At 37.3% G+C, this 124320-nt stretch overlaps 17 protein-coding genes across 17 annotated transcripts; 9 read left to right on the top strand and 8 right to left on the bottom strand.

The window, feature by feature from the left end:
* Window positions 1-7123: 7123 nt before the first annotated feature.
* Window positions 7124-15280, top strand: LOC117785134 (COP9 signalosome complex subunit 7). The gene is made up of 5 exons (XM_034623037.1): window positions 7124-7379; window positions 7443-7695; window positions 14535-14755; window positions 14821-14980; window positions 15048-15280. The coding sequence occupies exons 1-5, from the start codon at window positions 7194-7196 to the stop codon at window positions 15068-15070; spliced, it is 843 nt and encodes a 280-aa protein (XP_034478928.1). The 5' UTR covers window positions 7124-7193; the 3' UTR covers window positions 15071-15280.
* A 1344-nt stretch (window positions 15281-16624) lies between these two features.
* Window positions 16625-36396, top strand: LOC117782828 (cytochrome P450 4e3-like). Its single transcript, XM_034619878.1, has 14 exons — window positions 16625-16785; window positions 24592-24701; window positions 24766-25051; window positions 25112-25308; window positions 25373-25558; window positions 25752-25989; window positions 26051-26230; window positions 26286-26490; window positions 34087-34259; window positions 34734-34843; window positions 34906-35255; window positions 35316-35685; window positions 35745-35916; window positions 35981-36396. The coding sequence occupies exons 1-14, from the start codon at window positions 16629-16631 to the stop codon at window positions 36394-36396; spliced, it is 3150 nt and encodes a 1049-aa protein (XP_034475769.1). The 5' UTR covers window positions 16625-16628.
* LOC117783417 (larval cuticle protein 4-like) lies at window positions 18357-18939 on the bottom strand. Its single transcript, XM_034620818.1, has 2 exons — window positions 18913-18939; window positions 18357-18843 (listed from the first exon to the last, which is right to left on the bottom strand). Exons 1-2 carry the CDS (start codon window positions 18922-18924, stop codon window positions 18505-18507), a joined length of 351 nt encoding a protein of 116 aa, XP_034476709.1. The 5' UTR covers window positions 18925-18939; the 3' UTR covers window positions 18357-18504.
* Window positions 20151-20869, top strand: LOC117783414 (larval cuticle protein 1-like). Its single transcript, XM_034620815.1, has 2 exons — window positions 20151-20232; window positions 20290-20869. Exons 1-2 carry the CDS (start codon window positions 20221-20223, stop codon window positions 20746-20748), a joined length of 471 nt encoding a protein of 156 aa, XP_034476706.1. The 5' UTR covers window positions 20151-20220; the 3' UTR covers window positions 20749-20869.
* LOC117783416 (larval cuticle protein 1-like) lies at window positions 22889-23456 on the bottom strand. Its single transcript, XM_034620817.1, has 2 exons — window positions 23430-23456; window positions 22889-23360 (listed from the first exon to the last, which is right to left on the bottom strand). The coding sequence occupies exons 1-2, from the start codon at window positions 23439-23441 to the stop codon at window positions 23010-23012; spliced, it is 363 nt and encodes a 120-aa protein (XP_034476708.1). The 5' UTR covers window positions 23442-23456; the 3' UTR covers window positions 22889-23009.
* On the bottom strand, window positions 26598-30372 carry LOC117783410 (probable cytochrome P450 4ad1). The gene is made up of 9 exons (XM_034620810.1): window positions 30118-30372; window positions 29196-29305; window positions 28844-29123; window positions 28258-28327; window positions 28068-28194; window positions 27573-27737; window positions 27268-27508; window positions 27024-27206; window positions 26598-26954 (listed from the first exon to the last, which is right to left on the bottom strand). Exons 1-9 carry the CDS (start codon window positions 30281-30283, stop codon window positions 26743-26745), a joined length of 1554 nt encoding a protein of 517 aa, XP_034476701.1. The 5' UTR covers window positions 30284-30372; the 3' UTR covers window positions 26598-26742.
* A 20-nt stretch (window positions 36397-36416) lies between the features above and the next one.
* On the bottom strand, window positions 36417-38368 carry LOC117783400 (maltase A1). Its single transcript, XM_034620799.1, has 3 exons — window positions 37027-38368; window positions 36763-36958; window positions 36417-36695 (listed from the first exon to the last, which is right to left on the bottom strand). Exons 1-3 carry the CDS (start codon window positions 38351-38353, stop codon window positions 36485-36487), a joined length of 1734 nt encoding a protein of 577 aa, XP_034476690.1. The 5' UTR covers window positions 38354-38368; the 3' UTR covers window positions 36417-36484.
* Window positions 38369-39021: 653 nt separating this feature from the next.
* On the bottom strand, window positions 39022-39695 carry LOC117783415 (larval cuticle protein 1-like). The gene is made up of 2 exons (XM_034620816.1): window positions 39648-39695; window positions 39022-39583 (listed from the first exon to the last, which is right to left on the bottom strand). The coding sequence occupies exons 1-2, from the start codon at window positions 39657-39659 to the stop codon at window positions 39176-39178; spliced, it is 420 nt and encodes a 139-aa protein (XP_034476707.1). The 5' UTR covers window positions 39660-39695; the 3' UTR covers window positions 39022-39175.
* Window positions 39696-43398: 3703 nt separating this feature from the next.
* On the top strand, window positions 43399-45587 carry LOC117783406 (maltase A2). Its single transcript, XM_034620807.1, has 3 exons — window positions 43399-44929; window positions 44987-45115; window positions 45175-45587. The coding sequence occupies exons 1-3, from the start codon at window positions 43422-43424 to the stop codon at window positions 45245-45247; spliced, it is 1710 nt and encodes a 569-aa protein (XP_034476698.1). The 5' UTR covers window positions 43399-43421; the 3' UTR covers window positions 45248-45587.
* On the bottom strand, window positions 45519-47579 carry LOC117783405 (maltase A3). Its single transcript, XM_034620806.1, has 4 exons — window positions 47407-47579; window positions 45976-47341; window positions 45754-45897; window positions 45519-45689 (listed from the first exon to the last, which is right to left on the bottom strand). Exons 1-4 carry the CDS (start codon window positions 47555-47557, stop codon window positions 45623-45625), a joined length of 1728 nt encoding a protein of 575 aa, XP_034476697.1. The 5' UTR covers window positions 47558-47579; the 3' UTR covers window positions 45519-45622.
* Window positions 47580-48431: 852 nt separating this feature from the next.
* LOC117783404 (maltase A3) lies at window positions 48432-50440 on the top strand. The gene is made up of 4 exons (XM_034620804.1): window positions 48432-49312; window positions 49374-49572; window positions 49644-50095; window positions 50167-50440. Exons 1-4 carry the CDS (start codon window positions 48447-48449, stop codon window positions 50384-50386), a joined length of 1737 nt encoding a protein of 578 aa, XP_034476695.1. The 5' UTR covers window positions 48432-48446; the 3' UTR covers window positions 50387-50440.
* A 1159-nt stretch (window positions 50441-51599) lies between these two features.
* Window positions 51600-53925, top strand: LOC117783399 (maltase A3). The gene is made up of 6 exons (XM_034620798.1): window positions 51600-51852; window positions 51927-52387; window positions 52439-52882; window positions 52955-53409; window positions 53476-53619; window positions 53678-53925. The coding sequence occupies exons 1-6, from the start codon at window positions 51636-51638 to the stop codon at window positions 53847-53849; spliced, it is 1893 nt and encodes a 630-aa protein (XP_034476689.1). The 5' UTR covers window positions 51600-51635; the 3' UTR covers window positions 53850-53925.
* Window positions 53926-53970: 45 nt separating this feature from the next.
* LOC117783401 (maltase A1) lies at window positions 53971-56090 on the top strand. Its single transcript, XM_034620801.1, has 3 exons — window positions 53971-55122; window positions 55229-55824; window positions 55907-56090. Exons 1-3 carry the CDS (start codon window positions 53986-53988, stop codon window positions 55971-55973), a joined length of 1800 nt encoding a protein of 599 aa, XP_034476692.1. The 5' UTR covers window positions 53971-53985; the 3' UTR covers window positions 55974-56090.
* Window positions 56091-59352: 3262 nt separating this feature from the next.
* LOC117783403 (maltase A1) lies at window positions 59353-61413 on the bottom strand. The gene is made up of 3 exons (XM_034620803.1): window positions 59844-61413; window positions 59645-59788; window positions 59353-59580 (listed from the first exon to the last, which is right to left on the bottom strand). The coding sequence occupies exons 1-3, from the start codon at window positions 61394-61396 to the stop codon at window positions 59514-59516; spliced, it is 1764 nt and encodes a 587-aa protein (XP_034476694.1). The 5' UTR covers window positions 61397-61413; the 3' UTR covers window positions 59353-59513.
* A 343-nt stretch (window positions 61414-61756) lies between these two features.
* Window positions 61757-63804, top strand: LOC117783402 (maltase A1-like). The gene is made up of 4 exons (XM_034620802.1): window positions 61757-62893; window positions 62953-63407; window positions 63468-63611; window positions 63670-63804. The coding sequence occupies exons 1-4, from the start codon at window positions 61772-61774 to the stop codon at window positions 63734-63736; spliced, it is 1788 nt and encodes a 595-aa protein (XP_034476693.1). The 5' UTR covers window positions 61757-61771; the 3' UTR covers window positions 63737-63804.
* Window positions 63805-64992: 1188 nt separating this feature from the next.
* Window positions 64993-67078, top strand: LOC117783413 (maltase A1-like). Its single transcript, XM_034620814.1, has 4 exons — window positions 64993-66153; window positions 66213-66667; window positions 66728-66871; window positions 66930-67078. The coding sequence occupies exons 1-4, from the start codon at window positions 65032-65034 to the stop codon at window positions 66994-66996; spliced, it is 1788 nt and encodes a 595-aa protein (XP_034476705.1). The 5' UTR covers window positions 64993-65031; the 3' UTR covers window positions 66997-67078.
* A 1115-nt stretch (window positions 67079-68193) lies between these two features.
* Window positions 68194-87547, bottom strand: LOC117782827 (metabotropic glutamate receptor 2). Its single transcript, XM_034619877.1, has 18 exons — window positions 87371-87547; window positions 86512-87190; window positions 83457-83599; window positions 81317-81487; window positions 80701-80845; window positions 76035-76177; window positions 75478-75586; window positions 75231-75402; window positions 75047-75153; window positions 74161-74310; window positions 73932-74065; window positions 73019-73209; window positions 72257-72391; window positions 72024-72186; window positions 71700-71913; window positions 71063-71214; window positions 69030-69213; window positions 68194-68962 (listed from the first exon to the last, which is right to left on the bottom strand). The coding sequence occupies exons 1-18, from the start codon at window positions 87545-87547 to the stop codon at window positions 68535-68537; spliced, it is 3597 nt and encodes a 1198-aa protein (XP_034475768.1). The 3' UTR covers window positions 68194-68534.
* Between the last annotated feature and the right edge of the window lie 36773 nt (window positions 87548-124320).

Genomic DNA, 124320 nt, shown 5'->3' with positions numbered 1-124320 from the left:
ATTTACATCCATGTGTGATTCAGTGTGTTTTGGGCAATTTCTATCAATTAGATTTGATGAATTTTACATCGAAATTAATTCAAATGAGACCCTAAAACGTAATGCTGCTCATTTGGAAGCGACTGACAGAATAGGTATCGAATATTTGTTAAATTTTAGTAGGTGAGGAAGCCGCAAAACTTGTTTTGGCAATTAGGTTCAATCGATTGCGGTCGAGCGTGTTTAATTCCAAATTCCATTAGGCCAAATCGATGAGTGCAGCTCCATAAATAATCAGACAACAAGTTTCACACTTCAACACACACAACCAAAACTTTAAAGCAAGTGTCATCAATCAGTGTCAAATGGCAGCCATCTTTTCATTGCCTACTTTGGTGCGTGTTTCCACTGAGGTTTCTGTGCTTTGAGCAACAGATTCGCAGCGAGGGTCCCAGCTGCCTTTTTACATCCGTAAATATTGACAAAAGAAACCGCAATCCTGCCTGTGGTTAAATTACAAATAAAGGAAGAATGAAAAAGTGCTTCTAGCGGCAACACAAAAAGTAATCATCAGAAAAAATTAAAATAAAAAAAATAACCACAGAATATGTATGTGTAACATACAATCAAATTGATTTTTTGCTCTTTTTCAGGCAGCAATGAATAAATGAATAAATACTAATTAATTAAAAAGCAAATCTTTTTGCAGAATTTTAACTTAGTTATTGTGTTGTTGAATAGCAATATTTGGTTTCATGCAATTCTTGATTAAATAACTATATATTATTTAACATTTTAAGTAAAGTTTGCAGTGACCTATGCTATACAATGTTTTTTATTGCAAAGTAGATAAGTAGAGAGCAAGTTCAATAGAGAGAAAGAGAAAACACACTTTTCTTTATTAAATGGAAATTAAAGCAATTGTTTTTCGTGTATTATTCATTAGCAAATGTATTTCTGAATCATTATTCAAAAAACCACAAATATTAAAGGATTGCCATTAAATAGTACAATAATTATAATTATTATTTTTTCTATTAAACGTTTCAATAGCTTGGATAATTATTCATAAACAAACAATTTACAATAATAATGCTTAAAAGCTTTTTTTTTTCGTTATTTCCTTCATTTTGGTTAATTTAATTTTATACAACAATGAACAGACCGTGATTTAACTAATGACAATAGATTATTGTATATATGAAAAGAATTTAACTGAATTATTTTCAATTTAATTTAGTAAAACTGAACTTGTTTCACATATAAAAAGCGAGACAAAACGCTTTAAATTTAATTAAAAAACTTTTTACACTGTTGGAACAAGTACAGAAACAAATTGTTTGTCCTGCTGTCTGAACGAATAAATCTTTATGGATTAAGTGCCCAGCCAAGTTGCTAAGCACGAGTATATTTATGTTGTTGTTGCTGTTGTTGCTGGTATATTAACGCTCTAGCATACAAAAGAATTTTGAGAGCTTTAAAACTACTTTTTGCCGAGACTCCGCAAACAAAACTTTTCTTCCCACCAAGGCAACTACATAATGGAGCCAGTGTATAGGACAAGGGTCAGGGCCAGGGCGGGAGAACAAATAGAACAAAATGGCGGCGGTCAGCATCGAGCGACAAGTGATTTATGCACCGTGCAAGTTTGCGGCGGCAGAGGGGGCGGGGACGGGTGGCAAAGGGGGAGTGCGGAGCAGCCAACGGAGCGTGTGAAAGCCGTGGAGCTGCCGGACCAAATATTTGGGTTTAATGAACTCGAATGTTAATAAATAAATTTGTCAATAGAAGCGGCAGCAGCAGCAACAACAACAACAACTGTCTCCATTCAAAGTGTAAACAAAATGGCGCCCTTAGGCGTTGTCCTTGCCAAGTTAGGCGGGAAAATTTGTGAAGAGGATTACGAGTACCTCAAACATAATGAAACGAAGACAAATGACATTGGCTATTTCATGCGAATCGCATATCTTTATTTGCCAAAGCCTGAAAGTAGTCTAAAGTATGCTCAAAAGCTAATTGCAGCTTGTGAATTTAGGTATGTGAATGAGAAAATAAGTAATTGCCAACTTTAAGTTTTCAAACTAATTTGCATAAAAAGCAATCAGTAATTGTAAAATTAAAGCAAAAAAACAAAAAGCCAAATGCCAATAAAAAATCTTTGTGTTTAATTAGATTTGATGTTTGCTGAATGCATAATAAATAACCGAATAATCTCATGATGTTTTCTTAATTAAGTCAACAGTTCGATTGCAATAATTATTGTTATAACATTTGCTTACATTAATCATTATTGCACGTCACTTTCCCTAGAGCAACAGCAACAGTGGCAGCAATAGCAATTGTTATTCATTTCCCCTCAGCAATTGGGTCATCTTTCCATTTGTTACCGTATTGAAACGTGCTTTAATTTCAGTTTCATTCTCAATCTTTTATTCTTACATTTTCTATATGTTGGAGGACTGAGTACATTGTGTAGGTGCTTCGCCTGGCGCGACTTTGGTCAATTTTCCGCTTGATTTTATTGTTTGCTGACCAATTGACTTGTGCATCACCAATTGCTGTTGCTGTTGCTGCTGATATCCACTGTGGCAATCAACACATACTCCAACATCGGAATGAGGATAAAGTATAAAACCCTCACGTGTCATTAAAGTGGCATTGGGGCACAAACACACACACATACACACATTCACATTCCGACATCCTTATTATCCATCGTTCACATCATCAATGACAGCAGCAGCAGCCACATCAGCAGCAACATTATCGTTTGTTTTGATAGGTTTTTTCATTTGGCTGGATTGCCGGATGAGATTGTCGTTGAGTTTTTTTTTTTTTTGTTTTGTTTTTTTTTTCTATTTTTGTTTTATATGCAGGCGTTTTGCTCTTTGTTGTTACTTTGTAGCTTTTGTCGAAACTTTTTGCTGGTTGTGTTGTGTTTACTTACATGCCAAGTTTTTCACTGGTTTCGGTTGGGCCTAATCCGTACTAGAACAAATCATGCAAAACATTCATCAATTTTTGTTATCCCCTTTGAAAGGTAAAGACTTCGGCTTAGGCATCGAACATGATTGTTAAACTGGCACTGGCAAACATTTCCAGGTGCTTAGTCAACATGTTACACATCCTAAAAATAACCAATATACCGATTGAAATTGATGGCCTTTGCTCAGCCAGAGCTCGACTTGATTTTCCGGGATACTTAAGCTATTTTGGGTCCCATTATAATATTGTAAAATGTGTGAGTTTTTATAGCACAGAAGATATAATATATAAAATGGTCAATTATAAATATCTAGTTAGCTCACGGATGGAATAAAGGTTAAATATTTAAAGTCGATGGTAATTACAGGACGATTGTAACAAAGCTCATTCAAATGAAATGTGATAAAGGGATTCTAATTTTACGATTTTATTGTTTCGACGGAGAGTTTCCATTTCAGCTTTCCATTGGGCAATCCACAAATTTCCTATTGCTTTATATTTTGCGATTTTGATTTTCCCCCAGCGGCAGCATGATAAACAACTTTATCAAAATCGTATGTGACGCCTGACTGACTATACAAATATACGTATGTATGCATATGGGATCCATTTGCATGTTTAGATGACCATTTCTGTCTAAATTTGATTGGGAGAGTTTCTATATTTGTTGCAGTTCTGTCCATTTTCTATTGACATTTGCATAACTACTTGTGATTTGTGCTGTGCGATTTCTATTGTGTTTGTCAACATTGTCTGGCAGTATTGAATTGAGTTTTTGGGGGTATTCACATGATTATCGACTAGCATAACATTAACTTTATTTCTCAATTTGTAATGCATACTGAGGAGTTCAATTAATAATTGTCTTCAAAAAATATAAACGTGAGAGTAAACTTATTATTAATTTCACATAATTATATACAATAAAAATTAATTCTATTCATTGAAAATAATATTAAATCTTTTATTAGACAAATTTAATAAATCTATATTTTAAAATTTAATTTCATACCGATGAATAAACAAAAATGAACTAATTTGAACAAAAAAAAAATTAATACTGTAACTAGTTATTTGATTAACTATCCAATAAGCAATAAATTGTTTTCATATAAAGCTCAGTAATTACTTTGTTATAATTATTGTGGAAGTATACATTGCCCAGTTATTTTTAATTATCGACATTGCCGATTTAATCTTTAGTCCATAAATCAAAATTGCAAGAATTAATGCAGTCATTTTTCATTTTGTTTACACACAAATGAAGGGATTTAAGCATTAATTACTTATCGTTACCTACCAATATAAATATTGCAATTTATTCGAACTACATTTGAGTAAATTTAAACAAGGATGTTGAACCTTATATACTATATATCAAAGGATTTTATTGCAACTTTAATCAAGAAAAAGTTACTTTTTCATTGGAATTGTTCACAGGATGCACACATGGAATTCCTTTGGCAACTTTCGACGTCATTGTTGCACATTGCATTTGCTACATGTTGACCGAGACTCGAAAAGGTCCTAACAGGACTTTCGAGTTAGTATACATTTTACTTTGTAGCAACGACAATAGCAATAAAGTTAAAGCAAACTTTCATAAATAATTAAATCGATATCAGGTTAAACAAAGTCAATTGGAAGTAGTCATATGTATAAAAGGGAATACATAAACACACTTTCATATTCGTATGTACATTTTGTTATTCATACAATTTTGATCATTTGTGACTATAAGCACTTCAACAGCAACAGCAAAAGCATAACTTGAACAACAAAAACAATCACAAACCGCAAAGTGAGACAAATAAACCAAACACATACAGGAACACACACTGACGCACTGAATAAAGAGCAATTTTATTCCTAATGAGCAGCGCACGACACACAGACAAGGTCAAACGAACATTGGACCACCCCCTCCCGCACCCAATCCACAATGGTATTGTCCTGCTGATAAAAGTGATAAGCCAAAGGCAGCTGCCAACCGCCATTTCCCTTTCATCAGTTGCTCAAGGGAGGTGAAGTGGGCGGATTTTCGAAGCACTTTTAGCACACTGTTCTACCACCGTTGTACGTGTATAACAGTTTACTTCTCCTCCAACACAGCAAAACAGTTTTTGAGTTATTTGAGTTCGACTCTTTTTATAGACATTCAATGCCTTTGATATAATATTACTTTAATTTTAGATTTTATACGCTTATATAAACTTTAACTATCTTAGTTGTAATATATCAAGTAAAATATTGGTAAAACAATTTAAATTAACATTTATTCTGAGTTTGACTTTATTAATAACATATATATATATACTAATGTGAATGTTAAATGTTAAAACAGAGTTGAATTTGACGTTAATTTTAATCATTTAAGGAGTGCTTATTATTTTTAGCCTTAAAGTAAAAATGTCGAATGACTGTGAAAAAACTGCCGTCAAGATTAATAATTTATAGTTAAACCAATAATGGATATTTTCGGGCGAGAAGCAATAATGAATTCTATAGTATTTATTGCGTTTCTAAATCACAATTCTGAGGAAGTGCTATCGTGAAGACTGCGGCTGAGAATTGGGAAGATTGCGTGGAATCTGTTAACCTCAAACTAAAAGAAACAGCCAACTGGCAAGTCATTGTGTGTCAAATTAATGACTGGACATTAAAAACGTAGAATACCAAAACAGAAACTTGTTCACGATGACACAATATTTTCCGAGCTGGGCGACAGCGGAAATTGTGCGTGCCACAAGTCCAGCAAGGATTCCAATGAAAAAAGCAATCAGAAAACACAAAGTCAAATTAATGCCAAATACCATAAAGTTTGGCCCAATTGAGTGTAACTAATTACGATACATTTCACAAAATCCGCAAATATCCGAAAAAGAGTCAAATTGCCAAACAGAAACGACAGGAATCCAATAAAATACGCGTCTGCCAATTGGATCGGGTGTGACAATCCAATTGGAATGCATGTTAAACTGGACTATTTTCAAATCTGCAAATGTCATTTGCACTCTCTGCCCAGCTCATCCGACAAATGAACAAAAGTGGTCAAAAATTTGCAATGGTTTGCACTTCATGCTGCATGTTGCGTATTGGCCTTGATACGCCAAGGCTAAAAGCGTACAGGAAATGGCAAAAAATATAATGACTTCTGTTTTTTTATTTCTTATTTTTTCTTTTTTTTTGATTATTTTAAGCCCAATAAGTATGCTGACAGTAAAGTGTGTTTTCGACTGCATAAAGCTGATCTATAGGCGTCGAATCCCACATTTGACCCCTGAGGCCTTTGACCCTTTATATGCGCCTTGCTTAACTTTTCATAATCGATGAGCAGGCAAATCCCCAACGGTCCCGTTCCAAGAAGCCTCACAGACGGCGCCACATAATAAAGGGTTTCCAACTTTGACCTGCACCTTTTTTTATATCTTTTATGCAGACTTGGCAAATAATAATAAGTGTGGCCAAAGTAGAAAGACGCACAAAAAGTTTGCCAATGCAAGTCGCTGAGGGGTAAATTTTTATATGGCTACCGGCATTTTTACAACCGCTCCCTGAAGATTGAACTCCATTGAGTGTGTTGTGTTTGAGGATGGGCAAAAGAAATGTGTGAAAGTGCAAAGTGTTTTAAAAGGCAAGTTACTACAATTTAAGCATTATAGGGTCGAAAGACCTTCAAAAAGTGCCAAAAAGAGTTGAGCACTTGATTACTACATCAAGCAGGTTCATAGTTACCATGTGAGTGTGTATTATGTCTTTTGATATATAATATATAACATCAAAAACGAGTTTCAATAATAATACAATGTATATATAAGAAATTTTAGAATGAAATCTGTATAAATTGTAATTCTACTTTATTTTCTTAAACTCAACAAATGCTAGCAAATTGAAAATTATTGAATGCGCGCCAAATCAGTGGCAACTATTGTCACTACTCATAGCAGTCAGCTTTGCGACATGCAGCATGTGCTAACAGCTGTTGCTGACGAGATATCGATATATCGATATACTTGTTTATTTAGACGATATCGATAGCTTAAAATGTGTATGCAGCTCAAAACATCGTATTGCTTTGCTCAGTTCTGGGATATTTAGCAGCATATCTTCCTTCGATATTTATCAATTGACCCGTTTATATCGATAGTGCACAAAGTAGTACAAACGATAGCTGAGCAGCTGTGCAATTAAAGTTGGAAAAACAAATTGTGCTTAAAAATATAATCAAAATGGCACAAGACATGCTACTTGGCGATGAGGAGCCCAGTAGTAACAAGGAGACCTTTCTGCAACAGTTCTGCGTGTTGGCAAAAAATGCAACCGGCGCCGCTTTGTTGGATGTCATCAAACAAGTGCTGGACGCTCCGAATGTCTTTGTGTTTGGGGAGTTGTTAGCGGAGCCGAATGTCGCTGAAGTAAGTGCAATGTAAATTTATATATCAAAAGGAAATCCCAACACGTTGTTGCTTTTGTTGCAGCTAAAGGATGGCCCCGATGCCAAGTACTACAACACGCTGAATCTCTTTGCCTACGGCACCTACAAACAGTTCCGTGCCCAGCAGCAGGATTACATTGAATTGACGCCGGCAATGCAGAAAAAGCTGCAGCACTTGACCATCGTCTCGCTGGCCATCAAAACCAAGAGTATTCCCTATGCGGTGCTCTTGAATGAACTGGAAATCGATAATGTTCGACACCTGGAGGACATCATCATTGAGGCTATTTATGCAGGTGAGAGAAGAGTATGCTGTATGGTATTATTCCCGAGTGCCAGAAAGAGATTTATTTATTTTTAAAGCTAGATTACAAATTAAATTTTTAACCTAACGAGAGGGTACAGCACTGGCTACTAACTAGGGCCTTTGGCTGTGTATGCTACATAGTATTTAAATAATACAAATTATATTTACTTTATTTCTATGACAGTTTAATTTGTGTAGTTGTGATACATGTTAGGGTTTATATACATTTGTTATTTTGATTATTTATTATTATTATTTTTTATTTTAATTAATTTAAATTACGTGAAATAGTTGCCTTTTTTTGGAATCTGATTTTTTAATCTCCTTATGTATGTCAATTGTAAACTGAATTGTGCATTGAATTATTCCATTTATTGCTGGTATTGACATTAATATTGTAAACCGGAGAAATTTAAATTGTTTGCACTTAGTATTTAATATGCAAAGTGAAATTTTATCTTTGCGTTCAAGTTACTTTTGTGGGTTAATTAGTGTGTCGGGTAAACCGCAAGAGTTATCTAGAGAGAGCGATCTAATAGAAATATGCTACAAATATTGAATATAATAAAGAGTAGTTAATACTCTGTACACAGAGTAAATAGAAATATATGGACTTAACTGCAGTGACTGCTTATAAAATCAGATTTGTATTCTTATGAGATTATTTTAGATTGCCTCTATGCACAAGTGTGGCATACCCTTTTGTCAATTTTATTGACTACTGAGTATTATTATGCAAATTAAAGCTGTAATTGAAAAAGTTTAAGTAAACAGCACCCCAGACGACACCTACACGAGAACGAGTTCGCATTTTAAGTCTATTTGAGCGTGACCTCAGTCGACTGATTTGAATCAAAATATAAAAAAACGACTGAGGTTGAATTTATAATTAAATGAAGTCACGTTAAGTTCATGGGTGAAAGTTCGCGTTTTTTGTAAGTTATCGTCAGATGAAGTTAATATAGTTCGTCTCTCATGCAATTTGATATTTTTTATAAGATTGTACACTTAAACTTAAATAATAGGTCGATGTTGCTTAAACATCTTTAATAACCTTTTGTCTAATCACCATCACAGTGAGTCCCACATCACTTTCCCGCTGCCAGATAAGTTAAGGTAGTCAAGATTCGCATCAAACTCTTCATAATGAAATGAAATGCTAATTTTTCTACATTTTAAACAGTGTAACAAACAACGAGCTCGCCTCAATTAGCATTTCGTAGGCTGCAGCAAGAGCAACAGCTGAGAAGGTGTCAAAATTGTCTTCAGTGAGGTGGAATCCACTCCCCGAATAGCCGAGCCGGACTTGCTGTCTGGTAACAGTTGGAACGAATACCAAATAAAGTCGTGTCATGTTTCTCGATTGTACCCAACCCCTGACAAGTCAATGCACTTGATTAGCCAGAACTGCGAGAAGTTCTACATTCCTCTCGAGCCTCTGGACCGGCCGTGGCGCGTGTTTGGCCGGATTCATTAAGTGACGTGGGTCGTGGGTCGCTGTCGGACCAACAGTCAATCTGACGTCCGACTATACCAATATCCACTCTCACCAGTTGCGCCTTAAGTGCTGTGTCGACAGCTGCCTAAACACTTTGCCCTAATGATTTATTTTCTTAAAAAAAAAGACAAACAATTTTTTGAGGGATAAATTTTGATTAAGTTTCCACTTTATGTTTACAACTCGCCATTTATCTAATATAAAAAAACAAGCAAGAAGCTTCAGACTGCTAAGCTAATTATCTTAGACTAATCGAACAAATTTCTTTAGGCAAACTCTTTTTATTTTAACATTATTTAATTTTATTATTTTGCGTCTTATTTCATGAACAAAAATTGGAATAAAATTAAAACGACAGATATGTTCAGCATGTCTAGCCGAAAGAGGAATAAATGAATTTTTTTCTGATAGTCAGTAGAGTAGTGACAGTCTTGTCAAAATAGAAAAAAATTCCCCATCTGAATCATTCTTATAAATTAATATATGACTTTCTTCATACACGTACATTTAAATACGTTCTTTTTTACATACTTTTGACAGTAATTATAATGGATTCTTTTAATTACTGTAAAATATTTATTTTGAATATTCAAATGTTGATTCATGTGTAAAAATGAACTTAATATAACAGAAGATTGATATAATTGACATACATTTAATCTATTTTCTGTAAAGTTTGAAAAGTTAAAGCTGTTGCATTTATGCATTTTGTAGCTAATTTTCTATACTTATACGAATGCATTGTTAAAGCTAAACACAAACAGAAAAACAGAAACAGTTTCGAAAAGCAGCTGCACATTGCGTTTGCTCTAGCGGTTTATACAAAATCCTTTGCTGGTAAAACCAAATTTTTTTTTGCGTTCTCTTTTCCACTCTTGTAATCTCACACCATTTTTGATTACTTTTTGCTGAGCTCGTACAGTATTCTAACTAACTATTTTGGTCCGGCTGCAGCAAGTTTAACGCAACTAAAGCAATGTAAAAAACCGCATTGATTAGAAAACTCGCATGGAATTTCGGGTTTTGGTGTTGACTTTTGGGCCTTGAGCCAAAACAATGAATGGAATAACTGCAGTTGTAATACTGGTCAGTTCCAGTTCCAGTTCCAGTTCTTAATTTTTTTTTAGCGTCCAATTACAAATTGCAGCAAAGCGAAAACCTTCAGCAAATAGAACACAATTTTTTTTAATGGATTCATGGCATCCATTATCCAAGTAATCAACAGAGCAAACAAAGTGACAAGTCTAAGCCGTGAGCTCTCATAAATAACATGCACTTGGCATCCAGGCTGTCTACTTTGACCATGTTGTCCAGTCGGACTACCTGTTTAATTGCTTTTCAAATCCAAAGTGAATCCCACGCCTGCAGCAATGGCCAAGATTTATGTTATGATAGGCATCATTGAGCCATCAAGAGGGAGGACAATCTCAACGCCTAAAAAGCATTGCATACTATTAGTCGCTGTAAACGCGAATCAGATTTTGATGGGTGGTTGGGCTGAGTGTGCTGGTGCCATAAGCTGCCATTAGGCAGCTTGAGGGCGCCACAGGACACGACTCCTGTTGTTTGTTGTAGGCTTTTTAGACGCTCTCCATGCCGTTAATGTTTGCTCCTTGGTCTGCCTCACGTTTCATTGCCCCATTAGAGCATCATTTGTCTTGAGGGGGAAAAGGGAGTGCAAGTCTGAGATGGGAACAGTAATTAAATGCTGTTTTATAATTGAATTTCGGTAATTTTAGTGAAAACAACTTGGATTCTGATAGCGTAATTTTTGTTCCATGATTAATTTCGGGCACATTTTTTAATTCCCCATTGTTAAACCTAATTATTGATACTATATACATAGAATAAGCCTGATAATACAAAAATATTTAATGTATTTTACCTGAATAATCTAAAACTACCACAAAAAGTAATAGAGTCGTGGTTTTTCTTTTTCGAGGCACATTTGCTTGAAATCACAGCCTTTAATTTGATGTTCTTGTGGTTGGCATTCTGTGCTCACAGTTTTAAACCCTCATCAACACAGTTCAAGTACGGGTATTTGTATCCGTTGTCAGTTGCATCAACTTTTTAACTAAGCTCTGTGTTTCTGTTTTGTATTTTTTTGTATATTCTCTTTTTTTTCCTTTGCTTTTAGCTTTTACCATACAAAAATTGCATATTCAAATAAAGCTTAAACAATTAAAACAAGTGCGACAAGGTAAGAGCGCTTAAAATAAGCGCAACATGCTCCTAAAATCTATTTGTGGTGTAAATCTCCATGCGTCACAATATATACAGCACTTTTTTGCCGTCGTTTACCCTGTAGCTAAAGCTAAGAAGGTTGTACTGATTTTAGCTCTTTCATTTAAAATTGTATAACTATATGTTAAAGTATAAAACAAAGTCGTTTTCTCTTTCCTATGCATTAAAGCATACTCAGCACTAAAGGGTATATTCAAGTCGAGCGTATTAATATAGATGTTGAATTGTTTGTTTGTTTTGATTTTCATGAAAAAGCTGCTTCTGGGAAAACTGCTGACACTGGGCGTGGCATTTAGTTTTCGTTTTGCTTTATTCTCAAAGCAAAATTGCGCATAATACAAAATGTTTTTGAGCCTTTGAGTTTGTGTTCTATTTGTTGCGTTTTTGGATTTGCAATACTTGGAAGTCAGTTGTTGTTGCAGACACTGCACTTGAATGGTTACCTAAATACAGGATGTGGGCATAAAGAATGTGCACCGTTTACACGTTGGCTGTGCACCTGTTTTTGATTACTTTGTGCGTACATTGCATACATTCAGGGCATTTCAGGTCATTATTGTAACCTGGACGGTGAAAGTTTTCCAGAATCTGCCCCAGCACTTTGTCAGTTTTAGGTGAAAAGTTTCCGATAGTTGCTGGGAACTGACTTAATATTGATGGCACAAGTTGCCTTGGCGCTTGTTTTTACCTATCTTCCTTATCTGTCGCCTGCTGACGCTATTCTGAATTTTCAATTAATAAGTTTTCATTTTATTTTCGTTGAGCAAAAAAAAAAAAAAAACAAGAATGGTAGACAGCTTTAGCTAAAGCTGTCAGCGACAGGTGTGTGTAAAGTTTCTATAATGTTCAGTTTTATATTTCGTTGACTGCTGGTATTTACACAGGTCGCTTCGTTGAGCATCCTGTAAGTGGAAATTGAATATTGAATACTGTATGATTTAATGAAAAGTATAATTTGTCAAGATATTTCGTAAAATTAAGAGCTTTAAAAATAAAATTTCGGGCTTTGTTATTTTTCTTAGAATTGAATATAGTACAGCATGAATTTACCAATAATGAGTACCTACAAATTTTTTGATATACTTGGAACTATTTTTGTTAGCTCATAAATGAAAAATTGTTTCAATTTATAAAAATAAATAATTTATTAGTTTATGATTGCATTCATTAAATCTTTCTATATTTTCAACACTTTGGTCATACTTATCTGATTCTGTTATTGTTCAGAATTGGCATTAGATACTCAAAAACTTCTTTTGCAAGCTTTTAAGTGAAAGTGTTTGAATTTTACCATGTATATTTTATTATTTTCGTAGCGTCTTAAAGCAGACTTTAAAAATGTTAATACACATTTGCTGACAGAGGGTATAAACAACCAGAGACCCGAGGCAACAGCCAGATACCACGCCTCAGACAATACCAGTCAGAATTCAACTCTGTATTCGCACCATTTTTGGCACAATTTGTGGCACTCTCTGGCCGGAAAGTGGAGGGCAGAAAAAAGCATGATTGATTGTTTTGCCGTTGAGTTTGCATGCCGCTCTTCCTTTCAAACAGACACCCATATTTTGTGGGCGAAAAGCAAGACACATGTCAACGCCAAATGTGCCGCAGAATTGTACAACACTTGTGGCTACATGTGGCACGCCCACATTTATACAGCCTGCCGTTGGTGGAGGCGCTTTCTGTGGCGGTTAGCTTATTTTATTTTACAGCATGCCTTTCAATTATTTGTTGCATACTTCTAGGCGTCAAATTCAATCAAAATGCCTGCTCTTAAGCTAATTAAAGCAAATGCCCGGGGCGATGTGAACTGTCACAGCATAGATGGAGACTCGGCAGTAATTGAATCTCTTCAACAGACTATCCTACATATGTATGTGTGCATGTGCGTATGTGAAGGGAGTTGTATTTATGGCTAAACTTGCCCCGGACTATGTGGCACGTTCAAGGCCAAGTGGCCGTTAAGTCAATGTCAAAATGCGCTTAAGGTCTTAACTTAAGCTTAGGCATGGCTAAAAAGGAGCATACGCCCTTGACGTTTAATGGGTTCAGTTTGCCGTGGCCAAAAGTTTCTAAAATAGGCTATCATTTTGGCGCATTCGTTAAACTGTTATGCCTGGAACTGACACTATTCCACTGACTGTGGCTTATGCCACACTTTATCAAACCCTTAACAAACTGTCCAATTGAAAATTTCAACTAATCTACCGTTATCCAGTTAAAACACAAACTGCCCAAGCGATTTCAAACTAATTACTAACAACAAAAACAGTTTTGAGTTTCAAACCAGATTTTGCTCTGATGCGCATTGCATTTGATGGCTTAAACTCTCAACTGGCTTTTGGTAATTGACATACAAAGCTAATCACATAAGCTTCGGGCTATGCTTGTCGTAGCCGTAAAATATATACAACAGATTTTATTTTATCAATTGGGCAGGATTTGATAAAGTTTTTGTGTTTCATTAGTGTCACTTGAAAATTATCAACGATATTTGGATTTTTACTTTAATTGATATTGATTGCAACTTTTTCACAAATAAATAAAGGTAGAAAAGAAATTACTGTTTATAAATTGATATTGTATTGGCTAGCTAAATGGAATTGGAGAGCTTCCAACTTTTTGTACGTAATTTTATCGGAAATATTGTGAAATTACATAGACATAACAACATACAAACAATAACGAATTAGGTAAACTTTTGACATGTTAATTGGTCTTTTCTCATTGTAAATACTAGAGGGCTGCACAAGCACAACAATTATGTTTTACAAGCACTCTGCTCAAAATTCAAACAAATACTTCAGTATCAAAAATTGTTGATATTTGAACAAATACTATACGTCAAGTAATAGAACTAATAGAACCAAAACACAACTAAACTATACAAGAATCATAGTGAACTAGAAGCCTGCTCAAGTAAAACAAATAAGTTATGAAAATATATTTGTTGTTGATTATAACTTGAGTTTACAATTGATTAAAAAATAAGATTTAAGTAAATAGCGCTCTTACTTGGTATTTGGTAAACTCAGCAGTGAATTAATTTCTTAAACCCGTTTTAACGTTTTTTCTTATAGATATAATACATGGCAAACTGTTTCAGAACACACGCATTCTGGAAGTTGACTATGCTCAGGGTCGTGACATTCCACCGGGCTACACGGGCAAGATTGTGGAGACATTGCAGGCCTGGGTGAACTCCTGTGACGGTGTCTCCAACTGCATTGATATGCAGATTAAGTATGCTAACACCGAGAAAGCAAAGCGGCTGTATAACAAGGAGCGCATCGAGCAGGAGGTGAGTGCAAATCAAATAAAGAGCAGGTTAGTTCTGAGTGATGAACCTTTATCACACTTGCTTAGCTCATAAGTCTGAAGAAGGTGCTGAAGAGTCAGGCGTCGGACAGTGATGAGAGCATGCAAATAGATACACATGGACCAGGACCCAGCGGCAGTGGCGGCATGAACCAACCGGAGGTGCGTAAGAAGCCAACAAAAATGAAGAATCCACGCAGCGGTGCAGGTAATTGATAAATTAAATAATCTAAAACCTTTTAATTATTTATTGCCTCTTTTATTTGTTTTTAAAGTTGGTCTTAAGTTCAGCAAGTGAGTGCAGGCCGGCTGAGTGCCAAACAAATCCAATGCAGCCCCCCGAGGCAGTTGAGAACTGGTCAAACTGGCAACAATTGGTACATTCGGCATGTTCAGCAAACCAAAATGGAACTCATTTAAATACTTATAACAACTGTAGCACCCATTAGTCATTTAAATTATCAATAAATAATAAAGAAAGGTTCATCAAATCTATCCACATACATTATGAATCATTTTGTTTTGATAAATACGCGATGTCTAATTGCATTATTTGTATTCGTGCCTAGGCCTACATCACAGCGTTTAATTATGGCAATAACAATAGATTGTAGAACACACAAAGCCCCACACAAATAAATGTGAACGTAGGTGTGTGCGTGTGTTTGTGCCGACCGCATAATGTGGCATGCATCTATGATTTGTGAAGAGCATACAACTCCACCTCGTCGTTAAAACAGTATCAAACAGAACTTTCTGTATTTTCCATTTATTGCTCGAGCGGTTGATTGATAATATAAGATCCTTTCCTTTTTCAACAAGCCTTGCTTATGACCACGTTTACATACACTGTAAAAGGAGGTCTTTAATTTGTTCATTTTTAAATGAAAGGTAATTTATCGAAAGAGTTTGGAAATTAATTTTCACTTAATCTCATTCTCATATATTTTTCTTAACAAATTTCTTTATTCTGTTTTTTTTCAATTTATGTATAACAGCTGCAAAGATATTTTCTATTGGTTTAAATCAAATCAACGTTTAAAACTAACATTCTTGAAAATACAGCGGAACCAAATCCTGACATGACAGGATTCCGACATCATGTCAAGTAATTTTAAAGTAAGTATGCAAAATTTAGGTAGCGGTTTGTGTATTCGGTTTGGAAATATTTCATCAGTATACGGTGTTAATTGTGCGTAGAATGTTGGCAAATTTAAATTCAATGAAAAGCAAATACTCACATACTCAGCGGCAAAGGGAGACTGTCTGCCACACCTGAAATGACAATTACTTAATTGAGTTTTCAATAAAGAAAGAACATTATGTATTAGGTACCTAACACAAACACGTGTATTAAAATAATCCAACCCTTATATTGACAACAATTTGATCAAGGAATACACTACGAAGAGGAAATTGCCTTGGTTTTAGAGACAAGCCTGAAGAGACCAGCTCTTGTGCATATATATACATGGGATATAAAGTTCATTGTTCACAAATAAACCTGTATATAGGCATACAGCATCTTGTTGTTTTATAGCAATTTGATTAAATGATTTATATAAGTAAAACAGTAAACGCTCGAAGATTAAAACATGCCGAGATTATAATTTGCTGGAAATATCTATGATAATGCAGTGCTCTCATTATCGAGGGATCACCGTAGCTGCTCATATCAGCACAGCTCACACGCAAATGATTAGTTGTATTTAATCTCGTCAAGTTATATTTCTAATTGTTCTCGTTCTACTTGAAAGCTTTATTTGTTTTGAGATTGATTCGAGTTCGTAAATCGGTAAAATATATGCAGTTGGGGCAGAATGCATTCAGTTATTTCAAATCGCTGGTCGTGAGATATGTTTCTTATCGGAATAGTTGTAATTGTGCTAATTTGTTGTCTTTTATATGGACTTCGATATGAACGAGTCCTCAGGCACATTGACGGGCAGTTTCCGGGTCCTAGAACATGGCCCATCGTCGGCAATTTACTACAACTGGGCTTCACGCCGGACGGTGAGTGTGAATGTCAATGGTTATCATTTATGGTTATTTGAGTTTATTTAGATATATGATATTGTTTATATAATTTTAAGGTGCTTCGAATTTTTTGGTAACAGTCAGGTTTTCTGGTTGCTAACTGTAGAGTGAAATTATTAATATATTCGCCATTTGGCATTCAATTTGTGATCTGCTTATGCAAGTGCTATAAAGCATTGATTAACCAGTTTAAAACAAGTTTCTTCTATGAATTGAACAAACGTTAAATGTTCATCGAAATGTGCTCTTCCCAATATAATGTTGTTTTCTTTTATTCGGTGGCAAAAATCAATTAATTCTCAATGAGATAAGCTTTAATCTTAAAGTTTTGGAAATAGGGAATGATATGAAAGAAGAACAATTTTAATCATTTCCAATTGACTTGCCTTAAATTCATACTTATTGTGAGCTCCACTCCAACAGTAATGTCATCAGAAAACGTTACCATTTTTAATTTTACTCCTTGTCAACTCCCAATCCAACATTGACCTTTCGAACATGATACAAAATTAATGGCTTAGCACAGTTTAGGTCGCCAGAATAAAATCATAGAGCACGTAATGCCTTTAAATCGACAGACAAATTTGATCACAAGATCAGGGTCATTCATATCTATTCAAACTTGTATCTCTTATAGCAGCTGAAAATAATTTATTTGTTTTTAAATTAGCGAATCATATGAGAATTGAAAGCGAAATTAATATTCTTAACTTGAAACCGGTCGAGTAACTTAGAATGAAATACCGTTAACGTCTAAGCTTTAACTTTTATGGGTGTTTATTATGGCTTAACATGTGTATGTACATGCACCCAAACATATATATATAATATATATATCAATAATACATGGATGTGAAAATAATATTATACTATTTACTAAGCTCGACTTCAACTTTTTTTATATAAAATTGCTGTTTTATATCTTCAGTGTTTAATAATTGAAATTTTCAAATTCGGGAGATACATATAGCTGAACATCTCTAAATCGAACTTCTATAACTCGAATTTTCTCTAATTCAAACAAAATTGAGTAGCAACAGCGTTTACTGAGCAAATTGCAAACAATTCTGCTTCCGTAACTCGAACTTCCATAAGTCGAATATCTCGATAACTTCATAAGTAAAGGTAAAAGCAATTTGAAGTGCATGACTTTTAGTAGCTAAGTTTTGGTTTTAAGTTTTGCTTAACTTTCACGATAAAATAAAAATTTAACAGCTGGCAATGTGAATGTAAGAGTTTCGGATATCTTATTTTTTAAGTAATCTTGTAAGACAAAAAAATCAAAAAAAAAGATCACAATTTATCATGAATGAATTAATAAACTTAAAAAAAGCTCCATAGTTCGAATTCTCCATAAGTCTAACTTTTTCTTTGGATAATGCTGATTTAAGCTAGTTCGACTGTATTTTCGACTGCAATATTAGTTAAATTGTTATTATTATTAGGTAAAATGCTTTCAAGCTATAACCCTTTAAATAACTGGTAATGTCTAAGCACTGACTCAAATTCGATATCATTCTCTTTTAAATAATAAACGCTTTTAAGAATATTTTTGCCGTAAAAAATGTTTTGCATATATTTTTATAATCGTAAAAAAATTATGCTTTAGAGACGAAAAACTTAAATAGTATCATTGTCGAGAAGTATTCCAGGGTCGGGAGCTTGTACAGTCCAATTAGCAAGATTACAATTATTTTAGTGACTGTCTTTTGAGGGATGAGACTCGAGATAAGCAAGAGCCTTCAAAATTAACTCTGGAGTTGGGGGTGGGGTTGGGATAACATCACCCTGGGGCTGGTAACCGTTCTCATCAGCCACATAAGTGAACTTAATGTGTTCTCCCTCGGGTGAGACCCAGGAGCTGGTGCCGTGGATAACGCCGTGCTCATCTATGTCTCTAGTCTCCTCGGTGCCGTCATTTTGTTTAAGTACTACTGTGGCGCCATCTGCACGCACGTCATTTTTTTCCTCAATGACTTCGACATGGTCACTGGGGAAGGCGGCGGCCAGGCCAATAATAGCGCAGATCATCAGCTGAAATGAGTTTAATTTGGTTATGTGATCATGTTCCTTAATATTCTTTGGTAAGCTTGGTACACTTACGATTTTGAACATTTTGATTATTGTGCAGTTGTGGAACGAAGAACGAACGTTTACTGATGATCCACTATGGCCAGCCGTTGCCTTTTATACATTTTTTTAAGGTATGCTAATACAGTTTGAGATCTTTTCGGCTATACTCTGCATTGAAATTAACAAAGTACAGGTTTCGTGCATTCTAGTCAAGTTATCAGAAAACTCGTTTGCATTTTAAACAATTGCCAATAAGCTGGGATACATGTATTAGCTTGACGACAATTTTAATGAATTGATCACCGCTTAATCTGGAACACGCTCGATGATAAGGATGATACAAATGTTAAGAACAAAAATTATTTGCAATCAATTTTAAAATAGAAAGCACTTAATTAGCGTTAGGGGCTTAAAGATATCTATTTAATATTTTTCTGATCAGTTAGAGTTAAGTGCTTAAAGATATCTATTTAAAATTTTTCTGATCAGCTTGGTTTCTAATAGCAATGTCGAATATGTTTATGGTTCGTTGTATAACAGTCTATTTTATTTATTTATTTATTTATTTCTGCACGACTAAAAGCAGTCGACAAGGAAAATATTACCAAGGATAAAAGTTAAGTTAAAGATTAAAAATGATAAGATAGATAAATTCTATCTTACATATAATATTTTCGAATTTTTTTTTTCAGAGACCTTAACTAGACATTGGAAAAATGGGCTTAACTGTTATATTTGTTCTTACACTCATTCACTTCAAGCGACTTTTATGTTTTTTTTTTTAAGAAAGATGCGGTAGAAAGTAGAGTCATTTGTGTGCTACAGATGCAAATCAGCTCCCTCAGATATTATTCGAATCAAAAGATTTAAGTATTGCATACTTTTCAGTATCAATAGCTATCTTAGAGTGTTTATGTTAATTTTTTAAATAAACTCAAGTGACTGAGTGAAACAAGATTTCAAATAATGAAATATTTATTATAACTAGTGACGTAATTAATTTAATGAATGCGATATAACTTGATTTGGCTAAGCAAATACCTTTTGTGATATATGGGAGCGGTTCTTGTGACTAGTTTGCATTGATGCACTTGATCAGTTATTCAAAGATTATGGCAGTAATTTAATAATTTTGCGACAAATTTGTGGGCGCGCTGGCTAAACCCATAACTCATGGCCATAATAATTGGAAGATGTTCTTGATCAGGTCTTAGAGTAAACACAATTTATTGTGTGCACTACCAGGTTCATCAGTATAAAAGACAACGGCTGTCCAGAGTGGAGTATCAGTCACCGTTCGTTCTCAACGTTCTCCAACTGCAAAAAAATCCATTTGAAATGTTCAAAGTCGTAAGTATTGGGCTTAAACCAAAGAATTTAAAGAGGATAATGCAGTATTTATTGTAGTTGATGATCTGCGCCGTTGTTGGCATTGCTGTTGGCTCGCCACTTTCAGTGGGTCGTCTTCCACACGCGGTGTCACATCCCGTGCCACGTCCCGCGCCACGTCCCGTGCCACATCAAGTGCCGCATGCCGTGGTTCATGTAAGTGGCGATGATGTTCACGCCGAACAGACTGCTCGCTCGGACGATGTGCGAGCTGATGGATTCAAGTATGTCTACGAGACCAGCAACCACATAAACGAGGACAGAGATGGCAATGAGCACGGCGATATCCACGGCTCCTTCTCCTATATCTCACCCGAGGGAGAACACATTAAGGTCGATTATGTGGCTAATGAGCACGGTTACCAGCCCCAGGGTAGCCATCTGCCAACCCCACCACCAATTCCAGAGGCAATCCAAAGGTCCATTGAGTACATCGCTGCTCATACTCCAGCACCCGAAAGCCATGGACATCATTAAGGAAAAGCTTCTGATGATCTAATAGAATGAACCGTACAATGGACTTGACTTTGGAATCCTGTTGATGAACTTTAGTTTTTAAGTCTTCTGATCATAATAAATAAAACTGCAACTCTTGAAATTGTTTCGGAATTTTTTTCTTCTTTTTTCAAGCGACTTCAAGATTTTTATGATAAATTCTTTGGGTTCTTAGGTCATATTAAAAATGTCAAGAATTATTTATACAAAAAATCGCCAATATTAGGCAACAAAATTATTTGCTTAACGTAGCATAGAATGATATCATAGTAATTTTAACACAAAAATCATGACCATTTGCAAAGCGCTTCTGAAAGCTCAAAACCTGAATAATTAACTACGTTTATTTCATTTGCAATGAAACCGAAATATCACAGGCAACTCAACATCGACTGGCATTTATAAAGAAACTAAAGAATTGAAATCAGATTACATAAGGTATCCTTACAAAATTCTTAAAGTATTCTGAAACTTTAATACAAAAAAAATACTTATAAATGCTATAAAAAGGAGATTGTCTTTAAAGCAAACTCTTTGCTTCGCTTTTAACCAGGGAATAACACCGAAACCGGTACCGGAAGCGTTAACCAAAACTAACCGTTTCATTTTAAGTACCGGAACTGAAACCGTAGCCGAATGAAAATTATCGTCAAGAAACGAATACTGAAATGTTTGTACAAGTACGGTTGTGGTCAAAGAGTTGACCAACTTTCAGCTGTCATAACTTGATCAAAACTGAACCGATTTTCAAGTGGAATGCCATTTTGATCATGATTTGGACTCTAAATTCATTCAGCTATCAAATTTTGTTCATTTCGAAAATTTAATTATTTTTGACCCAGTCTCGATTTCGATGCTAAGGGTCCCCCCTTTGAAATTTCGAAATTTCAAAATTTTAAATCTCAAGTTTTCACTTTTAATCCACTTCTTATATCGTAATTAGGATAAAACAACACTTTAAACTTGATTCTGAAACCTTTCATTTTTTCGTAAAAAATCATGCCAAACTGAACAAAAATTTGGACTTGTAATATGGCTAAGTCCGCAGTCTGACCAACTTCAATCCGTCATAACATGATCAAATCTGAACCGATTTTCAAGCGGAATGTCATTTTGGTCTTGATTTGGCCTCTTTATTCATTTTGCATCTAAGTTTTATTAAATTCTTAAAAAAAATATTTTTCTCTAGATTCTACTAGATAATGATTTCGATGATAATTGAAATTTCCAGCAAAAAGTTTTTAGTATGAATCTAAAAGCCTCAGATTTAAATATGTAATTTTAATAAGTTTTTTTATTGGGTTTGCGGCGGACAAAGTTAAACAATTTTCAATTAAAGTAAATTAAAAAGAAAATACTACTAGAACATTGCAAAACCCACCAATTAATAAAAGTTAGTGAGTAAATTTTATTGTTAGCCACTAGAAAGAAAAAAAAGATTTTCGCCCAATGCTCGCTTCTCTCGAGTGTACTCGACAATTAGGCCAGACAATATGACTTTAGGCATTTTGATGTCTTTTGCAGTTGTAGAACCGAGAATTATCGTTGACTGATGATCTAACGATCTAAGCTAACCACTGCTTTTCAAATAGCTTTCTCAGGTCTCAAAAAATTTAGAAGATACATATTTTATATTTTATTATTAGTCAAAATGCTTTCAAACTATAACCCTTTAAATAACTGGTAATCGTCCAAGCACTGACTCAAAATTAACTATCATTAGATAACAGTCTCTCTTTTAAAAAAAATAAACGCTTTTAAAAATATTTTGCAGTAAAAAATGTTTTGCATATATTTTTATAACCGAATAAAATTATTCTTTAGAGGCGAAAAACTTAAATAGTATCATTTTCGAGAAGTATTCCAGGGTCGGGAACTTGTACAGTAAAATTAGCAAAATCACAATTATTTTAGTGACTGTCTATTGAGGAATGAGACTCGAGATAAGCAAGAGCCTTCAAAATTGGCTCTTCAAAATTGGCTCTAAGGTTGGGGGTGCGGTTGGGATACGTTCAATTGATAATAATAATTCTTGACATTTTTAATTTGACATATGAACCCAAAGAATTTATCATAAAAATCTTGAAGTCGCTTGAAAAAAGAAAAAAAAATTCCGAAACAATTTCAAGAGTTGCAGTTTAATTTATTATGATCAGAAGACTTAAAAACTAAAGTTCATCAACAGGATTCCAAAGTCAAGTCCATTGTACGGTTCATTCTATTAGATCATCAGAAGCTTTTCCTTAATGATGTCCATGGCTTTCGGGTGCTGGAGGATGAGACGCGAGATAAGCAAGAGCCTTCAAAATTGGCTCTGGAGTTGGGGGTGGGGTTGGGATATGTTCACCCTGGGGCTGGTAACCGTTCTCATCAGCCACATAAGTGAACTTAATGTGTTCTCCCTCGGGTGAGACCCAGGAGCTGGTGCCGTGGTATACGCCGTGCTCATCTATGTCTCTAGTCTCCTCGGTGCCGTCAGTTAGTTTAAGTTCTGCTTTGGCGCCATCTGCACGCACGTCATTTTTTTCCTCAACGACATCGACATGGTCACTGGGGAGGGCGGCGGCCAGGCCAATAATAGCGCAGATCATCAGCTGAAATGAGTTTAATTTGGTTATGTGATCATGTTCTTGAATATTCTTTGGTAAGCATGGTACACTTACGATTTTGAACATTTTGATTATTGTGCAGTTGTGGAACGAAGAACGAACGTTTACTGATGATCCACTATGGCCAGCCGTTGCCTTTTATACATTTTTTTAAGGTATGCTAATACAGTTTAAAATCTTTTCGGCTATACTCTGCATTGAAATTAACAAAGTACAGGTTTCGTGCATTCTAGTCAAGTTATCAGAAAACTCGTTTGCATTTTAAACAATTGCCAATAAACTGGGATACATGTATTAGCTTGACGACAATTTTAATGAATTGATCACCGCTTAATGTGGAACACGCTCGATGATAAGGATGATACAAATGTTAAGAACAAAAATTATTTGCAATCAATTTTAAAATAGAAAGCACTTAACTAGCGTTAGGGGCTTAAAGATATCTATTTAATATTTGTCTGATCAGTTAGAGTTAAGTGCTTAAAGATATCTATTTAAAATTTTTCTGATCAGCTTGGTTTCCAATAGCAATGTCGAATATGTTTAAGGTAGTCTAGAGAAATTCTATCTTACATATTTCCGAATTTTTGTTCTTAGAGACCTTTAAATTGTAAATATATGCTTAACTATTATATTTGTTATTACCCTCACTTTCTTCAAATGACTCTTAGGTTTTTTTAAAGAAGGCTGCGTTAGAAAGTAAAGTCATTTGTGTGCAAAAAATAAAATATATTAAAAGAGCCCCCTCAGACATTATTTGAATCAAAAGATTTAAGTATTGCATACTTTTCAGTATCAAAAGCTATCTTAGAGTCTTTATGTAAATTATTAAATAAACTCAAGAGACTGAGTGAAACAAGAATTGAAAAATTCGAATATTTATAATAACTAGTGACGTACTCGTGACGAACTTGATTCTGAGACCTTTCATTTTTTTGTAAAAAATCATGTGAAATTGAACAAAAATTTTGACTTGTATTAACTCCGAAGTCTGACCCACTTCAAACTATCTTAACTTGATCGAAACTGAACCGATTTTCACGCGGAATGTCATTTTGATCATGATTTGGCCTCTTAATTCATTCTGCATTCAAATATTTTTCAATTCGTCAAAAAACGTTTTTTTCTCTAGGTCTAGCTATTTACTTCGATGTCATATTTATAATAATTAAATTATTAAAAAAATTGTTTATTAATATTAAATTATTAATTGCAGCCTATTTAAGGAACATTTTAAAGTGGTTCGATCAGTACGAATACAAAAACTTTCGGCTCTGGGCGGGTCCTCTGCCATATGTGGTGCTGATAGAGGCTCAGTATGTGGAGGTAAGCATATGGTGTATCTAATCCTCTCAAGCATCGATAACTGAACCATTGTTCTGCAATTTAGCACGTTCTAAGCAGCACAACTCTGACTTATAAGTACGAGCCGTATAACTTGATGTATCCCTGGCTTGGGAGGGGACTACTCACTGCGAATGGACACCAATGGATGGTGCGTCGTAAGCTAATTACTCCCTCATTCCACTTTCGAATCCTCAAGGACTTTTTGCATGTCATGAACGAGACCAGTGGCCGTTTCATGACGCTTCTGGAACAGGAATCGTCTTCGGCCCAAAGTCAAGTGCTCGACATTCAGCGATTAGTGATGAGGAATACAATTGATGTCATTTGTGGTAGGCAGCGTAATTGTTAATTTAATTGTATAACTTCAATTTTCTACTATTTTTATGTAGAGACCGCAATGGGTAGCCGGGTTAATAGCATTGAGGGGCAAACATCACCCATTGTGGAAGCTATGGAGACCCTCTGCAACCTTATTCCAGAGCGAGTGATCTCTGTTCTAAAACGTATAGATGTGTTCTTTAAAATGACTTCGTATTACAAGCAACAACAGATGGCCTTGAGCACTTTGCGGGTCGAGCTTGAGCAGGTAATCAGTTAGACAGAACAGCATCTCAGACTTTTAACTTCCTTTACTCTTTTCCAATTTGTAGATCATTGAACAGCGACGTCGCTTGATCAAAACTTCAAGCTATCAAGCTTCGCAGGTCGACGATAAGGTCATGGACGCTATGCGACCGAAAATGGCATTTCTAGACAATCTCCTCACCGCCGAGGTGGAAGGTCAACCTATGACATTCGAGGAAATTTTTGAGGAAGTTTCCACATTTATGTTTGAGGTAACTTAATAAAAAAAATTTTGCATGGCAAACAAAATAAAATGTTTTCTCTATTTTAATAAATATTTGGTGCCTGGTGCATTTTTATAGTAAAATTTTGATTTTTGCTTTAAAACTAAGAGTTTTGTATATAATAAATGCAAGAAGATGCATTTTTTTACTTATCACTTTTGCGTGTATTTTTTCTTAATAGGGTCATGATACAACAGCCTCGGCGATAACCTTTGCCATCTACTGCATGGCCTCAATGCCAGAGGTGCAACAAAGGGCATATGAGGAGCTGGAGATCTATGGAGATGAAATAACTCGTCATCCCACATACCAGGAACTGCAAGAGATGAAGTACCTGGACTTGGTCATCAAAGAGACATTACGATTGTTTCCCAGTGTACCATTTATTTTTCGCACAACACGTGAGGACACATTCATCTGTAAGTTTATGAATTCCAAGTTCTTTTACTATAACTTAATAGAAAACTATTGGCTTGACAGTGGACAAATTCCTACCGAAGGGCACGACCATTGCGCTTCCCATCTTGGCCATAGGTCATAGTCCACACAGCTTTGAGGCCCCTTTTGAGTTTCGACCCGAACGCTTTGAGGCTGATAAACGGGTCGAAGCTAATGCCTTTGATTTTGTACCCTTCAGTGCGGGTCCCAGGAATTGCATAGGTAACTTATATTGTACTTATATAAACAATTAATTATGTGCTATTATCATAATTAGGTCAAAAGTTTGCGATGCTGGAACTAAAGGTAACGCTATCAAAGTTGCTGCGTAAATTCCAAATTTATCCCGCTCCGTTGGCTAAACAAACCATTGCCCAAGTCTTTCAGCATCACTACAGGCCTGGGCCCCAAGAGCTGAAGCTTCATATGCCCATTACACTAAAGTCAATGAGTGGAGTTCCAGTGCGGCTTCAAACACGATTGTGATATGTCTTTCTTCAGCTCTTCTGTTCTTTCGGAGCTTTTCCCCCAATTCTCTTTCGAATCCAAATCATTTGATTGCGAATAACATACAATTTGGAGCGGGTTATGTGTCATCGGTATGGATATAGATCTCATTTACTTAATACATATACATAGAAATATATTCTTTAATATTCACAAATTCAAATAAATAACAAAGAAATGGCAAAAAATTTTGTTTATATCGGGGAAACTCATTTCCATGCATTCAATTATCGTCGTTTTAGCCTAATTTGAATGCCATTCTCGGATTTAAGCGTTACACGAATATTAAACACCGGATCGTATTCGCTTTGTGGCACACAATCGTCGCGGGAATGATCATTGATGCCAGGGGGCAGGTCATCCACAGGTGGAAGAATTTTAAAATGGCGTACGAGTAGCGAGAGAATCGCTTTCAATTCATACATAGCGTACTTCTCAGCTAAAAGGTGCGAGTAATTAGTTCATCACAATAGTTGATTAATCCAGAAATTAGCCAAGCTTAACTTACCAATGCATTGTCTGGGTCCAGCGCTAAACGGAACACTCTTAAAGGCTTCGATTCCGCTATTTTTGTCAGCTCCCTCAAAGCGCTCTGGCCGGAAGACACAAGGATCCTCAAAGTAACGTTCGTTATAGCCCATGGCCATGAGACACATGATAACTGTTGTGCGCTTTGCCACCTTAGTACCATCTAGTTGAATACAGTGCTGAATTTGATGTTAAACATTCCATGGATTACTTTTAGTACTCACTTATGTCAATGGATTTGCGATTGGTTCTCGCTATCAGCGGCACCGATGGAAACAAGCGTAGAGTCTCACGGATAACCAGTTCCAGGTAGTGCATATTCTGCAGGCGTTCTATATCGGATTCGTTCGAGAAATCCTTACCAAACACACGAACTTGCTCCTCAAACACCTTCTGCTGTATAAGTGGATGGCGAGAAAGAGTGTATATGGTGAAGGAGATCGCAGAGGCTACCGTGTCATGACCCTACATTGAAATTAAATGATTACTTACAAACATAATTTGAAGAATAAATAAAAGAGCTACTTACTGCAAATATAAATGTAGATAACTCTTCGATAATCTCTCGCTCTTTCAGAGCACGTCCATCGAGTTTAGCGTCTAGCAAAACATCGAGGAAGGGTTTATTAGTCAACTCCTTATCACTCGGGTTCTCCTTGATCTTAGCTAGTTGTTGACTGCGTTGCGAAATAATCTAATTGAAGAATAGTAAAGTCAATATTATAGTCAGGGGTTATTTTAATAAGTAAATACTCAGATTTCCGATCTTTTATAATTTATTCAGTCTTAACCGGGCGGCGTCTCTTCAAAAAGTGACGCTTGCTCCATTTCAACTAACTCTTATTCACGCCAGAGGGCGCTTATTAGTAATCGATAAATGATTAATTATATTTACAGTTCGATAAATATAATTAATAAATAACACTATTTACAATATAATACAGTCTTACATACTACTTATGACTACGTGTGCTAAATATTACTACAATATTCAAGTATTTACAACCATTTATCGAACACTTACCCTCTTCACCTCATTCCTGAGTAATTTCAGGGCTCTTCGCTGCTTCATATAATATGGAGTCAATCGGAAAAGTGCATCGAATCGCTTCACAATGCTGAATGTACGCTCCTGGACGACATCACAGAGGCTGTTTGCACGATGAAGAGTATAACAATAGATTGCTTATAGCCTGGACCCAAATATAACTTACTCTTTGATGGCGCTATGTAAATTTGAGGGCTCATCATTTAGCGAGTTACTGGTCATACCCGTTGCATTCTCTGTGGCAATAACAGAACAATAGCATAATAAATACAATTTGTTTAAGCAAATTATTAATCTTCACAGTATTCCATAAATTTAACTGAGAGCTATGTATGTGCTTAACTTATTTATAAAATGGATCTGATACTTGATTAATTTTTTGCATGAAATAAAATTTGCGGATTTTAATTGTGAACTAATTTATGTAAACAAAAAGCGATTTTTCGTATTTGTATGATTAATAGTTTTTTTTTGGTATTTCTACATGTATCTGATTAGCATATTTGCAATTCGTTCTCCTTCTCTTAAAGCTGCTTACATTTTAGGCTCTGTAAAACTTTGTTACCACACAATCTTTGCCACATATTCTAGGCAATAAATCTTATATATAAAATTGCCATAATAAATTACAAAAATAAACGAGTGCAACGGCATCTTAACCGCGTACTGAGTCCCAACCAAATGGGGCAAGGGAAAAATGGCAAAATGCCCAAGACAAATGCTTAAAGTTTTTTAACACGCCGACCACCTACCGCACACAATATCCAGGGTACACTTGGCAACCAACTCCTGGGCATCAAAGGGCTGCAATGTATCCGCCTGCTGGGTGAGCTTTTGTACAAACCTCTCGCCAGTTCGATGAACCACTCGCAAATAACCTTCGATGGCGGACCTCTCAAAGGCGGGCATATAAAGCTTCTGGTGCTTTAGCCAACGGGCACCGGAGCTGGTGAGCAATCCATCGCCCAGCCAGGGGCGGAGAAATGAATATAGGTGCTCCTTGTATAGCAGTGAAGAGCTCGACAACATGTTCTATCCAGCCAGCAAAAATTCGATTAGCTTCCTCTACTTCCACTATCGAATTGCATCTGCGAATTAACTTACCTGAATTTCAGCCGGATCGCTGAGTATCATGTGATACTGCAGAAACACCAGCGAACGGAATCCTTGAAAGTCATATTTTCGACAATATTGCAATATCTTTTTGGGGTATTCTGCGGGAGAGAACAATTATTTTAATTTAAAAAAACATGAATAAAAAAAAATCTTAATAAATAAAACATTTAAGCGATTTTAGAGAAATTTTCCGGTAATCCAATAGTCTGAACTTGACTTAAGACTTAAAGCTTTGAGCTCGATTTGTAAATTTTCAACTTTAAATTAATATAAAATTATTTTTGGTATATTCGAGAAAGAAATGTGCAATATCTGTAATCAAACAATGTCCGTCTCAAGTAACTATTAAAGCGCAATGGGAGTAAAACCAAACAAGGGCGATGTAAATCACAGCAAGCGAATCAGTATAAGTTCAACGGCTATTCAAAGCTATCCATGCTCATCCGGAGACATCTATAGAGACAGCCAATGGCATCCCAAGCATGGTAAAACTATCAATTGTTATGCTGCGTCTTGTATTCTGTTATATTCTATTGTGCATTTGGAATGATTACTTGGCAAGCACGTGGAGGAAAAAAAAACACTAAAATTATTCAACAAACAATGATTCGGGGAATGCTCGGGGGAGCAAGAAAAATCTGATGAAAATTGCAAGAAAATATTGCAAAATAGAAATAAGGAACTGAATACAGCTGAAATGCTTCTTAACATTGCAGCTTGTATCTGAGCTACTCTAAGATAATTTTTATACATTAAAATTTTAATCTAACAAATGGAATTGTAAACATTATTTCTTAGCTAACTCTGAATTATCTTTAGGAGTACTTATACAATACCAATGCAAGTATATATCACTTTTTTACACTTTGCTAAATAGTTCATAAATATAGGGAGTTGCTTATCTACTTACCAGCTGGCTTTAGTCCAAACTGAAAGAGATTACCTACAAAGGGATATGGCGTCGGACCCGGTATCATTTCCATAATCCCAGCCATGTGATCCAGATAATTGAATATCTTTACTCCCTTGAACACCAAGAGAGTGGCCAAAATAATGGCTGCTGTCAGTAGAAACATTGTTGTAAGATTTTAATTTAAATGTGCCGTAGTTCTAAGAAGTTTTTTTCGTTTCGTAGTTCCGTTCAATTTGCGAATACTTTGGCAACTGGTTCGACCCATATTAAATGTCTTCAGTATTGGCCAAATTTGCTGCTGATTTTAGCGATAACAGACTCGATAACATATCTATATTAGCTATAGCTACTACTCTATAAGAATACATATATATTTATATGTGGTTATAATTTAAGCTTGTAAACCGGCAATACTTCAATACGATTATCGTTGATTATAATTACAAAAGTATTTAATTGCATGTTCAATTATGACAGCTGCATGTTGTTGGCAATGAGATAGTTTTCAATTCTAATTGCCTTATTATCTGCTCAATTGACTCACACTTGAATTGATATTATGACGTGTGAGTTTAAAGTGCACTTCGAAATCTCACTTTAATAATTTCTATTGATATTTCTTATCAGTTGGCTACGAAACTTTATAAAAATATGAGTCAAATATTATCAAGAGTCTCTAATAATATGGCGTGAGCGACTTAATAATTATATTAGCAAATTTAGATCATTAGCACAATAATAATAATAATAAAACTGAAAGTAAAAAATATAAACTAAATGTGTTTCTTGATGCGACTAATTTTAAACTGGTTTTTCTACAAGATAACTAGTGTATAAAACTTATCCTAGATCAGAACCATATAAATAAATTTTATTGTGATTGCATACTTTTAGGCTGCTCACAAAAACACTTCATATCATTAACAGTGTAACTCGGTTGTTGCTTAGCTTGTTTTTGTTATCTACAGAGAGTTCTCTATTTAAAAGAGATGTTTCCAAAAATTCTCTACTTATCTCTTATTAGCTTTGAGCTCAAGTTGTTGACCCTTTTAACCCGCTTCAGATTTATTTTACGCATTTTGTTCTTACGGTCTGTTGTCTTTTATATTTTTAGTATTTTATTATATCAATATATTACTGTAGCATAGCATATAGTAGAGTATAGTAGCTAATACTAAAATATATTTACTATTCAAGCAATTGTAGCTACAGTTTATAATCAGACAGAATCAAAATTTACTTAGTTTTATGTTAATTTAATTAGCCTTACTTGTACACTCATTGCGCATTTAGTTAAACTTAAAACATGATAATGAACTACGTATAAGAATATTAATAGCCAACACAAAAATCGACTAAATGTTCTCTTAAAATTCAGCAAAGAGCTAACTTTTTGCTCTTAAAAGAGCCCACTAATTGTAAAAGTTTAATTAACAAGTTTATCTTTTTTTTGTTTATGTTTGGTTGTTGTTAAATTTATCACGTTCCTTTTTCACATCAGCTTTCTCAGCCAAATCGTCGCGACAACGCCATACTATGATTTCAGTATAAAATTTAAAATAAACACATTCAATCAATGCACCTGAATTGAAAATGGACTATAGTTGTTTAGGCAGAATACAGAATATTTTTTATTATTAAACTAGAATTTAAAATGTATGGTTAAAAAATCGAAGAAAATGTAAGTACCTTCTAGGAAGACTTACGAGCAAACTTTTGGAATATGAGTAAAGAACATAGTAAATTTCAAAAATTGAAATAAACAATTATAATCGAAAAGTATTTATTAAAATATCTAACTAAATTTTATATTTTATGTATTAAAAAACATTCTGTAAATATTTATCCTTTCTTTGCTTTAATGCTTATCGCAAAACAATCATGGGTCAATAATCTGTCTTGAACTAAATCTTGCCGCTTAAAAAAAAAACGAAATTATATTTATATTAAGAGAAATTTTAGTGAATTAACAGAAAACATTTTTAAGCAACCAACTCTAGTTCTCTTACCTGTTTTTCTGTCGACTCATTGTGATTAAATGAATATCAATGCATTTGCTGCCAATGATGTTTTACTTAAGTTGTGCGACGTCGGAAACTAGTCTCATTGAGAGTCGACTCTCAGCTCTGTGCGGACGAAACGAGTTTTTGTTTATGCGTGTTTGAAAATTCGTGCCTGAAATGTGGTTTATTTTGTATGTAATACTGGCATTTCCAGTGTTATTATCGTTGATTATAATTACAAAAGTATTTAATTGCATGTTCAATTATGACAGCTGCATGTTGTTGGCAATGAGATAGTTTTCAATTCTAATTGCCTTATTATCTGCTCAATTGACTCACACTTGAATTGATATTATGACGTGTGAGTTTAAAGTGCACTTCGAAATCTCACTTTAATAATTTCTATTGATATTTCTTATCAGTTGGCTACGAAACTTTATAAAAATATGAGTCAAATATTATCAAGAGTCTCTAATAATATGGCGTGAGCGACTTAATAATTATATTAGCAAATTTAGATCATTAGCACAATAATAATAATAATAAAACTGAAAGTAAAAAATATAAACTAAATGTGTTTCTTGATGCGACTAATTTTAAACTGGTTTTTCTACAAGATAACTAGTGTATAAAACTTATCCTAGATCAGAACCATATAAATAAATTTTATTGTGATTGCATACTTTTAGGCTGCTCACAAAAACACTTCATATCATTAACAGTGTAACTCGGTTGTTGCTTAGCTTGTTTTTGTTATCTACAGAGAGTTCTCTATTTAAAAGAGATGTTTCCAAAAATTCTCTACTTATCTCTTATTAGCTTTGAGCTCAAGTTGTTGACCCTTTTAACCCGCTTCAGATTTATTTTACGCATTTTGTTCTTACGGTCTGTTGTCTTTTATATTTTTAGTATTTTATTATATCAATATATTACTGTAGCATAGCATATAGTAGAGTATAGTAGCTAATACTAAAATATATTTACTATTCCAAGCAATTGTAGCTACAGTTTATAATCAGACAGAATCAAAATTTACTTAGTTTTATGTTAATTTAATTAGCCTTACTTGTACACTCATTGCGCATTTAGTTAAACTTAAAACATGATAATGAACTACGTATAAGAATATTAATAGCCAACACAAAAATCGACTAAATGTTCTCTTAAAATTCAGCAAAGAGCTAACTTTTTGCTCTTAAAAGAGCCCACTAATTGTAAAAGTTTAATTAACAAGTTTATCTTTTTTTTGTTTATGTTTGGTTGTTGTTAAATTTATCACGTTCCTTTTTCACATCAGCTTTCTCAGCCAAATCGTCGCGACAACGCCATACTATGATTTCAGTATAAAATTTAAAATAAACACATTCAATCAATGCACCTGAATTGAAAATGGACTATAGTTGTTTAGGCAGAATACAGAATATTTTTTATTATTAAACTAGAATTTAAAATGTATGGTTAAAAAATCGAAGAAAATGTAAGTACCTTCTAGGAAGACTTACGAGCAAACTTTTGGAATATGAGTAAAGAACATAGTAAATTTCAAAAATTGAAATAAACAATTATAATCGAAAAGTATTTATTAAAATATCTAACTAAATTTTATATTTTATGTATTAAAAAACATTCTGTAAATATTTATCCTTTCTTTGCTTTAATGCTTATCGCAAAACAATCATGGGTCAATAATCTGTCTTGAACTAAATCTTGCCGCTTAAAAAAAAAACGAAATTATATTTATATTAAGAGAAATTTTAGTGAATTAACAGAAAACATTTTTAAGCAACCAACTCTAGTTCTCTTACCTGTTTTTCTGTCGACTCATTGTGATTAAATGAATATCAATGCATTTGCTGCCAATGATGTTTTACTTAAGTTGTGCGACGTCGGAAACTAGTCTCATTGAGAGTCGACTCTCAGCTCTGTGCGGACGAAACGAGTTTTTGTTTATGCGTGTTTGAAAATTCGTGCCTGAAATGTGGTTTATTTTGTATGTAATACTGGCATTTCCAGTGTTATTGTTTGCGTACTTTGAACTGAGTATTGTTCGAAAGAAAAGTTTGTTAAATAAAGTAAACGGCCCGCCTACTGTAGCGATCCTCGGAAACGCTCATCAAGTGGGCAAAAATCCCACCGGTAAATAGCATTTGTAACAACAACAAAATTTGCATATTATATAATATAAACAATGAATGTTATTACATCATTTGTAATGCAATTCGAGAAACAGCATTAATTGAATGGTATAAAATAATATCTGAATACAAATATTTATTTAAAAAATTATAAGTGGGTATAGCTGTCGGCATTTTATAATGTATAACTATTTAAATGAAACTGTACTCTAGACTCACAAACACTAATGACACAATTGTATTTAGCGACAGATTAGTGAAGAGATAATACGATAATGCTCGCATGTATTTCGAGAAAGACTGTTTGATAATGAAAATAATAATAAAATACATAACACCAAATTATGAAATGACATAAGACATAATTACTCTGGAGATATATAATTTTAATTCATTTACAAAAAAAAAAAAAATTAACAAATTACTTTACTATTTATTGAACCAACACAATCTTTTGTATTTTTATTCGATACAGAAATTATAAACACATTTTTTGACTGGTGGCATACTTATGACAAGGATAATTTCCGCTTTTGGGTTGGATACTATTCCAACATACTAATTTGCAATCCCAAACATCTGGAGGTAAGTCTGAACATAAAATTAATCTCTGCGTTGATAACAAGAAGAGATATTTATTGTTCCAGTATATTCTTAGTAGTAATACTCTGATTAAAAAATCGGATATTTATGATATGCTTCATCCGTGGCTGGGACTTGGATTACTCACAAGCTGGGGCAGCAAATGGCATAAGCATCGCAAGATGATAACACCTTCATTTCATTTCAATATTCTTCAAGACTTTCACCAAGTTATGAATGAGAACTCAACCAAGTTCATAAATCAGCTTAGCAAAGTTTCAGCTGGCGATAATATTTTCGATTTTCAAAACGAAACTCACTATTTGACCCTGGATGTGATTTGCGAGACGGCAATGGGGGTCGCCATAAATGCAATGGGACAGCGTGACTCCAGTATTGTGAAGGCCTTTAAGGAGTGAGTACTTTTTACATTCATATCACTCTTACTCTAAAGCTGAACTTATTTTTCTTATAGTATGTGCTACAGCATAAATATGAGGGCATTTAATCCTCTAAAGCGTTCTGATTTTCTCTATCGCTTTGCCTCCGACTATTCTGAAAATGCCAAGACTCTCAAAATTCTGCAGGACTTTACCAATGAAATCATCGAGAAGCGAATTGAGGCCCATCGTGCAGGTACCGCCAAGACTATCGAGGGTAATGAGTTCTCACGGAAGAAGATGGTTTTTATGGATACGCTGCTTTCTTCTAACATTGATGGACGTCCTTTGAATAAGCAGGAGATATACGAGGAGGTTTCCACATTTATGTTTGAGGGTCACGATACTACTACATCGGGTGTTGCCTTTGCCGGTTATTTACTATCCAGATTTCCAGAACAACAGGTGAGTTGTAATTTTAGAAACTGCCTAAAAGTATGCTTTCATTTTGTCTTCAATCAAAGCAAAAATTATATGAGGAGCAGTGCGAGATTATGGGCAATGAACTGAAACGCGATGCGACCTTTCAAGAAATCTCTGAAATGAAATACTTGGACTTGTTCATCAAGGAAACGCAAAGAGTTTATCCCAGCGTGCCGTTCATTGGGCGCTACACTGAAAAGGATTATGACATACGTAAGTTAAGGTAGAAGAACAGAAAAATAACTCATTTTAAACTACATACCATTATGTTGTTTAGATGGTACTATAATACCCAAGGGAACCACTCTCAATCTGGGACTCATAATGCTCGGCTACGACGAACGCAACTTCAAGGATCCCCTTCGCTTTGATCCTGAGCGATTTGAGCATAGCAAACCAGGTCCATTCGAATACCTACCCTTCAGCGCTGGACCACGCAACTGTATTGGACAGAAGTTTGCCCTGCTCGAGATCAAGACTGTCATCTCTAAGATAGTACGCTGCTTTGAGGTGCTTCCTGCAATGGATGAGCTCGTCTCCAAGGATGGTTATTTAAATACATATATCGGACTGCCAACGGCAGAGAAAAAGGAGAAAGAGAAAAAAGGACACAAATACGATCCCATTTTATCGGCTGTTCTGACATTGAAATCAGAAAATGGTCTTTATCTACGCCTACGTGAAAGGAAATAGATTGCATTACTTTACAAATATTACATTTAGAACTCACTCTTTATTATTATTAAAACATGTTAAACTTAAAATGTTTCTAATTAGAATTTTAGTTGATGCCCACCAGAACTGTGCCCACATTGCCCTTGGCAACAAATGAAGAGGTCTTGACGGTATCTCCATTGATGTACTGTGATTGCAATGAGCTGGTTATAATTTCAGCCTCAGCACCCACGTTGAAGTACTTTGTGAGGTCAATATTCTTCTCTGTTTCACCCAGATTTAGCACAATGACATAAATATCGCTACCTTGCTTAAGGCTACACAAGAAAAAGAGAGATATTAGATCGTAAGTTCTTTACACTCGTAGTGCCATCAAATAGTTACCGGGAGTAGACCAAGACATCATCATCCAATGCCTGAATCTTCAGCTCGCCAGTGCGGAACGAAGGTTCCTGCCTCACACGCACAAGTGTCTTGAAGATTTTCAGATGCGACTGTGGGGCACGAAGCTGTTGCAGAGCATTGTTCGTCTTATATTCATCAGATACTGGCAGCCAGGTATAATCTCCGCTGGTGAAACCTGATAAGAAACGAGTTCAATTATTGTAGAGAAGCATTAACAAACTGAAACTGAATAGTATGGCTTACCCGCCATGGAAGAGGCGTCCCATTGATAAGGCGTGCGTGCTGGATCACGGGATCGTTCATAGTAATGCTCTGGATCGGAGTTACAGGCCGAGGGATCGACTGTATCCTCCCAGCTAATATACACATCAGTCATGCCGAGCTCCTCGCCATTGTAGGTGACAGCATGTCCGGGCAAAGTCTGCAGCAGGATGTTGATCAGATCAATGCGTTGAACTCCAAAACGGGATGCAACTCGCTTGTTGTCATGATTTCCCAATACCCAGTTAGCATAGACTCCCTTCGGCATAGCGTTCATCCACTTTTCAATGTGCTCCACATATTCCGTTGCCTTCGAGGCATTGTTGATGTTTGAGAGGAAGTCGAAGTTGAATGGAATGTGCGAACCATTGCGAATACCATCTCCGTAGAATTTCATAATATTTTCAAAGCTGGTGTAGGCTTCCGTCATAAGCACACGCGGATCTCCGCCATGTTGTTGATGAAACTCATCGACCAGTTCACGCCATTGGTAGATCATGTCGACGGTCTCGGGTTGATCCTGGGTGTAAATGTGCTGCGTATAGCAATGATCATCGGGATCCGGGCAACTGGGGTCATTCGACAGCGGCTCATCAGGGTACTGATTATAGCGATCTAGGTCAACTTCAAAGAGATAAGGTATCGCATCGATGCGGAACCCAGCAACTCCTTTTCCCAGCCAAAACTTGAGGACATTCTTCATTTCGGCCACCACGGCAGGATTGCGATAGTTCAGATCGGGTTGCGCCGTGGCAAATTGATGTAAATAGTACTGTTGTCTGACCTCGTTCCATTCCCAGGCACTGTAACGGAATTCCGAGACCCAATTGTTTGGTGGCTCACGCTCACCAGTTTCCTCGTTGATCTTGCCGTCGTGCCAGATATAATAGTCCTTGTAAACGGGATCGCCATCGACTGACTTGAGGAACCATTCGCTTTGGTCGCTTGAATGATTGGGAACAAAGTCCAGAATTATTCGGATGCCCACCTCCTTGGCGTGCGCAATCAGGCGCTCAAAGTCCTCCATGGTTCCATACTCTGGGTGTATTTGATAGAAGTCTGCAATGTCATAGCCAAAGTCCACCATGGGCGATTTGAAAATTGGTGATAGCCAAGTGGCCGTAAAACCAATGTCCTTCAGGTACTGCAACTTCTCGGTGACACCATTTAGATCTCCAATGCCGTCTCCATCAGAGTCCCGAAATGATCGTGGATAAATCTGATAATAATTGCCACTCTCCCACCACTGTGTGGCACTACCGATGCCCAGCACCGCTGACAGTATAGCAATGACTGCCGTCAAACGCATTTTGAATGAATATGATTCAACACTCAGTTGACACTCACCTTTTATGGGGTCCGATAAGCCCAAATCTATCGTAGTGGTGCCCACTTGGAGTGGCCATTTCAATTGCTTGACAAACATGTAGTGCATGTAGTTCTCTTCTGAAACTAATACCCAGCTCGAATGTCATTGTTCATCCCAGCACTCAACTCTGGGAAATCAGATAAAGCCATTTTGTATGTTACCCAACAGCGATTATAATCAATTGTGGAAAATTTGTACTTCTGGTTTATTGTTTATTTTTGTTACTGTTAGTGCAACTGAAGTGCAGCGGCATAACTTAGTTGGCACTAATCATCTGATAGAAAGTACCTCAAAATACTCAACTTACTCATACTCCAAACACTAACGACATATATAAGACCCTCATTAAGAGATAACATAAACAGCTGATATCAACTACTCGTTACTACCATTAAATACTTAAGCGAAGTATTTCGCTTTTGGGTAACCTTGTAAATGTCAGTAAAAAAACAAATTGTTGTTTAATATTCGTACATTTCTGATTGTCTTTCTAAACTTTCTACAAAAAATTTTAATTTTTTCTAGGCAAGAACTGTGCCTATTTAATCATTTTGCATTCTCTTGAGACCTTTAATAATTGTTTATAATGAAAATATACGATCAAAATATTTATTTGAAAATACGTATTTATTATGCTTGTCAAAAAAAAAAACAACATTTTTTGGAGGTTTAAATCTTAAAGACTACAGAGAAATGTCCGAGATTAGTCAAGTGTGCGATCCAGGTTCATTAAAAAGACTCCTTGTAGGAAGTGACATCCTTTTAGTGGTGAATGTCATGGCCATGGGAATGGACATCTTCGTGGGAGTGTGCTGCATTGTATTCAATAAGGCGATGTACATGTTCAGGGATAACGGGAATGACATCTCCCTCTGGGTGGTAGCCATTCTCATCTGCAGTGTACTTAATGTCAACGTGCTGACCCTCGGGAGAGATCCAGCTAAAGGCGCCATGTTGGCCATGCTCATTACCGTGATCTTCTCGTATAATGTGGTTGCTGGTCTCCAGGGATGCATCGAAGCCGTCGTGACGTACATCGACCTTCTGGCTAAGAACCTCTGCGTGCACATCGTCATGGGATCCACCTGCATGATGCTCAACATGATGTTCGGCATGTGGAACTTGGTGGACGGCAGCAACGGCCAGTCCGAAGATAGCGCAGATCATCAGCTGAAATGAGTTCAACTCAGTTAGATCATTGCCAATCCTTGAAATGTCCTATCAAATTACTTACAGCCTTGAACATTTTGATTGAAATGTTTTGCAGTTGTAGAACGAAGAGAACAAACTGATACTTTACTCTGGTGATGCGGTGTCTTTTATACATCTCCACTGGAGACTGTTAGATGTTATTGTTGTTGTCCTGTTTATAGCTTCATTTCATCTCACAAATATTGCTCTAAGTTATGGGCTTACCTGGCGAGCCCACTTTTAAAAAAATCGCTTAGAAACAGTACGATAACAACAAGATACTGTTATAATCTTAAAATTAATGCATCAATAATCGTCCGATCAAACGAGTTTAGTTGTCACAATGCTGTTCCCATATCAAAACAAAACAACAGCTCGTCATCGTTGTCCCAAGCCCTCTTTTAATCCGGCCTAACAAGTTGGCAATACTTGTATTGACCAAATTGCAAAATGCATTTATATAATTTCATATAATATGGCCATAAACATCATATATTAAATTAAATTGAAGAAATTTTTAATTATAACTTAAGCATCTTAGATATATCAGTACGGTTATTACCTCTGTTGACTAATTAAATTTTATTGCAATAAGATAACAAATTTTAAACAGTTAACTTATTTACTTGCAACTTTATTAATATATAGGACATCCAAATTCAACAAAAAGTAAAACTTCGCGACACTGGAACAAAGTTTCGAAATATTCAGAAATTTAACTATTAATCTATTTGCAAAATAATAAATCTTCTAAAAAACTAATATTTCATTTTATTTAAAACAACTTGATCCACAATACTTAATGCTGCCAATTGAAATTCAAATGAGATGCACTTAAGTTCAGATGTAAAGTAAATTTTTAATTGTTGTTAAAGGAATGTGGTCTCTCTTTTTATTGGGTAAACAACGCCATCATTAATTAACTAAGTGCAAGTGAATTGAAAGCTGTGTAATTTATTTAAAAGCACATCAAATTATTAATGGTCGTGGGCTCGAAAAAATAAAATTGTCTAAAAGAAATTCGAGTATTTTTTTAAAACCGTCAAAAGAGCCGACGGTCACAGCTGACAGCTGACAAGTCGCCCGAAGGACACGTACACGTTTTTATTGCGTCAAGGACAAAGCCCTTGAGGTTCTTAATGTCTGTGTGGTAACATACAGGCTTCGAGGGTAAATTGGTGTTATCTTAAACAAAGCACAACTTGCTTTGAAATTTATTATAATATTGACTTTGTTTTATTTTTAGTTCCGGTTTGGTACGTTTAAATCGGATTTGTCCAGTACGTACGATTTTTTCCGTACTTTCCATACATACCCCTTGACACTTTTTCAAAAACTTCAAATGGTCATAACTTTGCCAAAACTCAACCGATTTTCATGCGGAATATCATTTTGTTCATTATTTGGCCTGTATTTTCATTCTGCATCTAAATATTTTTTACTTGAAAAATTTCCCTCACTGTCAATTTTTTCCCTACTTTCCATATGTACTTTGACACTTTTCAAAACTTTAAATGGTCATAACTTTGCCAAAACTCAACCGATTTTCATGCGGAATATCATTTTGTTCATTATTTGGCCTGTATTTTCATTCTGCATCTAAATATTTTTTACTTGAAAAATTTCCCTCACTGTCAATTTTTTCCCTACTTTCCATATGTACCCCTTGACACTTTTTCAAAAACTTCAAATGGTCATAACTTTGCCAAAACTCAACCGATTTTCATGCGGAATATCATTTTGTTCATTATTTGGCCTGTATTTTCATTCTGCATCTAAATATATTTTACTTGAAAAATTTCCCTCACTGTCAATTTTTTGCCTACTTTCCATATGTACCCCTTGACACTTTTTCAAAAACTTTAAATGGTCATAACTTTGCCAAAACTCAACCGATTTTCATGCGGAATATCATTTTGTTCATTATTTGGCCTGTATTTTCATTCTGCATCTAAATATATTTTACTTGAAAAATTTCCCTCACTGTCAATTTTTCCCTACTTTCCATATGTATGACACTTTTCAAAACTTCAAATGGTCATAACTTTGCTAAAACTCAACCGATTTTCATGCGGAATATCATTTTGTTCATTATTTGGCCTGTATTTTCATTCTGCATCTAAATATTTTTACTTGAAAAATTTCCTCACTGTCAATTTTTCCTACTTTCCATATGTACCCTTGACACTTTTCAAAACTTTAAATGGTCATAACTTTGCCAAAACTCAACCGATTTTCATGCGGAATATCATTTTGTTCATTATTTGGCCTGTATTTTCATTCTGCATCTAAATATATTTTACTTGAAAAATTTCCCTCACTGTCAATTTTTCCCTACTTTCCATATGTACTTTGACACTTTTCAAAACTTCAAATGGTCATAACTTTGCCAAAACTCAACCGATTTTCATGCGGAATATCATTTTGTTCATTATTTGGCCTGTATTTTCATTCTGCATCTAAATACTTTTTACTTGAAAAATTTCCCTCACTGTCAATTTTTTCCCTACTTTCCATATGTACCCCTTGACACTTTTTCAAAAACTTTAAATGGTCATAACTTTGCCAAAACTCAACCGATTTTCATGCGGAATATCATTTTGTTCATTATTTGGCCTGTATTTTCATTCTGCATCTAAATATATTTTACTTGAAAAATTTCCCTCACTGTCAATTTTTTCCCTACTTTCCATATGTACCCCTTGACACTTTTTCAAAAACTTCAAATGGTCATAACTTTGCCAAAACTCAACCGATTTTCATGCGGAATATCATTTTGTTCATTATTTGGCCTGTATTTTCATTCTGCATCTAAATATTTTTTACTTGAAAAATTTCCTTCACTGTCAATTTTTTCCCTACTTTCCATATGTACCCCTTGACACTTTTTCAAAAACTTTAAATGGTCATAACTTTGCCAAAACTCAACCGATTTTCATGCGGAATATCATTTTGTTCATTATTTGGCCTGTATTTTCATTCTGCATCTAAATAAAAATTTGAAAAATTTCCCTCACTGTCAATTTTTTCCATAATTTTACCATAATTAAATCGATTCCTGTATTAAAAAGTATATGCAATGATCAATATAAGCCCTTAAAATCTAAAACATATCTTCACTGTTCTGAATACTTATCAATCAACCGTCGCAACCTGGCAAAGGCAAAAACCGCTGGGTCTGAATGCTGTTCCTAAGTCACATAAAACCATTTAATGACGGCTTTGTGATTTCGACGGGGACCAATATATCTACCAAGGTATCGACAGTGACATCAACTCTCACGCTTATCCATGACTTAACAAATATGACCATAGTCGACTACAAAATATCCTATGATAGAAATTAATTTCAATCTTATGAATGTATGTATACTTAAAAACAATCTGTTGAAACTTAAACTATTCAACAATTATAAATATTAAATGAATATAAATAATTATTAAAGATTATAGTTTCCTGAAAAACTTGTCAGCTTATTTTCGATTGTTTTGAAAATAAGATAAATATATTACAAATTAATGTTTTCCTATGATACACATACACTTTTTTTCTTTTTCGAAGCTTTAAATAAACTTGACCTTGGCTGGATGGTCTTTGGGGTTTTATGGGTACAGGGTATCAATAGAGTACGAGCGCAACTTGTGTAATCTAACAAGAATGTCATAAAATTGGGCAGATTACCCATGCGTTTTGTGGGGCATGGGAGAAGCTGGTGTCGGCATTCAATTGGCCTTATCGGCTCAATCGCTATCGCAACATGGCAAAAGCAATTGTTATTAGCAAATTGATTTTGCGACACTCTCAAACGTTGGCGACATGTTGACGCGATTACTCCTCTGTCTGCTCGCGGTGCTGTTTGTGGAGAACACACAATTCACATTCGCTGCAACAGATATCGATTGGTGGGAGAATGCAGCCCTGTATCAGATCTATCCGCGATCCTTTCAGGACAGTAACGGCGATGGCATTGGCGACTTGCAGGGCATAACAACACGCCTGGCATATCTGAAGGAGATTGGAATCACAGCCACTTGGCTATCGCCGATATTCAGATCTCCCATGTCCGATTTTGGCTATGATATATCGAACTTTACAGAAATCGATCCGATCTTTGGCACTCTGGAAGACTTTAAGGCCATGATGGTGCAGGCCAAATCGCTGGGACTCAAGATAATACTCGACTTTGTGCCCAATCATTCGAGTGATGAGTGTGAGTGGTTTCAAAAGTCCATTAATCGTCAGGATGGCTATGACGACTTCTACGTTTGGCACGACGGAAAGATTAATGCCGAGACGGGTGAGCGTGAACCACCGAGCAATTGGGTGAGCGTGTTCGGTGGCTCCCAATGGACCTGGCACGAGACGCGACAACAGTACTTCCTGCACCAGTTTCAGGTGAAGCAGCCGGATCTGAACTTTAGTAATCCCATGGTGCGTGAGCATATGCTGGATGTGCTCGGCTTCTGGTTGGATCTTGGCGTTGATGGCTTTCGCATCGATGCCGTTCCTCACATATATGAGCGTCGCAATTCCGATGGCAGCTATCCCGACGAGCCTGTCAGTGGCTGGAGTAGCGATCCCAATTCCTACGACTATCACAATCACATCTACACCAAGGATGAGCCAGAAACGGTCGAACTGATGTATGAATGGCGCGATTACCTATTGAACTACCAGGAAAAACATGGAGGCCACACACGTGTCCTCCTAGCCGAAGCCTACAGTCCTGTGGAGACGCTGAGTGCCTACTTTGGGAATGGGACGCGACTTGGCACACAGCTGCCCATGAACTTTCAACTGATGTATCTCAGCGGCTTCTCAACGGCCCGGGATGTGGTCGGTTCCATTGACTACTGGATGAACACCATGTGGGAGAAGCATCAGACGGCCAACTGGGTGGTCGGAAACCACGACACACCACGTGTTGCCAGCCGCATGGGTGCTCACAAAGTGGACCTACTCAATGTGATCGTGAATGCCTTGCCAGGCGCCTCTGTTACCTACTACGGTGAAGAGATTGGCATGTCCAATGTGGACACCGAGTGCACTGCGATCTCCTGCGATGGTCGCGATGGTGAGCGGACACCAATGCAATGGGCTCCAGTCAAGAACGGTGACTTCTCAACGGCTGAGAGCACCTGGCTGCCCCTCAGCCCCGACTTTGAGCGCTTCAATGTACGCACTGAACGGGGCGTGGCACGTTCCACGCTGCAAGTATTCAAGGGTCTGCAGCAGCTGAAGAGCAGCTCTGCTTTTCTGGCCTTCAAGCAGACAGGCGGTTTCTCCTACGAGGCAATCACGGAGCAGGTACTGCAGATTATACGGTAAGAAATCTGTAATAAATATACAGGTAGTTTGATTAATTGATGATTCTTTTACAGCACAAATCAAAGGAATGAGGAGTACCGCATTCTCGTTAATATGGGCAACCAGATTGAGATAATTGATGGTCTTTCGAATAGGGTCTATGAATTTATGCTGATCACTGCCTACTCTGTTCACAGACTCGGGTAATTTCGCCACTCTATGTTTAATATGCCAACCATTCACTTAACGTTGTTTCTTGCAGGGAGACCATTGATTTAAGCCAAGTTCTGGTGATGATGCCCTATGAGGCAATCGTGCTGCGTTGGCTGGCGTGATTCACTTGAGTTTTTTTATGATCCTCATAAAGATATAACTTCATTTGGGGCCTTAAGCCTTGTGCTTCACTATTCAAACATTCGACTGTCACGTGTCTTGTGAGACAAAGTTCAATTACTTGAGTGAATTGTAAATTCCAAGCACTAAGGTTCTAAATTTGATATAACTTATTTTCTATACCTTTGATCGAATCCCACACTTTATTGATTGATAAGACAAGTTCGTAAAACTATTGAAACAAAAATCGAGATTATGTATAGATTTAATAGATGTATTTCGACAATATTTATTTGCATGTGAATTAGAGATTGTGGGAATAAATCTAGAAATTAACAAACATCAATTGTAAAATGGATTCTTTTCTCAAATTACATTTAAACAGTGCTCAAGACAACGGCCTCTTTGGGCATCAGCAACACCGAATTGGCATAGGTCAAATCACTAAAATAAAAATAGGTAAAATATAATTAGACATCTGCAAATAGATTTCTCAGATTTGGCTTACTTCTTGCGACGCACGCTCTTGTCATTGACGACAACGTAACGGAGCTGAGTGCTGAGCTCGGTGAAGACAGAGTCCAAGTTAACAGATTCGATGTCATCGTTGATATTCAGGACGGTAATGTACGACTTGTGGCCAGCCAGAGAACTGTGGAGGAGATATTAGTTATTTATGTGAGAAAGACTGACAGAGAGAGCGAGAGAGAGGGAAGGAACTGTAACTGACCGCTTGAAGGCGAGAACATTGGGTCCTAGAGCATTCACTGTAACATCGCCCTGCTTCAAAGTGGGCTCATCGCGGAGAGCACGGAGCTGCTTGTAGATATTGAGATGGCTGAGAGCAATGCCACGCTCTCGCTTCACATTCACCAACTTGTAGTTGTCGGAGACGGGCAGCCAGGATGTATTGTTGGTGGTGAAACCCGCCTGCTTCTCATCGCTCCATTGGAAGGGAGTGCGAACGGGATCTCGGGTGAGGCGCTCGAACTCTTGCTTGTTGGACTGACAGGCCTGAGGGTCGACGGTATCCTCCCAGCTGATCCAGACGTCTGTCATGCCGATCTCCTCACCCTGATAGTTCACACTGATGCCGGGCAGCATCAGGAGCAACATATTTGTGGCATCGATGCGATCGGCGCCCAAACGGGAACCAATGCGACTGGAATCATGATTGCCCAGCACCCAGTTGGCCACTTGGCCAGCGGGCATATTGTCCAGCCAGTTGTGCAACAGCTCCGAGTAATGATACGCATCGGAATTGAAGTTAATGTTGGCGAGCAGCTCAAAGTTGAATGGAATCTGGGATCCATTGTGGGTGCTATTGCCGTAGTATTGCATGAGCACATCCAATGGAGCATAAGCCTCGGTTAGCAGAACTCGATCATCTCCTCCAAGCTCCCGATCCATGTCCTCGAGAACAGTACGGAATTGGTAGACAAGATCAATTGTCTCGGGCTGATTTGTGGTGTAGATATGATCCAAATAGGTGTAATCCTCGGGATCACTGACATGTTCATTGCGTGGCTCATCGGGCCAGTTGCCATTTTTATCAGGTGCGACTTCAAACACATGTGGCACCGCATCGATGCGGAAGCCATAGACGCCCTTGCGCAGCCAGAAGCGGAGCACATCCTTCATGGCCTCCACAACCTTGGGATTGCGATAGTTGAGGTCCGGCTGCTTGGCAAGGAACTGATGCAGATAGTATGCCTGGCGACCCTCATGCCACGTCCACTGCGAGCCACGGAACACGCTAATCCAATTCGTTGGTGGCTGTCTAATGCCATTTACCACCTTGCCGGTGTGCCACACATAGAAGTCCTTGTACTCCGCCTCGCCAGCTGCCGATCGCTTGAACCAATCACATTCATCACTCGAGTGATTTGGCACAAAGTCCAATATGATCTTGATATCCAGTTGCTTGGCACGAGCCAGCAAATTCTCAAAGTCTGCCATGGTTCCAAAGAGGGGATCGATTTCATAGAAGTTGGCCACATCGTAGCCAAAGTCAGCCATGGGTGAGGTGAATATCGGCGATAGCCAAGTGGCTGTAATGCCAATCTCTTTCAAATAGGCCAATTGTTGCGTAATACCTGCAAGAAAAAGAAAACGCCATTAATTATTGCATCTTAGTTTTACTCGGAAGTCTTTCACTCACCATTCAAGTCACCAACGCCATTCCCATTGCTGTCCTTGTAGGATCGCGGATAGATCTGATAGAACTGTGCCGTTCGCCACCAGCCGACCTCGGCCAGCGTGGGCACAGTGAGTGCCAGCAGGCAGCACACAGTCAGAGTTTTAGCCAGCATGTTGTCTCAGCAGCGATTGCGGCATTGGATTAGTTGGGGCCTCTATTTATGCCCTGCTTGGCCAATTTCCGAGCAACGGCGATAAGCTGAGGTCGTGATAAACCCACAATATTGCCAACTGCTCGTACTACTGCCTGACTGATTAGATCTGGGTCTATATGTCTGAATTGTTTATGATCGAGGCGTGTATTACCCGAACCACTGTGGTCTTTCGACAGAAATCAACTAGAGCTGTTTACTGTTGTTGTCCCTATTCGCATTTCATGATTGGGGATCATGCGACAGATTAGCCACAAATGGATTTCGTAGTTGCATAAAAGTTATGACCCAAGCGGTATCTTATCGGTGCAAGAGCAGCTATGGATTATTTATGAGCATATATTTTCTGGTCTATTAAATACTCCAAAGAGGTACAAATAAAGTTTATCTCGCAAAATATTATTCAAATCGAATTAATATGGGAACTAACAAAATTAGAGGAAAACATAAAATATGTTTCGCTATCAGAAATCCGATTTATAGACTATCAGCAGAGTTATCTGAATGATTCCGAATCAGTTTATAGAGTTAGATAACTCCACAAGTTAGTTAATTTAGTTACTCAATTAATTTCCTAATACATTATTATTTGTTCTCCCAAATATCAACTAAATGTTTTTAATTAACTATTAATGTACTCAATTTAAACTTTTTTGTTGCTCTACTTTATCTAACTCAATCAATTCAATTGTATCATAAATTACGCAAATACAACTAGAATCAGTTTTTATAACAAAAAACAAAGATAAGAAGTTATACTATAACTTTTATTATGTAGATTTTGACATTATCGATAGCTTCTAGAGGCATATAAAGAGGTCGATGGTCCTCGGGTCTCCCTTAGTTAACAATGACCACTTGGTCTAGTATTGTCCTACTGCTTAGCCTGGGCCTTTTGGCCGCAGATGCAGCTGCCCCGTGGTGGCAAACGGCATCCTTTTATCAGATCTATCCGCGTTCCTTTAAGGACAGCGATGGGGATGGTGTTGGGGATTTGAATGGCGTAACCGAGAAACTGGAATACCTTAAGGAAATTGGAGTGACAGCTACTTGGCTGTCACCATTTCTAAAATCACCAATGGCCGACTTTGGATACGATATATCGGACTTTAAAGAGGTAGATCCTCTGTTTGGCACCATGAAGGACTTTGAGAATATGGTGAAGCGTGCCAAGCAGCTGAATGTGAAGATCATTCTGGACTTTGTGCCAAATCACTCGAGTGATGAATGCGATTGGTTTAAACGCTCCGCTGCCGGCGAGAAGAAGTACAAGGATTACTACATCTGGCATCCAGGATTTGTTGAGAACGGTGTGCGCAGACCTCCCACCAATTGGGTGAGCGTGTTCCGTGGCTCGGCCTGGGAATGGCATGAGGGTCGACAGGAGTACTATCTACATCAGTTCCACAAGAAACAACCAGACTTTAACTTCCGCAATCCCATTGTGCGCGAGGAAATGAACGATGTGCTGAGGTTTTGGCTAGAAAAGGGTGTCGACGGCTTCCGTGTGGATGCCATCTATCACGCCTTTGAGGTTGAGGCTGATGAGAATGGCAACTACCCGAACGAACCACGCAACGATTGGACCAATGATCCCGATGAGTATGGATACACTCACAAAATCTACACTGTAGATCAGCCCGAAACTCCACATTTGGTCTACGAATGGCGTGAGATCTTGGATCAGTTTCAGCAGGACAACGGTGGCGATGAACGGTGAGTAATCGGTGATCGATTTCGATAGATTTGAGATTACCAAGTCGTAACCTACATTTAGTATACTGATGGTTGAGACCTGGTCCCCAATTGAGATTGTGATGCATTATTATGGCAATGGAACGGCCGAGGGAGCACAGATACCCTTCAATTTCCAGCTGATAAGCAATCTGCATTACGATTCCGATGCCTATCACTACGAGTACTTGATCAACAACTGGCTATCGCAAATGCCAAGTGGCAAGAGTGCCAACTGGGTGGTAAGTGGACAACCAAGCGTGTCCCTCGTGTCCGCCACGTGACTAATCGATTACCACTTTATCGATCATAGATTGGCAATCACGATAAGAATCGTGTTGGCTCCCGCTTTGGTGCCGATCGCGTTGATCTGTTCAACGTCCTGCTGCTCACACTTCCTGGCTGCAGTATTACCTACCAGGGCGAGGAGCTGGGCATGCTGGATGCCTACATCTCGTGGAAGGATACTGTTGATCCCCAGGCATGCAATGGACATGAGGACAACTACATGGCCATGTCCCGTGATCCTGCCAGGACACCCATGCATTGGACCGATGGAAAGTTCAGTGGTTTCACCACCGGTGACTCCACCTGGCTGCCAGTTGCCCAAGATTATCGACAACGTAATGTGCAAACGGAACGAGGTGTCGCCGTCAGCCATCTGAATGTCTTCAAGCGTCTGCAGCAGCTCCGAAAGGAGCCAACCATCGAGCAGGGATCTGCAGAGATCAAGGCCGTCAGTGGCTATGTTTTGGCAGTGAAGCGGTGAGTAATTTCTACTAATTCCCATAAGTATTCCACTTACTATAATTACCATATCTACTCCTACTTGACAGCTATCTGAGTGGCAACTATGTTTACATTTCACTCTTTAACATTTTCGGCCACATTGAGAATGTTAATCTGAATGATGTTTTCAGTGGACTCCCGGCAAAATTCCAGTATGCTCTCGTGACTGGCAAATCCATCAAGCAATTGGGTGATCAGGTTTCCGCCAGCAGTATCACCCTGATGCCCTACGAGGCAATTGTCCTCCGTTCGACAACCACAATTTAGCCATAAATGTGCAGAAACCGATTGCAAAAATAAATAAAATACTCTCCATCATGATGCGGTTGAATTTCTAATTTATATTCATTTATCAGCAAGTGAGCAATATAAATCCACCTTTTCTGAGTCATGCATATATTAGGTTATCGGTTAATTAATTCAACAATTCAAACTTGACTATATTCCTACTCTATAAAATTTATTAAGTGGAATATATTTTAACTTTTATTAATTTACTTACAATATAATGATCAATTTCGAGTTTTACTTCAAAATCGTAAAAATAATCTTTATATTTGGACAAAAATTGATACTCTAATTAATGATTATTCCCAGAGTTTCACTATATTACTTTAAATATTAAAATTATAAACTTGTATCATAAATTTAGAATTAGTTGCTGTTATTTTTTTCAACAAGTTTGCTGCTGTGTATAGAAACTCAGGCACAAAAGCAAATCAAAGATTAACGAAAAACCGGCTGCCGCTCTGCTGATAAAACAGTTTAAGAGAGACCCAGAAAGAGAATGAGAGAGAGAGTAAAAGATGTTTAAGCAAATAAGATTTGCGGTAAAATTGAGAGTGACTGTGGCAATTGTATTTATAGTGAGAACTGTATATACGATACAAATTTATAACAAGAAAACAATGCAACATACACTGAAAAGAAATGTATTTTATTATAATATAATTGGAAATATAAGCAAATTATTGCATTTGAGTCCATTAAATAACAATCTGAACTTTGTTGTTTATAGCACTTAAATAAGATGAAATTATTAAGTAAATAAAATAAATAAATAAGGAATTTATTTTTTGGTGTATTAAAAATATATTAAATTAAAATTATTTTATTTTTTCTCTTAGTGTATGTTCATTTTAAGAATTAATCGAGTGAGCAACATTCGCACTTCTCCATCTCTCTCTCTGTATGTCACTCTATCTTCCCTTCTGTTATTGTCTAATTCGCACTCACGCTCTCCATCTCTCTCTGTATTTCACTCTCTCTTCACTTCTGTTATTGTCTAACTCGCTTTGTGTCACCAAATAAGCGCTGAGCATGCATACTAAAAATAAAGCGCAAGCATTAAATGGTCTTCTCAGCAATTGAGAGTGAGAGCCAAGTGGGAGAGGATCGAAAGGGGATTTGATAAGCATTTGCATACGAACGTGAGTTGTTTTTTGTTAGTGCACTCCGACTGCTGAGCGTTTAAGCATTGTTTCCACATAATTCGGATCGAGAATCACTAGAGATAATGGCAGGCCTTTTGGCGAGTTTGCTGCTAATGCAGATGCTGATGCTGCAGTGGCTCGGATCGGCACTGAGTCAGCCATTTCCCAACTACCATGCGGATTTCGTGGAAATCGATCAGCAGAAGAATGAGCTCAAGTGGTGGCAAACTGGCGCCTTCTATCAGATTTATCCAAGGTCATTTAAGGACAGCAACGGCGATGGCGTGGGCGATTTAAACGGTGAGTGAAAGACAAAAGACAAAAGAAGAAAGCAAAACGCAAAAGAAAACACTGAAAATAAATCTATCTATAAGGCATTACGGATAAACTGGATTATCTCAAGGAACTGGGCATTACAGCCACTTGGCTATCGCCGATATTCACCTCACCCATGGCAGACTTTGGCTATGATATTGCCAACTTCACCGAGATTGCATCCATCTTTGGCACCATGGCTGACCTCGAGAGACTCTTGGCAGTCGCCAAGCAGCTGAATATTAAGATCATATTAGATTTTGTGCCAAATCATTCGAGTGATGAATGTGATTGGTTCAAGCGATCGGCGGCTGGGGATCCGGAGTACAAGGACTTCTATGTGTGGCATCCCGGGAAAATGGTGAATGGATCACGTCATCCGCCAAGCAACTGGGTGAGCGTGTTCCGAGGATCCGCCTGGCAGTGGCACGAGACACGACAGGAGTATTATCTCCATCAGTTTGTCAAAAAGCAGCCCGATCTGAACTATCGCAATCCCAAAGTGCGAGAGGCCATGAAGGTGAGTTCTTTAAATGGCCTAATCATGGCTCTAAACTTGGATTTCTTGCAGAATGTGCTACGCTTTTGGTTGGCAAAGGGCGTGTTCGGTTTTCGCATCGACGCGGTGCCACATGTCTTCGAGATAGCGCCCGATAATGAGGGTCAGTACCGCGACGAACCGCGCAATGACTGGAACAATGATCCCGATGACTATGGTTATCTGCAGCACATCTATACGGTCGATCAGCCGGAGACAATAAGTCTTGTTTACGAGTGGCGTGCGGTTCTGGATGAGTTTCGGGACGATGAGGAGCGCATCTTGCTGGCCGAGACCTATTCACCCATCGATATCGTGATGCAGTACTATGGCAATGCCACAGCCGAGGGAGCTCAGCTGCCATTCAACTTTCTGCTGATAAGCGAGATATCAAACAGTTCCAATGCGGACAATTACGTTCAGAGTATACAAAAGTGGATGCAGCACATGCCGAAAGGTCGCACAGCCAATTGGGTGGTATGTTTTTGTTGCTATCAATTGGCATATTCTTTTCATGAAACATTTTTCTTTACTTATTTACGTGTACAGTTGGGCAACCACGACAATCGCCGTGTAGGCTCTCGACTGGGTAAAGATCGAGTGGATATGCTAAACATGCTGATTACCACATTACCAGGTGCCAGTGTGACCTATCAGGGCGAGGAGCTGGGCATGTCAGATGTCTGGATCTCATGGCAAGACACGGTTGATCCTGCGGCCTGTAATTCCAATTCCAGTATCTACGAACACTTCTCACGCGATCCAGAAAGAACGCCTTTCCAGTGGAACGGCGATACCGATGCGGGATTCAGCAATGCCAGCAAAACTTGGTTGCCCATTGCCGAGGACTTCAAGCTGGTCAATGTGGACCAGGAACAAAAAGAATCACTCAGTCATCTGAACATCTATAAACGGCTTATGCAGCTGAGAAGAGAATCAAAGACACTGCAACATGGTGAGACTGAGGTGAAGGCTGTTAGTGATGCTGTGCTGGGAGTTAAACGGTGAGTCAACAGTGATTCCAAATCCTACAAAATATTAATCTATCTATTTATAATTTGCATGACTAGCTTCCGTCAGCATGACTTTACCTATCTGACAATATTGAGCCTCTTTGATGGCACTGAGACTGTCAATTTAAAGGAGAGCTTCGACGATTTGACGGCTGAAATGCAGGTGGTTTTGGTATCGGACAAATCTCAGCGGAAAGTGGGGTGAGTTTAGCAAAGGTGACATTATCAACGTTTTATACAACCGTTTCTGAACTCTTAGGGATTACATCAATGTCAAGTCTTTGCAATTGCTTCCTAAGGAGTCGCTGATTCTAAGAAGCACTTCTACCTATTACAACTACTATACAAATGGTGAACATCGTCAGTTGTCGATAGAGGGCGTTTATCTGTTGCTGGCTCAAGTGGTGCTCTATCTTACTTATCGTCGTTAGACAATATTATTATACATAGTCACATGAATATACGAGTACCCATTACAAAATAAATGTAGACATACAAACTCTTAAAGTGACATTCTGTACGATTACGAGTATATAAGGTGCTGTAAGATCTTTTGGCTATTCAGTCATGTTTCGCTTTAACAAGTTATTAGTGACCTTATTGGTCTTGGCTTTGCAGAGTTGTCTCTGCCAGGCAGCAGCTGTGGATCTGGAGAGAGCCAGCAGCAGCAGTGAAGCCACAAGAGATTGGTGGCAGGTGGCACAGTTTTATCAGATCTATCCTAGGTCCTTTAAGGACGCCAATGGCGATGGTATTGGTGATCTGCAGGGAATCATCTCCAAGCTGGACTACCTAAAGGACATTGGAGTGACGGCTACTTGGCTGTCGCCGATATACACCTCACCCATGGTGGACTTTGGCTATGACATTGCCGACTTCTTCGACATTCAGCCAGAGTATGGCACACTCACAGACTTCGATCAGCTGATCGCGGAAGCCAACAAAAGAGGTCTCAAGATCATACTGGACTTTGTGCCCAATCATTCGAGTGATGAGAACGTGTGGTTCAAGAAGTCTGTGCAGCGGGCGAAGGGCTACGAGGATTACTATGTGTGGCACGACGGATACGTGAATGCCTCAACGGGAGAGCGACAGCCGCCTTCAAATTGGCTGCAAGCCTTTAGAGGCAGCGCCTGGGAATGGAATGACGAACGCCAACAGTATTATCTGCATCAATTTGCTGTCCAACAGCCCGATCTCAACTATCGCAATCCCGCAGTTGTCGCCCAAATGAAACGCGTACTCACCTATTGGCTGGATCGCGGCGTAGCCGGATTTCGCATTGATGCCGTGCCCTGGTGCTTTGAAGCCCTGCCCGATGCGGAGGGTCGTTATCCCGACGAGCCGCTTAGCGGATATACAGATGATCCGGATGATGCGTCCTTCCTAAAGCACATCTATACGCAGGATCAGCCCGAAACCGTGGACATGGTTTACCAGTGGCGTCGCCTGCTCGATGATTACAAGCGTGTCCATGGCGGCGATACACGCATCCTCATGGTCGAGACCTATTCGGCTGTCGACTATGTGATGAAATTCTATGGTAATCGCACAACCAACGGCGCCCAGATACCCTTCAATTTCCAGTTCATAGTCGGTGGCAATGGTGATAAGGATAACACACAATTGAATGCTGTGGGATTTGTGAAGATCATCAACAGCTGGTTGGGACAGATGCCCGCGGGACAGACTGCTAATTGGGTGGTAAGTGAAGATTCTATATTAACGCAAAGAAGAGTTGAGATTTTCTGTGTGGAGTATCCTAAAAGAAAGAGAAACACAGTTCTTAAGTCGTCAATTTCTCTTCCAGATGGGTAACCATGATCAGAGACGCGTGGGCAGTCGATATGGAGAGCAGCGTATTGATCTGATGAACATGCTGCAGATGTTTTTGCCCGGCGTGAGTATTACCTATCAGGGGGAGGAGCTGGGTATGACTGACTTGGACATAAGCTGGGAAGATACACGTGATCCGGCTGCCTGCAATTCCAATGCGAATATCTACGAGAGTTTCACCCGAGATCCCGCTAGAACACCCTTCCAGTGGAGCAGCGGGACAAATGCTGGATTCTCCACCAATAGCACCACTTGGTTGCCCATCAATCCAAACTATGTGACTGTCAATGTGGAGACTGAGAGTGCCGCCGACTCCAGTCACCTCAAGTTTTATAAGCAACTGGTGGAGTTGCGTAAGACGAAGACGTTGCAATACGGAAATACAAGATACGCAGCAGTTAATGACAATGTGGTGGCCATCAAGAGATCACTCAGTGGTCAGACTAGCTATATTCTGGTGGCCAATGTGCTGGGCACCTCTGTCAGCGGGGTGGATGTGGCCAGTGTGCTGTATGCCTCTGGTAGCTATAAGATCAAGTTAGCCAATCCAGCGTCTAAGGGAACTGTGGGGTAAGTTCGTTGCCAAATCAATTGATACATTTATCACTGACTTTTGTTATACTTTCTAACTTTCTGACACTCTATGTTACAGGAACAGCGTGACGATGAGCAGCCTGGCGTTGGAGCCATATGCGGCGCTGATTTTGGAATCTGCTTAGATGGCTTATAAAATTATGTTGTATATATACGCTTTGTCATAAGTTATCAAGAATTTATATGTATAATATATATATGTTTGTGCGTTTATCTCGTATAAAAGTCATTGCCAAACGACATTGGAAAACTTTTCAATTTGAGGTCGCAAGCCCGGCAACTTATTATAAATTATTAGGTAACTTTGTCTGCCTCGAGTACGGCTACAAAAAGAAATTCCATTAGACGTGATTGATAAGACACACAAATCACGCATACGAAGTGTTGCAACACACCACAAAACACCTCTGTCTCGACGATTGTAAAGTACCCCCAAACAATGTTAATGTTGACGGTGATTCTAACTGCCAACCTGCCACCTTCCACCTGCCAACCTTCGACCTGCCTTCTAGCTCTAACTCTGATTCTGGAACTGGCCCATCCACCCATCCACCTAACGAGTATGCTAGCTACGTGGGCAGACACGACCAGCATGGCAAACGACAGCAAGCAACGACTGGGGTTAGCTTTTTAATTTACTCATAAAAAATGAAGTGAAATTATTATGAGTTTTCACCTTCGGGCGATTCTCATGATGTGCTTCAAATTTATGTGCAGTTCTCTCCAACAAAAAAACATGCAAAAAGAACGAATAAATTATGGAAAATTTGAGACTTTAAACAAAGTACAGCATCCATAATTATCATAACATGATAAAATAGAAAATAAATAAATACATTTCATTTAAATAAATTTATACTAAATAGCAATTAATTTATGATTAGGTTTTTTTGTTTAAATTAAGCAAATCGTATGCTATTGATGTGTTTTAAATACAATTTCGGATAGTAATCGGCTTTTTATCGATATGCAAGGAAAAATGTTGGTTATTTGCAAGCTTGATTCATAAATATCGCAAATTTCTTAATTGAATAAAATTTATTAATAATCTATGTGTATTTTAGCTTAAAATATAAAATCAAACTTTTTATTCCTATCATTCCTGAAATATTTTTCAAAAATACATGTAAGTTTTACTGGAACGGAACCTAATAATTTGCTGGCACATTGAGTCAGTGGTGCAGTCGAATAATTTTTTACTGATGCACTTTAAATGGCCAAAATCACAGTCTGACCCAAGACCCACACTACCAAGACCGACAACGACAATTGCTATTTCATCGTCGCCTTTCGCCGTGTCATTAACGGATTTCCTTTTGGTGGCAGTTACGTGCTAAAAGTTCAAATTAGCTCGTCTACTATAGAAAAAAAGAAATGCTCAACCCTTTACCACTTTTTTTTGCAGACGGTAGATATCCACAAGCGATGTCTGTGGTGCAATTAAGGCTAGGCTATCTGAGGGCTTAGAATTGAGTAACTGCTCTGCTCGACTGGACAGGAATTAACCCTTAGTTGGCGGCAAGTCATAAGGGCATTATTATAGCCCATCAAATTCTAGTATTAAACGAAATCTTAATGATAATTCTTGTCCAAAAAATGTTTAAGATATTGAATATGGATATGTTTTATATATATTTTAAAAGTTAAATCCATTTGATCGATTCATTTACAGGTTAATCATACTTTTATAATTCACCTGACCAATCTGTACGTGCTTGGCATAGGGGAAGATCAAAAAGCAAACACCGAGACTCGTTAACAACTTAATAATAACAACAACAACTAGAGAGAAATCTAGATACAGCCGTAAAATTAGAAAAGTCAAATAACGGTGAGCCTAACTCAAATATTACGCATACGTTGCGTGTGCAAACAAAATTAATATGCATACGTTGTTGTAGCTCAAATACATTTAGTAAATGTGCTGATGTTTCCTTCCTGCTGGCAGAATTACTACAGATTACAAACTTAATGCATTTCAAACTTTTCCTCCATGTTCGAGGTAAAAGTTTTTCGGCATACTTGAGCGTAAATCTTCGAAAACCATCTTAAATATAATGCGTAATGCGTTGATTTTTTAAGCAGCCGCTCTTCGGGAAATTAACTTCATTATCTTTACAAAATGAAATGCTCAAAAGGACGGCAACTTCGTCTGCCACCGCCAGGTGACGCTTCGCCTTGCGGTTTTCAACGAGTAAGTAAAAGTATAACCAGTTTATCTTCTTTTTTTTTGGTTTCAGGTCACGTGCGAGGGAGTAAAGTGCCCCAGACTCGGGCTCAGATTGTGTCTGCGACCCTTTTAATGGGCTCACAGGTCACGCCGCCATTTACACGTTCTTTTTGATATTTTGTAAGCTCCTTTGGTACACATAGCTAATTTTCCAATGTCCGCATAATGTTGCAATGAAAGACGAGAAGGCGAGACTGCTTTACAATATATTTCTTTATACAAAATTGATGATTGCAGAAAAATGTCTTTTAAGCTATAATATTCTTCCGTCTTTAAAATTTATTGCCTATGTCAGTCATTAAAGTTCCAGGAATATTTTTAATCTGGAACAATGCCTTCTATTAATATGTGTTAACAGTGATTTTTCAAGTGTCTGTTTTAATAGCCAACAGAAGTTGTCATGTATATCATCACTTTGCGCCAACAAGACCAGTGGTACATGTCTACTTGGCGTATGTGTAATTTGCCGTTTAACGTATTAGCACAGAGCTACCTAAATTCAATTTCCAATGTTTCTACGTACGTGTATTGAAGTTTCACATTCAGAAGCTTAACTTATGCAAGAAGCATGCCCTCGACGGCTTCTCGATAACTTTACAAAGCTGTGTTGGGAAATAAAGGCAAAAAATAATATTTTTATTTTCAATTATACAAAAGAAAGATATCCTACACCTACATATCGGCAGTTGACCTGTTTTTAACTATATTCTTTTCACAATTGAATTATGAAGAAAAAAAAATCTTTTATACATATTTTAAAAATTGTGTATATGATAATAACAAATATATTCATATAAAATTATAAGAAATCTGTAATCTCTCAAATTCAAAATATTTTCATAAAATAAATCATACATAAAGTAGTTAAGCAGCCCTCGTAGCTGTCGACTTCAAAGGCTAAAACGACTTCTGGTATGATAGGCTCTTTTACGGATCTAGACCCCAAACTTTTATCTGTATTTACTTTGTATTAAGCATACGAGTGCTTTGCCTTTCGGTTTGTGTTGCTGTTACCAAACACAAAATAAAAAATGCGAAATAAAAATAATACGGGGTTTGACTTTAATTTGTGTGTAAACACTTTAAATGTCGACCCCCGCAGCACACCTCTCTCCCTTGTCTTACAAGGCATTGCATGAGGGTATTGGGCACTTGAGCCTATCTGAGAACATATACGGATACACTTTTACCTTTTCGAGTACATGTATACACACAGACACAGAGACGTATATTTATGTGTATTTGTGTATGTACAGTGGTGCTGGGCTGAGTGGTTTGTTTGTCGATTTGTTTGTTTGTTTATTTATTTATTTAAGCAAGCGGCAACGCCGTTGCTTTGAGCCAAAGGAAGATGCCAAATGACTGAGTTCTGTACATTTTTCCAAGTATGCGATAGGCAAGTAAATTGGTTGTGCTTAAAATAAAATAATTGCTTTCAATTCGATGTGAAAATCAGTGCTTCTCCTGCAAGCAGCTCAAGGTTCTTGGTTTCAATCGAAGCACTATTTAAAAGCGGAGAAAGTCAGTTAAGACAAGATGGAAAAGACAATAAAAAACTGAACTTACCCCACAGCTTTCATTGAATTCAGACTGCACAGTTCAAGGATCAAGGACGATGTCAAAGTCTTGTCGAGTTCACGAAGGTCAACGGTGACAGAGCTGCTGCCCAAATTGGCCACATAAATAATAGTTGGCGAGTTGGACAGTGATCTGTTAAGAAGGAAGTGCAGGTTAAAGAATAATATTATGTAATCTTCACGCTTACCGCTTGATCACAAAGACATCTTCGCTGAGCACTGCGTACTTAGTTGAACCATTCTGCAGAGTCTTGGAACTCTTGCGCATTTCCACGAGCGCCTTGTAAATCTTCAGATGCGAACTAGATGCCGCTAGCTCCGTCTCCACATTGATTGTCTTGTAGTCACTGGCGAGTGGCAGCCAAGTCTTGGCGGCTGTGGAGAAGCCCGCATTGTTGCCACTTGTCCACTGGAAGGGTGTGCGGGAGGGATCACGGGTGAATTGTTCATAGACATTCTGGTTGGAGTTACAGGCCGCAGGATCCTGAGTGTCTGCCCAGCTAATCCAGCCATCAGTCATGCCCAGTTCCTCACCCTGGTAGGTAACACTGGCTCCTGGCAGACTCATTACAAGCATATTCATTGCATCAGTATTTGCAACGCCATAGCGACTGGCAGCTCGACGTTGATCGTGGTTACCAATCACCCAATTGGCAGTACGTCCTGCTGGCATGTTCAGCAGCCAGTTGTCGACAGCTGTCTTGATCGAACTGGCCGAGACGCCATTGCTTGCAGGCACTGTAATCAGATTGAAATTGAAAGGCAGATGGGCACCCTTCACAGACCGATTGCCATAGAACTGCATTGTGTATGCAGGAGGAGCATAAGTCTCGATAAGCAACACTCTTGTGTCCCCGCCATAAATGCGCTGATGATCATCCATCACAGTGCGCCACTGATAAGCCATGTCAATGGTCTCGGCTCGGTTCTCAATCAGCTCATTCTTCAAGTAGTTACGATTGTCCACATCATCTGTCAATCCGCTCACTGCCTCATCGGGATACTGACCATTCTCATCAGGCTCCACCTCGAATAGCACGGGCACCGCATCACAACGGAAGCCAGCCACGCCCTCATTAAGCCAGTAACGCAGCACTCGCTTCATTTGAGCCACAACATCAGGATTACGGTAATTCAAATCGGGCTGCTGCACCGCAAACTGATGCAGATAATACTGCTGACGCTCCTCGACCCATTCCCAGGCGCTTCCTCGGAATGCCTGCAGCCAGTTGGAAGGAGGTTCCCGTTTTCCAGTCGTGGCATTCACCTTACCATCGTGCCATATATAGTAATCAGCGTACCCCTTCTCCCTCTTAACAGACTTCTTAAACCAATCGTTCTCATCACTCGAATGATTGGGCACAAAGTCCAAAATGATCTTCAGGCCAAGCTCGTTGGCTTTCTTTATGAGATTGCGAAAATCATCTAGAGTTCCATACTCCGGCTGTATGTCGAAAAAGTCGGAGATGTCGTAGCCAAAGTCGACCATGGGAGACTTGAAAATGGGGGACAGCCAAGCAGCTGTCACCCCCAAATCCTTTAGATACTCCAGTGTGCTGGTAATGCCATTCAGGTCACCGATGCCATCGCCGTCGGAGTCCTTGAAGGAGCGGGGATATATCTGATAGAACTGCGCGGTTTCCCACCAATCCTTGGTGGTGGTGGAGCTTTCAGTGTCCTGGCAAGTTTGGCAAAGAGCCACCAGGCAGAAGGCCAAAATTGACAGTTGTAAAGGTTGCATCTTAATCACTTATCCAATGGGTGGTCTTCGCTTGGGCTTTTATACATTCAGCTAGCTACGAGTTCAAGCCAACCAGCTCAACAGGGCTTAAATGATAAGCACACCTCAAGTAGCTGAGCAGTTTGCCAAGCACTTGAGTTGCCAACATGAAACATCGAGTGTGTAGTGGAGGAATACTGGTTCACTTTAATACTAATGCGAATGTGCACTTCTGATAGTATTCTACCTTATATAATTGTTGCTCAACTGCTCTTGTGATTGAATGGTGCCTTGTCACTTACTGGCTTATCAAATCTTATCAAAATCTATCTAATCTATCTAACTGCCCTCTTAACATCTATAAAAGACCAGCTGACGATCTGACACGTTAACAAAATGACATTAGCTTTGCTTCGGAGTAAAGCGTTTACCACGCTGCTGAGTCTTGTTTTGCTGGTTGACCTCGGCCAGGCTATTCAAGAAACAACAACAACGGCTAGCACCTCTAAAGATTGGTGGGAAACAGCGCAGTTCTATCAGATATATCCCCGCTCCTTCAAGGACTCCGACGGCGATGGCATCGGTGATCTCAATGGCATCACCAGCAAACTGGAGTATCTCAAGGATTTGGGGGTGACAGCTGCTTGGTTATCACCAATTTTTACATCTCCCATGGTGGACTTTGGCTACGACATCTCCGACTTTTTCGACATACAGCCGGAGTATGGAACTCTAGATGATTTTCGCAATCTTATAAAGAAAGCCAACGAGCTTGGCCTGAAGATCATTCTAGACTTTGTGCCCAATCATTCGAGTGATGAGAACGATTGGTTTAAGAAGTCTGTGAAGAGGGAAAAGGGATACGCTGATTACTATATATGGCACGATGGTAAGGTGAATGCCACGACTGGAAAACGGGAACCTCCTTCCAACTGGCTGCAATATTTTCGAGGCAGCGCCTGGCAATGGAATGAGGAGCGTCAGCAGTATTATCTGCATCAGTTTGCGGTGCAACAGCCCGATTTGAACTACCGTAGTCCTGATGTTGTGGCTCAAATGAAGCGAGTGTTGCGTTACTGGCTTAATGAGGGCGTGGCGGGATTCAGATGTGATACAGTGCCTACTTTATTTGAGGTGCAGCCAGATGCCGACGGTCAGTATCCCGATGAGGCGATCAGTGGAATCACACAGGACCCAGATGATCGCAATTTTTTGACTGCAAAATACGTAGAGGATCAACCAGAGACCATTGACATGGTTTACCAGTGGCGCACTGTGCTCGACGATTATCAGCGTATTTATGGAGGTAACTCGAGTGTGCTTCTAATTGAGACCTACTCTCCCGCCTGGTATACAATGCAATTCTACGGCAATCGATCCGTGAATGGGGCTCACTTGCCGTTCAACTTCAATTTCATTTCTGTGATTGAGAAGAACGGACTGAGTGCGAAGACTGTACAGTATTCTATCGATCTGTGGTTACAGAACATGCCAGCGGGACGCACACCCAATTGGGTGGTAAGTAGTAGAGTAAGACTTACTAAAGCACAAATACATCTGCTTATCTTTTGGTGCAGCTGGGTAATCACGATAGACGCAGAGCAGCCAGTCGATATGGCCTGAAGCACATTGATGCTATGAATATGCTGGTCATGATACTGCCAGGTGCCAGTGTAACCTACCAGGGCGAGGAACTGGGCATGACCGATGGTGAAATCAGCTGGGAGGATACTGTGGATCCCTGGGCTTGTAACTCAAACCCTAACATATTCGAGCAGTACACCAGAGATCCAGAACGCACTCCCTTCCAATGGACCAGTGGTACCAATGCGGGTTTCACACAAGGCCCAACCACCTGGCTGCCTCTGGCTGCAGACTACAAGACTATCAATGTGGAAACCGAATCTGCAGCGGATCACTCACATCTCACAATCTACAAGTCGCTAACAGCACTGCGAAGAAGCTCAAAGACGCTACAAAATGGAAATACTAGATACAAGGTGCTCAGCGAGGATGTCTTTGTGGTCAAGCGGTGGGTCAATTGGACATCCATTATTTTAATTCAATTACTTACTCTTTATAATGTCTTAAGATCGCTTTCTGGTGCTGCCAGCATTATCTACGTCTCCAACTTTGGCTCATCAACTGTCACAGTAAATTTGACAGAGTTTGACAAGACATTGCCAGCTTCCTTGGGACTGCTCATACGTAGTTTGGACTCAAAGAAAACTGATGGGTAAGCAACAGTCTTAACCAGTATGTTTTTCTTGTTAATACCCTTTTCTATTTTATAGCGTCAAATATGCCATTGGACAACTTGAACTGGAGTCTGGCGAGGCCTTGGTGTTCAGCACGGAATAATACGCCTTATGATTTGGAATTCAATTGTATTTTCGTTCTCCTAAATACATGCCACTTAGCAAAATTTAGCATGAGTCTTTCTAATCAATATTTAAATATTTAAAAGTTTTTCATACTAAGACTTGATATTCGCCCGATCGGTCCTATGACAGTTATATGATATAGTGGTCCAACTTAAACCAACTTTAGACAGGATATTTAAAACCCAGTTTGGTTGAGATATCTCATAAAACAAAAAAGTTTTTAACACTAAAACTTGATTTTGGAACGATTGTTCCTATGGGCGCTATATAAGATAGTGGTCCGATCTAATAAAAAAACAAACTTGATCTGCCTGCTATATAGAGGAATCTACATACCAAGTTTGGTGTCTCTAGCTCTTAGATCTGAGTAGCTGTAGTTTTTGAGATCTAGGTGTTTAAACAGACAGACGGACAGACAGACAGACGGACAGACGGACATTGCTATATCGACTTTTCTCTTGATGCTGCCACGTATTTTTATGCCTGTTACCCACATATTCTTTAAAACAAACTTAATAGACCCCTGTACTTTTTTAAGTACGGGGTCTTAAAATCTGGTGTCGAAAGCCTTACCCTATTTTTCAATCAAGCCCATTAAATATTTTTTTTTCATCTAAATTTTGCACCTCCTACTTACACCTCCTTAACTCGCGAATCAGAGGATCTATGAAAAATTTGAATAAGCACTTAATTTAGTTAGGACTATACCTTTTGATTAATATATATCTAAATCTGATTAAACATTCGTAGATAATTTTTCATTCTTCCTGTATATATAAACCCTTCGTGATGCTTTCGTCACTAACGCGAACTGCCGTCCGCAGTGATATTGACGTGTTCTGGCAAGTCTGGCAAAGAGCCACCAGACAGAAGGCTAAAATTGACAGTTGTAAAGGTTGCATCTTAATCACTTATCCGATGGGTGGTCATCGCTTGGGCTTTTATACGTTCTGCTAGCTACGAGTTTAAGCCAACCAGCTCAACAGGGCTTAAATGATAAGCACACTTCAAGTAGCTGAGCAATTTGCCAAGCACTTGAGTTGTCAATATGAAACATCGAGTGTGTATTGGAAGAAGACAAGTTTACTTTAATTTTAATGCGAATGTGGAATACTTTTCACTTCTGATAGTACTCTACGTTAAATAATTGTTACCCAATTGCTCTTGTGATTAAATCGTTTCTCGTCACTTACTTACTTATCAAACCTTATCTATCTAATTGCCCTCTAAAAATCTATAAAAGACCAGCTGACGGTCTCACAGGCAATCAAAATGACATTGACTTTGCTTCGGAATAAAGCGTTTACCACGCTGCTGAGTGCTGTTTTACTGATTGACCTCGGCCAGGCTTGCCAGGATTCAACAACAACGGCAAGCACTTCTAAAGATTGGTGGCAAACAGCGCAGTTCTATCAGATATATCCCCGCTCCTTCAAGGACTCCGACGGCGATGGCATCGGTGACCTGAATGGCATCACCAGCAAACTGGAGTATCTCAAGGATTTGGGGGTGACTGCTGCTTGGTTATCACCAATTTTCACATCTCCCATGGTGGACTTTGGCTACGACATCTCCGACTTTTTCGACATACAGCCGGAATATGGAACCCTGGATGATTTTCGCAATCTCATAAAGAAAGCCAACGAGCTTGGCCTGAAGATCATTCTAGACTTTGTGCCCAATCATTCGAGTGATGAGAACGATTGGTTTAAGAAGTCTGTGAAGAAGGAAAAAGGATACGCTGATTACTATATATGGCACGATGGTAAGGTGAATGCCACGACTGGAAAACGGGAACCTCCGACGAATTGGCTGCAATACTTTCGAGGCAGCGCCTGGCAATGGAATGAGGAGCGTCAGCAGTATTATCTGCATCAGTTTGCGGTGCAACAGCCCGACTTGAATTACCGTAGTCCTGATGTTGTGGCTCAAATGAAGCGAGTGTTGCGTTACTGGCTTAATGAGGGCGTGGCGGGATTCAGATGCGATGCTCTGCCTCCTCTATTTGAGGTACTACCAGATGGCGAGGGTCAGTATCCCGATGAGGCGTTGAGTGGGGCCACACAGGATGCTGATGATCGCGATTATTTGACGACGAAATACATTGAAAATCAACCAGAGACCGTGGACATGGTTTACCAGTGGCGCACTGTGCTCGATGATCATCAGCGTATTCATGGAGGTAGCTCGAGTGTGCTGCTTATTGAGACCTACTCCCCCGCCTGGTTCACGATGCAGTTTTACGGCAATCGGTCCGTGAATGGGGCTCACTTGCCGTTCAACTTCAATTTCATTACAGTAATGGAGAAGAGCGGACTGAGTGCTAAAAATGTACAGGAGGCTATTGATCTATGGCTACTGAATATGCCAGCGGGACGCACACCCAATTGGGTGGTAAGTACGAAAGTCAGCCTTACAAAAACACTGATTAATCTACTCATTATTGGATTTAGCTGGGTAATCACGATAAACGCAGGGCTGCAAGTCGATATGGCCTGAATCACATTGATGCTATGAATATGCTGGTCATGATACTGCCAGGTGCCAGTGTAACCTACCAGGGCGAGGAACTGGGCATGACCGATGGTGAAATCAGCTGGGAGGACACTGTGGATCCCTGGGCTTGTAACTCAAACCCTAACATATTCGAGCAGTACACCAGAGATCCAGAGCGCACTCCCTTCCAATGGACCAGTGGTACCAATGCGGGTTTCACACAAGGCCCAACCACCTGGCTGCCTCTGGCTGCAGATTACAAGACTATCAATGTGGAAACCGAGTCTGCAGCGTATCACTCACATCTCACCATCTACAAGTCGCTAACAGCACTGCGAAGAAGCTCAAAGACGCTACAAAATGGAAATACTAGATACAAGGTGCTCATCGAGGATGTCTTTGTGGTCAAGCGGTGGGTCAATTGGAATTCCATTATTATAATTCAATTACTTACTCTTTATAATGTCTGAAGATCGCTTTCTGGTGCTGCCAGCATTATCTACGTCTCCAACTTTGGCTCATCAACTGTCACAGTAAATTTGACAGAATTTGACAAGACATTGCCAGCTTCCTTGGGACTGCTCATCCGTAGTTTGGACTCAAAGAAAACTGATGGGTAAGCAACAGTCTTTGACAGTATGTTTTCCCTGTTAATACCCTTTACCCTTTTAAAGCGTCAAATATGCCATTGGACAACTTGAACTGGAGTCTGGCGAGGCCTTGGTGTTCAGCACGGAATAATACGCATTATGATTTGGAATTCAATTGTATTTTTATTGATAGTTGTTTGTTCTCGTAAATATATCCACCTAACAACATTTAATATGATTCTTTTATATTAATATTTAAATCAGTATTTATTTTTAAATATATTTATAATGTAATTATAGAGACAATCAGTTATTTGAATATGGTTTGTATTTTCATATGCAAATTGTAACTTATTTACATTAATACACACACAGATTAGGAAATTACACATGGATTTCACTAACAATTAAACTCTTATAATTTGGCTAGACTTTAATGTATATATTAATATTATTAATAAACATTATTTACGTGCTGTTATGTTATCACCTAAAATTTCTTACAACATTTCTCATGCTCGTAGATAAGTTTCTCGTGCTTGTGGAAATGCAAAACTGCGGTACGTATACGTAATATTGTATAGAGTACAAAATAAGAGAACATCTAACTAAGTATTTTCGGTGTATATACAACTTATAATTATAATGCCTTCCTTTGACGTCAGTGGATTCACACCTTACAATTAAATCTACAATGTTGCTGGGCTCAAACAACAAAGTAAATTAAATTGTTAGAGACGCCGCCATTGCTGCTAAGTTGCATAAGGGTTGCAGGTGTTGCAAGTACACGTATTGTTGTTGAGCAACCCCTTTGTAACAGTGCGAGTACAAGTAGACTTAGATGTGTGTCTTAATGCTAAATGTTTTTCAACTTATGCTAACAATTAGTATAAGTTCGAGATTAGTTTTGGTTTCAGAAAACACACATTTTTGAAATTATATCACATTTTTTCTTGTTTTTTTTTTTGTTGGTTGCTTTTTGCTGCGATTGCCACCAAACCACGTGCTAGTTATGACTAGTTAAGCTTAATCGTTACATAAAACATTTAAATTATTTTACGCAATTCGCAATCTGAAATTATTCAATTAAATCTGGCTGACATTTAGTATTTTATTTGTGTTTTTTCGTTCATTCGTTGGGTTTTATTGTAAATTGTAAATTGTAAATTTACAATCAGTATCTGCCGACAAAATCGACAGATATTCGTATTAACTAACGGGAGGCAGGAAGCACAATTGAATAGCAAATTTTTCAATTAGCATCAATACGAAAATACAATTGTTAAGCAAATGTAAATTTTATTTGATTTAATTCTTGATTTATTGTTTAAAAGTTCAACCGCCAGCCACTAACCCGTCTCTAAGTCGCTTAGTTTTACTTGCTTCGCATTTACTTAAGTATTTATATACGTGTATTTCTATCTATAGATACCTTTACTGTTCCTGTCTGGTCACACTTTAAACAGGTATGGCGGAACGTTTCTTGCTGCTTCCGTTGCCGATCGTTGTGGCACTTCCGCTGCCGCTGCCGTTGCTTGCAACATCGCTGAAATTGCTATTGCTGGCAGCACCTTCAGTTGCAAGTGCTTGTGGTTGATCCTGTGGATCCATCTCAACTTGTTGTTGCTGTTGCTGTTGCTGACGTTGCTGCTCCCTCAGCAGCTGCTGTTGCAATTGCTGTGCGTTTAGCTATAAATTTGTCTGCAACACAGGAGCTCTCCTGCTGCCATTTGTTGTGACGTCCGATGATGTTGCTGTTGCATCCGTTACACTCATTGTAGCCAAGGTTGTTGTTGCAGCTGTTGTTGCTACCGTTGTTGGATTGCTGCTGGCAATATGATTACTTGCTGTTCCGCCTGCAACAGCAACACTCGACTGGCCATGCTGCTGTTGATTGATTTTGTTGTTATTGGACACCACTTGCTCATCCTGACTGACCTCTGTGGCATTGGGAGCATTGGGAGCATTGGGCGTGACGGTTGTTGTATTATTTGGCACAAATTGATCGGCATAGGGTATTTGATTGTAGGCATTGCTGTCCAAGGATGTGAGTATGCTCGACAATGCAATCGTCTGTGTGGCCATTTCGCATAGTTTTTTGGCCTTTATCGAGTGCTCTGCAAGAGATTAGCCAAAATCACATATTGGCCAGTCATTGCAGCCAAGAACAAGATATAAACCTACCTGTATCCGTGGGCGTGATATGTTTTTGCAAGTTCTCTTCCTGTGCGCACGTGGCAGCCGTTACAACCGCTGCAGCCATCATCGAGGACGGACCTGTGCCCGCCGTGCGATGCATGTTACCATAACGAGGAGGCATCATGCTCTGACGCACATTACGCTCCGGCCGTACGAGGATTATGTAGAGCTACAGAGTGGAAATAAAACGGAAAACGGAAAATGGAAAGGTTTTCTTTTCAACAGTTTCAGCTGAAATTTGGCCTACTCTCGTCTTGGCGTTTCATTAATCATACGCCCCATTGTACGCATATTACTTGAACTCAGTTGTACAATATAGTAGTTATGGTTTTGATGTTTCGCCCCCAATACTCTTGCATGACATTAGTAATTTCCCCTTTGTTTTTGTAGCAGCGCTAATTATCATCAAAGGACACTGACACCAAGACGACGCTCAACAACTCTGGGCCATTAAATTGTCAACGCTCTTTACGCGTCCACTCAGACTCGACGTAACGTAACGTAAACGTTAAGCTCATGCGTTACGTAACGGCCAGACCATTTCCGACTTGGCGTGACATTGTTTGGCTGCCATTTGCCGCCGTTTTTTATTGTTTTTCTTTTACAAACAAACAACGGAACACCGCTCAGGAAACAGGACAGTCGGACATCGACACGGACAAGAGAACGGACAAGGCGGCAGGCAAGGAAATACATAAAAGGCAGCACCAACTTGCTAAGAATGAATGCTCGGAAGTTGCTCACTAGTTGGCCCAACCCTCTTAGGCACAAGGGAGTTGTGGGCGTGGCAGGGGCAGTGGCAGTGGCAAAAGCAAAGGCAGAATCTAGTTTGCTTGCCATGGTTCAGTGATCCCTGTTGTTTTGTGCTCGGCTATTTGTTATTGTTCTGTTTTTTGCAGTTGATAAAACAGCAAATACTAAATTGCATTTTTATGGCTTGAGGTGTTTATGGCAGCCAGCTTGGCAGGTGTGTATATGTGTGTGTGTGTGTATGTATCTGGAGCAAAGTGTGCATTATGTGACATCTGATAGCAATGTGTGACCCTCGAGCCATTCTCAGAACGAAGGAAAGTTACGTTACACCGCCGTTTAGTATTTATTGCATATTTTACATTTCATACCAACTGGAGGGAATTTTCAGCATGGAAAACAAACTATTTCAATAAACGTTCTCATTTAAAGTAAGATAAAGGAAAGTTTTCTTACTTAGTAAATTCTTTTATTAATTATTTTTGTGAACAGTCTTTCTTCTTCTGCATTGATAGGTCTATTAATAATTATTGCTATAATTTTTTAATTATTAAAAAAGAACTGGTGAAGAATAACAGCTTATCAGCATACTTATTAGTATGCTTAAAGTTTTAGTTTCTGCATATATTCAGCAAGCTGTAAATTCTTAAACTGTCTAGCTAAGCTGTTGGGAAACTTTAATGCACACAGTGTAGTTGCAGAGAGTCCACAATGATAAAGAGTGGGGATAATAGCGAAGACATACTGCGTTCATAAATTACTGGAGATATTAAGCTTGACTTGCAGTTTGCCGCAGCAGCTTAATCACCAATAATGAACGTTATTAAAAATGTTTTCTCGCATGCCATGAGCTCCTCCCAATGGGAGGTAGAAATTGCAGCAGTCTTCAGATGTTTAATAGTTCTTAATTGCTGCTTTGATTGGAGACTTGAAAATGCAACAAAGTGCGAAAAGAAACATTGTACTACGAACTATGAGTTTAACTTTGGCTGTGGGTGAGCGACTTGGAAATACCCTGTATTAAATATCTTCTTTAGAACATTTTATGAAAATTGCCTTCATTTTTCTTATACTTCAGACGATCAAAACTTTCTCAAAGTAACAGATAACTTCGTCTGTTTTGCAGCGTAAATGAAATTAGATGATAGCATGAGACAATCACTTTCTTAATAATTACAAATGAAAGCAATTAACAGCAACTGACAATTCGCGAACTCATTGCCAGACATTCGAAGAAATAAAATAAATTGTTAATGTAGATATCTTACCTTTGGTGAGAACAGACACGCAATCGTCACACTGGCCGACAGGCTTATAGTCACCGACATGCTCGTAATTCGCAATGGCACGTGATTGGCTGTTCCGAAGTATAATGGGACAAAGGCCAGCCAAATAACACAGGTCGTGTACATGGTAAAGCCTGGAATAATTACATTAATATGAAAAATAGGACAACTATATTAATCCTCTGAATTTCTTAAGGATTTTAAGTTTTTAATAAACGGATTCAATTTTTAATTAACGGAAGTATTAAGTAATATTATTGTTGCCAATAAACATCTTTTAAGATAATTTTTTAGAATAACATAACTTTAAAATGTCACAATTATATTTTAATTGGAAAAGCCTTAAATTTGAATTAAATTGTATTAAATTCATATTTAGATTTAATAAAAAGACATAAAATAGAACTTAAATTATATTGTATATGGGAATTCAGGAATTCACATTTCAGAAACTGTCACATTTCGTAATTTAGTTATATAAAAAAAGTCATTTGAATCTTCCGAAAAAGAATATCTTTTATTTCGGTACTTGATTCACCATTTCATAAGCTTAGCTAATGTTAAAGTGCCAGTTTATGGGTAGCATGCAATTTAATATGTATGCTGGGAGTGAGCTTACCGATATGCTTGGATTCATTAAAAGCTTCTGGTATCTTACGGGTGAGCACCGCATAAACGGTGCATACCACAATCAGGACAATGGGATAAAAGAACGCAATCATATAGGAGGCATCTATGTACGAGTCGCACACAAGCAAATTATCCTCGCGTGTCGGATAATGATGCATCGCATGTGAGGGAGCAATCACCATCCAAACTCCGTTAATGAGTATCTGCAACGAGAGACAGAGGTACAGAGATATCGAGATACAAAGGGAGTGAAGATGTCCGCATCATAGTTGAATCAAAGGCCATGAACTGCGTCTCCTATGTCATTGCTCACCTGTACAAAGACAAGACACGTGCAAATCACTAACTGCGATTTTGGACTAATGAATGAGGGTCGTTTGGCCGACTGCTTTCCCGCCTTGAAGATGCGAGCAATGCGATTCGTTTTGGTCAACAATGCTGCGTAGACGACCGTAAAACAGAAGCCCACTCCAAAACTGCAAAGCGTCAAATAGGTAAATACTACAGAATAGCTTAAAGTAAATAGACCAAGACGAACACACTTACCGCTGAATGGCACAAACAATGTTTGTTGGCTTAAGCACAAGGGCAAAGGTCACGCCATAGCACATGAAAATTCCAGCCAACAGAATGTAACTCAACTCTCGACCAGTGGCACGCACTATGGGCGTCTCATGGTGCCTGTGATGGGGATTGAGACAGAAAGAGACAGATAGATAAATAATTAATATGTTTTATTGTTAAAGATTAAGTATACTTTTTAAGTACGCGTAGCTTTCAATTAATCTGTTCCCTCAACTCGATGACGATTTATGTAGAAATAAATGTATTTAAACTACTTTAAAAAATGAAATAAAATGTCCTCTTTGCATTTAGTTTAGTTTATTGCAGTTGTAAAATATATTTTACGAATCATCCCAGAATTATAGTATGGTATCTCAAATATTAATAAAACTTTAAAATCAATTCATTTAAAATTAAATAAATTTATGAATTGAATTCATGAAATTCAATAGACTTTAAGCTTCGTTAAATATTTGGAGATATATTAAGACATTTGAAAGCATTGGTTACTCGACTTTTGGAGCAACGACCACAGATTTTGGTTGGTTGGAGATATATAGAACAAGCCTGATAGTCTATAATTGAATCGCACTGCTGCCCCAATTAAATAAACTTCTCCCACAACGACCCTGCAACTTGTGCAAAGACAGAAAACTTTATAATTGCCACACACACGCCCAAAACTTTAAATCTTACAGAGAGAGAGAGAGTGAGTGACAGAGAGAGAGAGTAACACTTGTTTACCTGACAAACACGCCCACAACAAAGAGCGTTATCAATATGCCTGTTGCACTGAACGCCATGGCTCCAATTGCCCAAGCGGATTCGGGTCTGAGGTACACCTCTGGTATGGGGCGACAGTATTCCTTGTGTGCATCGGGAAGGGTGCCCAGCTGGCAGACGAGGCAATGTGTCTCATCATCCGGATGGCGAATCTGCAAATGAACAAATATTGAATGACATGCAGTTGGTAATCAATGACGAAGAGAATCTGCTTAAACATGAAAAGGAACTACAAAGTAAGTCAGAAGTAGATTAAGTGTTTCATTTAATGCTAAAGGTTATTACAGAACTTCACACTTTAATTATGACAAAGCATAAATAAATAACAGACGCTGTGTTTCCAAAAAGTATTTGAGATAATTATTTTCAATTGATCATAAATTGAAATATTATTGGTCGAATTTTCATTCAAGTAAAACGAATTTGAGTGCTGTTAATAGTGTTCGCTTTAAATGAATGATGCAGCTCGTTTTTCAATTTAATTTTCTCATTTGACGCTGTTCTTTTTCAGTCCTTTCTACAAGTGCACCCATTTTTCGCATTGCTTTTTTATGGCCCTGGACATTGAGCATTGAACCTTTTCATTCTCTTGCTCTCACAATAATTCACAACATTACATTTCAATCACGACAAAAGCCTTGCAAATAAATTACAAAACTTGAGCTACTTTCTTAACTTGGCAATTTCCCTCTAGACTCCTAGACCCCTAGACCCCTAGCCCCCAATCCCCCTATCCTCCTATCCAGCCTGCATTTACTCGTAATCTAAAATCAGGCGACCAGCTGAATGCATTGCATTCGAGTTGATATCCTCGTTGTGCTCATTCGTAATAGTGAAATGAATGATAGTTGTAGGGGACTGTAGTTTCACTTACTTGATAAGTTGTACAATTGAAGCAGTGCCAACAGCAGCTCCCCTCCGCAAGGTAGCTCTTCGCCTGTCCCCGCTGGCAGGGCAAACTGCAAACGGATTCCGGTGGCTTCGGATGTAACAGCTTGAACTTTACCTCTGGAATGTCGATAACGTAAATGTATCAGCTCTACTTGTTGCACACTTTACGTGTCTAGTGTCTAACGTGTCTAACGTGTTTGTCGAGTACTTACCGGACATGTTTAAACGAAGCTCTCCCTCGTAGTACTCGCCCACCTTGACCCAGCGGTACTGGCCCGCCACGGACTGCTTGAAATGGATGATATTGTAGCGAGCGGGTCCATCGCCATTTACGTCGAAGCGAAAATCATCGCCGCTGAGGCCTGCACAATAAATATCGTACATGGGGTTAAAATGCGTTCACGGCCCGACGCCCAGGAACTTGGCCCAAGTCCTAAGGCTGTTTCTACTACTTCTGCTTATCAGAAAATTGACAATTTGCGCGTTTTGCGCCAGACTGCCAGTTGGCCTAACTTGCCTTGGCTCGAGCTTTCTTCTATAATTTATTGAATTTCAAATCGAGTTCAATGACGATGACAAGCAAGTCAATTTTCCACTCGAAAGCTTTGAGTATGACTAAGACCACGACTACGACTAAGAATGTGTCGATAGTAGCTCGGTACTTCTCGGTTATAACCACATGAATTATATACGCAATTCTTGCGACATCGTACTCAAACATAAATTGGAAAGCTAAACAGTAAGCTCGGGTCCGGTCAACTTATTCTATTAAACTTCTCTTAAGTCTCAAGTGTTATATTAATACTCAAATCTTCACAGTCTGTTCCATTTTAAACGTTTTATCTGAAATCCTCTTACGTGGATTTTGTTAAGCATTTAGATTTCGGTTATAGTTAATATAGGATTTTCTTTAATATTTTATTTCGAATTATGAGTAATTATAATGATTCGTTAATCAGTTTACAAACTATATTGTTGTGTAATGAGGTACATTTTATCGATTACTAGATCGATGCTGTTTGCTGTCAACACTGTCAAATTGAATTTCCCAATGTCCACACTTTGTTTATTGTGTAAACTCGTTGTTATTCAACTTACCCTTAAATTCAACTTTACGTAAATATTTGAGCAAATCAGCTCCCTTGGTTGGCTTCATGGCGTCACAGAGCGAAGGTCGACCGCCACACAAATCCCGATGCATGTCCCTGCAATGATTGGACCAATTGAAGAGAAATGTTTGCTGCGGGAATCATTGAGTGCATGTTGTTTGTAATTAGTTTACCTTAAGGCATACGCAAATGCCATTACCGCATCGCTAACGAACTGCAGCTGATCCTCAAAGTCCGTATTTTGTCGGGATAAGCGTTCCTTTGTGGTACAGCTGCGGGTGTAGTTGTTATAGGGTGTGCTGGTGCTGCCCGGATAGCGGCATTGAAAGTGGTCCTCCCAGAATTCTGTAATTGCAGGTTACATACACGTAATTAACAGAAGTGACCCGGCTTTCGAAAGACATTGACATTTGCGCGTACCTACAAACCACGGATTGCGTTGGTTATTCTCCACGGTGAGGTTAAGAAAATATTCCTCGAAGCCGTGAACAGGATTAGCTTGTGGTTGCACGGACAGTGTGCCCTCCACCTAGAAAATAGAGAAAGAATAACATGCGCGCACGTTGCGTATGCGTAATTAATTTATGTTCAGTCGCTGTGGCCACTAAAGTGCTGGGTGAGCACAGGGTGCCCCTTAACTGATTGGTGGTGGATAATGGTTGATGGGCTAAATAAATTTACCACTGCCACGCCCTTGCCAAGCACACACAATTTATTTCAATTAAACCATAATTCATCATGGGCAACATTTTGTCTGCTCCGTTCGTCGCAACTCGGCTTGTTTCCGCTCTTTTGTCTGCTGCACATCATTTATAAATTTGTAGTTGGTGTCATGTCACCAGACGCCCCTGTCACTCATCTATGGGCGTGGCACATCAACAGCAGTCGACATGCGATTCATTAATCACACTTTCCCGCACATTTAAACATATAATTTGGACCAGCACAGCCGCCACACAGTAATCTCTGTTACTTGCCTCCGGTTCATAGTCATCCGAAACGAGATTCCGTGCACTCCAGCCATCGGAGCCAATCCACGAGAAGGCGCCTGTTGCATTTAACCGCCTCACAGCACGCATCACTTGCCGCACTTCCTGATCCGATCCGAAAATGATGGCACCTGTTCCATTTCCATTTCCATATCCATTTTCAATATTAATTATTGCCCCAAAAGAGAACGAGAAGAGGAGAATACAAATAAAAAAACTGCATTTAATTGAATTAAACATTCAGCAAGCCAAGCATTGCATCTGTGTGAGCGACTTTCAATTATATGTTGCACAAATTTATTTAATTTCAGGATGACTTTTTCTCTGTAATTAAATTTTAAGTCCCTGTCGATGTTGGTGTCTTTTTCCGTTGCAATGTGATCTTATTTGTATAACTTTTCAACGCTTCAAGGTAGTCATGTAATCTGATTAAGGCCTCAATAAACATTGACATAATTTTAAAGTATTGGCATATTTTAAATAACTATGAAAAAGAGAAGACCGTTTGCTTGAATAAAACACCAATAAGTATGCTTAGTAATGATGTATAATAAACTTTATAATTATTTGTTCTCTATAGTATTTTGATTCTGCGTTATTTTATCCATACTTCCGCTTTGACACTTAAAAAGAAAAAAGTCTTTTAGAATACTCGATATTTGTAAATCCATTCTTTTTGTTGTTGTTGCAGGGAATGTCCTCCGTTTAATTGTAGACAAATTAAAATCGCTTAAGCTGAACTTTTGATACGCTGCTCTGAATGAATTAATTTTACTTGATTTATACACTTCTCGACACGCCCAACAGTTGGCAATGCCAAAGTGTGAAAAATGAGTTTTCAAGCCCGAAACACGCCCCATCTACAGCTTCAATGGTTTATTGCTAAAACTTTTTGACATTTAACATGAGAAACCATCAAAAAGAAAACCAAAATAAATTCATTTTTCAAAATCAAATTTAAGTAAAGGCAAACGCAAACTGCGTCACTCATACGCCCTGTGGTACACAATTATAATTCAAATATCATTTAATTTCCTTAAATGCCTCGCATAAATCAAATAATATAAAGGGGTATGAATACATTAATGTATTAAAATAAAATTAATAAATAAAAAGTTATTATTCTGATCGGCAGTCCAGTTGTTTTTTTGTCTCTGAATTCACTTCGAAAGTGACTTTAAGGTAGTTAGTAAGAGTACAGGGTATCTCTTGGTCAAACACACATATTTTGGTATTTAGAATTTTCTATGTAGACGAATTGATTTGCAAATATTAATCAAATGCCAGTTACAGACTGCCTGAAAATATATTAAAAATAATTACCGTCTCGGCTTTTTATGCATGTCATTAATCAGCGTCGACTGTCAATGAAAAGCACATGGCGCCGCAATTGCTCAAGCCATTCGGGCCAATGACATTGAATCGTGTGTGGCGTCTATTGATTTGCATAAAAGCGCCATCAGGAGTCGTTAAAATCATACACTGAGTATCGAAAGTCGCTGCTAATCTTTTGCAAAAGGGTTCATCTACGCAATCATTATTTATTGTGATTTGTGATTTGACGCTTTTTACCTACAATTTAGAGGGAGGGAACTCCCTTGATTTTTAGCTCATTTCGTCAGATGATTAATCAAAATGACAAAGTATTTTTGCCCTAATTTTTGCATACATGTGAGTGTGATGTCATTATCTGAAAAATTATTCTCCAAACAGTAACTGTTTCTGTGACTGTAACTGTGACTGTGACTTCTAGCTGCCAACGAGGGTAAGCTTTGGATTCTAATGCGCTCCCCCTGTGCGAATGTGTGTGCGTGTTTATGTGAGTGTTTTTTTTTTTTTTTTGGGTTTGTAACATGTTTTTGCTCTTTACCGTATTTCGACAAGTTCACTTGAATTTATCGTTGCGATTTCGCTTAGCTAAATTTAGTAAAAAAATCTATGTATATATAACGATTTATTTTCAGCATTCCAAGACATGTGATATATTTGTAAACTTTTAGTTCACATTTTACACAGATTTGTACTTTCCTCTGTGATAAAATCGATCTCAAAAAATTATTAAGAAAATTTCTGTAAGCTTGGAAAAAATCGTAATCACAGAAACAAAGATGTATATAAAATAGTTACACTGTTTAATTGGCAACACTAAATATAGAATGTTTGGGCTAAGAAAATAACATTCCCGTTAAAAACGTTAGTACTGAATTTAGTGAGTGAAACATGCAAGCACAGTTTTTTCAAGTGATCCCAAATTTCCTTGCCGAGAATTTTCCCACGAAATATGCTGCTCTTGATTAATTTTTGCTAACGTGGCTAACGATGGGAAGCAAATGAAAATAGGAAAATGCAGGAACACAAAGTTTCTCAGTCAATCACGAAGATTGAAGTTTGCAATTGCCCGGCAGTCAAAGGTAAACCAGAGCATTGCTTTCATAGAAGTTAACTTTAAGTATATCTAGGCACAACCACATTAAGCCACTAGCTAAGTTATACGAGTACACTTGGGTACATGGGCATGTCTGTAGAAGTTGTTCACTATCGAGAACACTCAGCTGGCCAGTCATATAGAACAAAAGCGAGTGCTTGAGTGTAAGTCCAATGGAAAACATTGAAGCATTAAGGCGTCCTCAAGTTTTGCTTTGTGCAGCTGTTTCGGCTGCGCCTGATTAAGTTTCGCTTAACTTTCAGCTGGACACAAAAGCAAATCGATAAGTTTGCCATGGGACAAGCTGGCGCAGGGCAAGAGGAAGACAAAGCATCCAGAGAGCCCGAAAGTGAGGCAAAATTATGACACGAAACAAAAGCGTCAATGAGACGATAAAGGATGGAGAAAGAGAGCTTGGATGAAGATGTGGATGTGGATGCGGATGAGGACAAGTATGAGGATGGAGCAAGGCGAAACTGTCTTTGCTGATAAGATGTGACAAGTGCAGTCGGCACAGGACCCTGAGAAAACGGTGAGAATGAAGAGTGTCAGCACCAGTTTTTCTGTCCATAACAATGAAAATTATAACAATGAAAGTAACATCAGCAAGTGAGTAACCCCCTGTACTCTGTGTCCCTGTTTGTGTGTCCTGACTGACCATCGAGAGTCAGGCGTCAATAAAACTGACAGTTTTGCCTGTCTCTGGCCTGGTCTGGTGTGGTCTGGTCCATCATTAGCAGCACTGGGGCCAAAGTATATGGAAACAACTGAAAAGAAACTGAGATGTAGATGGAGATGGAGATGAAGACCGAGAATATCTCACTTATTGTTTGTATTTTGTTAAGTTGTGGCCAACACTTTGCTGGCAGAAGAACAACAGCTTGACCAAGGACCTCACCAATTATCTTTAGGTTAGGTTGACTTTCACTTTCGCCACTTTTCTCTTCCCACTCTGCCTCTCTCTGTGCTAATTTAATTAAGTATCGAATGAGACTCGATTGTGTTGTATTTATTTTACTGTATTTCACTCGCAATATTTGATTTCATCGACGTCTTTTGTTGCTATTATTTGCACTTGATATTGTTTATATTTTTATTGGGTTGTTGATTTAAATTTCGTACTTAATTGACGTTCTCATTATTGTTTTTGTTGAAATTAACATCAAGAATAAAGAAAAGGCCTTTAAGTATTATTAGAGCATGTTTAATATTCAATTCAACAAATAACAAATACAATTAAATAAACATTTATCCAGTTATACTAATTGCTCTAATTGTATTTGTCAAGCATATAAAAATAACTGAAGCAGACACAAGATTCACTTCAATGCACAAATCATTGTTAATTAGATAATTGTTTTCGTTCGTGACATGTTATTCACAATATAGAATATATCCAAGCTTTGACTATTTGAAGAACTTATTTGAAGTTTTGATTTACATTTTACATATGTAAAAAATTTGCATAATTTGGCCCTAAGTATTCTATCTACTATACTAGTGATGTGTTTATCAATGCAATTATTGATATTTCTTGTATTGATGGTATTATCGTTTTTTGATTGCTTTAAAATTAAATAAAAGCACTTACCAAAAATAAATAGGCTTGTTAATATTTGTGTTGAAGATAGTTTTGTTAATAAACATTATCACACTAAAAAAAGCTCAAATAAAATTATTACAACTCAGTACTTTCCTGTTGGTAAGTTTCAGATTTAATTAAGATCATTTACAGTGTTTTTTTCGTTCAGATGATAAGACCACGATAAGCCAAATTCCCTCAACACGTTTTCCCAGTTAATGACTTTTTTTTGGGCTTTATGTTGTTTGCTTTTTTTATAGTATAGTTTTTATAAAGAAGAACTCCAGTTCAGCAATTTTCAACGCCCTTTAGTTGTTTATTTTGTCATTTGCAAAGTCGCCTGACATAACATTTTTATTTTCTGCGCGGGAAAGTTGCGTTGGCAAATGAAAACGGTGTCAAACTGGTAAAAGACAAAAAGTGCAAAGGGGGGAAAAACAGCAGAATAAACTGTCGGCAGTGATGTTTTAAAAATTCGCATTTAATTTAAGCAGATTTCGAGATACGCCTCTAGTGCAACGAGGAAGTTGCAACTTTTGGACAATTTCCGTTGGCATTTAAATTCGAAAAAGAACAACTTATTTTTTAATTACTTCAAGCTGTTATTGTTGCAGCTGGTGCACTTGGTGGCACTTGGTGGCACTTACCTCGAGCAAGCGGTTTCGTCAGCAGCTTCTGCACAATATTATCGTATGCAATATCCTCAGCCACTCCTGAATCCTTGACGAGCTTCTCCTTATTGGCAATACAAATGTTATGGCGTCCCAGCAACACCTCCAATTCCTCAAATGCCTGCAACGACACGTACACAATGAAAACAAAAATTGCTATACTATAACAACTTTGGCGAAGTGAAAGCTCTCGGCAGTCTTGGCTCACATTCCACTTAAAAGTGGCAACCACCCTGTAACACTACAAAAACAGAGAGAGCTCTCCACAAGGCACAAAAAATGAAATTGAGGCTCTCCAAATGAAACTGTCGACAAAAATGCAACTACAAGAACCCGGAATAAAAATGGTTTGTTTCACGCCTTGCTTCAATTTTATACGACAAAAATATAATATTATTTCAATTGCTTTTCTGTTTTCTCAGATTCTTTAAGCACAAATACTATTTTTGAAGATGCTTCAATATTAAAAAAAATCTAACTAAAGATAAAATTATATTTTATTGTATTTTCCATTCTTAAACTCAATTTGTTGAAATTTAGTTGAGGTTGTGTAAAGAGATATTATATAAATAGTTGTATTCAAAGCACTTACCTTGATTCCATAGTTGCTCTCCTCGTAGATAATCGAAACGTAGGTCCAACCCATGGTCTTAACAATCTCAACCATGGCCTTCACCTGGTAGTGGTCGGAGGGGATGGTGCGTGAGAAATACTCAAAGCGTTGCTTGTTGCTCAACTCGGGGCTGGTGGAGAAGTAGGAGACCTGCAAAATACATGCACAAGCATGCAACATTTTAAAGGAATGTATTTTGTTACAAAATTCACAAAATTGCATACTACGAGTGAAAAAATAAATAAAAATGTAACTGAGATTCTACAGTTTTCTGCGACGCTGGCAAGGCATTTAACTTAGCTAAATTGGACATAAAAATATGAAGTTACCAATTTGGTTGCACACACAGAAATATTTATATTTTTAAATTCAGCGTTAAATATTGTATGCATGTGTGCACACATTTTATGTTTGGATTTCTTCTTTTTGTCTTTTCTAGTTGTGTATAGAAGCTTATCTTTTCTAAAGCATTTCCAACAGCATTCTGAAAATATAATTCTGCTTTCCGCTCAACAGCTGTCATCTCAGATATAGTTATTCGCTTCATTTTGCAAAGCTGGAAAGGCAACGAACCGCAGAAGCCATCGAATTCACAGACACTGCAGACAAGTCAAAATCAAAACCCGACACTATTTTCCCCTCTTTCCATTTCCCGGCTGAGCGTCTGTTTGTCGACACTGCTTTGAAAGTTTTCTGGGTGCGAAAACTGAAGCCACTAAAATCCAATTTCACGCACAAATTAACGCCGTGGCATTTGCCAAGTCTTCGGCAACACTACGGTGTACAAAGGTTATGGGGCGTGGCAATTAAACCAATTGCAATTGCAGTCGAAATTCAAAAGCGCAGGCATCCTTGGTGTGGACATGTCCTGTGGCACTTGGATGCGATGCTTTGCCAGTTACAAGTGTTTAGCCAACTACTTGATTTCTAATTAAGTGTCATTATCATCAGGGCGCACTCTGCTCCTGCCTCCTGCTTTCTTTGCCTCTTGTTTTGGTTGAAGCTGTCAACAATTTTCCAGCCAAGTGTTTGTGCAGTCTTAGAGACAGATAATGAAATTCTCAGAATGCTGTGCAAGCAGTCTCCGCTTTGTGAAAAGTTGTTCAAGCATTTAAATGAGGTGTGCAAATAGAGACTCTTCTGTGTTAGCGTGTGTTTTTGTATGGCTGGAAAATCAAAGCTGACTTTTCGTGGAAACAAGTAGATCTTATAAGCAACTCTAAAAAGTACTTATATCTACTTTTCAAATATAGATACTCTCAAGTTCTTTTAATTACAAGATCATTTTGATTGTTTAGTATCCACATTAAAGTCAACTCCTTAATTTTGGCTTAAAAACACATTAGAGACGCCAATAAAAAAGCAGTCAAATGTTAAGGCTACCTTTTCAAATGGCCACCTTCAAATTTTCTTTGTATTTTCCGCCAGTTTCGGGATTTTCTTTATTCTGTGGCCAGTGTAAATGTGGTTGCTTTGTTTTTCTTGGTTACAAACCATCAAATGTTCAACTGAAATTGCAATCAAATGCTCACTTTTGATTTATTACCATTTGAGAGCTGTTCTTTTTCGAGTTGCAGTGCATGAATGACAAATGTGTGTGTGTGTGTATTTATGTGCGTGTGCATTTTACGGCACTTTTGCCTTCTGAGATACTGCGTTTTTCCCACATTCTGTCGTATATTGACTTTTGGCAGTTACTCACGTAGCGGCTTCTCAATCTCCCCCAGTAACGTGACTTTTGGGCAACCATACGACGCCGTCGAGAATGTCGCAAAAATGAAACGGAAGTTAAACTGGTAGTGGTTGTGGAAACTTCCGAGAGCCCTTGACAATGTTTGTTGGTTTTTTCTTTGTGTGCAGCTGTTGCACTCTGCTTGATTTGTTGCCTCTTAAGGGCCAACTAATTTAATGCCACATTCTGTTCCTAAAACTAATTTCCCGTTGAGCGTCATGCGACAAATTTTGTGTGCTTTTTAATTACAACTGCAAAAAGTTTGCACTGCCAAATTTCAAGTATTTTTCTGGGCTCAGCTGCAAAAAGTTGCTCGAAATGAGAGCAACATAAACTGTCGAAACAGTATGCAATGGGAAAAGTTACGTATACGCTGTGGAGTCCTACCTGTGGTATGCGAAACAATCTCAGCAAATTGGCCACCTGTATAGATGTCACCGAGGAGGCAGCGCCAACCACACCAGAAATAACCTTGCGCACTTGTGTTTTGTTGCAGTGGTATTCAGCATCGTCAATGTTGCTAATTGAACCTGAAAGACAGAAATTTAAGGTCGTATTAATTGAGAATAATTAACAGATAGCTGTGGATGAGCAAAAGTTCTGCAGATAAATATATTGTTAATAAATAAACATAGATTATGATTAACAAATCTATAGACTGTAAAATATATTTTGTAAATGTGAATTTTTAAGGAAAGATACAATTCAGTTAATACTATATTATTAATTAAGTAAATAATTTGGTCTTTTTTGTAAGCTTATCAGTTTGTGATTTGCCATATCGTAAATTAAACTATTAATCACTTTGAATTCCCAGTTTAGTTAACCTAAGGAAATGAACAGTCACCAGCTTGAAGTTGAGTAAACTCTTTGCGGCTAGTAAAATGAGAAAAACAAAACAAACAGCTATGCAAAACTTGTCCACGGTAGTTTGTCATCTTATATATATAGTACATATATATTTTTTTTATATATTTTTGTAGGAATGTTCATTTGCATATTTGTGTTGAAGTTTGCAAATTTTGTTTTCCACTCTTTTTTAATTATAAAACTTTTTAATGCTTGCTGTTTGTTGCGGCCAAATGCAATAATTAATTAAGTGAGGTCATGAAAGGTGCCCAGCACGAGCGAGCTGTAAACATTCCACCTTAACACTTTTTCTTTGATAATTATAGTTACTCTTTATTCAATTTTATTTTTGTTGAATAAAAAATCTGATATTTTCTGCATATTTTGCTTTAAATTAGGTACAGTTTTTCTGCTGGTTGCTTCTTTGCTAAACCATTCGTGAGTTTTCATTTTTTGCCGGGGTATTTTATATGCATTTGAATATAAATTATAAGCTTTGTTGTTGTTGTTTATATAACATCGTATGGAAAGATTTGATAATTGATTCTTGGTACAATCTCAATAATAATTTTACCAGAGTAAATTCAATATCCGTAGAGAAAAGTCTCTGGGTTTATCTGAATCTGTTTTTGTGATTCAATTAAAGTAAACTATTGTCTAGTTAATTCACACAAACTAGACGCAAACACCCAGACTGCTGTGAGCTTAAATACATTGGCTATAATATTGTTATACGTATGCCACGCCCTACGCATAGCACTGAGACCTCCCACATTTTGGCAGCTGCACTTAAATACAAATTAATTAACTCTATCGGGGCTGTTGGCAACGTCGGGCTACTCAATTGTTGCCTCCACAATGATGATAATGACGGTGATGATGACTTGGGTATTGGTTTCAGGCTGTTGGCCCGAATAAATAGACAGAGCAGAGCCAACTGGCTCATAGTTTGCGGCATGCCTAATCCTGTCAATATAACTCAGTGACTTGGAAAATTATATTTTTCATACGTCAGATGTGAGAAACATAGTCCGCTACCCGTTCCGTTGCTGCGCGTCGCTCAAATAAATCCTTGCCGAGCACATAAATAATGAAATTATGGAGATTAGAAAATGTTCAGGCCTATCACAAGGACAAGGGCGACGACCAAATCGTTTGTCCTTTTCGCTCTGGCTCAATTGATTATAGATCGTTGCGGCTGTCTCATTGCCGTTGCTCCTGTGCCTCTTTATTGTTAGATAAATGTAATAAGCGCCATGTTTATGTGCCCTGGCAAAGTGCCACACGCGTTGCTAACTTATGTGGCCATGTGGCAACGTTTTCACATCCCCCATACCTCTTCCCTACTTCCGGTCGCGTTGATCTCCAGCGGCGCACTTAATTTTTGTTGTCTTCGACTCGTGGGACTTTAATAACACTCAATTTACCGACGCCTTTGTTTAATATTCTTCCTTTTTTTCTGTCGCATTTCAAATTCAATAAATGCCGTTTTGTCTTTGGGGAATTATGCATATTAGTATTGGAGCATGAGTTAAGTCAGAAATCGAATAATTTATTTATTAATTTCGTTTATTAACAAAGTGTGAGGTACTTGAGTTAATCGTAGCACATCCACCTTACCTTTCTTCTAATTCAACCAATAAAAAAAATTAATATAATCACAAAAACAGAATATTAAGTTTACTTTCGTTGTTAGTCTGTGAACGATTATTTAGGTTTGTGGTTTTATTTGTTTTAGTAAAATAATCTGTAATGAAATCACATGTAATTTAAACAGATTTATTTGTTTAATTTAAACGAGTTAAAGATTGAGGAAAATAACTATATAGAAAATGTAAAGAAATGTATCTTTTAATTTCAAACAGACAGAACTTTCTCTGACCACATTCATAGCTAACTTTCCATTCAATCAATTAGTTTCATCAACTTTAGATAGTTAACTTCTTTGTTTTGTTATTCTCAATCTTTGTGTATGTAATGATTCCCTTTAAGAACTTATTCTATCTGGTTGGACTAATACGTTAAAATTAATTGTAAATGTATGTACTTATTAATAATTATAAATAATTTTGTATACTCAAACAGATAACTGTTTGCATTTCTCTTTTTATTAAATATGTAACAGGTTTTGTTTTAAGTATATTGCCATATTTATTATACATATATCTCATTATATGTTGATTAAATTTTCAAATTGATTACACAAACAATTGTTACACAAATTGATAAGCCGATTTAGAGTTGCGTTGATAAAAGATTTAATATTTTGTTATTATAGTGAACAGGAAGTCGTACAATTTGTGCATGTTTGTGGCAATTTGTTTCCGATTTAATCGTATTGTAGTTAATTTAATTTAACTTAACCTGTTATTCAATAAAACGCAACTACCTTACTGAATCCCAAATACATTTGTCTACATTTAATATGTAAATGTCTACATTTAATATGTAAATGTCAATTGCAAATAAAGAATGCTGCAACTGCAGAGGATTTCCGCGTAATCTTGCTGCAAGTTAAACAACTTACCAGAAGTGACGACACAATGCACCCACATACTATATACGAGAATGTACTTGTCTGCAACAGACTTACCTTTAATAAAATCCACGGCCATTTCCAGGCCATAAGAGTCCTTGTCGCAGTCGTCGAGAATGTGGGCACCGAGTGTGATGTTGGGCAGCAAATTCATCTCATTGATGCGATCGATGGTGTAGAGCATGGCCTCCAGGGCCTGAATGCCGCCCTGTGGCATGATGGGGCCACAGGTTATGCTGTCCTCCCGCGAATGCACCATCATCAGGCCGCCCAGAATCACACCGCCCTCGACAATGGCCTCCCGCTTGACAGGCCAATGACGTTGGGCAAGCGTTGCGTACAGACGATCCTGTAGATAGTCCACCGAGTCCGGCAGCGAACGCAGATACTTGCCACCTACCTCAGAGGTCATAGGTAGCATCACATTATGCAAGTGGTTGTTGTTGTGGGGAGTTACATGACGTCCTCGATGTCGTCCCGATCTTGGCGAGGCGCCTGGGACTAAATCGAGGTTGGCATAGCTTTGATAATTGTCCAAATCGAAATGATTGTTGCTATAGTCGAAGCTTTCCACATGTTGCTGATACTTGTGCTGCTCGAGTAGCTCCTCATCGTTCACATAATCAGGCGAGGGGGTGGGCGATGAAGTGGGCGTGACTGTGGACCAGTGCAGCCAATGCGAGTGTTTACCCAGCTGCTGCAGTCGCTGCTCCATTTCCAACGCCTTGTAATGACTCTGTTTTTGAACTCGAGCACGGTGATGATGCAAATGTTGATGCTGTCGATTGTGATGCTGATGATGACGATGTCTTGCGGCTATCGAGTGGTCATACTCTTCAACTGGCAACTGCAGCAGCTGCTCCTTCTCCTTTTCCTTCTCCTTCGTCGCCTTTGCCTTCGCCACCACATTTTCCACCTCCGGCTGTAACTGCTGCTGTTGGTCGATGTCATTGGTCCACTTCTCGCGAATATCACCAATTACCGCATTCTCCACACTGGCAGCTAGCGTTTTGCCAAAGACCACAGACACAACAACGACGAGTAGAGGAACACAAATATGCACAGACAACTGAGTAGAACATGCTAATTTCATTGTTGCATCAACTTTTAGTTGAAATGTTTGTTATTCGTTGGTTGAAGTTTCTTTTTGTTTTTGGTAGTTTATTTGATATTTTTGGATATGCAATGTTTTTGCTTAATTTGTTCCTTTTTCAAATTAAACTCACAATTGGCTTGTTTATAATTTGCACACATATTTACTAAAATACGTCGAATTGTTTGAATAATGTTTACGAATATATTTGCGCTCTTTGAATCTCTCTGAATTTGTATTAAAATTGTTACAATTCTGCGGTGCTGTCAACCGCTTGAACCGAACTCTAATATAATACCAGTATTATTGAAGCCCAAGTCCCTAGCCGGGCTTATAAATGTCAAACACATAAAGTCCCTGAACAGTAAGAGCATGGAAAATAGCTAGCGGCAAGTTTAGCCATAAAAATTATTGCCCAGAATTTGGCCAGAGGTAAATTAAATTTTGCATAAAATTTATGCGCGAAAGAGAAGCACAAAACGGAAGTGCAGAAATCCTTTGCAGCGACCTGAAGCCGCAGGACAGCGTCATTATAAAAAAGTGTAGCATACAACCAGGCTGACAGCGGTAATTAATCAAATTGTTGGTGGCATAATGAGCTTGTCGGCTTGTCGGCTCGTCAGGGCACCTTAAAAGAAGAGAGAGCGAGCGAGAATGATTCGAGGACAGGGACTGAGTCGAAGTGTCTCCAACTAAAACACTGACTAATCAACGGGCGCATTAACGCCGCTTTGCAGGCATCGTCGGTTCTCGAGTTTACAAAATTACTTATCATCAGCATAATCAGCAACATTATAAGGTGTAGAGAGAGAAAGAGAAAGCAGGAAGTCTGACCTCAGTGCTTGTCACTGTCAAGAAGACGGACCTGCAGCAGCAGCAGCTGTGCCGTCGGCTTTGGGTCGCATCTAATAATGAGATTGCGTTAAACAAATGGTGCTCTCCTTTTATTGCCCTTAATAGACACCGGAGGCTGCTTACACGCTCGTAATTTATTTTGATTACATTTGTCGCTCTGTCGAAGCGCTCTTTCTCTCTCTCTCTCTCTCTATCCCTTGATTCGAATTGGGTATTTAAGTTTGAGTAAGGTATTTGCTCAAACTCAAAATAGGCATTGTCTCAACGAATTGATTCATTAATAAAATGAATCCAATTTTGTATAGTACAAGTCTTATACTTATAACTATATTCAAAGAAACTATCAGAATAATCTGAATTCGCATACAAATGATTTATGAAAATCGAGTTATTGTTCAACTGCAAAGACTTAGACCCAAATTACAGTGTATGTGTGCATTCGATGTCTTATCTAGGCTTATGCTTAGTTTACGGTTCTCATGTCTTCTGTATAATGACGAGAGTGTTGCTGACACTAGCCCAGACTCGATATTCCCATTTGTCCTCCGTCATCGTCCTCCATCCTCCATCCTCCATTCTTTGTCTTATTTTCCATTTTGTTGTGCGGGGACTTTGATTTGATTGAGCAGTTCACTCACTTGCCATGTCCCTCTTTGTGCTTATTTGAATTTCCAGACTGGCATTCAAATTGAAATATGTATATATTGAAACGATACCGAATGCCAGCTCCGGGATTTAAAGATAATTTGTGTGTGCCGAGGACAACATTGAATGCGGCCAATTTGTTTGTGTATCGCATGACTACGTTTTTTTTTTTTTTACCACAATTTCCACAAATTGATTTTCATCGATAGCATCCAAAGTTGCATAAATTGGCACTTGAAGTGTTGCCGTTAAGCTGACATAAGGTCAAACACTCGAGGCGATGGTCGCTTAAATTATATATATATATATATATAAATAGGCACGATATACGAATATATAAAATGCCATAAAATAGCACTCGATGTGCTAATAAGTAGGCTTTGATAAAATATGTGCAAAAGTCTGTAATTTATGCATTTCATTGTCGCCCCTGGGGACAATCAGAGTGGATTGTTTGCCACGGACACAACGGGACATTAAATTCCAGCTGGAAAATTGCAAAATTATGCCATGTACTCGACGAGCACTTTTAAGCAGCTTCTGCTGATTGTATGTCAAGCGAATATCTGAATATTTTAAATGTAGCGCAATTAAGTTCGTTTTCTCTATAATGACAACCGTGATATAATTACTGAGAAGAATTCGAGCTCGAATTCGAATTCCGCTTGATTGTATCGCATATAAATTTGAACATTGGCAATCACAAAGTTTTTTTTTTGCGGCACTTACCACTTGAAACTTCATATCTTTTATGGGGGCTTATTCGGTCTTCATATTTTACTGACAGCCGTAACAAATTGTTACATTTACATAAATGCCAAGCCAAACAGCGGGCGTAAAATAATTTTAAAATTCACATCAAATAACATTCAATCATACTTTTGTGTGGGCCACACACCACACACCCGCACACCCGCACACCCGCACACACGCACACTCGCACACACGCACAATTACAGGCCGACACCTGGGCAACGACGTCAACGTCCTGCAGCTAATGGCTTGACAGCATCCGTGGCACCAGATTATGCGATGTCTTCAATTTGCTACGCGGCGGAGCAAAAAATTAATAGCAACACATGTAAAAATGCCGAAATGCTGAGCACAAAAGTATGCAACGCCAAAAATATGAATAACTTTGACAGGTGTACAATGTACAGTGTACATACATACAAACGGGCAGACATGCTAATGCCCATCCCTCACTCCCGGCACTCCCGGTGTTTCACTGTCAGTAACAAATGTCTACGACTGTGTGATAAATTTCGTTGACTTTAAGCGTGGGTCGAGCCAGAAGGCAGAAGGCAGAAGCAACCGAAGGCGAAAGTGCTAGCATTTGTTCTACAGTCTCTTCAAATATCTATGTACGTAATCAGCATGAGGAACAGTGACAGCGACATGTTCATTTTAAATTCAAATCATTTTGACAGTTGCACAACATGTTCTAATTTGATTAGCTCTGACAAACAGAATCCGTACGAAAAGATCTACAAGTTCTATATACCAAAATGAATTAAATTAAAATTAAAATAATTTTAAAAATAAATTTTTATTATATGTATAAAGGTTTCGACTTGAATTAATTACCAAATAACTTGTAGTTTTATTGCGTAGTCTCTGTTCTTTTTATATTTTCTATGGAATTTGGAACTAAACTATTTGTTTCTCATTACGCTATTTAAATAACAAAATTCCTACATTTACTAGGAATGCAGCTCAGTTAGGCCACTCCTAAGGCATTTGGAAATAATTGTAGTATTCATTAAGCGAGGCAAATTAATGAGACGCATGCCATTTAATTCCGAGGCCAATGAAACGCAGCGAAGCTATAAAACCCATTTTAATAAAGGTCAACAATAATAAATATGTTACGAAAAACAATTTCACTTTCATTTCCGGTCCCAGGCGATGTAAAAACTTTTCCCGCCAGCGAACTTTGGCTCATCCCTTGTCCGAGTTAGAACTGAGGCGAAGAAAAACGTACTAGTAAATACATAAAAATATGCGCAAATAACAATAAAACCTACAAAATTATTGATATTGGGTGCATAAAATTTGCTACTCAATGTGGGCGTAGCTCAACACACGTGTCTCGATGAGTTTCAAGACAAAGACGAAGATGGAGATGGAGATGGAGCAGAAGTCGGAGCTGAGTTTGAATCTGTTTCTGAGAGTTGAAGCTAAACTAAGCAAATAACCCGTAGATGGTGCGTATATATTCGAATTTCATTCATGCCCTGGGCCAACTAATATTAAAACAAATATGCTGGAGCCATTGAAACTTCTGCCCCAAATACTTTAAGGCCAACTTTATTAGCTAGGAAAATACCTGAGATTTGTGTGCAACCAGACTAACTATAGAACAAGCATCATCGACTCGACTCCAGCTCCTCCCAGAAGGTAATGTGCTACCGTAAATACAAAACAGGATGATTGTAATTGGTTTCGTGTGTTTAACGCTTTCCGCCTCTGGGCCACAAAATGCGGCTAATAATCCCGTCTAGGCACGCAGCTCAAACAACAGGTTCTGCCACTGAAATTCTTGTTCTCTGTGCTTATTTGACGGGAAAGAAAATGTGAAAAGGGTCTCTACAAAAGTTCTGAGACTCCCATTTTGGGTTTTAGGCAAATGTTAGAGTTTTCCTTCTGAAGCGAAACGGAAACTAAAACTTTTGTTTGCGAAACTTTTAAACAATTTATTTAATTATAAGGAATTTTAGTATTCTTATTAATGCAAAACGATTAGAAACTTTTTAAGAACATTGATTGTAATTACTAATTAGTAATATTCCTTACAGATTTTATAGTCTAGCATAATAAACTTAAATTTGGTGATTATAAGACGTGAATCTTATATGATGGACAATTGACTCTGGCATATAAAACATGAGAATAATTTTAGTACCAAGTCAAAGTAGAATAGAAATCACTGACAGGAAATTAATTGTTAGCAATATGTCAAAAGTACAACAAATTGAATAAGTGAAACAATAAAAAGCAATCAATGGTATTTATGAATGAAATAATCAAATACAATGAAAGAGGAAGTGCCGCAAGATCAGAATCAGGCAAAGTGCAGCAGCGGAAGTGATATATAAATACGTATGTACTTATTTTACACACTCGTCACATATTTTGCTTAACACATGTAGACACGTGCCGAAGAGCACAAAGCAAGTCCCGGGGCAGGAGTGAGAATTGGAGAAAAAGTGAAGCACATGACAGGAAATCGACAGGCGCTGCCATGTAGCAATTTAGCAGCAAATTGTTTTCTTTCACATGACAGCTGCAGGCACATTGAACTCAATCAAATGTCGTGTAGCGCAGTGTAGCATATGCTATGTCTGGCAAACTGTGACGTCTAGTGATTGGTCAACATTGCGGTACAAATTAAAAACACACACTTTACGTTTTCGCCAGATATTTTTTTTGATAAATGTCTTCAAGTCGCTTCAGATCAAGAAACGTGTAATAAATGTTGGAAAGTTGTCTATACTAGTTTAATGAAAAAATTCTGAAAATAAAAAATAAACAAATTGCAATATTTTACTTTGTTGAAATAATTAAATTTGGCACGCTAAATAAACGCATTAGCTTAACAAAATTATGTTACAAGTAACCAAAAACTCAGACGTAAAGTGAAAATTTTCATAATTAATTTTTGCGGCCCGTCCAAAAGGACGTCTGCCTTGTTTTACTCCAGTTGTTTGTGGACCATTGTGTTGCCATGTTTGCGTGCAATTTGTCCTGTTTTCGGCCCGTCAATTTGGGCAACTGTTTGCTCAACGCCAATGCCAACAACAACTCAAAAAGCCCACACCTGGGCACTAAAAGAGACCAAAATAGACAAACGTGCTGGCCACACACTTTTACCTAGCAGTGTGGCTGACCGCGCCTAACAAGCGGCCAAATAATCCAAACGACATCGAGTGTTGCATACACACAGGCGGCTACTAAATTATTCAGATCCCTGGCAGCGGTTACAGTAAGCAGCTAGGCGCTGGAAGTTGGCAACCCTGGCATAGCTGTGGATGCAAAGTATTAAATAGTTGTCATTTTTGCATAGAATACTTTTACATTTGTCCTGGAGACGCAAAGATATTCTTCCATTTGGCTAATTGAATTCCTAAGTTGCCCGGCCTAATTCAGGAATTTATCCATAGTTGCCTAAGAAATGCCAAATCTTGTAATTATCGTTTGCCAACATTTCTATTTCTCTCTTTTATTGTTTGGGTTTCCTATTGGCAGAACAAGTTAATTAAATCAATACTTGTTGTTGTACTAATAATTGTTGTTTCAAATAAAGTAAAGTTGCAAGATCAGAGGCTTCAACAACTTCAAACTGTCATAACTTTGGCAAAACTTAGCCGAATTTCAAGCGGAATGTCGTTTTGATCATGGTTTGGCCTCTTTATTCATTCTGTGTTCAAATTTAGTTAATTTAGAAAAATTAATTATTTTCGACCAAGATTCGATTTGGATGGTAAGGGGGGACCCTTTGAAATTTTGAAAATTCAAAATTTTAAATCTCAAGTTTTCACTTTTAATCAACTTCTTATAACGTAATTAGTATAAAATGACACTTTAAACTTGATTCTGAAGACTTTCATTTTTTTGTAAAAAATCATGTAAAAATTAAGAAATTTTTGACTTGTAAAGTTGCTAGATCAGAGGCTTCAACAACTTCAAACTGTCATAACTTTGGCAAAAGTTAGCCGAATTTCAAGCGGAATGTCGTTTTGATCATGGTTTGGCCTCTTTATTCATTCTGTGTTCAAATTTAGTTAATTTAGAAAAATTAATTATTTTCGACCAAGATTCGATTTGGATGGTAAGGGGACCCTTTGAAATTTTGAAAATTCAAAATTTTAAATCTCAAGTTTTCACTTTTAATCAACTTCTTATAACGTAATTAGTATAAAATGACACTTTAAACTTGATTCTGAAGACTTTCATTTTTTTGTAAAAAATCATGTAAAAATTAAGAAATTTTTGACTTGTAAAGTTGCTAATTCAGAGGCTTCAACAACTTCAAACTGTCATAACTTTGGCAAAACTTAGCCGAATTTCAAGCGGAATGTCGTTTTGATCATGGTTTGGCCTCTTTATTCATTCTGTGTTCAAATTTAGTTAATTTAGAAAAATTAATTATTTTCGACCAAGATTCGATTTGGATGGTAAGGGGGGACCCTTTGAAATTTTGAAAATGCAAAATTTTAAATCTCAAGTTTTCACTTTTAATCAACTTCTTATAACGTAGTTAGTATAAAATGGCACTTTAAACTTGATTCTGAAGACTTTCATTTTTTTGTAAAAAATCATGTAAAAATTAAGAAATTTTTGACTTGTAAAGTTGCAAGATCAGAGGCTTCAACAACTTCAAACTGTCATAACTTTGGCAAAACTTAGCCGAATTTCATGGGAATGTCGTTTTGATCATGGTTTGGCCTCTTTATTCATTCTGTGTTCAAATTTAGTTAATTTAGAAAAATTAATTATTTTCGACCAAGATTCGATTTGGATGGTAAGGGGGGACCCTTTGAAATTTTGAAAATTCAAAATTTTAAATCTCAAGTTTTCACTTTTAATCAACTTCTTATAACGTAATTAGTATAAAATGACACTTTAAACTTGATTCTGAAGACTTTCATTTTTTTGTAAAAAATCATGTAAAAATTAAGAAATATTTTGACTTGTAAAGTTGCTAGATCAGAGGCTTCAACAACATCAAACTGTCATAACATTGGCAAAAGTTAGCCGAATTTCAAGCGGAATGTCATTTTGATCATAGTTCGGCCTCTTTATTCATGCTGTGTTCAAATTTAGTTAATTTAGAAAAATTAATTATTTTCGACTAAGATTCGATTTGGATGGTAAGGGGGGACTTTGAAATTTTGAACATTCAAAATTTTAAATCTCAAGTTTTTAGTCTTAATCAACTTTTTATAACGTAATTAGTATAATAATAATTAATAATTGACTTCAAATTTCATAAAAATGGCATAAAATATTCATTTAAATTCAAAATTATTTCAGTTATACCTCAGACCTTAACGTTACATAGAGAATAAGTCGTACATGAAAAAAAATCGAGTCGATCGAAAATTGAGCTATTTCAGTAAATTCAATCCATTGACATCACCTGCTTTTAGATGTTTTCACTCAACCGATTATGCTGGCAACTAGGGGAAATAGGGAGATAGGGAAATAGGGAAAAAGGGAAAAAGAAGGGTAACAGGATTGCTGAGCGAATGTTGACTGCCAGCTGGCTGACATGAGCATCTACCTACCACAGCCGTCAATCTGGCTTGCACAATTTCATTTGTGCATTCGTGTAAGGCCATAAGCAATTTTTCTTTTGACAAGCGACAACAGCCGCTACTCACGCTTATCAGTGCCCGTTCACACTTCAGATTTTTTTTATGCTTTTTGCTCGATTTTGTGCACTGTGTGTGCATGTGTGTACAGTGGTACACAGACATTGTGGCAAGGGGCGACCGCTGTTGGAGCTGAATCAAAGTCTGAATGGCAGCTGTGGCACACACAGTTTGCACAAATCGTTGTGCATGGCGCTGTAAATAATCTATTTCATGTTTACTTGCCACTTGCCACTTGCCAGCTAACCAGCAAAGTGCTAAACTCGCTGAAAATCGTGGACGGCATTCCCATGTTAGCTAGTGTAAATGTACTCGTTACACCAGAACTAGATGGCCTTCGTTTGTTGCCACTTTGGCTGCTGATGTGACAAATGATTATGGTATTTTGGCACTGAAATCAAATGTGCATTGATGTGAGCAAACACCACAACATTATACTGAACTGACTGTTGTTGGTTGGCTCTGGATTTGCAGTTTGTTGACAACCTGCTGATCCAATTTAGACTGACATTCGACATTCATTTGGCGCGAGATTCGCGTGACTAATGTATACTTCTATATTTACAGCTGACTGTTAAGTGCCACAGATTTGGGTGTTGAGGTTGTGAGAATTGTGTGTAGCCAACTGAAAGTAGTTTAGACATTGACATCTAAAATAGTAAATATAAATATCTAAACTTAACTATCTCTCCATAAGATTATGTTTACTTAACATTTTCTTCGAATTTTAGCCCGAAACGGAAGAAAATAAATTGCAATCAAGTACATAAATATATATCTTTGATTTTTGGTGCATGAAAAATCGGAGATAAGATCTTTAAAGCCTTCTAAAAGGGAAGAGTAAGCACTTCCGTTGCCTAATCCACACAGCTTGCCAAGTATTTTGAGTATGTTTACGCGTTTCTTTTATTATTCTCAGTACACTCTTGAGCACATTCAACTACACTTTTATTGTGTGTGATTCTCTTAAATTTGAGTTAAGCGTCTGCATTGGTTTCTTTATTGGTCATCGGGTTAATTTTTATGGCTATGACATTTTGATTGCAAATTGCAAGACATTCTCAAAAGAAACATATAAATGTTTACAAAAGTATCCACTCAATTAAGCTAAGGAATTTATATGTCCTTGCTTTGCCTCATATAGATCTTAACTCGTTGAATTTTGTTTTTAAATTCAAATTTTATTTTAACAATTTGCAGCACTTTTAATTTATTGCTGCTGACCTTTCACATATAAATTTATTAGTAATTCCTTGTGTAGCATGTGAATTTCTCATTTGTTGTGTGAAAATTGCAGTCTTAATTTTTCATGATTTTATTCGTTTGCTACAGTTTTCCTGCTTGGTCTAGCACACATTTTCAAATACTTTTCATCATGCATAAGTAAATTTAGTGGTATTTGTATAGCTGCACAGAGAAAAGCCAAAAAGATTTTATGCCTTTCAGCTTTGCTGAATGCCAGAATTTAGTATTGTATGACACTTTTTATGAATCCGTCCAGTTGAAATGGATAGTAAACAAAGGTTCCGGTCTTATGAAGCCACAGTGTGAGTCCAGGACTTATAACATTTCTATGCAAATTTCACAGAGTAAGGCAACAATATGCAAATCATATGAAACCTGTTAACAATGCTGTTTGCCAAAGTTCCGGCAACGGAAATTGAATCATTGTTTTCGTTGCTGTTGCAACGTCTGGCTAAAAGTAATAATTAAAGGTAACATGTGCTCTGATTTCAGACAGTTAACATAACTCAACAGCACCTGGCTAACTTAATGGCCCTCAACATGCAACATATTACCCACAAACCGAGGGTCACGTTCTCTGTTAGGCCATAAAGCGATGCTTAAAGTGATATGCAGTTCACTAACCGGTCTGTGCAAAGTGCAAAATGGTTAAAGCAGCAACAGGAAACGGAAACAGCTGGCATATGTTAGTGTTGACCAATATTTAGAGAGTCTAAGCAAGCACACTATAACATTCAAGTGCAAGTTATCAGCTGGCCTTGGGATATTTTTGTTTAAATTCTATATAATGTTATTTAATATAATAATAAATAATATCAGTTCGATACAAATTTTGATACAATTTCATTGCTATTTATTTTAAATGTACTAATGCTCAAATCCATTATCAACAATATAAAATAAACAGTTTTGACTAATAAATTATACTTTTTTTTTTTGTGGTTTTCTGATGGTAGTTGTTCAGCAATCGAGCTAATTGACACTATTTTTTTTATTTAAAAACTATTTTTTTTAATTATTCGACAATTTTTAACATATATGTAGCTTGGCTGTTTTCATTTTAATATTCAGAAATGTAACTCAATATTGAAGTATCGATGCCTGATATTTGTTTGCTACATTAATCGTAAATCGTTTTAAAAAACATAATAAATTTTGGAGTGTGAAATGAAAAATATTCGGATAATTTACGCTCTTTACAGCTTACGCTTCTCAGCTTGAGGGCCTGAAAGCCTGAAAGTATGCCTCAAAGCTCGGCCGCAAAAGCATTGAAGTGACTGTTGCAGGACTTGGAGGGGAATTGTGCTAGGTATCAATGGAAATAAATTTTTGAAGAGGCCCCAAGCGGCTTCTGTAATTGCGTTGGCTATGGCAGGACATGACCATGGGGAGCTTAAGGTCTCTTTTATTTTTGGGGCCTCCGTCCGGACTCAACTCCACTCTACCGGCGGAAGCAGATGAAATTAGGTGCAAAGTGTTGGCGCCGGAAAATGTTGGAAATAATAAAATGTTATGCGGCCCTAAGTGTATGTGTTTTGTATGTTTGGCAGACGGCATAAATTTCACACGCCAAAGCAAAAGACGGATACGAATTAAGGCACGTAAATGCCATATTTACTTTTTACGATAACAATGTAATACCTTTCTCTGAGATCGTAAATAATTAGTGCTGCTTTTTGTTAGTCATTTGCCGTAAAAAGTGTCGTCAGCTTTCATATTTACAAGTCAAGTGACAAGATACTTCATGTTAACTTTTTTACGATTTCAGTTAAATTTAAAATAATAAAATTAAGCTTATCTTCTGTGTCGGATGTGTGGTACTCATACCTGACTCTAAGAACTGTGAGATGAATGTCAAGTTGTGGAGTAAAGCCAAACCTAACTAGAAGATCGTTGGTGGTCGTTAAATCGTTTGTTCATTGCGTTGTCTTTTATAAGTTATAGAATTTTATTTTTATTCCTTGACGCGTGTTTAACCAAAATTTCCTTTATTTTACTGCAAATTAAAATCGTTGAAAGCAAATATACAATGGCCATTTAAGCTCAACTGGCAAACTTTTAAAGCACAGAGGCGAAACTTTTTAATGCCTCTCATTTTGGAGCGCTTTAGAAAATTAGTTCTTCAAGCGTCTTTTTATTGACTTTAAAGAAAAACTTCAGATAATTGTTGCAGTTTAGTGAAACTGGTACGTTTTTTTAATACCGAAACGAAATTCAAAAAAAGAGCTGGCATGCATATATGTGTAAAAAACATTTAAGTGGCAATTTCCGTTTTTGCTCAATTGAAATTCATTCACAGTTGCAGTTACAGCAACAGTTACGTGTACAGTATCAAAAGCAAACAAAAAATGACTTTTTGCTGAATCCAAATTTGCAGTTGTAAACGCCATTACACAGAAACCCAGGATACAGAACGTGTTTTTGGCTAATGGAAAATAAAAATAAAATAATACATATAAACAGCTATGAGTTTACACAGAGTTTCATTATTAAATAAAAAAAATATCTGAATGTCGTTGTCTTTTACTGAATCAGAAAATACTCTGTATTGAATATCATTGAATTCTCATAGAAATGGATGGTAAATTTATTCGATTTGTAATTTTTTTATTGTTTTTTTTATTATTTCCTGCTAATTATATCAAAAATTTAATGGAAAAAATTGCAGACATTCGATAGATACACTCAGTACTACGATTATTTTAGATTGCATACAGGGTATTAAAAATAGAGACAATCACTGAACGCAAAACAAAAAGCTGCCGACTTTCCATCAGGATACCTGTGTGGAATTTAATATTCCGTGACATTGTGCACAAAAAATTACGATTTTGTTTTCATTCAATTGAGCAATAAGTGCGCGAAACTGTATTCAAGTTGAAAGATACAAAAAATTTTTTTGCCGAAAGAACTATAAAAAACGAGGTAAACACCTGATAGCCTGTGGTTTTCAACTATAAAAAGTATTTAAAGTTTAAGCTTTATTTTAATATTAATTAGGTATGCAACTTTTTCTGTGAAGTGTTGACAAAATGGCAACTGTTTTTAATAAATATACAAACATACACAGGAATAATTAGTTAAAACGTAAAATATATATTTGTCAAGATTGCAAAAAATATTTAAATAAATGAAAAAATTGTTAAATGATTGACTGTGTTTCAATAACAGTCATATTTAGTTCAGTATTCAAGAGCCTGGGTATCTTTTTACTTGTTTTTATCTTATTGAATTTTATATAGCATATAGAACTATTGATGTCAAAACTTTTGTTAAGCTTCAGTTGATGGATTGATATTCATGATTCTGCATTCTCTGCATTTTGTTATCAGTTTGGGGCCAAACCTTTTGACATCGATTAGTTTGACTTTGACATATTTGCTCAGTGGAGTAAGCAAAAAGCAAACAGCAAGGGAAACCAAAAAAAATGTGCAAGCAACTAAGTGAAAAGTAATAATAACCTTACGCCCGAACTACCACTTTGAAGTCCGAGCATCATTTTAATATTCCTCAGAATTTCTTATGAATGTGCATGGTTTTTATTATACTGGCAGCTGAATTAACTGTTGGATGCTTCTTCTTGCTTTGCCAGCATGATTTCTCCGTTTATTTGTCTGTGTGCTCGTGTGTGAGTTAGTGTATGTTTGGCGTATATGTGCGTTTAGTTTTTATTTCAAGGGAACTCACGTGCCACACACATGCCGACAATGTGGCGTATACGCAACGTGTGATGCGTTCTGCTTTGTGCGCTGTCTTTTCGTGCCTGTGTGTTAGTGTGTCTGCCATTATGTATATGTAAGCGCCTGGCTTAAAACCTTGCACGCCACAAATGAGTTTTAATTAAAATAACGACTAAACCTGCTAAATATACGGTATTTTCCGTTGCCTTTCGAAACATTCATATTTCAAAGCAACGTACAACACAGCGCGTAATTTTTTTAGTCTCATACGGAATAGAGTTTGGTTTACAGTATACATGAGATTTTTCTCCCAGCGCCCAAGAAGTTTTAGGAGATAAAGTTAATATTACGTATACGTAACATTGTAATTCTTGTGTATTAATCAATATGAAAAGAACTTGAGTAAATATTTTGCCTATTTAAAAGGTAAAATCAATGCTTCACTTTTAATAGAATTCTATTAATGATGGAGTAGGTCCTTAATGGGAACTGGTTGAATGTTGTGGCAACGATCTTTGAACCGTGGCCACTTAGTCACGTCAGATTAATATCTTTATGAGAATAAATATCTGATGACGTCAGCGACATTTACCTAAGCGCCCATAAAAAGCATTAATAAAACACTCAGAGCGGCTGAGCGACATCCTTGTCCTGACTTAGCCCGACTGCGGCTGCTATCAAGAACCAATAAACAAAATCTCATTAAGTTGTAGACGCTGCAGCAGTGTGTGTGCTTCGATGTGGAATGGAGTGTCGACAGTTATGGGAGTCTCTGTGTGTGTGAATCTCATGCGAAAATTATAAAATTTACATTTTATTGACATTCGAAATTGACTTATACTCGTATCAGGCGAGAAGAGTGCAAATCCTGCGGCCTGGTTGGATTTAAGTGTTTGCCTGTTGGCGATTTGAAAAGGAGAAACGTAAACGAACCAGAGGATGCGTAAAATAAGCAAAAAATGACGTTGAAATGGAAAGGAAAAATAAAACAAAGCGCCAGGCAACAACAATAAGTCAATCAAGTTTGGCGAAATGGTTCAATAAAGTCAACATACAACAAAGCCAATGAGAAGGTGGCAGTCGCATTTGGGGTGGTCTCAAGGCCCCGAGCAGCTGAGTTGAGTTGAAGTTCAAACAGAGCGCGAAAAATATTTTTGGCGCCCTTCGCAAATTACATTAACACCGCACCCAAATCGCAGAGAACACAAGACAGAGACAGACAAAGTCAATGCGGGAGAGGAGGGAAGAGAATCAAACACAAAACACAGTGAACAGGCAACTGACTTCAAAAACACAGTACACGACTATACTATATACAAATGAGAGCGTAGGAAGCGCCGCAGAGTGTCGATTGCTGATAACAGCCGGAAGCGAAGTACAGCAAAAGCAACAATAATAAATACTAACAACAAAGCTCAAAAGACAATGCCTCGGTCCCTGGGCCATGCCCTGTTTGGTCCTGCTGTTGTTCCTGGGTGGTATACAACTTTTTTTTTATTCTCGTTTGTGACAAGGCGAACATTTTATAAAACGAAATTGGCTGAAAAGCAATTTTTGCATAAAATTCATTGAAATAGGTGTGGCGCCACAGCTCGGTGGGCGTGGCAGCCTTGTGGCTTGACATAAATTTAGACATTGTTTGGGCTGCTTTTCCGAAACGCACTATGCTTGGTTGACTTGCCAATCAATAATTCAAATTATGCTTGCTTTCAGAGCGCCCACGTCAGAGTCGGGCAGAGGACGAAGGATTGTCAAAAGCGCGAAATAAGGAGACGCATCAATTTGCATGCAGAGCCAAATAAACTTGAACTTGTCACTCTCAAAATTTGTAAGGCAATATTTATATTTACTTAACATCAGCAACTTTCTTTCGGTAGCCGCCTTAGTAATTGTATCTAAAGTTTATATTTCTATTTCTTAAAAGCTAGACTCTGCATATTTAAAAGCAAGCATCATCTATAATAAATTTTTACTCTATGTTTGTCCTCCAAAATAATTTCTCCTATAAAAATTCTAAAAATTATTTTCTACATCATTATTTATCCAGCTTTGCTTCCTACTCCAGTCTGACCACCAAAAATTTGACCTGTTTGAAACAAAGAAAAACTTTTCTTTTGCAGAATCAAAAAGCGAAACTGAAAACTTGATGTTAATTTTAAATGAACAATGCTCTAAGCCGAAAAACTTTTATTGCAAACAGTAACACAAACATTAGCATTGGAAAATTATGAAATAACAATTTAAGACAACATAGGAAAATTTGAACAAAACAAAATATGAAATTTAAATAAACAATAAATTATGCAGCCATTTGAAAAGCCACAATGAACAAATAAACGTCCACCTCGTCATACTATATATCACACTGCCCCATAAATCGCAGTTAAAGCCTGTGAAATGCAAAAAGGAACTCAACCACATTCCGTATTCCATTTGAAATTTCTATCAATAGTATGGATTCTATAGTATATTATAAGGTGCTTCAAAGAGTCTGTCACACAAATTGATGTACAATTGTATTGAATTTTGTATTCAGAATAAAAGTACTTGGGACTTCTTGTTTTATTTTAAGCTTCAAGTTGTGAACATTTTTCATGGCATGATACCTTTTAAAGTTGATAAAAATATACTACAGCATTTATAGTATGTGTAATACCATCGTGATTGTATTTGAGGTGTATGAGAATAAAAATATACTATGAAATAAATACAGGCACAAATTTAAAACAGCATTTATATTATGTGGAATACCATAGTGATTGTATTTGAGGTGTATGAGAATAGTACTATCTATTTTGAAAAGAGATTTAAATGCTTTAAAAACCCAATTGAATACACATACGCCAAGCGACAGTGTCGGTCGTCGATGTCTGGTGCCAGGCACATATGAAACAGATACTATTTATATGGCCAGCACACATGGAAATAAACAAAGAAAAGAAAAACATGGGTAGAGGCAGTTGGGCTAAAAGAGAATAACAACAATTTAACGATATAAAAATCAACATCAAAAGCAGCAGGAAAGCTCAACTTGACAGCCATAAAACAAATTGACATTTTTATTATTATGACAAACAGTCAGGATATCACACACTGCACGTTCTTGTATTTGCGTATCGCAGAGAGAGAGAAAGAGAGAGCGTATGTGTGTGTGTCCCTCTCAAAAGGACTGAAGTGATACTGATAATGTCAAAAAAAAGACTGTCTGCTCAATGCGCTGACAGTTAGAAACTGTAATAATAAAATTGCTTTGATGTGTGGAGGTTTAAACACCGGAAAAACACCTTAATGTTCAAACAAACATTTTCCATATTAAGTTTTGTAATTTTTAAAGAGTTAACAGTTCTTGTACATATGCAATCTCCATATAACATAGTTTACTTCACTTTGACACTCTCACTTTCCGGGAAATGTGCAACGGAAAAAACCTTCTGATGCCATTTTGATTTTTGGCACTTATGAGAATCTTGCGCATGTTTCACCCAACCTAGCTTCTTGGCCGAGTTCTTGTTGTCAGTGTCAGTTTTGAATTTTGTGCATCGTAAAGGGTTTATTATGGAGCAGAGATGGTACTAGAGGAGATCGCAGTGGATACGGGGTGTCACAGCTTGTGCCGCTATGCCACAAAAAGTTAAACGAAAGTTTTCATAAAACTTTTATGAGCAAATAGTTGACAACAGTTTGCGGGTGCGACAGATGATTTTAACTTAGTTTTAGTTTTTATGTTCGAGTGACTTGTACTTTTATTATTTTAAAGAAATTCCTTAAAGACGCACCAGTACTTTTTACTTAAAACAATAACCTAAGTAGAAAAGAAACTATTTATTAATATAATTAATAGTAATTTGAATAACGATGATTAATGTTAGAAGCTTAGTCCAATTTCCAATACTCCCACAATCAAGAATCTCAAATTTCTCATTTTCGCTCTTCTAAATATGCCAAGCTACCTCCTTTCACCACCCCGCGAATTCTGGCTACTGATTTAAATTCCTGACAAAGCATTTGCCCAACCCTATCAAACGAATCCAACAAATTATGACAGAACGGCAATTTACGCGTCTAATTGTCAGTCTGCTTTGAATTATCTCTTGATGGCGCACAATTTGGCAGCTCATAAATAATAATATTCAGAGCAGTATCGTTCTGGAAGTTAACAACGTATTGAAAACACGTTAATGAATCTGTCGAAATTGGTGTTCCATTAATTGTTATCACTACGAAAACTGAACTACTTCCCAATCTCTTCCCTGAGACTTTTCATTTACAGCAATCTAAACGAGATGAACGTCTGCTTGGTATAAAATGCCTGACTATTAAATTTTCCTCATAGAATGTTTTATTTGCATAACACAAATATGAATATCACATATTAAAAGCTTAAAGATTCTAGTAAGAATTAAATAGAAAATGTAAGCTTATAGTGAATAAAGTTATGTTAATGCGAGTCGCTAATATTGAATGAGATTTGTTAAAATATATTCACTTTGGCTTTAATTTTTTAGTCATGCATATCCCATTCGTTTATGTATGCGGGGTTAAGTTAGATGCATCAAAAGCTTTAAATTATTTGTTTCTATTCAGTGGGCTTTAAGTTTTATAATGCCCGCGCATTGAAAGGCACGTGTACGGCATTTTAATCGGATTTACATGCAAAACACGCCATTGTCTATACAAAATTCAATGTATTGGAATTAATAAAGGGACAAAGAGGTCCTGCTGTCAGAAACGTGCGTTTGCCGCCGTCGCCTAAAATCTCTGTTCTGTTGGGCAGCAAATTCTTCTGCTTGCCAGTCAATTTTCAAATACTTTTTGATGCTGTTGTTCTTCGTTTATTTGTTTTTTTTTTGTGTGTTCGCCCTTTAATAGCCAATGCTGCCGAAATGGAGAACGCGCACATAAAACGCCGACCGTAGAAACCGTAGAGCTGCATAAATATTTTTATTTCTATTTTTTACGACGCGCGCTCAGATAACCAAAAAAAAGAAAGAAAACAGACCAAAAACAAAAAAAATATAGAAACAAAGAAAGTAAGAAAAGAAGCAACCAAAATCCTGAGCAATGATTTTTGGTGTTTTTTATGCACAGCTGCAAATAGTTGAAGTCGTTAATGGGCGGCCATAAAAGCACGCAGCTCGAAGCAGTTATATAAAAACAAAAAGCAGCGAGGAAGCAATATTAAGCGCAGCTTACGTTTGCCCCAAAACTGTTGTATAATTGGTTGGGTAGCAGGCGTGTCCTGTGGCAAGTTCACAGGACCGAGGACCCATCGTTGCCTGGGTCCCATAGAAAATGCGGTCAAGCTGCTGCTAAGCTTGGCATTTGACGCTTGCGACGCTTAATGCCGGGTCGAAAAGTAAGAAGGGTCAAATATGGGTCACAGTTTTGAATGTTATTGTGAAAATTGTACCGAAATACTTTAAGTACATTCAATCCTTAAATAAAGATGACTATAGAATTTTTAGCTTAAACTACAACTATCTGATTATAGTCTATTAAAGATTACAAAAAATATTTATGAATAAATACTCAAGACTTAAGATATTAAAAAATATATGTTTTAAAATTCTAAATTCGTATGTATAAGTTTTCTGTTGCCTTCTTAAATTTTATGATGCACCTAAAAGTATGCTACATAAAATCTATTGGATTTAACAAAAAGGAAGATACGGAAAAGAAATGCAATAAAAAGGAAAAACGACAGTCGTTTTCACACCGTTTGACAGCCTTTTTAATATGTAACCAATGGCAACGATAGAGCAGACAGACAAAGAGATAGAGAGAGAGAGATGGGCAAACATAGAGTGGGACAGCTGCTGCATATGCGTGCACATATTGATATTATGCAAAACAAAAAAAAGAAAAGGGTCAAATGTGTTACATGTTTGTTTTCCGGTTCCCTTGTATATTCCGTCTGTGTTTTATGCTGAATGCTTTTCGAGCGCTTATTTCGCTTTCTGTTTTTCACACAAATTGTACTTTATGGATAAAGCACGCCATTTGCTTACACAATGACAACAGAAAGCAGTGAAGGGTCCAGTCCCAAAATCTGAAGCGCATGTTGCCGTTAATTAAAGGCCAAATGTCTCCCAAAGAGGTTTAAATACGGAAACAACTCCGGTTCGCTGAATATTAACCTTCCTTATTAGCAACTTGTACGCAACTTGTATCGAATTATGTCCTTTTTACAGATTAGGCAAATGGTTAATTGAAATTTGTGTTATAATTTATTTCATTAAATATTTAAAATCAATTTTTCTTGTATTTAATTTTCAAACGATTTTCCAATTTTACAGCTTCATTTTTATTTTTTGACTAACAATCATGTTGAGCTCGCTCAAAAGCAAAAATGTTGGCAAAAATGTGGAGAAGAAAGCAATTTCAATTATATGAAATAAATTTCCTTGCTGTAAATTGTGAAAGGTATAGTAAAATTGTGAAAGCGAAATTTCTATTAACTAATTTTGTAAATAGTTTTAAAATCTGTATAAGATAAATTCTTGAAATTAAATATCCACAAATTTATTTCATTTTATTGCATTTTCCTACTACGTTAAAACTGCTCAAATTTAAAGAGAACATTTTCAATTACACATAATTGTCAAACAATTCTCATAAACTTAATATTTGGTAAATTCTGAGATTATAACTTGTAAGAGCTCGGTTTAGTTTTGGTTTGCTTTATGGAAACGTAATCAGAGTAATGTAGTTGTCAATACATAGTTCTTGGGCTTTTATCATTATTGCTTTCCGATTTCTACTTAGTGGCTGAATACCATGTTAGATATATTAAAATATGTTTTATTGTTAACACTGTGAAATTAAATCACAGTTAGAACCGCAGACTGAAATAGCAATTCGACATGTGCAAATGCATAACAATATTCACCACAAAAGATTCTTCTGAAATGGAAACTTGACCTGACCTCATTTTTAGTATTGTATTTCAATAGAAAGTTAATTAAGTAAATGTTGTTTTAGGCTGAATGCTTTTTCTCCTGTTTAGATATCGTCACGCATGCCAGCCAGTCTCTTACATATTCAATTAGACGCTCCTAAATATTATGCATAATAATTATAATATACTTGGCTAAGCATAAATGGTATTTTACCTGCTGCATGACAGCAAAAGAAAAAGAAGGAAAGCAAAGCTTTTCGAGAGCGTAAAACTGGTTAAGAATATCCTCGCAAAGGAAATGGCCGGAGAGGGAAGAGGGCTGGGCAATGTGAGGCAGTTGGCAGTAGACAGGCAACATTCAGTTAACTTTTCTCAAATGGTTTAGGGCAAAAGTGCAAGCCAAGCATGGCCATAAACGTGACGCTCGAGTGGCAATTAAAGCAAGACAGGTGTCGTCTACAGGCTGCCTTAGAGCTTGTTAGGGATGGACCCATATTAAAAATGAATAAATTAGTTTACCTGATAAGCCTCAAGTGCATAAGGCAACTTCTTAATTGATAAGTTGGGCGAATATAAATTATTAAAAATGCTCTAATCTGTTTTGAACTTTACTTTTGAATTACTTTAATCCAATTTATTTTGTTCAGCTGTAAAAGTTTGACTTCGGGCTCATTTCAACTAAAATGTCACACTGCCATCTCTAGTCGAGCCAACTCTTCTTAGCAATAAATGAAAGCAAGGACTTGTAACTCGCATTAAGGCGCTTCATTATATTCGCTTAAAGGTGCGAAGCTCTCGTTTATCGCTCGAGTGTCTGTGAACACGTGTAGACCACACAACATTTAAGATAAATTACGACAACTAAATGGGCCTAGGCCTAGATCTCATTTGGGTGGAGTGGGAGAGCCTTAATGACTGGCATTTGATAATACACATGTTTCTGTTTGGTTGGCTGCTTTCGACAGGTGCTCAGCATGCAGCGTAATTGCCAAAAAAGAGAGCAACAAAAATGTGTAGCATACACACAAAAATGTAATTAAGTTATTATCTCAGTTGCCACAGTCCACTCCATAACGGAGCGTGGGCGTTGATTTAGTTTTTGGCAGCTGGCTGATTGCGTGTCTGCATCACATTTTGCAGCTCAAGCTCTGCTCGTGCCACTTTTTGTGGAATAGTTTCGAGCGTTGCCAATATGCGAAAATTGAAAGCTGTAAAGATTTTCAGAAACTGCAGCTAATGAGTTGCCACATGACCATCAACATTAAGAGCTCACAGACTTGCCACACACTGATTAGAGCAATATTCAGAAACACTTAGCACATGCGAAATGGACGAGTGGGCGAATAATGAGTTATGAGTATGAATATGAGTATGAGTGCGGGTGTTGAATCTAACATTTTAATGCCTTTAAAAGCTATTGCTTGCTACGTACAACTTTTAATTTGATTACATGCCACAGACACGCAAACGCTGCCACACACTTACTCGTATGTGCGTATATTTGTACACGTGTTTCACATACTAGCCGAACGCAGGAAAATGACTTGCCTCAGTCATGTGTGTGTGTCAGCTGCCAACACACACCCTCGCACACACTTACATGCATATTTCATAAGGCCAACACGCACACGTACGCACTATAAGCACTAATACAAGCATACAAACGAGTCGGGACGAGCCAAAAAGTCGAAATTTATGTGCTGCATAAATATAAATTTCAGTTTTTTCTCTCTATATCTCTGGGTCTCTTTTAGGTACGTCGACCTGCCACCGGTCTCGTCTCAATCTATCCTGATGAGAGTCGAAAGGTCTGCTCCTGCACCTTTTCAGCCTAGACACATACGTAGCTTCCAATTTTTGTTGGCTGGGTGAACAGTTATGGCCAGGGTCTTTGATGTAGACTTGGCTTGAGGCTTGTAGTTTCAGTCAACAGACACAGACTGCGTAAATATTGTTGGCAAATGGGGCGGCTAGGGGGTGCTTGAGGCTATACTCGTACACACGCTGACTTGCACCCACTTAAACAGCTACTTACACACAGAAACAGGCATTCTCATATGCCACACTTGCACTCATAAGTATGCGAAAGTTATAATTACGTGTAGCAGTACCCCAACTACCCTGTAATACGAGTACAAACTTATTGTTACAACTCGTGAGTGCCTAAAAGTATGCAATGTATTCGTTCAATTCACTCTTGGACAGTTCAATACTCCCTTTTAATATTGCGTTAGTTTCTATAGCATAATAGAAGCTCCAGCTGGATATTTTGATATTTTATAGATGGCTGCGTTTAATTGTATGCTTGGCTCCGCATGCGTTGACCTGCGTTTGGGCCTTGTTATTAGCACTCACCAAATTAATGGCACTTTGAGTATGCATAAATTTCGGTTCTTTAAGACAAAATGTGTTGGACCAATATGGCCCATCAGTTTGTTTACGCACAACTTTTACAATATCCGACAAACTTGTTCTTTAAGACATTATTACAAGCCGGAATGAGCATCCGGCTCCAGTTGAAACTACGAGTTTTCTCTCTTCAGCTGCACTTAAACTTAATAATTCATATCTCATAAATCTGTAACATAAATGACTGACTGACTGTCTAATAATAATATATTACTTTTGGATTGTCTGTAACGCATTTATTAATTCTGATTTTACTATATATAAAGCTGTTCTATTATTTATACAGATTTGTTGCTTTTTGGTATACAGCTTTATTCACTTTCTGTACATTGTCATGAACCTTAGTCCTACACCCGTAAATTAACCTATATAATTATTTAAAAATTAATTGCAAGCTTTACCAGTATTTAATAACTTAATAAGTTTATGCTACAAGTTATTTTAAAAATATATAAATATAACTTTCATTATTCAACTATGATGTAGAGCATATATTTACAAAAAAGATTGGATTTTATTTAAGAAAATTTATGCAATTAACATTGAATAATTAAAACAAGTGAGTTAAGGTTAAAAATAATTGCTCGTTAACAATTTACTATCTTCTGGCTGGGCACATAAATATTTACAATATGTGTTCCACTGTATATAAGCTCAAGCTGACAAATAATCAGGAATCGATTGACAAAATAAAGTCAGGAAAGGCCAAGACTATTCTTATTTTTTTGGGACAATCTATATTAATCAGGCAAAAACTATTCAAGCAACATGAATTACCCAAGTCTGTGATATGAAAATGAACTCACGATTCCGGAGGACGCCAAGCTGCTGACAGGACAAATAGACAAATAGTCAAACAGTCAAACAGTAGACTGTAGTTTCAGAGAGAAGAACGACGGAAATGGCTTTAACAACATGTTGGTTGACAGAGGGCAACAGGAGAAGCAAGGAAACATAAACAATACAAAATGTTAATAGCGGGCAAATGTGTATATGGGAATGTCGCATAAATCACAATAGCTAGCGTACATGTATGTGAAGATTAAACAGAGTAAGGGGCGTCTCCTGGCCAAGGATGTAAGATGGCTCACAAGTGCGCTGTGCCCAATCCTGCCACACCATACTCGTACCTTCCCATGAGGCATGACATATTGGTTAGCTCTGGCTTATAAAATATATGTGCGGCCTACCCTTATTGTGGCACGTGACTTGCATAGCAATTGGCAAGTAACGCAAATTGAAAACAACAAATTCAATGGATGCGTTTAACATTTCTAATGTTCTTGCGGCAATCTCTTATATTATATACCAACATTTTTTCGGACCATAAGCTAAATATTTTTAACAATTTCTAATATTTTTCTCTCTGGATTTTCAAGGTCGTTTTTGTGCCTCTTTGTGGAGTTCGGAAGAAAGCTATAAAGTATGCAACATAAAATGAAGTTTAATGTTCTCCTCGTGACAGCAACAAATTAGCATTTGGTCACGTTTTAAAATCTTTGTGAAAAACTATGCGAATTTGAATTAACAGATTCGCATAATTTAATGCTGAACTGTTGTTGGTTAAGCAGCTAAATAATAATCTGCTTAGTATGCTCACCTCATTTCAACTGAAGCATTAACCCCCAGAACACACATGGAAAAAAGAAGCAAGACCAACAAAAGTACATACTGTTTGTTGTTTCTGTGGTATCCAAAAGCGCACAGTCAGGACAAATAAATACAACAGCAGAGATGTGTGTGTGTGTGTGTGTGTTCGTAAGTGTGTGAATGTATTTCTGTGTGTGTAAGTTGGAGTACATGAGTGTATGTCAGCGTATGCGTTCTTTTGTTTATTTATTCTTATTTCTCGTGTGTAGATTTTTTGGGTTGCAGGCTTACTCTCTCTCTCTCTCTCTCTTTCTCTCTCTCTCTGGCTGTTGTGCCAGGACATGAGCAACAAAAAGATCATTATGCCTGTGTCTATTGTCTGGCAGTTTCAAGAATGCTTAGCATTTTGCCAGGCTTTTATTTGTTGCGCTGCACAAAACTAAGTACTAAATATTTTATAGCTTTATATATGTATGTACATTTTATTATTTTTTGGCTAAGTAGTGACAGCCGCTGGCCTAACAAAAGAAAAATATTCTTTTGACAGATAGATATAAATAAACTTGTACATATTTGTAGGTAGTCACATTTAATTTTACGCTCAAAAGTGCGCTTTAATTTGGATATCCATCAATTTAGTGTCGACCCACGACTTGGGACTCTTGAACAGCATTTATTTTCATTATTTTTTATGACAGTGAGCGCTATGTATTCAATTTGATACATTTTCCTTGGCTCGAACTCTTCACATTTTCCATCTATATTTATCCTAGTAAAATGAGATTTTGTCGAGAGTGTCTGAACGCGGCATTTGTTCTAAATCAGAAATAGATTGGTAATAAAACTGTTGGATAGACTTTAAAAAAATATGAGCAAAGTCTAGGATTCTTAAATTTTACCTGAAATGAAATTCTTTTGTCACATTTATTCCCAGTGCATACGCTCTGCAGCTCTTTTCCCTTTGTTCATACTTTTTAACGCGGTCAACTAAATTAATCCTTATCTAAAAGCAATTTAAATTTAAGCGCTGGTCGTCGTCATAAAAAAAGAGCTTACAGTGTCAGCTAAAGTTGCGCAGAGTCCATTAAAAGAGTCGTAAAAATGAGGGTTAGAAAAAAGTGAGCACCTGCTAAATTAATTGCATAATTAGTGGTGTTTATCTTTCTATCAATGTGAGTCCTACAGTCTCCAAATTATGCGATTTTCTTTTGAAAAATTGCATGGAAATGGTCTCAATGGATTGACTAATGGGCTAACAACCACTGCCACATGAAAATTGACTTAATCACAAAAGTTTCTGTCGCCAAAGAGTATGAAAAACTTTTTTCCAGCTTAACTTTTGTTTACATGCAAGTTTTGCAAACAAACCAAAATGATGTACGCATACATATGCATATGTAAAGCTGTGAATAGTATTCAGCATTTATTATTTGTGCGTGTTCCAGGTTTCACTATCTTTGCTGTTTTTATTCGTGTTAATAAACATACACATATATAACGATTTCCCAAAAAATAACCAAGTTATCACTTAATTAGCTAGAATGCTGGCAAAACTCTGGAGATTTGGTTTGCTGGAACAGTCACTGCAATGTTTTGCGTGCTTAACTTTGCGCGAACGCTCGAGTTAAAGCTTAACGCAGTTACGCCATCTCCGTTTCCGCCGAGCGCCATTTTGACACCCCATTGTCGTCTGCGCTTGAATACGACGCGTCGTTGCTGGCTCGAGCCACAAGCTCCGAGTAACTATTTGATTTTCTAATTATTTTACTCATGAGAATTTATGGCGTGTCCGGGGCAACAGGTAACTGGTCACAGCCACAAAGCAAATTGTAAATGGCCTTAAATGGCCACAACTTGGCTATAAATAAATTAACGCTTTCCGTTGCGCTTGGCAAACGAATCGCAGACTCATTAGTCGCATTTATTTGTTTAGCTTATTGCTGTTTAACTTTCAGACTCCTACTGGTCGGCCAACCATATTTGATCCTTACCCTTTCCTGCTTGCCAACCCTTCAGACATGTGAAATTAATTCATGATTGAGCGCACATTTTTCTCAAATTACTTGCATAAGAACTCTAATGTGCAACGTGTCTGGATATGACAGCTGCTTTGCTATTTATTAGCACTTAGCATTAAATTTGTCATTGCCGTTGCTACTCATTAATTTAAGTTACAGCTCTATCAATTTTAAACAGTTACAAGAAATAAAAAGAACAAGAAAAAAGTAAAATGACCAACTTTTGTGTTTCATTGAAATGCATATTTAATTTGCGAAAAGAGATAAAACTGACGTAGTTTTGACGCAGCTGTTGGCGTCATTTGATATTAATTTTTGTGATTTAATAGCCCGTTAAAAGCAATCGTTATGGAAGTAACTATGGTATTTCAAAATCGACTTACGAACTTATTCATCATTTTCACTGAAACTTTAAGGGTTCTTTAGTAAAAATAGCACTCGGTGTTATGTCGATGAATAAATTGAATGAAATATTTAATGATGACTTATTTATTTTATTTCGATCAAGATCATAATGTTAAATCGATTTCAAAGAGCTCAATTGAATGGAATTAGAAATAGTGCAATTTAAAATACGTTTCTTGTGAAACGATTCCAAATGAAAACTATTCGAGTTTATCTAAATTTTTAGTTATTCTGCGTTTCCCGATAGCACTGCCAAATACAGTAAGAATTTATTATGTGAGGGAATTTATTGCCCAAGCCATTTATCATTTGAAATCGACATTCAATTTATGTTACTTGGGCAACTTTCCATGCAATGCATACAAATTTCATAAATTAAGTTTTTTAAGTTTAAGTTCGTATAACTGAGAAGGTTGCTGCTTAAGCCAAGATAGTTTACATACAAACCATACTAGAATAATTTTTGGTAAAACGAACATATTTCCTTTGGATAAATTAAGCTAGCAACAAAGGTAATTGAATGAAGCCCAAATGGCACAACTGATATGACATAGGGGATAAGCGTTGGCCAGTTCATTAATAGACCCTTTTATAATTAAACAAAGGTCAGCACGAGCTCAGACGACAATGTGTCAACGACTGCCCCTGGGATGCTGTGGCGCATTTATCACAGTCTGGAATACGTGACTAATGCAAAAACCGAAACTATCAGACCCTCAGAACAGAAGCAGAACAGAAACTGTAGATTTGTGTGGTATAATTATTAAAGCCAGCTCCATTGTACGTTCTACACTCAGAGTTAATGCGCTTAAACTGGAAATACAATTTTGAAAAGTACAGGCGATTGTTGTCCCGGCAAGGAAATTAAATATCCTGCAGCTGCTGAAGAGCTGTGAGACAAGCTGAATGTTCTGTCAGCAGTCAACAGAAACATATTAAGTAATTTTATTTTACTTTTAACTTGTTTTTGGTCTGGCAGTACTCGCACTTAATGCTGACTCCTCTCGATTCTCTTATCTGTGTCTATCCTTTGCCTCAGATTTTATACGCTAATTTTCCACACATGAAGCTCCGAATTTTTGCATAATTTTGTAATTTGTTTAAAATGGTTTTAATTGCTTGAGAGGAGGTCGACTTTTGTTCATTAGTTTCAGCTGGTCCAAAAGTTTATCTCTACACACCTGTGGACTACGTGACGTATAAGCAATGCGTGACCTTTGGGATACATTTATTCCACCTTTTTTTACTGCAGGCTTAGGGATATACATACATTTGTATTAATAACTCGAAAATTAGTCAAAAGTTTAGAGAGAAATCTAGTTAAAAAAAAAATTAATCTCAAATTATTCAAGTAATTAAAGTAATTTTGGAACATTTTTCAGCTGAAAGTTTCTTTGCTGTAGAAATGGAATAAAAATGTACAATAAATTATCTACAGACTAAGGATAAATGCGGGTTGCTAGCACAACGAGGATTTTGATTGCCTGTTGTCCTGTCAGCACTTTAATTAAAATACTTCAACGCTTCAATCTCAGGCAATGAACTTTTCCTATTTTCAATTTCAAACAACAAGAAAGTGTCTACTCACCCCATAAACAACAGCAGCCTACCTAACTCAATTGTAAAGTACAAAAAAAAAAATTGAAATTAAAAACAACTTATAATTAAAGGTAGAAAACTTTGTTTGACTTTTTCTTCGCCCATTTTTAACAGTTTTTCCTTCCGCCCGTCTCTCCCAACCGAACAGAATTATTTAGATTTATATTAATTAATATTTGTTTTGTCCTTTTTGGAGTGATGTAGCTTCAAAAATCTGGACAGTGGAAACCTAGGTCCTACCACTTACTGATATAAAAAAGTGAAATCAAATTAAAAGCTTTATCCAATGAGCTATCATATAACATAAGAGGATTTTTAATTTTTTAAATAAAACTTTCGTTTTTGAATTTATTTAGGACAGATTTTTCTTATTAGTTTTTGTTCGAAATAAATTCGAAAGTGTCATTCAGAAGAGCCAAAGTAAGGAATAAATCATATAGTTTATTATGTTTGTGGAACGACACTTGAAAGCTTTTATTTTGCATAAAGAAATTTTCAGCTTTTCTTTACTGTTCTTAGCTTTTAAATAAACTTCATTATTAGCTGTATTTATATGTTGCATTTTTTTGTATTATTTTATTTGTACTGCACGATTCATATGTTACACAATTTAAAAATTCAATCATTAAATTAAACAAACTTTAACTTTATTTATTTATACTTGCTATGCACATTTCAAGTCACACTAAAAAATATCGACTCTTGCCACCCAAATTGCAGCTATTCATTTCTTACCAATAGTCACATTTTATATAATTTATTATTTTTGTTATTAATTTGAGTTTTGTTGGTTGCATTATTTATCAGATAGCTTATTTTGTTTACATAATAAGTAGATATTTTATATTGTTAAATTTAAAGTATCATTTTTTAATTTTATTTAATGCCGCACATTTGTTTTAATCACTTTTAAACTACAGTAATTACGAGTAATTAAGCCGTTAATCGCAGCGCTTATCTAACTCAATAGAAATCGCGCCAACGCTCGGGCTTTCACTTCGGAGCAAACTGATAACTGTTTTTCAGATGCCGAAGCTGCGTCCGCGTCGTTGAATGGCCGGCATGCAACTGAAAGACTCTGTCGAGGCTCAAAGTAGTATTGGCAGCCGAGCCGAGGATTCGGTCATTCGGCCTTCTTCTTGCCACGAACACTTGTCGGGGAAAGTGTGCTAAAATTTTAGAACACATAGCACAGTTTTCAGTTGACTGGCGTCGCCTTTTGGGGGCACTGGGTTAGTCGGTAAAATGGCAATTTATGAATGGAACAAACACTTGTTAGCGTGCACTGAAATATTATATGACAGTTTTGCAACTGTTATACCAGTATATCTGATACTTTTTAGCTGGGGTAATCAGCTAGTAAACAACTTGTACTTGACTATTGTAGTGTTTAATAAGGAATTTAATTTCATTTATTTTTAATATACACTATATATATTTAAGTTTATGTTTGCAAACAAAGCAGCTGATTTGAAAAATATAAAAATATGTAAATTGAGTGTTCCACTAGAAAACACAAGAAAATATAAAAAGTAATTCATTAGGACTGGAAAATAAGTTCAAATAAATTTATAATTATATTCATTACAAGTACATATGCAAGACTAATTTAAGTGTTATTTACTACCAAAGATGCCACATTGGACGATAACAAAAATGTATTTGACTTGTTACCCAAATTTTAAAGGCAAATGATAATATTGGAAATTAAATATAATTTAAAACTTGAATTGTATTTATCGAATATATGTTCGTTTTTACCCAGAAAATCAATCACAACTTCCAAGGAAAATAGTTCTTAGCACAAAGCATTCAGGAATAAAGTTTATAAAGCTTCTAGTGAAATTATCTTCTTTCACATTCTCTGTATTCATTTAATTTAACGTGTCCTCAAGAGCTAAAAATTTTTTTAATATAAGTTTCAATAATATACTATATTACTTTACCATAAATTATTATATATGATTTCAGATTACATAATGTCATGTTCAGATAAGTATACTTGTAAATATTTAAAGTAAGCTGTCTTTCAGGGACATTTAATTGCATATCATTGGTGGAAATCGAGTAAAAAGAGTAAACGTTTGGTACGATAATACAAAATAATGTGAGTATATCAATGGACAACCACAACATGGTAATGTAATGGAATCCACAATTATAGTTGCTTTACTGACAGTTTCCTGAGCAGATTACAGTTTCAATTACGGACCATGGAACGCATGCCAGAGGCTATTTGTTGTTATTACCACATTTAAATATAAAAGGAAACTGTGGATGAGTCAATGAAGATTTTCCTTTAAGAAAAAAGCATATTCAATAAATATGAAAATAAACCAGAACAAATGAAATGAAATCTTTCAGTGGAAATTGGTAAATTTCCGAGTATTATGTTTGCATTTATTAATACAAATAAGGATGTGGCAGTATCTGCTCATTTTCCTTGTTTAACTTATTAAATTAAATAAAAGTGATGAAATATACAGTGCATTGCTAAATATGAATTATGTGACTGTATTATAGAATCATGTCAAGCCATAAAGTTACAACTATCGACAATTTCATATAATTGTCAATAAGTCGAGATTTCAATATCACATATTTTTAAATAAGCAAAGGGTCATCAAATCGTTACTACTTAGTTTTAATTTCTAATGTTTAATTCCATTATATTGTATTAATATCGCTTTCCGCTGGACTTACTACATTTATTACTTTAATTTGTTCCGTGGCGTGATATGACCATCAATTTACAAGATTCTAAGCAACTAGAATGCTTTGTTAAAATGTACAAGTCAAGAAGCTGCTATAGCTGCTGTTGCAATTGGCAAAAGCAGTCAAGTCAACTGAAGACGAAGGTTGCACAATGTACACAATGTGGCAAAGGAGAAAAGCTGCATTGTATTCTAGTGGGGGAAGTGCGGGACAACAGTCAAGTGCCTGATGCCAGCTTAACAACTAGCTATAGCAAAGATCTTCAACAATGCGATACCACAAGCAGTAGTAATAGTAATAAAACATAGTAGAACTATTTACAGAGTATTCTGGACAATTTTGCGTACGAAATGTATAAACTTATTTTGAAATCTTTTAAGAAATTGCAACAAATATTAAAAAAAAAAAAGCACACAAAAGATTATCTATTTTAGCGATAAACAAAAAACAAGGGATTATATATTCATGTACTCTTTTAACATCGCTTTTAATTTACAGGATATCCCCAAAGTTGGATATCCTGCCACATTGGCAGGTTATTGTTGCTGGTTGTTATTGTTCTTGAAATATGATTTCCTTGTGCTTAAAGTGAACACAAAAAACTCGATATTTTGTAAGAATAATCGAAACGAAGAAATGTTATACAAAAGTAGACAACAAAATAAACAAAATAAATAGACAGGCTCGGTCTGCTGCTTCTCAATTGCGTCGAATTTCGCAATCGAAAATGAAATCGATATTGGCAATTGAAATTGTCTGCCCTTATTAAGAGTAATATGTATATTTTCGAGTATCGGTGAATTTGGTAAGAAATCGCTTTGCGAAGCATTCGTTTTATCAAATAACTTAAATGACGCTTAAGGCACTTAAGTACACGAAGTCGACTTTAAATTGCATAAGCAGCTTACAGCTTAAACGAGACGATTTTCATCCTTAAATTAAGTTTACGAAAATGCAAAACATACTCGAAGGCCGAAAATTTAGAAAATGTGGACGAAACTAATCGAGTGCAGAAGGACAATAAAATCTTGTTAACAGTCAAAGTCAAGGTCTAAACTGGCAGAAAGGCTCAAACGCAAAGCCAAAAATATGCTGTAGACACATGTATGTATGTAAGTCGCAAGCTGAATCGAAGAAGCGGAAAACAAAAGGCATGTGGCAAAAAACTTTTAGCCAAACAGGCAACATGTCAACTTTTGAGAAAAGTGCGCTGGGTGAAAGACAGAAGCAGAAGCAGACGTAGACTAAGACAAAGACGAAGACGAAGATTGAGACGAAGACGATTGACGAAGGAGGAGTCTCAAATTTCACAGGAAACGGAAGGCAGCGGTAGAAAGGATAATGCCCAGCATGCGTAACGCATAAGCGGCAAATTCCATTAAGTGGCAAGCGGAAACAACAACAACAAGAACAACAACAACAACAACTAAAAGTAGCAACAACCAGCAAACCAGCAACCAGCAGGATGGATGAAGAAGAAGCATTTGGGGTTGGGCGCTAGGCGAATTAAAATGATATGAAGTGAGCAGAGCGTTGCCAGAGTTGCCGCTGCGTCATGGCAAATAAACTTTTTTATATGCCTTTTGATGAGGATGTGCTAGTGTGTTTGCATGTCCATGCGTGTGAGTGTGTGTGTGCGTGTGTGTGTGTGTGCGGAACGAGAAAATAAAATTTCAATTTACAAGTATAACTGGGTCAGTTAAGTCACCGGATCCAGATTTTGATTCCAATTCTGATTCCGCTGTGTTGCTGTCGCCAGATCGTAAAGTCAATTTTTAAAGTCATCATAAACCATTTATATGCATTGATTTACGCTCACATACACTCAAATAAGTGAATAATATTTATTCTATTAAGAGTGCCGTGAATTGAATTCAACTATAAATGCATTTGAATTATTACCATTGCATTTCCAGTAAGACTAAATGGAAAATGAGTTCTTTTTACGAATAATAAATAGTTTAATATTCAGAAAATATACATGAAATACTTCTATTCGATGGAATTCTTAGATGAAGTGCACAAAATTCTATGAACAATAATCAATTTGTTTCAATTAGTAAGAAATGCATTTAATTTGTAGTAAATATTTTTGGAATCGAGCAATGAAGTCAACATCTGTCCCAAACTCTGTTATGTCTTAGCTTAAGTCAAATGCTTTAAATGTAAACCTGTTAAAAAATGCCATAAATATCACAGTTCTTCTTAGTTTTAAAGCTAGAATTTTTTGAATGTTTGAATTTCAGAAATTTTGTTAGTTTTCTGCCAATTTTTTGATATTTTTTGTAGAATTAATTTTGTAACTTTACTTGAGCTTTATTTTTGTTATTTTTTTTCACCAAAATAATTAAATTCTAACTTACACATTAAACTATGCTACTACGAAGCAGAATCTACAACAGTGACACACGTCCCAAGGCTTAATGTTAACGTAGTCGGTTTAGCAGGGACACAAACCAAGTGTAAAAGCTTTTGGTCTGCAACTTAGCAGCGCTCAAACAGCATCCACAGGACTGTTAAGCAATTGAAATCATAAGAATATATATAAAAAACAACCACAGATGGAAAAAGTTCAAAGAACGGCAAAAGAAATATGTTAGTAGAGGAAAAGTGACATAAGGAGAATGAAAACGAATGCGTTTTGTTTAACCCAATTAGGTTGCTGTTGAAATCGTCGATGGCTGTTGCTGAGATTGACAAACAAAGTGCTAATTATACTCAATACGTTGTTTGAACCTCAAAACCAAAAACCAAGAGCAATGTGACGTCCTGACAAAGACAATTGTGAACAGCAAAGAGAACAACAAAGCGATTGCATTGTTGTTGAGAGACCCTCAGACACACACACTTACACACACTGAAACATGTAAACAAATAGTGCTGAACACAAATAGAGAGAGGCATCTGCGAATATATATATATATATACAAGTACGAGTATATCGAGTCAGTATTAATATTGGTGACAATTGTACAGCAGCCATTTATTTCATTGGCTTTGAAATGATGTTGGCAAATTTGCAAATTGAATTGTAATGAAGTTATGCCAGAACTTGGGCTGTTACTTGTCAAAGGCATGTGTGCCACAATTTTGCTGACTCTCGTCCCCCTTCTTCCCTTTTGCCCACTCATTCCTCAGACAACATATCTTCAACAATGGTTTTACACAATGACCAGGCATGTTTATAGACAGCTTTAAATTGCAGCCCATTCCCTGGGTTTTCATGTAGTACAGTGGGTCTAAATATTGTTGTTGCATATTAAATTCACGCTTAACAACAACCAATTCGACCGAAAGTGTGTAAACACGGATGTAAATACCACTCAGGCATTCAGGACAGTATATTCTATGAATGTTTGTGAGTGGATGCGTCTATTTCGAATCTAGACTATTATTAGCGCAGCAAATAAAAAATACATTGTAAATTCAAATGTTATTATTCATTTTTGGCCACGTTGCCAAACGCCTAATTCAATTCGCCATTTTGTAACATGTTTGCATATAATTTACACAATTATGCGAATGTTGATTTCATGTGTCCAATTCGCCTTGAGCGTGATGCATAAAAACCATAGTCACATATATATATATATATATATATATATATATTAACCCGCACACTCAACTCGAATTTTTAATTTCAACTATTAAAAATAAATAGCAAAATTCCAATGCATTAGTTTGCCAGCTGACAGCAGTTTTTCAATTTTATGTCATTTAAAGTGTTACAAATAAAGAAAAATATGATAGAAAATGCGATTTAAAATAATTGAAGCCATTTTAGTGTTAACCAAACTAAAATGTCATTCAAAAAAAAATTTAAAACCACTGCAGCTGTCCGCATCCAAAGCCGCAAAAAGTAAAAATAAAAACAAAAATAAAATTGGTGAGTTGTTACACATAAATATTCTTCCTTTAACGAGTCACTATGCTAATTCCATGCATACTAAACAACTTTCAGCATATTCCGAGCATTATTTATTGTAACTTGACGCCGAATTCACCCATAGGCAAACTTTTTGGGTAAACATTTACAGATTTATGGCTTAAATGCAATATAAACTGTTGTGAGATATGAAATATAAAACACAATTGCAATAAATAAATACAAATTTGTTGCATACAACATAAGAAAAACAATCAATACAATGTATAGTATATGATAGTCTAGCTTAAGCCCATTGGTAAAAAAATAAATTAGAAAAATTAAAATAAAGATCAAGTGGCGTAAAAAAATGAATATTTAATGAATTAAGTCTTTTTAAACACGAGTATATGTTTGTAAAAATGCATGAATATTTTATATTTAAATTTTGAGTAAAAAGGCCGCTTTATTTACAACTATTTAAGTACGCATTTTGTTGTTTTAAAAATGTATGCAAGAAATGGTGAAATGCAAAGATAATCCTAAATCAAGTGAACAATTATGCTAAAATCTTACATTTAAATTTGAAATCTTAAATATATTCCCCTTTCTAAAATATTTTGGAAACTCATAAATAGTTGTTGAGTAAAATATGTGCATAAAGTTGTTTGATTATCAGATTCAAGAAAATATAGTAAACTACGAGACCTCGACAATTGTTTTAAATACGCCTAAAGGCAGTTAAGTAATTTCATCTACAGTTCTGCTTGGAGCACTTTGAGTGCATTTTGCACACTCTCTCAAGTGGATTACGGAAAGGGAAGACGTGTTAATGCATGCTAATTAAATGCAACACTAGGCAGTTGCTAGGGAGAGTGTGGGGAAAAAGCGTGTGTGGATAAAATGGCAAAGACAATGGCAATGAGCACAGCAAGCATTCATTTTAAATGGCCTCTCGCTTTTGTGTCTCTTTAATGGACAACATTTTGCATTGTGTTACGCAGAATTTCACAGAAACAACAAATGATTTTTATGGTCGTTGACTCTTTGAATGTGTCACGTTTCATAAATATGCATTATTTGCAGCAACGTTTTCACGCACACTTGTACTGAGCAGAGCGTGATGGCAAACAGTGCGTATGAGATACAAATTTCAACTTACCCTTTATAAAATCAACAGCCATCTCCAGGCCGTAGGTATCCTTGTCGCAGTCATCCAATAAATGCGCGCCGAGTGTCACATTCGGTATCAACTGTTGCTTGTTTACTTGATCCAAAGTGTAGAGCATGGCTTCCAATGCCTGAATTCCGCCCTGTGGCATGATCTGGCCGCAGGTGATACTATCCTCACGTGAGTGCACCATCATCAGGCCGCCAAGTATCACGTCTCCCTCAAGCACTGCGGCATGCTTTACGGGCCAGCCAGCGGCTGCTGCTGATGTTGCTGTTGCTGTTGCGGCTGTTGTTGCTGTTGCTGCCGTTGATGCTGTCGATGTTGCTGTTGGGACACTGCTGGCCATGTGATTACTAAATGTATTCGCATCCAAGTGGGCCATGCTTCTGGTATCCAGCCAGTGAAGTGTAGGCACAACTTTACCCTTGATGATTTCTGATATTGCTGTTGTTGCTGCTGCTGTTGCTGCTGTGGTGCCCTCAGTTTCTGCGGCTGTTTGCCAATTACTTATATTATTTGTTTTTATTGCTGGCCTCTGCTCCAGAAATGTTGTCTTGCTGGCACTTTGTTTCATATTCAATTTGTCTGCTGTTGCCTTCTCATCTGCGATTGTTGCTGTTGTCGTTGTTGTTGCGGTTGCTGTTGCTGCTGTTGCTGCTGTTGATGTTGCTGTGGGCGAATCGCGCTTAGTTTTTATTGGTATTGCTGTGGATATTGTTGACATATGCTTCATATGCTTTGCTGCTGCTGCTGTTGGAGTGACTTGTATTGCTGATGTCAATGTTGCTGCTGCAGAAAATGTTAGTTCTTTCATTGCTGCAGTTGCTGCCATTGCTACAGGCTCATCGTTGTGAATTGTGGTTGTTGCTGTGACTGCTGTCGCTGCATTTAAATTGCCGTTTAAAGCTGATACGGTCAACTCTGACCTTGCGGTGACCTGCGACATCATCGTCGTGCCTCCCAGTGTATTGGACAATGACGTTAATTGGTGCACCGCACTGTCTCGGCTTACCAGCATAAATTGCTGTTGCTGTTCTTGTTGCTGTGGCTGCAGGTGTTCTTGTTGCTGTTGCTGTTGCTGTTGTGTGTTGTGCGGCAACAGCTGCAGGAGCAGCAGCAACAGCCAAAAGGACACGCCTTTGCCTCCAGTCGACGGCATTTCGTACACACTATGCTGTTTCTCTATGTGTGCGTGTCTGTCTGTGTGTGTGCTAAGTGCTCAGTGTGACAGCATTAACAAGAAATGTGACCGAATTTGTTTTCGGCAAGCAACCAAATAAATTTCAATTAATTTCAAC

The sequence above is a fragment of the Drosophila innubila genome (genome assembly GCF_004354385.1).
Source record: "Drosophila innubila isolate TH190305 chromosome 2R unlocalized genomic scaffold, UK_Dinn_1.0 1_C_2R, whole genome shotgun sequence".
Lineage (NCBI taxonomy): Eukaryota > Metazoa > Arthropoda > Insecta > Diptera > Drosophilidae > Drosophila > Drosophila innubila.
The sequence above is the reverse complement of the archived record's forward strand: the minus strand, read 5'-3'. Positions and strand labels throughout refer to the sequence as shown.

Bases quoted from the DNA above. Each gene is read 5' to 3' on its own strand.
- LOC117783403 (XM_034620803.1), bottom strand. From the start codon at position 61,396: ATGCAACCTTTACAACTGTCAATTTTGGCCTTCTGCCTGGTGGCTCTT. The intron at 59,789-59,843 runs GTAAGCGTGAAG...CCTTCTTAACAG, and splicing joins GATGTCTTTGTGATCAAGCG to ATCACTGTCCAACTCGCCAA. The intron at 59,581-59,644 runs GTAAGTTCAGTT...GCTTTTAAATAG, and splicing joins AATTCAATGAAAGCTGTGGG to TGCTTCGATTGAAACCAAGA.
- LOC117783413 (XM_034620814.1), top strand. From the start codon at position 65,032: ATGACATTGACTTTGCTTCGGAATAAAGCGTTTACCACGCTGCTGAGT. The intron at 66,154-66,212 runs GTAAGTACGAAA...TATTGGATTTAG, and splicing joins GACGCACACCCAATTGGGTG to CTGGGTAATCACGATAAACG. The intron at 66,872-66,929 runs GTAAGCAACAGT...ACCCTTTTAAAG, and splicing joins GACTCAAAGAAAACTGATGG to CGTCAAATATGCCATTGGAC.
- LOC117783400 (XM_034620799.1), bottom strand. From the start codon at position 38,353: ATGCGTTTGACGGCAGTCATTGCTATACTGTCAGCGGTGCTGGGCATC. The intron at 36,959-37,026 runs GTAAGCCATACT...GTTTCTTATCAG, and splicing joins GGACGCCTCTTCCATGGCGG to GTTTCACCAGCGGAGATTAT. The intron at 36,696-36,762 runs GTAACTATTTGA...TTTCTTGTGTAG, and splicing joins GATGTCTTGGTCTACTCCCG to CCTTAAGCAAGGTAGCGATA.
- LOC117783404 (XM_034620804.1), top strand. From the start codon at position 48,447: ATGACCACTTGGTCTAGTATTGTCCTACTGCTTAGCCTGGGCCTTTTG. The intron at 49,313-49,373 runs GTGAGTAATCGG...ACCTACATTTAG, and splicing joins GACAACGGTGGCGATGAACG to TATACTGATGGTTGAGACCT. The intron at 49,573-49,643 runs GTAAGTGGACAA...TATCGATCATAG, and splicing joins GCAAGAGTGCCAACTGGGTG to ATTGGCAATCACGATAAGAA.
- LOC117783410 (XM_034620810.1), bottom strand. From the start codon at position 30,283: ATGTTTCTACTGACAGCAGCCATTATTTTGGCCACTCTCTTGGTGTTC. The intron at 28,328-28,843 runs GTAGGTGGTCGG...TTATTGCCACAG, and splicing joins TACCCTGGATATTGTGTGCG to AGAATGCAACGGGTATGACC. The intron at 27,738-28,067 runs GTAAGTGTTCGA...TTCTTCAATTAG, and splicing joins TCAGGAATGAGGTGAAGAGG to ATTATTTCGCAACGCAGTCA.
- LOC117783405 (XM_034620806.1), bottom strand. From the start codon at position 47,557: ATGCTGGCTAAAACTCTGACTGTGTGCTGCCTGCTGGCACTCACTGTG. The intron at 47,342-47,406 runs GTGAGTGAAAGA...TTTTTCTTGCAG, and splicing joins TGGCGTTGGTGACTTGAATG to GTATTACGCAACAATTGGCC. The intron at 45,690-45,753 runs GTAAGCCAAATC...TTTTTATTTTAG, and splicing joins AAGAGCGTGCGTCGCAAGAA to TGATTTGACCTATGCCAATT.
- LOC117783402 (XM_034620802.1), top strand. From the start codon at position 61,772: ATGACATTAGCTTTGCTTCGGAGTAAAGCGTTTACCACGCTGCTGAGT. The intron at 63,408-63,467 runs GTGGGTCAATTG...TAATGTCTTAAG, and splicing joins GATGTCTTTGTGGTCAAGCG to ATCGCTTTCTGGTGCTGCCA. The intron at 63,612-63,669 runs GTAAGCAACAGT...TCTATTTTATAG, and splicing joins GACTCAAAGAAAACTGATGG to CGTCAAATATGCCATTGGAC.
- LOC117783406 (XM_034620807.1), top strand. From the start codon at position 43,422: ATGTTGACGCGATTACTCCTCTGTCTGCTCGCGGTGCTGTTTGTGGAG. The intron at 44,930-44,986 runs GTAAGAAATCTG...ATTCTTTTACAG, and splicing joins CAGGTACTGCAGATTATACG to CACAAATCAAAGGAATGAGG. The intron at 45,116-45,174 runs GTAATTTCGCCA...TGTTTCTTGCAG, and splicing joins TACTCTGTTCACAGACTCGG to GGAGACCATTGATTTAAGCC.
- LOC117783399 (XM_034620798.1), top strand. From the start codon at position 51,636: ATGGCAGGCCTTTTGGCGAGTTTGCTGCTAATGCAGATGCTGATGCTG. The intron at 52,388-52,438 runs GTGAGTTCTTTA...GATTTCTTGCAG, and splicing joins AAGTGCGAGAGGCCATGAAG to AATGTGCTACGCTTTTGGTT. The intron at 53,620-53,677 runs GTGAGTTTAGCA...CTGAACTCTTAG, and splicing joins AAATCTCAGCGGAAAGTGGG to GGATTACATCAATGTCAAGT.
- LOC117783401 (XM_034620801.1), top strand. From the start codon at position 53,986: ATGTTTCGCTTTAACAAGTTATTAGTGACCTTATTGGTCTTGGCTTTG. The intron at 55,123-55,228 runs GTAAGTGAAGAT...TTTCTCTTCCAG, and splicing joins GACAGACTGCTAATTGGGTG to ATGGGTAACCATGATCAGAG. The intron at 55,825-55,906 runs GTAAGTTCGTTG...TCTATGTTACAG, and splicing joins GCGTCTAAGGGAACTGTGGG to GAACAGCGTGACGATGAGCA.
- LOC117785134 (XM_034623037.1), top strand. From the start codon at position 7,194: ATGGCACAAGACATGCTACTTGGCGATGAGGAGCCCAGTAGTAACAAG. The intron at 14,756-14,820 runs GTGAGTGCAAAT...ACACTTGCTTAG, and splicing joins AGGAGCGCATCGAGCAGGAG to CTCATAAGTCTGAAGAAGGT. The intron at 14,981-15,047 runs GTAATTGATAAA...TTGTTTTTAAAG, and splicing joins GAATCCACGCAGCGGTGCAG to TTGGTCTTAAGTTCAGCAAG.
- LOC117782827 (XM_034619877.1), bottom strand. From the start codon at position 87,547: ATGAAATTAGCATGTTCTACTCAGTTGTCTGTGCATATTTGTGTTCCT. The intron at 71,914-72,023 runs GTGAGCAATGAC...CTCTCGTTGCAG, and splicing joins CGTGTCTTGTCTTTGTACAG to ATACTCATTAACGGAGTTTG. The intron at 71,215-71,699 runs GTAAGCTCACTC...TAATTATTCCAG, and splicing joins TAATGAATCCAAGCATATCG to GCTTTACCATGTACACGACC.
- LOC117782828 (XM_034619878.1), top strand. From the start codon at position 16,629: ATGTTTCTTATCGGAATAGTTGTAATTGTGCTAATTTGTTGTCTTTTA. The intron at 16,786-24,591 runs GTGAGTGTGAAT...TATTAATTGCAG, and splicing joins ACTGGGCTTCACGCCGGACG to CCTATTTAAGGAACATTTTA. The intron at 26,491-34,086 runs GTGATATGTCTT...GCGTGTTTGAAA, and splicing joins GTGCGGCTTCAAACACGATT to ATTCGTGCCTGAAATGTGGT.